Here is a 144179-nt window from a genome sequence, read left to right on the forward strand (position 1 = left end):
TAGGGATGAGAGAATCCGATCTGTGTTGTGAGACGTCAAAAAGGATTCTATCGTGTGGGAGGAAACGTTCGGGCCTGCGGGAATTGTGATTGGAGTGCATGGACCGGAGATGGAGGTATCTGAAGAACATCCAGGAGGGTAAATGGAATGTGGTTTTTAGGGTATAGTAACGGTAATAGGTTGCCATCTGGCATCACACGCTGTAGTTTAGTAATGCCAAATCTAGTCCACACGCTGGGATCAGGGATTGAGCATAAGTGTGGGAACCTAGGGTTGCCCCAAAGTGGGGCATAAGGGGAGACCATCTGCGAGGGTGTTTTGCTTTCGTCTATCTAGCAAGGTTACTCTGTGGTATAAGCAAGGAAGCTGAGATTTCTGCAATGTGTAAATGTGCTTTTACTATACAAAGATGCTGTACATACAAAACTATTACAGTATTAGGAATACAATACAAGACTGACAGATATCTATAACAAGCAAAATGCCTATCAAATGAACAGCCTATAGTCTATATCAGTACAAATACACTTAAAAGTTACTTATCTTCTGTTACTGTATGTTCGTGATCTCCATTGGCAACAATGCTTCTCGGACACCAGGCAGTGTTCTTGTATCATGAGTGGCGGCTTCTGATCTTCAAAGCATGATGGTGTGTGTGTCCCCCTACTCACCCCCTTTTATGTGTCAGGCTGTTTGCCATAGTTACCAAACAACAGAAAACATGCCTGTTTACTGTAGCTGTAGAAACAATGGACTGTTGAAAACTGCATCTACGTACCCATTATCTAATCAAGCCAACACCTGACAGTAATCTAACAGTCATTCTTTCAGTTTGAAAGCTGAAAGAACCTCAGAAAAGTAAATTTCTTACTTGTTTACTGTAGCTATAAAGACAATAGCCTGTTAATTGAACTGTCAATTGAATACAACAATGATATTTACCCCATTGTATAAAACAGCATTTGTTTGAGAAATCTATTCAAGCCAAAAACTGACAATATCTCTATGACCAACCACTATTGTGTAATGTTATGTCCCATGTATCATAAGTCTGATTAAAAAAAAAATCCTATTGTAACAAAGGCAACACATTCCGCCCTAGATTTTTTTTTTCTCAGACTACACACAAAATCACTTCATTACTAAACTCATTCTAAACATTAATTTTCCTTGAATGCAACACCTTCCACTGAGAAGGTCTTTCAGTCTTTAACTAAAAAGTTCATTAGAAAGTCCATTCTAAAGTTCTTTAGAAACAAGTCCAGGCTTGTCCAGGCTTGTAATACATCAAAGGCCTTGCTCTCCAGAGCTCTTGCGATCTTCCGTCATTCTTTCCATCATGTAACCACTTTTCTCTGGTCTTCCTATGGATCAAATCGGAGACAGCCTGTGGAGTGGAAAACAAAGCGGATTATCTGTTCCTTCTAATAATACATAAACAGTAGTTCCAGGCCCTTCAGCTAAAATCTCCCCTCTAAATGGCTTCTTGCCTGGATATCTGACTAACACTTTGCCCCCTGCCTGTACCCACTTCTGACCCTCCCAAAGAACATCAATAGGGAGGAGAGGAAATATACTGATATTTCCCAGAAGATCACTGCTGTTTATTTTGGAAGGTTTGCTGTTATGTAGCCTCACTTTCCACTCTTGCTGAGAAGTATCCACTAACCAGTCAGAGTTCCAGCCACTGTCTTGAAGCTCATCTGTCAATGCAAATGTAACTTTAAACCTTCCTGCCAGATTCCCTCTCTTTCCTAGATAGGCTTCAGCTTCAGATACGTCACTCTTGGTTTCTATGTCATGGGAAGCAGTAACAGGGTATCTGTTAAGCCCTGTTCTTTCAGGAACCTTACATAAATACAGTGAAAAACAAGTGGACAAATATCTGCGCTAACTAAAAAAGAGCAACAAAAGCAGCTGGCATAGTTTGTAGATTTCATCAAACACAAATGTATAAAAGTCCAAATGCAGTGCTTAAATAAAACAAATATCCAAATAAATGTGATAGTCCATGAAAATCAATCAGCAGTAAAGATGACGTGAAACCTCCACCAGACTTCAGTGTGCAAAGGAAAAGTACACCACACCCATGTGCTATCAATCTGCTTACCAGAAAGATATGAAAAATAAGCGATGTGATCATATGATGCAGAGGGTTAACGGCAGATCCGAATGGCACACTCCATCATGGGCAGGCAGAACATGGAAATAGTCAGGTCACCACATATCAGAAGAATCAGGACTCGCATTAGGGATGGATAAATTGGTGCAGTCATCAACAGGAACAAACCAGTAAGAAGAAAGCAACAATAGTGAAGCCGTAAGGTAAAACACACGTAGTTTATTGTAGTCTACTTACAGGTATGAAGTAAAAATCATCACAAAACAGGAATAATCAGCGGCCCTCAGCGTACTTGCATCGGCCAGCCTGACATGTTTCATCCTATGTGGATATCATCAGAGGCTCATCCGCAACTCTGTTATAGTTCTCACAGTCTGGGACTAGGGGCACATGTACATCAACATGCCCCACTTTTATGGTGCGGGAGTGAGATTCCTTCCAGATGTAGTCCCAGACTTCCTTGCCTCCCCACACCACCTTTCCATGAATCATCCAGTCATTGGACTTCCACGTGGGCATCCAAGTTGTCAGTCCTTTAAAAACCACCCAGCTGTCAGTGTAGATAGTGACATGGGAAGAAGGATCCTCCTGAAGAGTCATCACTACAGCTTTCAACTCTGCATACTGACTGGACCCTCCAATTCCGGTCTTCTGCAGGACTGTGTCTGTACTTGGGTTGTAGGCTGCTGCTGTCCATTTACGCCCAGACGAGGCGACTATGGCTGAACCATCAGTGAGCCACGCTGACTCCTTCATGTCTTCTGACAGAGACTCAAAGGGTGGAGCCTCTTGAATGGGGGATGACTGCAGCACAGGAATTTCTTCTTCTGGCCGGGTGCTGGTAAAAGTGACAAGCCCAGCCAACTGTTTTGAAATGTCTCTAACATCCCCAGCTGCAATACCCCCTCTTTCTTGAAGGTACCACTTCCATTTCATCAGTGTCTGGTTCTGGGCTACAGCTGCCCTAGTGGTCAGTCCATTATCTATCACCCATCCTGCTATTGGCAATGCAGTATGGATGGTGACTGTGTCCTTTCCTGTAATGGTCTCTACATGTTGAAGTGCTGTGTAGGCCCCAAACAGGTACTTCTCTAGGGGCGTGTATCTCTTCTGTGCCCCTGTCAGTTGTTTGGACAAAAATCCAATGGGTATTGCTCTCAGTCCTTTATTTTCATTTGGCTGCCACAGACTCCAAGATATGGTAACATTCTGCTCCACTACATCCAGCTGAAATGGTACTCCTTGTCTCACGGGTCCTAATCCCTGATGCTGCAAAATAGCTTCTTTAGCAGCCAGGAATGCAGTCCGTTGCTCTGAACCCCATGAGAACTCAGTCTTTTTTCTGGTGACATTATATATAGGCCTCAGAATCAGTCCAAGAACGATCTCCAGAACCCCACAACTCCAATGAACTTCTGTGCCTCCTTTTTGGTAGTAGGGGGCGACAGCGCCTGAATAGTTTGCACAACTATCTCTGGAATTTTCCTCTGTGGCCCAGTCCACATCATTCCCAGGAATTTCACTTCTGTGGCAGGTCCTTGGACTTTGTCTCTGTTCTCCAAGTGCTCTATCAGCAGGTGCAGTGCTTCAGTTACATCTTCTTTTGTTCCAGAGATCATGATGTCATCAATGTAGTGGAACACAGCGACCTTCAAACTCAGGGTACTTAAATCTCGGGCAATCAGTCCATGACAAATCGTCGGAGAATGAACATAGCTTTAGGAAGCACTGTGAAAGTGTACTGGCGGCCGTCCCACACCATAGCAAACTGGTCTTGACACTCTGGGTCTATCAAAATCGAAAAGAAATCATTAGCCAGGTCTATCACAGCATGATATTCTCCTGCATCTTTAGCAATTTTCTCAACAATTGAGATCATATCTGGTACAGCTGACTTCAATGGAGGTGCCACTTTGTTTAGACCTCTGCAATCCACAGTCATTCTATATGTTCCATCAGGTTTCTTTACTGAGAACACCGGAGATGAGAAAGGACTTACAGCAGGTCTAAGGATCCCTACTCCAGGAAGTCTGTACTGCTTGAGACAGACTGGTTTCTCTGGTGGAAGAATGTAGACAGGGGTCCATTTCCCATGATCTCTGACCACAGCCTTCACCGCCCTTACCAGATACGCTTTATCAGGATACCCAAATGGGAATGTACCTCTTTCAGTCTGAATTGACTGACCTTGAAGTATATCCATCCCAAGAATATTTTCGGGTAACTCTGATACCAAAACATTTGTCATAAATCCTGATCCCTTGCCAATAGCCAATTTCACCCGTATCCTAACTGCTGGTGTAGTTTGCCCTCCCAAACCTTCTACATAAATCAATTCTCCTTTGTGATGGGAAGGATTTCCTTGCAAAAGTGTAACTTCGGCTCCACTATCAACTAAAGCCATTACATGTGTAGGAGAAGATGATTTCCCCCACCATACAGTGACAGGTGCATATGGGCGTCGGTCTCCTGCTGTCACTGCCCTCACGGCTATTACAGGAGACTCACCTTCCCTTCATAAAGGATAAGGAACCTCCCAATCCCCTTTTCTGATTCTCTCTAATTCCTCCCCAGTAGGGATGAGCCGAACACCCCCCGGTTCGGTTCGCACCACAACCTGCGAACGGACCGAAAGTTCGCACGAACGTTAGAACCCCATTGACGTCTATGGGACTCGAACATTCGAAATCAAAAGTGCTCATTTTAAAGGCTAATTTGCATGGTATTGTCCTAAAAAGGGTTTGGGGTCCTACCCCAGGGGACATGTATCAATGCAAAAAAAACTTTTAAAAATGGCCATTTTTTCGGGAGCAGTGATTTTAATGATGCTTAAAGTAAAAAAAAAAAAGTGAAATATTCCTTTAAATATCGTACCTGGGGGGGGTGTCTATAGTATGCCTGTAAAGTGGCGCGTGTTTCCCGTGTTTAGAACAGTCACTGCACCAAATGTCATTTTTAAAGGAAAAAATCTCATTTAAAACAGCTTGTGGGTTTAATGTAATGTCCGGTCCTGGCAATATGGATGAAAATCAGTGAGACAAACACCATGGGTACCCCCCAGTCCATTACCAGGCCTTTTGGGTCTTGTATGGATATTAAGGGGAACCCCGCACCCAAATTAAAATAAGGAAAGGTGTGGGGCCACCAGGCCCTATATACTCTGAAAACATAGGGAAGGGTTATCACCCCTGTGACATTTGTTTTGCTGTCTTTCCTCCTCTTTAGAAGATTTCACCTAATTTTTTGTCCCAATGACAAATGCTTTTTGAGAATTTGGGTTTTTTTGTGGAACAAGGATTGGAAAGCATCAGTGGAAAGGAGAAATGTTTTTCCCATATTAACTCTTACAGGAGAGAATTTCCCTTCCTAGGGGTAGATTTCATCTCACTTCCTGTTGTCTCCTTCCGTTTGCAAGTAGGAGTCGTTTGTTAGATGTTTGAAAGTAGGGGCCTGCCCTATATACTCAGCAGAAATTTGGGCCTTAGGTGTTGTTGTGGCCACAACACTGTAAGCCCTCACAGGGCCCTGCTGTGAAATATTAGATCAAGAATTGTAATTACATGCCCCTGTTGAACAGGGGTAGAAAAACTGGGCCTTTGGTGGTGGTGGTGGTGCTGGTGCCACAACACTGTAACTCCTCACTCGCTCTTGGTGGGTGCAGAAATGGGCCCTGCTGTGAAATATTTGATCAAGAATTGTAATTACATGCCCCTGTTGAACAAGGGCAGAAAAACTGGGCCTTTGGTGGTGGTGGTGGTGGTGGTGGTACTGGTGCCACAACACTGCAACCCCTCACAGACACTCTAGTTGGAACGCAGGAACGAGCCCTGCTGCAAAGTATTGCATCATAAATTGTAATTACACGCCCCTGTTAAACAGGGGCAGAAAAATTGGGCCTTAGGTACTGGTGCCACAACACTGCAACCCCTCACAGACACTCTAGTTGGAACGCAGGAACGAGCCCTGCTGCAAAGTATTGCATCAAAAATTGTAATTACACGCCCCTGTTAAACAGGGGCTGAAAAATTGTGCCTTAGGCACTGGTGGTGGCGCCCAGAACCAAAAATGTTCTTACAAGCTATCAGCATGATGATTGAGGAGGAAGAGGATAATTACTCAGGGATAGTCACTCAGCATCAGCATAGGCAGTCTTTGAAGGGATCTGAGATTTCAAAAAAAATTATTCGGTTACATCAGCATCAGGTGCTTGGTAGCTGGTGGTGATCCAAGACTGATTCATTTTTATGAAGGTCAGTCGATCGACTGAGTCGGTGGACAGACGCACCCTGTGATCGGTTACCACGCCTCCAGCAGCACTGAATGTGCGTTCCGAAAGAACGCTGGATGCAGGACAGGCCAGTAGCTCAATTGTATACTGTGCAAGCTCTGGCCAGTGATCCATCCTCAAGACCCAGTAACCCAGAGGATTTTCGGTGGGAAAGGTGTCCAAGTCTGATCTTGCCCCTAGGTATTCCTGCACCATGTAAAACAGACGCTGGCGATGGTTGCTGGAACCGATCATACCTTGGGGCTGCGGACCAAAAAATTGTCTGAACGCATCGGTCAGACGGCCCCCTTCTCCACCGCTCCTTCTTTGACTGACCGAAGCCTCAGCAACACGTTGTCCAGAAACAGGAGTTTGTAACCTCCCAGTCTCTGGGAACGCGTTGCACAGACCTTTCTGCAAGGCCTCCCGAAGATGTTTCCTCCTCTGCTCCCTCTGCGATGGCAAGATAAGGTCCGCAACCTTACCCTTGTAACGTGGATCAAGGAGGGTTGCCAGCCAGTATTGGTCCTTCTCCTTGATACTACGAATATGAGGATCCTTCCGCAGGCTTTGCAGGATCAGGGAGGCCATGCAGCGTAGGTTTCCTGAGGCATTCGGTTGGGACTGATCCCTTAAAGACTGCTGCTGATGCTGAGTGCCAGGCTCCACCTCCATACTGACACAATCTTCCTCCTCCTCCTCCTCCTCCTCCTCCTCTTCCTGTGTGATCGGCGGGCACGCAGGAACACTGTCTGGATAAAGGGGGCCTTGAGAGCTAAGGAAGTCCTCTTCCTGCCTCTGTTCTGCCTCAAGTGCCCTGTCCATTATTCCACGCAGCGTGTGCTCCAACAGGTGGACAAGGGGGACAGTGTCACTGATGCATGCGCTGTCACTGCTCACCATCCTCGTGGCCTCCTCAAATGGTGACAGGACAGTGCATGCATCCCTGATCATGGCCCACTGGCGTGGGGAAAAAAACCAAGCTCCCCTGACCCTGTCCTGGTGCCATAGTCGCACAGGTACTCATTGATGGCCCTCTGCTGCGTGTGCAGCCGCTGCAGCAGGGCCAACGTTGAATTCCACCTGGTGGGCATGTCACAGATTAGGCAGTTCTTGGGCAGGTTAAACTCCTTTTGGAGGTCCGTCAGCCGAGCACTGGCATTATATGACCGGCGGAAATGCACACAGACTTTTCTGGCCTGCCTCAGGACATCCTGTAAGCCCGGGTACCTGCCCAAGAACCGCTGCACCACCAAGTTAAGGACGTGAGCCAAACAGGGCACATGGGTCATTTGTCCCTGTCGGAGGGCAGAGAGGAGGTTGGTGCCATTGTCGCAAACCACCATTCCTGCCTTAAGTTGGCGTGGCGTCAACCACCTCTGAACCTGCCCCTGCAGAGCTGACAGAACCTCTGCCCCAGTGTGGCTCCTGTCCCCCAAGCACACCAGCTCAAGCACCGCATGGCATCTTTTGGCCTGCGTACTTGCGTAGCCCCTTGAACGGCTACGGAGCACCGCGGGTTCCGAGGACAAAGCACAGGAAGAGGCCATGGAGGAAGAAGAAAAGGAGGGGGTGGAGGAGAGAGGTGTGTCACAATCATTAGCATTTTGGAGGCGTGGTGGCGGAACAACCTCCAACACTACTGCACCTTGTCCTGCATCCTTCCCAGCTGCCAGCAGAGTCACCCAATGCGCCGTGAAACTTAGGTAACGCCCCTGTCCATGCCTTCTGGACCATGAGTCAGCGGTAATATGCACCTTACCGCTGACCGCCCTGTCCAGCGAGGCATGGACATTGCCTTCCACATGCCGGTAGAGAGCCGGAATCGCCTTCCATGAGAAAAAGTGGCGTTTGGGTACCTGCCACTGAGGAACCGCACATTCCACAAACTCACGGAAGGGGGCAGAGTCTACCAACTGAAAAGGCAGCAGTTGAAGTGCTAGCAATTTTGCCAAGCTAGCATTCAACCGCTGGGCATGTGGATGGCTGGGAGCAAACTTCTTTCGGCGGTGCAGCAGCTGGGGCAGGGAAATTTGCCTGGTACAATCTGACGTCGGTGTACCAAAAGCAGATTGCCCACAAGTACTTAGCTGTGACACACCTAATTCTACACCTTCATTCCTCTCAGTGCAGGTCTCAGAGAGGACTGAAGGTCTAGTGGGGTTGGAAATCTCAGCTGATGAGGAGCAAGGAGAGGTCCTCTTTGTTCTTTGGTGTGGGTCTTTTAGATACGCTTGCCAATGAACTGCATGGCAGGTCAACATATGTCTGGTCAAGCATGTGGTACCCAAGCGGGAGATGTTTTGGCCACGCGAGATACGCTTGAGACATATGTTGCAAATAGCAGCGGTGCGATCTGATGCACTCGTCTCAAAAAAGGCCCACACCAAAGAACTTTTTGAATAACGCGCAGAGACTGCAGCGCCCTGCACATGTGGAGCTTTGGGGTGTGATGCAGTCAATGTGCTGCCCTTAGGCTGGCCCCTGGAGGGCATCCTGCCTCGTTGGTGATGTGCCGCCTCCTCCTCCTCCTCTCTCCTATCAGGCACCCACGTTGAGTCAGTGACCTCATCATCCCCTCCCTCCTCATCACTGGAGCAAACCTGGCAGTATGCTGCAGCAGGGGGAGCATGACTGCCAGATTGCTGTCCTTCTTGGGCACCCCCTCTGTCCGTGCTCATGTTACTGCCTTCATCAAGCTCAGTATCATCATCAGAGCCTTCCAAACGCTGGGCATCCTCCTGGAGCATGTACCCAACACTGTGGTCAAACAGTTCGAGGGAATCCTCAGGAGGACATCGTGGGGCTAGGGAAGGAGTCACTGATGACATTGAGCCGAGGGAAGAGGCCGCTGCTTTGCCAGACAAAGTACCCTGGGCATGGGTGAGAGAGGATGAGGAGGATGAGGACGGCTTGGTCATCCACTCGACCAAGTCTTCCGCATGTTGCGGCTCAACACGGCCAGCTGCCGAAAAAAAGGCCAAGCATGTCCCACGGCCACGTGCTGATGAGGATGCACCGTCTCCACGACCAGCACTAGACACAGAGCCTGCTTGCCCTCTCTTATTGGCTTGTGACTGTCTGCCTCTCCTTCTTGGCCTTCCAGACATACTAATGGCCTGTAGCTGCACTAAGCTGGGATATATATAAATATATATATATATATATATATATATATATATATATATATATATATGTACTGATACTGCAGCTAGCAAAATCAACTGCCTGCCTGTAGTATGAGAACACCACCAACCTTCTACAGGTAGCTTTAGCTGAACACTGTGAGCAGGACACACCCCACTAACTTGTAGATTTAGCTGAACACTGTGAGGTGGACGCACCCCACTAACTTGTAGGTTTAGCTGAACACTGTGAGCAGGAAGCACCCCACTAACTTGTAGTTTTAGCTGAACACTGTGAGCAGGACGCACTGCACTAACTGTAAATAGTCTAGCTGCCTGACTGTGGTACTAATAGGATCAAAAGAACACCAGCAATTTTCTTCAGGTAGCTGTATTTACTGTAACAAGACAAGCCTGCCTGTCAGTAAGAAGATAGCAGGAACGGATCTATTTGAACACTGTGAGCAGGACGCACCCCACTAGCTTGTAGATTTAGCTGAACACTGTGAGGTGGACGCACCCCACTAACTTGTAGGTTTAGATGAACACTGTGAGCAGGACGCACCCCACTAACTTGTAGTTTTAGCTGAACACTGTGAGCAGGACGCACTGCACTAACTGTAAATAGTCTAGCTGTCTGACTGTGGTACTAATAGGATCAAAAGAACACCAGCAATTTTCTTCAGGTAGCTGTATTTACTGTAACAAAACAAGCCTGCCTGTCAGTAAGACGATAACAGGAACGGATCTAGCTGAACACTGTGAGCGGGACGCACTGCACTAACTGTAAATAGTCTAGCTGCCTGACTGTGGTACTAATAGGATCAAAAGAACACCAGTAATTTTCTTCAGGTAGCTGTAAATACTGTAACAAGACAAGCCTGCCTGTCAGTAGGAAGATAACAGGAACGGATCTAGCTAAACTGAATACAGTGTATATATATATATATATATATGCAACACCTGGGATGCATATATATACACAATACACTGTAAGTGCAGCTAACTGACTGACTATTCTGCCTAATCTAGCTAACTCAAATGAAATGACACTGTCTCTCTCTCTCTCTCTATCTCTCAGCACACCGGAACACACTGCACAGGGCCGCCGTGCAGGCGGCCTTATATAGTGTGGGGCGTGTACTAAATCCCCTGAGCCATAATTGGCCAAAGCCTCCTTGGCTTTGGCCAATTACGTCTCTCTGTTCAGGCGGCGCTGTGATTGGCCAAGCATGCGGGTCATAGTGCATGCTTGGCCAATCATCAGCCAGCAATGCACTGCGATGCCGCAGTGAATTATGGGCCGTGACGTGCCACACGAATTTGGCGCGAACGGCCCATATCGTTCGCAATTCGGCGAACGACCGAACAGCCGATGTTCGAGTCGAACATGGGTTCGACTCGAACACGAAGCTCATCCCTACTCCCCAGGATAAAGGGATTTGGGTTTGGGTTCATGTTCAGTTTTGGGAATTGGTTTGGGGCAAACAGGAGGGGTCTGTTCTGTTTCTACTAAGTCTAGGCTGATGTTATCTTCATTAGGAGTAGTGTTTCTAACCCTGACAGTTTTCCCTACTAAATGTTTCCACCTCTTCAGCATTTCTGCAGTAGAAACCCCATCTATCTCATCTTTAGGTACTCCTGCCTTTAATAGGTCCACCCACATTTCTTTCCTAGAAATAACAAGCCTGGTTTTCTCCTGTCTTCTCTACCCCATTCCCTTTCTTCTCTGTTCTTTTCTGCATGTATTCTTCCTGTCTGGCCTTGACCTTATCTACTGTTCTAAAAGGTTTTGTTTTAGTCTCCTCTAGCTCCCCCAACTGGCTTAAAAGGGTTGTGGCTTCATGAATCTTGCTGTTTAATCCCAGGCCTCCCAACAAGGACAATAATGGAGCCCTGAGATTAAATGGTGCAGACTTCATCAGCTTAGAGCGCAGAGCAGACGTAAAGGGTTCCATATCTGGACCCATCCATTCTGGAAATGTATTTAATCCGGTTATACAACCCATCTCATGTAACCTGGAAATACCCTCTCCTATTTCTCTCCATGAGTAGGTATTTTCCAGGTCAGTAGGACTAGCATATACTCAGACTATTCCATCTCTCACGAGGTCTAACAGTGAAAAATTCACGCTAAACTCTCGGGCTTTTCGCATTGCCTGACGCAATTGTGGATCATGGGTTAACACTCCCATAGTCACTGCTTCCTTACCTGACAAAACAACACTGTCCGCCCCTTCATCCCATAAGCGTAGGAGCCAGGTCAATAGGGGCTCCCCAGTCCTTTGTTTGTATTGTTTTGCCAGCTCATGGAGTTCAGCTTGTGTAAACTCCCCTACTTCTTCAAATTCAACATCTCTGGGGTTGCGATAATGCACCTCCCCAACTGCCATATCCTCTCTATCATGTTGCCGTTTCCTATGCTTAGTAATGAGAGGTCTGGCATACTTTTTCTTTCGCACTAGCAGATCATCATGCGAAATATCAAACTCTATCTCCTCATCCTCACTATCATTTGAGGAGAGCACATCCTCACAATCCCAATTTTGGGATGTGACAATGGCACGTACCCTGGCTTTACTAACAGGTTTATGGCCCTTCCTTTTCCTTAAGGCATTAATTGATTTGGTCACCGCTCTTGCAAATCATCAGCCCGACTAGCGGTTGAACGCACACACTCTGAAGCAACTGCTAGCTGGTCTTTTAATACCTTAACTTCTGCCTCTGACTTCTCCCTTCTCTGTGATTCAGTGTAAATAGCATTAAGGAAGTGCCAACCCACTGTGAACACTGTCCTCTTCTCTGCTTTACTTAAATCCAACCCCTTAAGGCTAAAATCTACAAAATGATCTGAGACTTTATCACCCCAAGTCAGGTTCAAGGGAGAAGCATACTTCACAAATTCTTTAGCAAGAGGCTCCCACTCATTGTCTCTGGCCCAGATAGGTAAGCTGCACACTTCCTTCTGGCCACCAGAACCCTCTGCAGCCTTGCTTTTCCTAAACAGCTTACGCAGCATTTTACCTAGCACAAGCTACACAACACACTACAGAAAAACAGGTCTGCTTCAGTTGAATTATAGCACAGATCCCGGATGAGCCCCCAAATGTTTTGCTTTCGTCTATCTAGCAAGGTTACTCTGTGGTATAAGCAAGGAAGCTGAGATTTCTGCAATGTGTAAATGTGCTTTTACTATACAAAGATGCTGTACATACAAAACTATTACAGTATTAGGAATATAATACAAGACTGACAGATATCTATAACAAGCACAATGCCTATCAAATGAACAGCCTATAGTCTATATCAGTACAAATACACTTAAAAGTTACTTATCTTCTGTTACTGTATGTTCGTGATCTCCATTGGCAACGATGCTTCTTGGACACCAGGCAGTGTTCTTGTATCATGAGTGGGGGCTTCTGATCTTCAAAGCATGATGGTGTGTGTGTGTGTCCCTACTCACCCCCTTTTATGTGTATGAGCCTGGGGTAGCAGTGAACGGAGCAGATGCTCCGTAAAGGTTGTAGGATCAGTCACCTCAGCCCCCTCTGGAAGACCCACAATGTGGAAATTGTTCCTCCGATTTCTATTCTCTGCGTCTTCAGCTCAAGACTCCAAGGCTTTAACTTTGGCTTTGAGGGTGTGCAGTGAGGTCGCATGTCTTCTGGAGGAACTCTGCATACAATACCACACACACGTGGCTCATCTTATACTTGGGAAATTGCCTTAAAGGGGTTGTAAACATTGCATTAAGGTGAAAAAACACCTGGCAGTGATCGGCCCCCCAGCCCCCCTTTTTACTTCCCTGAGCCCTGTATTTCCCTCGGCGGAGACACGCTGTCCCTCTCTCAACGGGGTCCCGGCTCTCAATTGGTTAGATTGATAGCAGCGCAGCCATTGGCTCCCGCTGCTGTCAATCAAATCCAATGACGCAGGCACCGGGGGCGGGGCCGAGTCTGGCATTCGTGTTTATGGACACAAATGCTGGACTCGAGAGTGTGCCCGCAAGGTAACCCTCCTGGGAGAACGCTTCTGCTAGGGGGGTTATCTGATGCGGGGAGGAGCCACAAGAGACGCCGGGGGACCTCAAAAATGGATGATCGGGGCCACTCTGTGCAAAACGATCTGCACAGTGGAGATAAGTATGATATGTTTGTTATTTAAAAAAATAAAAAACGAGCCATTACAATCACTTTAATGTTTGACTTTTCACATGACGTGGCCCCCACCTGGTCCCAGGTATTGGCTGGCAGGCCTTCAGGCAAGGTGTTACCCCTGTGCTAGTATGAGTGACTCCCTCCATTGCCTGGAGTTCCCCAAAGAACCCACCCCGGGGAAGGCCTTCCATGTGACCCATACTTGGTGCCCAATGAGGAGGGGAACATGGAGGGAGTGTCACCCAGCTGCCCCCTTACATACTCATCATAACCATGTAGCATCTGGGGTCTGCATGACTGAATGTAGCCCAATGCCCTGAAACACAACCAGCCCAACAGTCTATGGGTAGATAGTGTTGCACATGGCTTCTACAGACCAGTCTGTTTCTCTCCTTTAGCTCAGGACAGCAGCTCTGCCTGACATCCTGAGGGTCACAAAACAGATACCAATATTCTAGCCCTCACTGTATACAGAACCCTGCAAGGATGTACAAATCCTATTCACTATACACTGCACCAGATAAATCCTAGCCCTCTTAATGATGGAATGTCCAGATAGAAGATTTTTATTTTTATTGAATGAATGAATCACAGGTACATGACCCAAATAATGGGAATCATGCATGTTTTTCTTCCCATTCTTCCCATGTGTAGCTTCCAACATTCCCAGATCTGCAATCTAACAAACAGTTCTCCACAGATATATACAGCTCACCAGTGGTGAAAGTCTCATTATTCTATAAAAAAAAAAAAAAATTGGAACCAATGTGAATTTATTTTTCACAAGTTTACATGTGGGGACACATTCAGTTGATGTGAGCAGCTGCTCGCTTTTAAAACACATTTCTAAAAATTTTTATTATTATCTTTTCATGAATAAAACACCCCTAATTTCATATGAGAGTTTGTGGTAGCACCTTCCTCTTAATTCTTTTGTACTGCAGACTATGCTTCTATTTATTCTCCAAACTGCTGGGTTGGTTAGGCCTAAAACAGGGAGCCCTCTGAACTGTAATATGTGGTCTCCCACTACAAGCTGGAGCTCTCCTCGGTCTTCACAGTTCCTATACACCTCACCAACAGCTCCACCCCCCATTTACATTTCCTAACAAAGGGGCAGCTGCAGACAGGATGGGGACCCTTGCTAAAAGGGGAATAACTATCCTTGCATTTTCCCCCCACACCTTCTCAAGAGCACAGCCCTGTGGCATGCCTTACATCAGAATTTGGCTGTCAAATGCAAAAATAGTAAACATGATCACTAATAAAATACATTTTCTACCAAAGTTGTACACACTTGTAAACATTTTTAACAAAAAGTAAGCAGTATATATTTTCAAGAACAAATCGCAGGGTAAACAACAGCTCTCAGGAACATTAGGCACAATAATACAGAGGTGCTTACACCCCACATGCAGGCACTGATCCTCCACCCCCTGATGTACCATAACTATCATATCGATTAAAATAAAGGTGTTCTTCGTAATTGTTAAGGAAATTGTAAATTCTATAGAAAATTGTATTCTATTTTGTATGCTTTGCCTATATATTGCACACTGCACTAATTGTGCACACGGCACTAATAATGTTTTCATTACATGTTTGCACTCTTTTGAGTTCTGATTAGAATTAGCCTGCCTATGTTGCGTCCCTTGTTACCATACAAGTACAATTGTAATATTATTGTGCTACCTACGTAATCATGTGTATAAAAACCTTCAATTGGGTAAAAAAAAAACAGAACATTTATTTTTGAAAGAAGCTGAGTGTATCTTTTGTGTCTGTTCCCGACTGCAATAGTTATTATTAATTTGGAACCACTAATCAATATGAGGATGGGAGTTACCTATGTATAACATTTCCAGAACAGTAATATTGGCAAAAGTCCCCTTTACTGACGTTTTCCCTTTCAAATGAGTGGAAGGGCTTTGAAACTTTCAGGTGCTCTGGCTAATAATGAGAAACTTGGGAACATACAGCAACTCCAACCTGTTGTTGTGACAGACCAACAAGTTAAAAGACCTTCAGAGCTGGTACAGCCCTATGTACAAGCACAAGTCCCATGGAGTGCAGACTTATCACAACACAGCGCTTACCTGTGTTCGGTTTCCCGAAGTACTGTCTAGCTCAGTAAATCACCTCCTTTCCCCTGGGTTCATGCATTCTCAGCTCCACCACACCTAACAAAAGGGCAGTTGTAAACAGGACAGGAGCCCACACTAAAAGCGGACTAAGCACCACGTTACAAGTTAACATACAGAAGAATTTAGGGTCACAGGGAGGGTTAGGGTATCTTCAGAAGATGAGATTAGCAATGGTGAGATTAATATTTCTCACAATTTTCCTTTAACCACCTCAATACTAGGCACTTTCACCTCCTTCCTGCCCAGGCCATTTTTCAGCTTTCATCGCTGTCACAATTTGAATGACAATTGCGCGGCCATGCAACACTGTACCCAAATTAATTTTTATTTATTTTCTTCACACAAATAGAGCTTTATTTTGGTGGTGTTTAATCACTGCTGGGTTTTTTTATTTTTTACAAATAATATGTAAAAAAAAAGTTTTTCTTAGTTTCTTATAAATTTTATAATTTATTAAAATTTTATTTTATAAATAAGTAATTTTTCTAATTCACTGGTGTGCACTGATAGGCTGCACTGATGGGCACTGATGAGATGGCACTTATGGGCACTGATTAGGTGGCACTCATATGCAGCACTGATGAGCATTGATGGGCGGCACTGATGGGCACTGATAGGTGGCACTAATGGGCACTGATAGGTGGCACTGGTGGTCACTGATAGGTGGCATGGATAGGCGGCACTGATGGGCACGGATAGGCAGCACTGATGGGCACTGATGGGCACCACTGATGAGCAGGCACTGAAAGGCAGCACTGACTGGCATTACTAATGGACACTGATTGGTGTCACTGATAATTGTCACTGATGGGTACTGATTGGTGGCACTGATTGGTGGGACTTGGGGGCTTTACTGTAATCAGGGCACTGATGATCAGGGCCCCGATTACCTGTCTCCTGCGAGGAGATGACGCTGATCGGCTCTCCTCGCTACACACTGTCAGTGGGAGACGATGAGAGCCGATTACCGGCACTTCTGCATTTACATGTGACCGGCTGTGATTGGACACAGCCAATCACATGGTTAAAGGGCCACGTCTTCGGCTCTTTACAGAGATTGGGGTCGCGCAGTGTCCCAACAGGCACGTGAGAGCGGCTGTTCTGGGGCAAAGTCATTAGACGTCCACCCGGAACGAGAGCAGCACTGCTCCTCCGTCATTTGACGGTGGGTGGGCGGTAAGTGGTTAAAGAGGAACTGAACTATGGAAGCTGTGCTCAAAAAAGGGCAAAAAGAAGACAAATAACTAGTCATCAGTGTTTTCTGTGGTCTCCCTGCAACTGATCCTTCCCCCATTACCAACTTACCATGCCTACTTCTGCACTGTGTATCTCTGTATAGAGGCAGTCATCTTGGTAAAGGCAGGGTATAACTTCCTCATGTCAGAGCCTTCAACAAGGAGAACAGTGATCAGCACAGTAGCAACATCCCAAAATCTCATTCCAACTCTCTTAAAGCTCAACTCCAGAAATAAAAAAAAAAACACCAATGCACTGAGGCCCCCATACCCTGCAAGAGTTAGGGTCCAGCCACAATCTCCACAGGTAATCGCTGGCTATGTGAACAGTCACAAACAGCTGTAGCCACCAACAGCCTGCCATTGCATTGGAGGAGGCTCCATCATTTACCTGTCTCCTCACTCCAGCCAGCTAAGGCACTCTCCTCCTCTGCTTGAAGCTGCAGTCTGTGGGAGAAGCTTTGGCGTCATATCGTACAATACAGGAACACTAATCCCGTATTGTATGGAATTATCAAAGTCATTTCATATGAGTCCCACATGTGCCTCAGAAGCAATGGGTAGAAAACAGTTGTTCTAATAATTGCATTTAAAGTGTGTTACCCCAACATTTCATATTCCTAATATGTGGCTGCTGTACCATGTACTTTTATGAGAAAGTATCCTGTTCTCTTTGTGTTTCTTCCTTTGTGTAAAATCCCTGGTGTTCCTGCAAGTCCTTCTGCTTTCCTATTTAAAACTGACCACACTAAGCAGGAGATCACACCATGGCTAGTTCTCTAGCTGTGCTGTGAACTCAGCCTGCTCTCCTCCAATGATTAGACTTGTCCTGACACACGCCCCCCACACAGCCTTTCACTGAGAAGGTCAGTGTTCCTCTGTTTATCCTCCCCCCAGCTCTAATTCAGCTGAGAACAAAGGGAATGTAATCACTTATAAAAAAAAGGTATTTGTGCACGTGTTTTGCCTTTCATTTCTATTTTAAACTGAATGAGTTGTTTTACAAGGTGATCATTTACAATTACTTTAAGGATAAGAGATGATATTTCCTGTGTATGGTTTTCTTTCACAATATTTTTATTGGTTACAGCTAAACTCACAAAACAGTGAACAGACACTAAGGTCAGTGGCGGAAAGTGGATTGAGAATGATAACATATATATCACAGATAAATAGGCCTTTTATATGGTATAGCTAATAACTACAAACATAGGCAAAAGGTAACCAGGTGAAGATACCCTGTTACCTTAGCGGTCTATAGGAAAATAATGAGCCATATAATTCCCAATGGTCAAAAGCCTAGAAGTACACTAAGCAAGCAGTATTTCAAGAACCATCATATAACAAATATTATGCAATACCTGAGATTGACCTATGTTCATTGTGACCAGAGAGCGATTGACAGACTCCGCACACTGGCGTCTGGCGTTAAATGACCAAAAGTAAGAAATAAAGAAGAAAGACTGAAGAAAGAAAAGAATAAAAGGGAGAATAAGAGTAAGAAACCAAAGAAAAAGGAATCGTGAAGAAGGAAGTAAGCCCCACCCCAGCGATTCCAAGGCCAGCATCAGGAGGCTCGTCAGAGTTTCCTATATGTCCATAAAATGGGAGGGCGAGCTCGTCGATGGCAACTGGTCAAACCAGGGTTGCCAGGTCTTACAAAATTTGTCCCTAGCTTTCGCAAGTATCGCTGTAAGCTTCTCATTTGTCAATGTAACCTGCACCCTTCGCTTCACCCCCTCAAACGAGAGGAGGGGCGTTTTCCACGCCTTCGCAATGGTTTGTTTAGGAGCCATAAAGATATGTGTTATCAAGACTCGTTCTCATTTTGTTAACTCCAAAATAGGCTTATGGAGTAGCGCTTCCCACGGGTCCTTACGTATATTAGAATGAAAGAGCGTATTGACCAAAGCGTACACTCGAATCCACAACCTTTTAACTTTTGGGCATGCCCACCATATGTGCTTCATGTTGCCCTGATCAGAACAGCCCCTAAAACAATGCTGGGTAAGTAGGAAGATATTTTGCAATTCTCACTGGGCTGTAATACCACCTAGAGATAACTTTGAATGAATTCTCTAGGGCTATGATATTGTGGGAGGACCAGAAAAGGGCCTCCCACATCTTGATCCAGTCCTCAGGGGATTGAAGGGCACCGAAATCTGACTGCCATCGTACACAGTAAGAGGGGGCTGACATGTTAGAGGCACCCAGAAGAGAAGAGTAAAGTAACGGGACTAGGCCCTGAGTAGTTGGATGAGTACGGCACCTGGTTTCGAATGCAGTTGATGATTGGGAACTATCATAATTTCTAGCCAGGGAGTCCAGCAAATGGCGAATTTGGATATAGCGGTATCTCTCTCGGTCAGGGGCCTCATAAGTCTCCTGAAGTTGCTGAAAGGTGTACATACCTCTTGACGTGAGGAAATAGCGGACCGTTGTCAGGCCTTTGTAGCACCACCACTGAAAGCTATGGAGGTCATCCAGCCCTGGAGGAAACCATGGGCAGTTGAAGACTTCCAGAAGAGTCCCATATTGCGAGGAAATGAAACAAAATAGGGTTTAAAGGCTTAGGACGAAATTGAGCTGGCAGCCATAAAAGTGACAATAATGGGACGGGGTCCACATCCACTAGATCAATATATGTCCAAAAAGGGGCTGACTCTCCAGCATATAGTTGTATCATGGGTGCAATCTGTGCTGCTTTATTGTAGTGCACCAAATTTGGAACTCCCAAACCACCTGCACGCTTCTGTTTGTATAACACTGACAACGCAGACAAATTTAAGAATGCGAAGTTGTAAAGAACGCAGGACATGTGAGGGGATTAGAACCGGTAGGACTCGGAAGGCGTACAGAAGTTTTGGGAAAAGGGTCATCTTGACCGTGTGGTTGCGGCCCATTCAATAAATCATAGACTTATCCCATGATTCCAATAAACTGATGAGTGATCTAATAAGGGAGGGATAGTTGCCCATATTTAGTGAACGATGGGTCGATGTTAAGTTAATCGCCAAATAGAGAAGAGAGGATGACCAATGGAAGGAGAAGTTTGCTGCCAAAGAATGTTTAACCGAGTCCGACAATGAATTGTTTAGTGCACAGGATTTAGTCTAGTTAACTTGAAGTCCCAATAAGGAGGCAAAACCGTGTAGAAGTGAGGGTAAATTCGGAAAACTGGTATGAGGGAACGTGATGTACACCAAGATGTCATCAGCGAACAGTGCCAGTTTATGATGCGCTCCAGCCAATTCCACCCCCTGAATATTGGGATTCAAGTGCATATGTTCCTCCAGAGATTCAAGGGCTATAATAAGTACAATGGGCAGCTTTGACGCATGCCACGTGCCACGTGAGATGGGAAATCTAAAGGTTTCATACCTCATATGTTTGACCGAGGCCGTCGGCTGAGAATATAACGTATTGATCCAACGTAGGAAGGGATCACCCAGGCCTCTATAGCGGAGGACTTCTTTTAGATACTCCCAAGACAGGGTGTCAAACGCCTTCCGAATATCCAAGGACAATAACATAAGGGGAATAGTGCGGCTACGAGCTAGATGGGTTAGAAGGTGCGTACAGCGTATAATGTCAGTGGCCTGACGCAGGGGGGCAAAACCTGTTTCATCTTTTGAAACCAGGTGATGCAAAGTCTTGTTCAAGTGACTGGCAAGCACCTTGGTTAGGAGCTTTACGTCAATGTTGATAAGAAAAATTTGGCGAAAATTCGTCCATGACTTTTTTTTCTTTCGTTTCGGAAGCATCACTATTGAAGCCAGTAACATATCTGCAGAGAAATGTTCATATTTCTTTAGACTATTAAACATAGTTGTAAGATGAGGGACTACTATATCCGGTAGTTTCTTATAGAATAAGGTCGTAAAACCATGTGGCCCAAGGCGCTTATGCACTTTAAGTGCTTTAATTGCCAGAAGCACTTTGTCTTCTGTAACATCAGCCCCTAGCTTAGTGCTGTAGGACTGTCTTAGAGAGGGTAGAGCCAAATTCTGTAGGAAAGCTCGAATCTCAGCGTAGCCCCCGATGAATAAAGCTTCGCTAAATGGAAACAAAATTCATCCAGGATCTTTACTGGTTCAGATGTCCAGACCTGAAACCTCGTTCTTAGTGACAAAGCTGGTTTTTGAGTTTCAAAGGACTTAAGCTTATTAGCCAATAATGAACCCATCGTATTAGCATTGGCATAAAACTTTTGTTTATTCCAGCGCAAATGTCGCTCTTCCCTGTCTGTCAGACAGAGGTCAAGGTCGTGCAAGTTATCAACCAGACCCCTATTACAAGTCGAGGGGTGACGTTTCAACTCAGCTGTAGCTGAAGCCAGTTCAGCCTCCAGACAACAGATTTCAGCCTCTTTCTTCCTCTTAGAGGCCTATTAAATGAGATGGCCACGGATTACCGCTTTATACGCCTCCCAAAGGGTAAACGGAGAGATGAAGAAACGTTGAGTTGGAAGTATTCCGCCGAATGGGAACATAGGTCATTGACAAGCACGTCATGGGATACGATGGAATCATTCAAACACCAGCTAGATAACGGGGACTTAAGTGAAGGTGAATTACAAACCACCAAAATCGGGTCATGGTCTGAAATGAGTTTCCTGCAAACAAGCTATGTCAATTCTATGAGAGCGAAGGTAACGAAAAACCTTAGTACGTTTTTGGGGCAAGTTTAATCCTTGAACATTCAAGGAGAGCCAATTAAGGGACATAGGAAAATTCTAAAAAATTATAGGCAAAACACCCACTGAAGCGGCGGTAGGATCCCCAGGGCAAGAAAGGAGAGAAGAGGAGAGAAAGAGAGTTAGTGAAAACCAAAAAAACAGAGAACCAAAAAAGGAAAGGCCTTGACAAGGAACTAGCCCAGCCGGGGCAAAAGACTGGTACCCCAATGGTACCTGTGGCATCCAACACTCGGTAGCGTAGAGCCAGCCAGTGGCTTTACACTCCACACCGTGAGGGAGCCATCACAACCAATGGAATGAGGGAGCATGAATCACCTCGGGTGCGAAGGGCCACCCGAACAAAAATTATCCTTGATAATGGAAGGATACCAATAATTGAAAATATGGAGGAGGGCAGAAAAAAAATGGAAGGGGGAGGGAGGGGAGACACCCCCATCCACAACCCACTTCCCTTCATAGGTCTATATGAGGTACCAAACCATGCCCCCACCTATGGCTACTTTTGAGGCACCTGGTTATGTTTCAGACCATGGTGTATATAAAAATTTTCACAGTAAAAGATAGGGGGAGGGCAGAGAAAGAGAGGAAGGAAGGAAAGAAGAAGGGGGAGGGGAAGGGAAGGAAAGAAGAGGGGGGAGGAACATAGAGGGAGGGGAAGAGAAAAAGGAGAGTATGAGGGAAGCGGAGAAATACAAAATCTACTAAAGCAGCACATGACACCAAAAAAGGTCATAGATTTAGGAATTTTTTACCATAATAATAATTTGTAGAAAGACAACTTAGGGGTACAATCTTAATAACAATAGGTTCCCTGCGGTGAAGCATATAGGCCTCCAAGAAGAGCAATCAGCCAGTGTGTTACATGAAGCCCCCCATTCCAGGCCTGGAGAGCCCCAAGGAAAAGCAGACCAGGAGAACCCACAAATTCGGGCCTAGACCTCACTGCAACGAAGGAAACCACAACAGCATAAACATAATGATCCGTCAATACTGTGTAGTAGAAAATAACAACTCTATCTGAAACGTACCCATATGAAACAATATAACTCCCCATACCCTTCGGAAAAATATGTAATGTTCATATTTATCCAGAGACGTCCAGAATAGCTTGTGGCAGCTATAAAACAGAAAAAGAAAAAACAGAGAAGAAAAAAAAAAAACAACAAACAGGAGCAAACAACTATTGCGACCGTCTCAAGGGTAACCTGTTCCGGAAATCCAATGAGCTTCGGAATTCAAGATAGTACATTACCAAACCGTAAACCACCTCTGTCGGTGGGAGAAGAACAAGAGCCAAGTTAAGCATCAGGAATGATCAGCCGTGGCCCACTGTTTGGAACACCTGAGAGTGAAGGACTTGCAAGGCTTGTGACTTTTAAGAGCCTGGCCTGTGATTTTGACATTCCGATCCCACTGAAGTAGATCTTGTGGTGCGTTGGTTCTGTGAGGGTGCAGCTTGCTGAGAATGAAGATAAGCAGGCACTTCCAATCCAATCGACTGCAGGTGAGTGCGGAGTTCCGCGAACGTTGTAGCATCATAATGGGAATCCTGATAGTTGAAGAAGACTTTAAAGGGGAAACCCCACCGATATCGTATCTCTTATTTCAGTATAGTTGATTGGGATAGGTCAGAGCAGACTTGGTAGTGATGGCCTTGGAAGGTAGGCGAATGGGAATCTTTTGAAGTCCGCATCGCCACCATCTTAGTGCAATAATAGTGAAATTTCAGGATAACATCCCGTGGTGGGCCATCCGGATTTCTGCAAGTCAAAGCTCTATGCACTCTGTCCATTTCTAATCTGTCTGCTGGGTTATAGGGAACCAGTTCCTGCAATAGGGCCAACATGGAGTCTTGCAAATCTGTGATAGTTTCTTGGAGCTCCCGAGCTCTAATATTACTCCGGCAGGCCCTGTTCTCTGCATCTTCAAGCTGAGTACGCAAAGAGGCAACCTCACCCTGCAACTCCTCTAAGTCTGTCTCATGGGCATCTAGGACCGTAGTGGCAGCATCCAGCCTAGCTTCAGAGAGTGATGAGCGCTGTCCTAGTTCCCTTAGCACCTTCTTGATATCTGAAGTGAGCCGTTTAGATACTGTAGAGCGCTCCTCCCTCACTATTTCTCTTATTTTGTCCAGCCAGGATACCTCTGTATCTTCCTCTTGGGACTGGAAGGCTGTGGGGAACTGGCAGAGGCTATCAGGGGATCCCTTTCTCATGGGAGAGCAGCGTGCTGGGTTTACCTTCAGCGGACTCGGCGCCATCTTAGACTGCTGGCAGTGTTGCGGCTTCAGGTCCTGTACCGCATTAGACTTGTGTTTTTCCGAAGGACCCATAATTGGCTTTGTGGTCAGCAGGGGGTCAGCTTCCTCCAGTGCCCAATTAGAGGGGAATCTGCTGTTGTAAGCTAGCGGGAGGCCCGTTAATGCACCCAAGGTGTGCGGAGTGGACTTAAGCAGCAGCCATTCAGGTCAGCCTTGCACATGCACCCCTCCGGTTTATGGTTTTCATCCAGCAGGCAGAGTTGTAGGCTTCCTCTTTTTGTTTGTCAGAAAATCTTAAACCCACTGCTAAAAAAATTCTGTCCTTTACAGAGCACACAAATCAAAGCTCAGATTACACACACAGCTGAACAAGTTAGCTGAAAGGTGACTTACTTCCCCCTTTCCAGCCTTTCAGTCAAAACAAAAAATGTTTTTTATTCCTACACTTTAAATATCCTCATTAAGCAAGCCATGTGCATTAACTGACACGAACAGTTAGCTACATTTATACTGAAATAATTGTTTTCATTAAATTCATTTAGGACACAAAAAAGCACTGGATCACATATCATATCTATTTCAGTGGAATAGGGTCATTCTCAATTATGTTTTCTAGCCCTACAATCCCGTTGACCCAGTTAAGGTGCAGAAATTTTACACCATGATCATCGTCTTGACACAACCTGCACACCTTTACTAGTATTTTCCTGTGCTTCCTACTGAATTCTGTTTTATAAAGTGCTAATGTGTCATATTCCTTAAAGGGGTGTTGTAAACCCTCGTGTTTTTCACCTTAATGCACACCTGTCAGTGACCGCCCCCCTAGCCCCCCGTTTTACCTACCTGAGCCCCGTATTTCCCTCGGCGAGGACGCGCTGTCCTTCTCTCCACGGTCCCGGCTCTTGATTGGATAGATTGGGTTATCTGATGTGGGGAGGAGCCGCGAGAGCCACCGGGGGACCCCAGAAATGGATGATCGGGGCCACTCTGTGCAATACAAGCTGCACAGTGGAGGTAAGTATGATATGTTTGTTATTTCAAAAAAATAAAAAACGAGCTTTTACAATCACTTTAATATTGTATAAATCAACATGTGCATAAATTCATATACTGTATGAAAAAAACGAATCAATATACAAAAATGAATAAATATAAGAACTCATCAATATAAAACGTGAAGTCAAGACAAAAACTACATGCAGTCCATGAATTTAAAAAAAGCATGTTGCCAGTGAAAAAAGTGCATGAAGATTCGTCAACATAAAGTGTGTGTGAAGTTCATCAAATATCAAACTGTAAAGTGCTCTGCGCTTGTGCAAATTCACTGCAAGATACAACATGCAGAGACTCCCACCAGGGTGCCCACACACCCGCAGGTATGGACCCCCTGGGCTTTTGCCAAGGTGGGTCAACAAGGCTTAAATGGATGTGTGTCTACCCAATGGCATTAGGGTTGCCACCTTTTCTTCAAGCCAAACCCGAACACTTTACTGGCGCACAACATTTTTTTTTTAAGTATACACTATAGACAATAGGATTTGGTAAAGACATTGGAGTGGGAGTGGACAGGGGGGTAGTGAGATGGACAATGATTCTAAAAAATTTAAATGAATACTTTGCAAACTGTCTGTTTAAATGTTAGGTTACATCAGCCCAGGAGTGGAGTATTGTGTACCTTATGGGGTTGGTGGTCATTGTGGATGGCCTGGGTATAATACAGGGGTGTTGCTAGAACTATACAAGACCTGGGGCACCTTTGGGCACCCAAACTTAAGCAGTAATGTGGCATGCACCGCGCATGATGGTGAACACCGGGTGCTGGACCAATTACAGAGAACAGTGAATGGGCTTAAAGGAGTATGGTTTAATAAATCAAACCTTCGTGAACTCATAAAATAGGCTTTGTTTGCTTTGCCACAAGAAATAATCTCACAGATATGTATACCCATCAGCACCATCATTTTAAAAAAATGAAACGCTACCATTACATATGATTTTATGTGCACTGAATATAAACAGACAGCTAACTCTTTGAGCATACCTTAAAGAAGACCGTCATTAAAATAGTCAGGGACTGATTAGCAACCAGCAACTGTGGAGAAAATTATCACTTTGGTCAGAAGTATGTAATGTACAATAGTGTGAAAAGTGCAGGAGTCTGTTAAGCTGGCCATACACAATTACTTTTCATTCAGCCAGTGGGCTGAACGAAAAAAAAAATTAACTCGATCCAAGCAAATGAAGTAATGTAGATGGAGGAATCTCCCTATTGGATTCCGACAACAACACTGGACCCTGTCAAGAAAATGCTAATCAGAAGCTGTAACTCCCCCACATTCTACCTCCTAGTACAACCCCCCCTCCCCCCAAAAATCCCCCTCCTAGAACAATCCCTTCCCCTACAAATGTCACTTCCCCAGCACAAATCCTCCAAATCCAATCCTTCCTCTAAGCTCAAATTCCTCCTCCTAGCACAAATCCTTCCCCCACCAAATTCCATTCTCCCAGCACAGCCCTCTTCCCCTAACACTGGTTTTACTACCCCTGGGCCACTAAAATGAATAGCTAAGTTTACTCTTCTGAGCAAGTTACATGTTACACCCGTATTTAGGGCATAACATGTTCAGCATCCACCCCCTCCCTCTCCTCCCAATACCCCCCCCCCCCATGACAGTGTGCGTACACAAGGCTGGGCCATTTATTCACAGATTTCTTAGAAAAAAAAAATTGCATATTCTTTACCTGCAAAAAAAATGGGCATTTTAATTTTTTTTTTCCAAGAGTTGAACTTAACCTTTAATAATCCTTCCTATATATACATAAATTTAAAAACAATTAACACACTATTTTATATATATATATTGTATATATTAGTAAATTACATACTCAGATATCGAAATATGTTCAGTTAATAACATGCATACACACTCAAATGCATACAGATACTGAGATATATACATATGCTCAATTACATACAGCACATGTGTGTGTGTGTGTGTGTATATGTATACATAAATATATATATATACTCAGATACATGCATACACATACACTGTAAAGAAACACTAAGATATATATACTAAGAAACATGCATACACACATATATACACACTGAGATATATACACACACTCAGATATATGTTGTACATATGCTCAATTATATACAAATACACACACACACTGAGATACATACATGCATTCAAATACACACAACATACTGTAGGATGAATACTCACATATGTAGTCTGGTAATGGGCAGCCAGCTTCTCTCCTCCCCTCTCTGTCCTGCTGTCCCCTCCTCCCACTCCGTGCAGCTCCTCCCTCTGCCCGCCCCCCACACACTCACAGCTCTCTCCACTAGATCAGTCTGTGAACAGTCCGGACAGGGCTCCAGTAGCCGGGACTAGAAGCAGAGCATCGGGAAATGCGGCCAGGAGGTTCTGTAACCCTCCACAGAAAGAAACAAGTCCCTTGTAATTAGGGCTGTTTCCATCAAGACAGTTATATATATGTAAAGATATGTGACATTCTAATACATGTTATGGATCCTAAATTCTGATTAAGCTTTTATGGGGGTGTTATAATAGTTTTTGAGGGGGCCCTGGTGGCTGGTGTCCGGGTGACAGGCAGTCAGAAACCCGGGCAGAGCATATAAAAACTGGACTGTCCGGGTCGGACAGGTGGCAACCCTAAATGGCATGGGGATCCTCTCATGTGCACATATTTGTGTCTAAAAAAGCTATAACATCCTGTGAATTCTGTGTCAACAACTAGTGGTGGCTGGTGCTCAAATTTTTTTGGGGGGCGCAAACAAACTGAAAAATTCTGAAAAAAACATCAATTGCAGCCTCACTGTGCCCATCAAATGCAGCCACTGTGCCCATCAAACGCAGCCACTGTGCCCATCAAACGCAGCCACTGTGCCCATCAATTGTAGCCACTGTGCCCATCAATTGCAGCCACTGTGCCCATCAATTGCAGCCACTGTGCCATCAATTGCAGCCACTGGGCCATCAATTGCAGCCACTGTGACATCAAATGCAGCCACTGTCCCCATTAAACGCAGCCACTGTGCCATCAAATGCAGCCACTGTGCCATCAAACGCAGCCACTGTGCCCATCAAACGCAGCCACTGTGCCATCAAACGCAGCCACTGTGTCCATCAAACGCAGCCACTGTGCCATCAAACACAGCCACTGTGCCCATCAAATGCTGCCACTGTGCCCCATCAAACGCTGCCACTGTGCCCCATCAAATGCTGCCACTGTGTCCATCAAATAGTGCCACATCAAATGCTGTCACTGTGCCCATCAAATAGTGCCACACCACATACTGTCACTGTGCATATCAAACAGTGCCACTGTGACCCCCCCACCCGCTCGCTGTATGCCCGGCACTTACCCTGTCTTGGTGGTGGGTCAGGCAGCGGGTGACGGCGGTGAGTGGTGGGACCTTGCAGCGGGTCAGACACTTCTATGTCCTCTGTGCATCTCCTCCCCTCCTCCCGATAGGCGTCTGATAGTAGCACTTGTTGTTTCAGCCAATCAGGTGACGGGTAACAGTCCAGGCGCACCTGATTGGCTGAGAGGCTGTTCAGTGTTAGGAAAGTGAATATTCATTCGCTTTTCTAACACCTGAGTGAACTGCGAGTACAATGCTTTGCGCTTGCAGTTCACCTTTTTTGAAGCCTATTAGAGCTTATGGCTCTAATTAGGTGCTTCAAAAACACCCCCCCGCCGCTGGAATTCAGGCGCCCAGCGTACAAAAAGGGTCCGGATGCCTGACTAGGGGTTGGCTACAACGGCCATGGATAGATTCATGCAATGCATGAATCTATCCATCATATCCCCTGGGGTGGGGGGTGGCTGGAGAGAGGGGGCGGCACCTGTGCGCCCTTAATGGACGCACTGCCACTGTCAACAACACTTATCCTGGAAGAATGTGAAAATCTAATGGTGAAAAATAGATAGGTTTCTCCTCTATCTACTAGTCTGACGCACAAGTAAGTATGAATTTTCAACTTGATAGGTCCCCCTGATTTTCTTGTTTCCATATAGGCCCCCGCGAGGCAAGCCTGTGGTACGCTTGATGTACCGAGTTGTCTTGCCTCCATCCATTTTGTTTGTTGCTTTCTAGCTACAAATATATGCACATGAGCGAGGAACATGTGTGCTGTTTAGTGAGATTCAATTTATTATCATATAAGATACTGTCCATCTGTAGCTTCACTCAGCACAATGTTTATTGTTTTTCCAAAATTGATTATTCCATCAACAATTGAACACCTTGGAGTGGGGATCGTTTGGGAGATTTGTGGAAACAACGCAAGAAAAAAATTGTGCTAAACAGGATTTTGTAAGTTGGTACCTCCCATAGATTCTCCTCTCAGGTGTTCTCTATTCATAGTCTGATTGTGCAAGGTGGGTGTTTCCGAGATCGTTTCCTTTCCTTGCTTGATTGGACACAAACCCCTATTTATACACACAGTCAGACTATGATATATTGGCTATGATTAAGCACCAAATTATGGTGTGAAACGCGTCAGTAATTATTACCTGCTTTTGCAACATGAACTGACTGTATTTGGATTTTTTATCCTCAATAAAAGTGCCTTTTTGGAGTGCGGCTGTCCAGGACTTGTTTTTGCCCTATGATTTGTTGCAGAGCCAGCACCTGAAGTGTTCCAATAGTATGCCTCAAGAGGATTTGGGTTTGGAGCGGTATTTTCTTCTTGTTCCAAATAATATACTTTGTGACCTCACTTCTGCAGCCATTGTCTGTCAATAAACAAAATTAGGTGAGTGAATAAACGGGGGAATCAAAACAGGATCATGATTAAACTCTTGATGATAAATCTTGAAATGAGGGTGGGCCAATTGTAACAAACTGATATCAGCTTCACTAGTTAACGTTTCAATAGACAAAACTAGCCACATGATGAAGGCCAAAAACAATCACATAAAATAATCAAGAAATTTGTAGGTACAGCTGCATGTATTGTCTTCCGTGAAGAGAATCTTGTTGCAGGAGAGCTGAGTATCCAACCAAGAACTAAAGGTTACATATGGGAGAGTTAAGCCAACCATCAATGGATCGAAATTTGGTAGGTTCAGCAGGAACCATCTGAATTTCGATCCATCTATAGGCAGGCTGGTTGTACTGATCGATTGACTTCAACACAACCAGCCTGCCGGGATTTTTTCATATGATCACTGCTGCCAGCTATAGCAAAATAAATGCCTGCATAATATATGACTGACTATTGAGCAAGAGGAATGTCTGGCCTGTCTGGCTGCTAAACAACCTATTGGGGAAAGAACCTTGGGACCAAATCGGGGGGTCTTTAGGGGGTGTGCTCTACATTTGAAAAGCTCAAAAATGAATACTCAAATTACACACACAGCTTCATATAAATTTTACTTAGAGAGAGAGAGTCTCAAAGCAAACGGTCATTGCTGCTCTCTCTCTGTAGAAAGCCAATAGTTGTCTGTGAATCCTGGGTCATGTGGACATTTTGTAAAAAATGTGTTTGTAAAACTTAGCTTTCATATAAATCACAATAAAAGATACAAAACATCACTTTTAAATATAAACCTTACAAAAAAGTAAATCTGTCCCAAAACCATTATTGTTAACATAGGGTAAACACATTCAAGGGAGGAGTAGAAAGATTAATAATAGAGGTAATATAAATTTTGCCTAGTTTACCTAGATTAAATAATGCAATATCGATCCATTGTCCTTGTGCTTACCATCAGATTGCTGGCTGTATCTCTCCAGCAGCCCATGTTCCCCACCCTCCACAAACACAGGCCTGGCCAGCTGATTACATCCCCAAATACCATCAATCTCCAGGAGCTGTCAGGGAAGTAGTGAGCAGAGAGCTCCTCTCTGCAGTCCATTTACTAGCTGGTCCTACCATGCTGTCATCCATCTAGCAGCAGGTGTCATGGTCATGCTATTGCATGTGACCGGCCTCTGCTAGCCCAAGGATCATTAATAGTAATAAAACCGATTATATATTTATATGACAGTTAATAGCTGTGCTATGTTTATTTTTGGGGTTTAAATCTAAAAATAAATGGATAATAAATGAATAAGTATGTCACATTATAAGGACAGCTGGTTACTAATTTTCTGACGCATACAATGTCTTTAAACTACTAGCAAAGATCACTTCACTGATCACACAAGTCCTTAGCTCTATCCATTCAAAGACTGCTTTGAATTTTTGTCTGCCGCTCTCCTAAAAAATGGAGCACTAGCCGCCACTGCTTCCAGCGCTGGTTTATCTCTATATGGAAGCAATCGTGAGCAAAGTTTTCCAACAAGCCTGATGGCAATTTTCCCCATTAGCTAACAGCCAATGGATTAAAAAAAAACCTTTTAAGCGTCTTTAAGTATTTTTTTTCTGGTATCTCACCAGTGCATAGTTGCCAACATTGCAAAAAAAATATGTGGGACACTTTTTTGGCTGTAGGCGGGGCCGCACAATAATTAGGGGGTGGGGCATTCGTTTGTGGGCGTGGTCTAGAAAATGGTTGTGGCTTACGTGGAAAAGTGGGCATGGCTTACGTGAAAAGTGGACGTGGCTTAAATGGGCATGGCTCAAGAGGGTGTGGTTAGAGTCTGAAATGAATGAGGGATGGAGAGGGAAAGGGGGAGAAGGAAAGGGGGAGACGGGAATGACAGGACAGCAGCCCCAGATCCTACACAATAGAAATATGTGTATTCTAGAAAGTTTAACAATCAGCAGATAAAGATACTCCAAACACCTGGTGTTAACGCTTCAATCATCCCGGCACTATGGTTGTTATGGTGTCAGGATGATTGAAGCGCATTATTTCTATTATTACATTGTAACATAAAATTAAATCATTCAACTCACCATAATGCCGAATCAGTGGGATCCCTGAGCGTGTCACCTGCCACGTCGCCTGCCACCAGCAGAGTCTGTCCTTGCATCAGGTGCCCCCGGCAGAGTCTGTCCTTGCATCAGGTGCCCCTGGCAGAGTCTGTATAGACCCCCTCTGTGCAGACCCCCTCCATCAGTGCAGACCCCCTCAGTGCAGACCCCCTCCATCAGTGCAGATCCCCTCCATCAGTGCAGACCCCCTCCATCAGTGCAGACCCCCCCTCTATTAGTGCAGCCCCCACTCTATTAGTGCAGACCCCCCTCTATTAGTGCAGACCCCCCTCTATTAGTGCAGCCCCCCTCAGTGCAGCCCCCCCTCTATTAGTGCAGACCCCCCTCAGTGCAGCCCCCCCTCTATTAGTGCAGCCCCCGTCAATTAGTGCAGCCCCCCTCTATTAGTGCAGACCCCCCCTCAATGCAGCCCCCCCTCTATTAGTGCAGCCCCCCCTCAATTAGTGCAGACCCCCCTCTATTAGTGCAGCCCCCCTCAGTGCAGCCCCCCTCTATTAGTGCAGACCCCCCTCAGTGCAGCCCCCCTCTATTAGTGCAGACCCCCCTTAGTGCAGCCCCCCCTCTATTAGTGCAGACCCCCCTCTATTAGTGCAGACCCCCCCTTCAATGCAGCCCCCCCTCAGTGCAGCCCCCCCCCGCTCAGTGCAGGAGTGGCCGGTGTGTTCTGCCGAGAAAGTTCCCCTCGGCATGTAAGGACCCCCTGTACTGCGCAGGCGCAGCGCTTGCGCAGTACGGGGCTGGGGAACTTTTCGGCAAGACACGGCGGCGCCGTGTCTTCTGCTTCAGTGGAGAGGGAAGGGGCCGTGCAGCTAAAGAAGCCCATTGGCTGCACGGATCGAGCCCCCTTCCTCTCTCCACTTACTCAACACTAGGGGGAAGATCGAGCGGCGGCGCCGGCCGCCATTTTGCTGGAGCCAGCTGCTCCAAAGATAAAAAAAAACAACATTCCCGATTTTCTAGGCTTAGCTGCAGACATCAAGCAGAACCAGAATCAGCCTGTGCGGCAGAGAGGCCAGTGCAGCAGCTTTCTAGATTCTAAGAGCGACTTAAAAGGGACTGAGTGAGTACATACCACCCAACACACCCAAAAATACAGAGAGGACAGTGAAGTGCAATATCTCACATGTCTGGGACCAGGGGGACAGCTTTAGTACAAGTACAATACAGCCAGGAGCACCCCAATATCTCTAGCTTGGGTCAAGAGCAGCCAGGTGCCATGCAATACAGCCAGGTGCTGCATCTGTAACTTTAACCTCTAGGACTTCTGTTCATTATTCCAGCTGCTCCATCACCCCCACTGGTGTGCAGCTCAGTTTGGAGTCAGTTCATAGCAGCCAGAGACATTAGCAGGTCCCCAACTGTTTGTTTGAAGTTTGAAGTTCTTCGGTTCTGGGCATCTCATGTACAGTGCCTTGAAAAGACATATATACCCCTTGAAATTTTCCACATTTTGTCATGTTACAACCAAAGACGTAAATGTATTTTATTGGGATTTTATGTGATAGACAAACACAAAGTGGCACATAATTGTGAAGTGTAAGGAAAATAATAAATGTTTTCAACATTCTTTACAAATAAATATCTGAAAAGTGGGCTCCATTTTTATTTAGCCCCCTTTACTCTGATACCCCTAAGTAAAATCTAGTGGAACCAATTGCCTTCAGAAGTCACCGAATTAGTAAATAGAGGCCACCTGTGTGTAATTTAATCTCAGAATAAATACAACTGTTCTGTGAAGCCCTCAGAGGTTTGTTAGAGAACCTTAGCGAACAAACAGCATTATGAAGGCCAAGGAACACACCAGACAGGTCAGGGATAAAGTTGTTGAGAAGTTTAACGCAGGGTAGGGTTATAAAAAAATATCCCAAGTTTTGAACATCTCACGGAGCACTGTTCAGTTCATCATCTGAAAATAGAAAGAGTATGGCACAACTGCAAACCTACCAAGATATGGCCATCCACCTAAACTGACAGGCTGGGCAAGGAGAGCATTAATCAGAGAAGCAGCTAAGAGGCCCATGGTAGCTCTGGAGGAGCTGCAGAGATCCACAGCTCAGGTGGGACAATCTGTCTACAGGCAACTATTAATCGTACACTCCACAAATCTGGCCTTTAGGCCCCTTTCACACTGGGGCGGTTTGCAGGCGTTATTGCGCTAAAAATAGCGCCTGCAAACCTCCCCTAAACAGCCTCCGCTGTTTGTTCAGTGTGAAAGCCTGGGGGCTTTCACACTGAAGCGGTGCGCTGCCCATTGAAATCAAACCGCTCCTGCCCATTGAAATCAATGGGAAAGCGCGGCTATACCGCGGTAATACCGCGGCTATAGCCGCGCTATACGAGGGGTTTTAACCCTTTTTCAGCCGCCAGCGGGGGGTTAAAACCGCACCGCTAGAGGCCGAATACCGCGGTAAAACAGCGCTAAAAATAGCGCTGTTTTACCGCCGACGCCCCCTACCGCCCCAGTGTGAAAGGGGCCTTATGGAAGAGTGGCAAAAAGAAAGCCATTGTTGAAAGAAAGCCATATGAAGTCCCATTTGCAGTTAGTGAGAAGCCAACACATCATCCCCACCATGAAACATTATAGTGGCAGCATCATTTTATGGGAATGCTTTTCTTCAGCAGGGACAGGGAAGTTGGTCAAAGTTGATGGGAAGAAGGATGGAGCCAAATAAAAGGCAATATTAAAAGAAAACCTGTTAGAGTCTGCAAAAGTCTTGAAACTGTTCACCTTCCAGCATGACAACGATCCTAAACATAGAGCCAGAGCTACAATGGAATGGTGTAGATCAATGTTTCTCAACTCCAGTCCTCAAGTACCCCCAGCAGGTCATGTTTTCAGGCTTTCCATTATTTTGCACAGGTGATTTGATCACTGATTTGATCACTGCCTTAGTAACTACCACAGCCGTTTCATCTAAGGGAAATCCTGAAAACATGACCTGTTGGGGGTACTTGAGGACTGGAGTTGAGAAACATTGGTTTAGATCAAAGCATATCCATATGTTAGAATGGGCCATCAAAGTCCAGACCTAAATTAAACTGAGAATTTGTGGCAAGACTTGAAAATTGCTGTTCACAGACGCTCTCAATCCAATCCGACTGAGCTTGATCTATTGTGCAAAGAAGAATGGGCAAAAATGTCACTCTTTAGATGTGCAAAACTGGTAGAGACATCCTCAAAAAGACTTGCAGCTGTAATTGCAGCGAAAGGTGGTTCTACAAAGTATAGGGGCTGAATACAAATGCACACCACACTTTTCACATATTTATTTGTAAAAAATTTTAAAAAACATTTATCCTGTTCCTTCTACTTCACAATTATGTGGCACGTTGTGTTGGTCTATCACATAAAATCACAATAAAATGCATTTACGTTTTTGGTTGTAACATGAAAACATTTGGAAGGGGTATGAATACTTTTTCAAGGCACCCTAATCCCAATCCAAGTTCTTCGTTCCACAATAAACCTTAAAACCAAATCCCTTAGACGGATTATTGGACCATTGGAGAGAATGTGGAGAATTTATTTTGCCTGGCTGTAAGTGCTTTGTAGGGGGAGAAAAGGCCAGAACCTCCGTGACTCTTACGGGGTCAGCGCTACATTTGTTTGAAAACAAAGGCTTGTATTAGTCATGATGTTATCTGAATGTCCCTGGATTCATTTGGATAAATATTTTGCTCAAAGTAATCTATAAGGAGCATGACTGCGATGATCCTGCTTTTAGAGAAAATTAAGTCACTGGTAAATTCTCCCCGCAAGCTGTGGGCCTCTGCCATCTCAGGTCAGAGCTCAAGAGCATTAAAATGAATAGTATTTTCCACTTTCAAGTCTGATACCATCTCCCACCTGCTGTAACATGCTAATGAGACATTACCAATGCTCCAGGTTCACCACCTCATTTTGGAGCCATAAGGACTCAACCCACATGGAAAATGAGATCTTTGATAATTTGTTATTATGAGGCACTTTAAAGAGAATATTTAGTGAATTGCTGCATATATTCTATAATTGTTTTCTTTCTAATAGGTCCCTCCAATGACTGGTTCACATTTTGAATGGATTTCTGTCTGCAAGTGTTACATTTCACCTTACATTTCCCATTAGTTACCTACTGTATACTATTTTCCAGCAGCAACATAACTCCTTTTGGTAGAGAGGAAGTGACTTTTACTTGCCGCTAAGACATCACCAGATCTTCAACCAGTCATGGCTGCAAGGACGTTCCTTCAAAGACACGGTGCCTTGAAAATAAGCTGGTGGTGTCAGAGGTTGTCTGTCTTGAGTTTAACACAAGAACCCAACCTGAAGCCATGTTGATATGTTTTTCTTACATCATGGGGGCACATATTCGACAGTGCAGTGTATGAGGTCATACAGCACTTAGGAGAACAGAAATAGTTGTGTATGGGATTGCACAATATATTTGATTAAGGGGATAGTCTATGGGACATATATGCAAAAAAGTTGGTGAAATGACTGCGCTGAACCACAATAGTGTCAAAAACTGAAAAGCAGCTAACACTCAAACAGAGTCCAAACCAATAATAAACAAATAGTGTAGCGTTAAAAAACAAAAAACATAAACTGAAATGTCCAATGTATATAATTTGCAACACAGATTAATGAACTGATAAAGTCCAATATTCCCTAAAGTGAAACTAGATAATTAGTGATAATTCAAAAATATGTCCATCTCGTGTTTGATAGTGAATCCTCAATTGAACAAAGATGACACAAACAGGATGCAGCAAACTGTGTAGCGATGAATATGAAGAGATCCTTTACCAAAAGGAATAAAGATGGGTACTCTTGGAAAGACGGCTCCCCAGCAGGGTGAAAGTCTCATATCATGTTGGAGAGTCACAAGGATTTGGGTTCTTCGGTTGGACCATCACAGATGAGGAGTGGAACTACCCTTCTTGGAGTGATCGTTTCCCTGCCTATCCTAACCCTGTGCCATCTGGCCCATATAAGCTTGATTGACCCACTACTGTATGGTAAGCGGGTCCACCACATCCGGTAAGAGTACCCATCTTTATTCCTTTTGGTAAAGGATCTCTTCATATTCATCGCTACACAGTTTGCTGCATCCTGTTTGTATCATCTTTATTCAATTGAGGATTCACTTTCAAACACGAGATGGACATATTTTTGAATTATCACTGATTATCTAGTTTCACTTTAGGGAATATTGGACTTTATCAGTTCATTTATCTCTGTTGCAAATCATATACATTGGACATTTTAGTTTATGTTTTTTTTTTTTTTAGCGCTACACTATTTGTTTATTATGGGACATACATATTGATAGCTCATTATATGGGGATATATATTTTTTGGGAAAAGAGTATAGGGGCCCATGTTTTAAGAGGACAGTCTAAAGAACATATATGTTCATTGGCCATTTAGTGCACCTATCTAATATCAAGGGGAACACATGGTCAACAAAATACTCAGGTACATTGCGGTGTGCAAGAAATGGTATAATATCAAGCATTCACCACCCCATACCATCACTACAAGATAAGATGCATTTATGGATACATGCCCTGTATGCCAAATTCCAAATTCTGACCCACCATCTGCATCTTGCAACAGCATATGTGTAACTAGATGCCTCCTCACATAGCAGGCAATTGAGCAGCAAGTTTGAAAATCACTTGCTAAGCTATTTCTAGACTTGGCAGGCTTCACGAGTTTGTTGCACAATTGCAGCAAGTCCGCATTGCATGACTCCAGATCAACTTTCTTTCCAAACATTCTGTAAGTCTGCTGCAAGTTCTGGTTCAGTTATGTTGTGAAATAGTCATCCCAATACAGGGGTCACTGTGGTTGAATTTTCATGCTTTAGACTTGCAGAGCTCCTGCTGTAGACTCATCACTGCAACTTTGCTCTTGCTAGAGACTTGCCATGCAAATTTGCTACAAATTGGAAAAGTGTACAACTTGCCAAAAAATGTGCAGCACGTTAACAGACTTACAATTCAACACTGCCACAAATTTGTGGCAAGTTATCCTCGCTATCTGGATCCCCCCACCACTGTTCCCGACAAGCAATCACAGGGATTTTGACAGAACAGCATAGGGCGCCAGTGAGTGCAGAACTTTGCTGGGGTCTGTGCAGGACACCATGGAGACAGTGTGGGGAAACCAGTGTGAGCGGACCTGTGCTGTGCTTGCCTACACTGAGGAGAGAGTCTGTGAGAACCAGAGCGAAAGACTGAGCCACAGAGAGAGTTGCTGTCCCTTCTTGCTGTATGTGCCGACCTCAGAGAGGACCTTATTGCAAGGATATGATCATGGGGAGCCGATCGTGAGGACTGAGACTGCTGGGCAGACTGATCACCAAGCATATGGCACTGGACCCGTTGCATACCAGGATTAGTGAGCAGAGCTGCAGAGTTTAATCCCTTGCCCACAGTTAATGTAATAGAGACTGATCCTTACCTAACAGCATATTAGCCATATTTTGCAAACAGCATTGAAGAGACAGCTACATGTGCACTACCTTGTAGAAAGGCCCCAACGACAGCCAGTTAACCTTGACAGTTATGTGCCAGGTACTTTAGATACCACCAGGGGTACCCCTTGCCAGTGACGCATACACTCACCCGTCAATGGGGCTGTATGAGTAGAGTGCACCCAGGAATATTTTGTAGCTATTGCTAAGAATTACAATGATTTTTTTTTAAGCCATTAATGCTTTCTCAGCTGATGCTATTCTTACTGACACTGTGTAGACTAGGGTAATGGGGCTTAGACTTATTGTGGTGTAAGTTATTGGCCATAGGTGATGCTAACCTGCCCGTCAGTTAAGCCAATTTATTATCTTGTCCTGTTTATTTGTTCAATGCATTGCATCTGCTTCCCCTTCAATAATACAGTCATCTTATTATTTTTCTTGCTTGTAGTCTATTTTCTGTGTATTATCATAGAGCGGTAGAATAACATAGTTACATAGTTGGTAAGGTTAATTAAAGGCACCAGTCCATCCAGTTTAACCTGTGCGGGTGTGTGTGTGATCATGATAAAAAAATAATAATAATTTTCCCATATCCCTGTATACTATGTTTGCTAAGATTCACATCCAAGAGTTTTTTGAAACTATCAATACTTCCCGCGGACACCACAGTGGCCCTGTGTCCTCTTACACTCCCTGAGGCTGAATTGTTTTCCCCTATTCTAGAATCACCATAAGGATATTTGTATATCGCTATCATATCTCCTCTCAAGCGTCTCTTCTGTAGGGAGAAAAAGTTTAAAGTTTGTAGTTGTTCCTCGTAACTTAGGTCCTCCTGTCCCTTTATTTGCTTTGTTGCCCTTCTCTGGACTCTCTCCAGTTCCAGCACATCCTTGCTGAGGATTGGTGACCAGAACTGGATGGCATACTCAACATATGGCTGAGCCAGAGTTTTATAAAGTGGCAGGATTATAGTTTTATCTCTGGAGTAAATACCCTTTTTTATGCATGCTAATATTCTGTTTGCTGCAGCTTGGTACTGCATCACATTTCTGAGTTTGTCATTTACTAGGACCCTCAGATCTTTTTCTGTCTTGGATCCCCCCCCCCCCCCCACAGAGGTTCTCCCCCTAGTGACTAACAACTAACTGGCGATCATATTTTTATCCCCAAGTGCATTACTTTAAATTTTTCAACATTAAACCTCATTTGCCATGTAGTTGCCCACCCCTTTATTTGATTGAGGTCTTCTTGTAAAGTTTCTATACCCTGCTGTGAAGTTATTGCCCTACTTAGCTTTGTATCATCAGCAAACACTGGGCTTGAGCTATTTATACCTATTTTTAACCTCTATATCATTTATGAATAAATTAAACAGAATTGGTCCCAGGACAGAGTCTCACTTAGCACTTCAGACCAGTCTGAGTACAAGCTATTTATCACCACCCTTTGGACGCACCCCTGTAACCAGTTTTCTATCCATGAACAAACTCTATGGTCCATGCCTACAGACCTCAGTTTGTAAATTAAAGTGATACTAAAGTCTTGTTTTTTTCTCCTTTAAAAATAAAAAACATGTTATACTTACCTGCTCTGTGTAGTGGTTTTGCACAGAGCAGCCCAAAATCCTCCTCTTCTTGGGTCCCTCTTCAGTGCTCCTGGCCCCTCCTTCCTGTTGAGTGCCCCCACAGCAAGCAGCTTTCTATGGGGGTACCCGAGCCAAGCCGCAGCTCCCTGTGTGCATTCAGACACGGACCCGCTCCCTCTCTCTCCTCATTGGCTCACTGACTTTGTTTGACAGCAGCAGGAGCCAGAGAGACAGCAGCAGGAGCTGTTCGGGACAGCCAAATCTCACGTGCAGCATCGCTGGATCAAGATGGGGCTCAGGTAAGTATTAGGGGGGCTGCTGGACACAGGAGTTTTTTTACCTTAATGCATATAAAGCATTAAATTATAACTAAAGGCAAAACTTTTTTTTACGTTTTAGATAGAGTTGAGAGGCATTAGAACACTTGTCAGTTGTTATTGCAGTATGTGCCCCCGTTAAGGAGATTCTCTCTAGTTGTCCTGTTTACAGTTATCATTGAAAGAGAAAGTAAAAGAAACCCCCACATTTTTGGTTGTCCCCAGAAAAGTAATAGAGGGGAACTCTTCCAATGGTGATACTAGTTTCAGGGACCTAGGGGTCCCCAAGGAATTCCCTTAATTTCAAAGTATTTCCTCTCACTTCCTGTTGGCTATGGGACAGGAAGTGAAGGGAAATCTCCGCAATGGGACACAGATGGTGAAAAAAAATCTGACATTGGTTATAACCCTCCCTTGCTCTATCCAAAATGAAAAAAAGTTTTGCCTATCGTTCTACTTTAAGATAAAAAAAAACCTTCTGCCTTTACAACCACTTTAAGCGTTTATGGGGGACTGTATCAAATGCTTTTGAAAAATCCACATGCACAACATCCATAGGTCTTCCCTTATCTAGATGGCAGCTCACTTCCTCATAGAATGTTAACAGATTGGTTTGGTAAAAATGACCTTTCGTAAATCCATGCTGTTTACTAATAATGATACTGTTTTCATTAGCATATTCTTGAATATAGTCCCTTATCATCCCCTCCAATAGTTTACATACTATCAATGTTAGACTGACTGGCCTGTAGTTTCCAGGAATATATCTCTGCCCCTTTTTAAATATTGGTTTGACCCAAAGGGCCTGGTATGGATTTGGAGGGGGACCCCACACCATTTTTTTTTTGTAAATTTGGTGTGAGGTTTCATCCATTTCAGAGCCAAAGGAATTGTTTTGATTGGTCAAAGGACAAGTCGAATCATCTCATAGTTGGATCAAAATCGGATCCCATTTATTGAAGTCGCATGGAAGTCAGACCTGAAGTCGCAGGGCAAAGTCAGATAAAAAGTTGTGCCACATCCGAGTTGGATCAGTGTGAACAAAGCCTTAATGATCATCTTCTATCTACCTTCTGACCTCCTAACGACCTGCTTAGAACTTCATTTTAAGCTGAATTAAGATGCTTTTGCTTTTCCGGTGACTCATATGTGGAGAAAATACACTTTGGACCCAAAAAAATGCCAGTGTATGCAAGCTTTTAAGTTGCCCATAGATACTGGAGGGTAGACATCAGTGGCAGCCAGTGGTAATTTTTTTTTGGGGGGTGGCAAACAGTACCACCCGTGGCCACAGTGGCCGTGGATAGATTCATGCTATGCATGAATCTATCTATTACGCATATGCGGGGAGGTGTGGATAGAGGAGGCGGTGCCCGGGCGCCCCTATTGGATGGGTCGCCACTGGTAGTCATACACGCAGGCACAATCCGTGCTTGAGACAACATCCCACCATATGTTTTTGAGGCAACATTAGACATATGCAGTTCATTTAGTTCCAAAGGGCCTGGTATGGATTGGCTGGGCCCCCACGCTGTCATTTTTAATTTTTTTTAAAGCCGGCATTGTTTGTTTACTTTCTGCTGTCAGTGGGGAATCCCGCTGACAACAGATGAGTCATGGCTGTTAAAGATGCCGCAACCGCCTGCTTCTTAACAACCAGCTATTCCTCACAATGAATTTGGATTGATCTGATATTTTCAATTATGCCGTGTACACACGGTCGGACTTTCCGGCATACTTGGTCCGGCGGACCAGAGTGTGCCGGACAATCCGCCCGTGTGTAGGCACCGGTGGACTTTTCCGGCGGACTTTTTCCCAAAAGCCCGCCGGACCTAGATTTGAAGAAAGTTCTAAATCTTTCCGCCGGACTCAGTTTCGGGCGGAAAGTCCGCTCGTGTGTGTGCTGGTCCGACGGAAAGCCCGCTCGCGTGTAGGCTGGTCCGACGGACCAGATACAACACGAGGGCAGGGTATTGCATCTCACGCTCGCTGCAATAGGAAAAACACATTTTCCTATTGCGGCGAGCGCGGGGCATACCAGGCCCTTAGGTCTGGTATGGATTATAAAGGGAAGCCCCTACGCCGAAAAAAACGGCGTGGGGTCCCCCCTAAAATCCATACCAGACCCCGATCCGAGCACGCAGCCTGGCCGGTCAGGAAAGGGGGTGGGGACGAGCGAGCGCCCCCCCCCTCCTGAACCGTACCAGGCCGCATGCCCTCAACATGGGGGTGGGTGCTTTGGGGGAGGGGGGCGCCCTGCGCCCCCCCCCCCAAAGCACCTTGTCCCCATGTTGATGAGGACAAGGGCCTCTTCCCGACAACCCTGGCCGTTGGTTGTCGGGGTCTGCGGGCGGGGGCTTATCGGAATCTGGGAGCCCCCTTTAATAAGGGGGCCCCCAGATCCCGGCCCCCCACCCTATGTAAATGAGTATGGGGTACATGGTACCCCTACCCATTTACCTAGGAAAAAAGTGTAAGTAATAAAACACACTACACAGGTTTTTAAAATATTTTATTAAACAGCTCCGGGGGGGGGGGGGATCTTCCTCCGGCTTCGGGGGTCTTCTTCCGGCTTCGGGGGTCCCTCCGCTTCATCTTCTCCCGGCGTCCGGTTGGTTCTTCTCCGCTCTCTTCTCCCTGTTCTTCGGCCGGCTCCTCTGCTGTCTTCAAGTAGCTCTCTTGCCAGCAGAGGTCCGGACTTCTGGGCTTCTTCTCTTCTCTTCTCCAGATGTTGACACGACGCTCTCTCCGGCTGGACTGCTCTCCGAGGGCTGCGTTGTGACTTATATAGGCGGAGACCCCGCCCCCTTTTGATGTCACAGTCCCTGGGCATGCTGGGACTGTGACGTTTTAGGGGGCGTGGTCACTGGGTGATGTTGACCACGCCCCCTAAAACGTCACAGTCCCAGCATGCCCAGGGACTGTGACATCAAAAGGGGGCGGGGTCTCCACCTATATAAGTCACAACGCAGCCCTCGGAGAGCAGTCCAGCAGGAGAGAGCGTCGTGTCAACATCTGGAGAAGAGAAGAGAAGAAGCCCAGAAGTCCGGACCTCTGCTGGCAAGAGAGCTACTTGAAGACAGCAGAGGAGCCGGCCGAAGAACAGGGAGAAGAGAGCGGAGAAGAACCAACCGGACGCCGGGAGAAGATGAAGCGGAGGGACCCCCGAAGCCGGAAGAAGACCCCCGAAGCCGGAGGAAGATCCCCCCCCCCCCCGGAGCTGTTTAATAAAATATTTTAAAAACCTGTGTAGTGTGTTTTATTACTTACACTTTTTTCCTAGGTAAATGGGTAGGGGTACCATGTACCCCATACTCATTTACATAGGGTGGGGGGCCGGGATCTGGGGGCCCCCTTATTAAAGGGGGCTCCCAGATTCCGATAAGCCCCCGCCCGCAGACCCCGACAACCAACGGCCAGGGTTGTCGGGAAGAGGCCCTTGTCCTCATCAACATGGGGACAAGGTGCTTTGGGGGGGGGGGCGCAGGGCGCCCCCCTCCCCCAAAGCACCCACCCCCATGTTGAGGGCATGCGGCCTGGTACGGTTCAGGAGGGGGGGGGGCGCTCGCTCGTCCCCACCCCCTTTCCTGACCGGCCAGGCTGCGTGCTCGGATCGGGGTCTGGTATGGATTTTAGGGGGACCCCACGCCGTTTTTTCGGCGTAGCGGGGTTCCCCTTTATAATCCATACCAGACCTAAGGGCCTGGTATGCCCCGCGACGGGGCTAGTAAGGTGTCAATCTCGCCGATAAAAGCGGCAAGATTGACATCCTTTTCTAGTCCCGTCGCACCTGAGTCACGTTCAAAATGAACGGACTTGTCCGTGTGTGGGCAAGTCCGTTCATTCTGAAAGTCCGCCGGAACTCCGGCGAAAGTCCGTCGGAAAGACGGGCGGACTTAGCCCGCCGGAAAGTCCCGGCGTGTGTGGGCAAGTCCGTCCGTTTTAAAGTCCGGCGCACCTGGCGGACAAAGTCCGTCGGAAAGTGTGCCGGACCAAGTAGGATAGAAAGTCCGCTCGTGTGTACGCGGCATAAGAATTCGAATACCTTGAATCCATTGGAAAAATTCAAATCCGGTCGAAAATGAATTAACGAAAAGAAACAAAATTCATTTCATTATGAATGTAACAAAACGAGATTAGTAACTTAACTAATCTATCCGAAACTAAATGAATCTTTTCATTCTGCACATGTCTAGGCAACATGTAGGGGTGCTTTCAGACACCACCTGGAGCAGGCTTATCTGGGGTGGAAAGCCCACCTAACTGGGAAAATACATCATGATTTTACTGTAGAATACTATTAAAATTTTCAGTAGCTGCTGTTCTTTCTCCTAAAAGAGATTCCTGAAAACTCACTTATTCAGGGAAGCCTATCCCATACCCACCTAACAACTGTCCCGGAGCCACCCCCATCAAATCATTCCCCGCATCTATTACCTTTTGTACCACCACCCCCTCACTTTAGAATGTAAGCTCTACGAACAGGGCCCTCCTGCCCACTGTATTGAACTGTACTGTAATTGTGCTGTCCCCCTCTACATTGTAAAGCGCTGCGTAAACTGTTGGCGCTATATAAATCGTGTATTATAATAATAATAATAATGATCTGAGTGGCATATTAGCTGCTGGATCACTTTTAGAAGTGGTGCTGCTTTCCGGTTGTTCTCAGGCTTACCTGGCTCATTAGGAAGCCCAAGAACTGATCCGGCGATTGCAGCGGCTGGCCATCGAGATGAGCTGAGGAAAGATGGCCTCCACTCATCTCTATAGCCTAGGAAACTGTCATGACGTCACTTCTGGTTCACGGCTGATGTAAAGCGAACACATACATACAGTGTCTTACAAAAGTGAGTACACCCCTCACATTTTTGTAAATATTTTATTATATCTTTTCATGGGACAACACTGAAGAAATGACACTTTGCTACAATGTAAAGTAGTGAGTGTACAGCTTGTATAACAGTGTAAATTTGCTGTCCACTCAAAATAACTCAACACACAGCCATTAATGTCTAAACCGCTGGCAACAAAAGTGAGTACACCCCTAACTCACCCCTGTGTGTCCAATCACACACGGAGCCACAGCTCAGCCCACCCCCTCTGTCTCCTGACTGGCTTACTGGCTGTGATTGACAGCAGCGGGAGCCAATGTCTAGATCGAGAGGGGGCTCAGGTAAGTATTAGGGGGGATAGGGGGGCTGCTGCACACATAGAATGCATGAAGGTAAAATACCTTTACAACCACTTTAAGTGGTTAAAAATGTCTGCTATTTAATTTTTTACTTGTACCTCTTCACCAGTGGAAAGTACATAGGGCTTAAAGTTTAGGCATAAGCTAGGATAAGGATCCACCACATAGATGGAGCTAAGCACTAGACATAAAATCTATTTTACAGATATACAGTATATTGGCCATTGTATTTGCTTGAAAGATTGTGATAAAAAAAATGTGATCATTTGAAAAAAACTGTGTGTATTAGTCATGATGTTATTTGCGTGTCCCTGAATTTTTTTGGAGAAATGTTTTGCTGATAGAGCAGCATAAGAAGCATGACTAATTGATCCTGCTTTTAGTGCAAATTAAGCTGCAGGCCTCTGCCATCTCAGGTCAGAGCATTGAAATGAATAGAAGTGTCTTCTTCCTAGCCTGATACCATCTCTCACCTGCTTTAACCCCTTCAGCCCTGGAAGGATTTGCCCCCTTAATGACCAGGCCATTTTTTGCGATACGGCACTGTGTGGCTTTTACTGACAATTGCATGGTCGTGCAACGCTGTACCCAAACAAAATTGACGTCCTTTTTTACCCACAGAGCTTGCTTTTGGTGGTATTTGATCACCTCGGTAGTTTTTATTTTTTGCGCTATAAACAAAAAAAGACCAACAATTTAAAAAAAAAAAAAAGTTTTTTTTTACTTTCTGCTATAATACATATACAAAAAGAAAAAAAAAATGTATTCATTAGTTTAGGCCGATATATATTCCTCTACATATTTTTGGTAAAAAAAAAAAATCGCAATAGGCGTATATTGATTGGTTTGCGCAAAAGTTATCGTGCCTACAAACTAAGGGATAGATTTAGGGACTTTTAATTTTTTTTTAATGGTTTTTACTGGTAATATCGGCAATCTGCAATTTTTAGCGAGACTGCAACATTGTGGCAGACAAATTTGACCCCAAATGACACTTTTTGAGGACCAGTGACATTATTACATTGATCAGTGCTATAAAAATGCACTGATCAATGTAAAAATGTCACTGGCAGGGAAGGGGTTAACACTGTTCCCGATCACCGGGAACAGAAGATCTCTGACATGTCATCTGGCAGAACGGGGAATCACCTTGTTCCCAGCTCCCCGTTCAGTTAACTGAGGTTTAACTGGCATTGGGAGATGGGTATCAGCGTGGGAAGGTGCAGAATGGTATGGTTCTCGAGTCGGCGTGCAGTGACTGGGAACCTTGTGTGGCCACGCTGATACGAAGAAAATTTGGTCAGTGCCTTCAATGATCCTCAACACGGTTACAACGTATCTGTGAAAGGATTGTGTGTAAATAAATGTTATGGTTAAATGTTAATAAAATGGCCTGTGCGGCCAATTTACTCCAAAATGGGTGTCGTCTCGTTATTGATAGGTGAAGTAGGGTTATGGTATTATAGGTATAGGCAGTTTGCATCTGTCTTACAATAGTCATGAAAGCGAGAGAAAATCCCAACTTTTGGTCATTGCAAAAGTAATGATACAGAAAAAAAAAGCAAAGAACACTAAACAAAACGAAATAAACCCTAAAATACAAACTGTAAATCAAGAATAAAAAAAGTAAATACTTTTTTTTTCCCCACACAAAATTAAGCCCAGTGAACAAATATGACAGTTTCTGCTGTGCATTGTAGTGAAATGAAGGTCTGGAAGAACCATTGAGAGCTGCAGAGGACCTAGGAGATCAACACTCTAATGCCCTGTACACACAATAGGATTTTCCGATGGAAAATGTTTAATAGGACCTTGTTGTCGGAAATTCCGACCGTGTGTGGGCTCCATCACACATTTTCCATAGGAATTTCCAACACACAAAGTTTGAAAGCTTGCTATAAAATTTTCCGACAACAAAATCCGTTGTCGGAAATTCCGATCGTGTGTACACAAATCCATCGCACAAAGTGCCACGCATGCTCAGAATACATTAAGAGACGAAAGCTATTGGCTACTGCCCCGTTTATAGTCCAGACATGTGTGTTTTACGTCACCGCGTTCAGAACGATCGGATTTTTTCGACAACTTTGTGTGACCGTGTGTATGCAAGACAAGTTTGAGCCAACGTCCGTCGGAAAAAATCCATGGATTTTGTTGTCGGAATGTTTGATCAATGTCTGACCGTGTGTACGGGGCATTAGAAGTATCAGTACTTTAGTGGACTTCGAGGGACCAGTGCATTGAACAGAGCAGAGTTTGGTAGCACTTGCAACAGGAAAGGAAAGTATGCACACTCTTCTTTTTCAAGGTTAATAAAAATCATGACAGGGTCACTTTAAGGCAGACTGAGATCAAGAGTGAGGTTTTGTAGCATGCTTGAAAAAAATACATGTATATCATAATAAAGTATGAATGACTTCTGTCATTCTGTCACAATAAACCGAAGATTTGTGCTCTGCAAAGCGTCCCTTGATACATTTTAATAAGGTTCTTTGAATAGAGTTTGGTGATGTACTCAGTGATCTGCTGGGTAAAATGAATATATATGAGTTCAGAATGTACAAACGGGAAAAGAAGAATCGAAACTGAGCTTTCTCACAAAGTCACTTGTGTTCCATGTGTTGCACTACCCCGTAGGGGCTGCTGGTATTAACTGGTTCTTCCCTAACAGTACAGAGGATGCCCGTCCACACATGTATCAGTTCATTCACTGGTTCCAATAAACAGTCCAGGGCAGTGGTCTGCTAACTGCGGACCAGGGGCTCTTTTCCTATCACTGATACAAGACACTATCCCTCCCACTGACACCAACAGTGAGGCATAATTCCTGCTACTGACATCGACAATGGGGCATTATTCCTCTCACTTACACCAACGATGGAGCACTAGTCCTCCTCCTAATACCAAAGGTGCATTGTTTACTCCCACTGACGCCAGGACATTTTCTACTCCCAATGGCCCCAGTCTGGCCCCCTAAAGTCTGAAGGACAGTAAACTGTCCCTTTGTTGAGAAAGTTTGGAGACCCCTGGACTACGGGATGTCTTTTTGATATTTATTGCTGAAGAAACTTTAACAGGAGAGGGATTAGGTTATGGGACACTCCAAAATGGTTAGCTATTGGATGTGTGAGGACAATGTTCTCCTGAAATGGTTTATAAACCCTCGTTTTGAAAAAAAACAAAAAAACAAACATATCATACTTAAATCCACTGTGCAGTTGGTTTTGCACAGTGTGGCCCCGATCATCGTCTTCTGGGGTCTCCCAGCGGCTCTCGCGGCTCCTCCACGCATCGGTTAACCCCCTGGGAGAAGCGTTCTCCCTGGGGGTTACCTTGCGGGCACGCTCCCGAGTCCAGCATTTGCGTCTATAGACAGAATGCCGGACACGGCCTCGCCCCCTGGCGCCCGCGTCATTGGATTTGATTGACAGCAGCGGGAGCTATCAATCTATCCAATCAAGAGCCAAGAAGCCCGGGCAGAGAACTAGAGTGCATCTAGGGGGCTGATCATTGTCAGAAGTTTTTTCACCTAAATTCAACGGATGCATTAAGATGAAAAAACAACCCCTTTAAGCTAATGTGAATATTGGACAGTAGTCTAAGGCCTCATAGCTGGGGACCATAAGGCACGTTTTTTTGGCTTCTGGTTTCCCTGCACCACTGCACAGCTATTGGTACCCAGTGTACTCTCAGGAACACTGTACAATACAGGAGGCTACTCTTCTCTAAGCTCACAGTCCAGGACACTGCTGAGGATGGTGGATGGCTAGTATCCGAGACCCTATGAGAGCTGTCTCCGTTCAAGCTAACTCTGGTGCTTATATTCCAAAAGCACACAGTCCCCAGTAATCAGTACAGGACAGCTGTCACCTTCCAACCTCCTCCGGACATCACTTAGTGAGGTATACAATCCTTTCTCCAGACCAGATCCGTTTGGTCAGTCAGTCCCAGATCACTTCCAGGTCCCAGCTCTGCCACTGCTGAGACCTCACAGAAATGCAACACAGTCCATGGGCTCTCAGAGGCCCCCTGAGGCTTGGAACTCTCCTTCCTGGGGTAAGACCTTCTCTCCAGGGCTCCAGACTAATTATCAGCTTCTCAAAAATGAAATTTACTTAGCATCCTAGGAGGGTGCTACACATGTACTATCAATGAAATCTAAATGATGTGGTGTGATTAGTAAAAATACCAGCCCGCGCATTTGGTAAAATTACTTTATCTAGCGGTGGACACTCATAGGCATCCCCCTGTACATCTGTGCATCTGTCATGCAGCTCTACTATAAAAAAAAGTAATGATATATGCACTGTGCAAAGAGTTTCTGGTAACATATATTTTCTATTATGGGGATTGTAACAGGAGGAACTGAAACATGTGGGGTGGGGTGGTGATATCTAAGAGTGGGACTGGACTTGGTGGATGGCATTTGCTCAATGGGCTAGTGCTACTAGGGTATGTCGGGCTGGTCTTCACGAGTAGAGATGCTTCACCTTTCAGACATCAATTAGAGGAGGTCAGAGACATGCTGGGCATTATATAAATACCTACTTCCTACGACTTGCAATGACAGCATTTGGCACAGGGGAGATTCACTGCCCACTTCCTTTGTGGCTCAGAAATATCCAGAACTGCAAAGCAAGATGGTGCTGAAAGATGTGAAGAGGTGTGCCAGAACAAACTGTGCCATTTAGGAACCTCTACCTTTCATCATGCCCACCAATCAATGAGGCACCATGGCATCCTTTGTTTGGTACACTTTCTTTAGTGAACAGAAATCTGTCGATACCATGAAAGGACTAGATAGTTGTGTTTTGCTCCCAGGGCCAAAGATTCCCATTCCCCCCAACACCACAGAATTCCCAAATGGACAGGGATAGACAGGAACAGAGCTGGTAATTAAAGCAGGGAGAACTCATTGTTGGTGTATCCACGAGAGTAAAAAAAACAATGGGCTATATTTATATGATGGCCACAGATGTACAAGTATGATCATTTAATAGATGCAACAGATCAAATTGAATAAGAATTGTTAAAGCAGTATTAAACCCAACCCTGGATGAAGGTGCACAGGGGGCAACTTTGGACGGCAGTATTGTCAGTGTGGGGGGAGTGGAGTGTTAAATATACTAAAGATGCACCGATACCGATATCGGTGCCGATACTGAGTATTTTCATGAAAATGCTCCCGATACCCGGAACCGATACTTTGCGGTGTGATGTGCGCCCATGCAAAATAAATGGGTGCAATCATACTGCAAAGAATTACATGCAATTTAAACAGGAATGCAGTGCGGTTCCTGTTCGAACCGGATGCGGATTCCCCCACCGCCGTGCAAACCCAGGCTTGTCATAGTGATTGTGAGCCTGTGTTCACACAGGAGCTGTGCGGGAAACCTCTCTGCATGATGGGTTCCACCAGCTCTGGCTTCCGATCCAACTGTGGACATCTGAGGCTGCGGCTTGGGCTCCCCTTGCCTCTCTCCAGTGGCTCTCTTCCCCTAGCCTCCAGCAATTCGAGCCATCCACTGGACTCCTTCACCCCCCCCCCCCCCACCCTGTACCAGTTTAACAGGCTAGACTACTTCTGATTGGTCAGCGCCATCCATGTGATGGCATTGACTAATTAGAATCTCTGTAGTCTGTACTGTCAGCACTACAAGGAGAGGAGAGAAAGCCGCAGGGATTTCAAATCCCTGGACCGGTAAATCGGCTTTTGGCGTCTGACAGCGAGGGATCATGGCAATCTGGTACAGCGGGAACTGGGGAGACAGGTAGGGGGTCCAGTGGATAGCTCAAGCCACTGGAGGTGTCCACATTCAAATCAGGAGCCGGAGCTGGTGGAACCCATCATGCAGAGAGGTTTCCCACACCACTCCTGTGTGAACTCAGGCAAACAATCAGTATGACAAGCCTTAGTTTTCACAGGGGCGTTGGGGGAAACCGCGTTGCGATTCGGACAGGAATCACACTGCATTCCTGTTCATGTCGCATGCAATTCTTTGCAGTGCAATTTGCGCTCATTCATTTTGGTATTGGTATTCAGTCTCAGCGAGTATTTGACCAAAAGTATCGGTACTTGTTGATAAAAAAAGGGTATCGGTGCATCCAGATTTACATACAATAACAAATTGAAGCCAAACTCCAGCTGTGCATGCACGGCTTAGTGTACATTACAGCTGACAGGTGGGGGGGGGGAGCATTTATGACAGAAGAGACTAATAGGATCAGTAATTACAAAAAAAATATGTTAACACCACTTTTGTTTAGGGAGCTTTCAACACTGGCCAGTTGATTGGTCGTGGCAGAATTTCATCAATCAAACAAATATGTGAGACAATCATAATACAGATTTATAAATGATCGTTTTCAACCTGTTGGCGCCGAGCACACGCAAATATGCGGCCTCTTGGCGCCGAGCGGCCGCATATTTGCATGCAATAGCACTAATAGAACTATCCCGAGACGGCTGCTAATGGACACCACCCAATCGCTTCTAGCGATCGGGAGTTTTCCGATCATGTGACCAGCGTGACAGCTAATCATGGTGGTCACATGGAAAAAAGCCCCGCCGCGCCTCCTGGCATTCTGATGCCCTTAAATGGGGGGAGAAGGCGCCAAGGGGTTGATAGATTGGATTTGATACAGTATGTGTTGTATATCGTTCGAGATTTTAATTAATGATGAATCACTTGTTTGTGTTCACTACTGCCTTGATCAATCACATATTAAATGTGTATGGTCAGCTTGCAATACAACTTTTACGTGGAGTGACCCTAGCAGCTTTTTTGTATTGCCAATCCAGGGTTGAGTAAGTTCATTGAACACAAATAAGCTCGTCCTGTGCTAACAGGATTATAGAAACTCAATTACTAGCCTGACCATTGTTTGTACAGCTTGTATAACAGTGTAAATTTGCTGTCCCCTCAAAATAACTCAACACACAGCCATTTATGTCTAAACCGCTGGCAAAAGAAGTGAGTACACCCCTAAGTGAAAATGTCAAAACTGGGCCCAGTGTCAATATTTTTTGTGGCCACCATTATTTTCCAGCACTGCCTTAACCCTCTTGGGCATGGAGTTCACCAGAGCTTCACAGGTTACCACTGGAGTCCTCTTCCACTCCTCCATGACAACATCACAGAGCTGGTGGATGTTAGAGACCTTGCACTCCTCCACCTTCCATTTGAGAATGCCCCACAGATGCTCAATGGGGTTTAGGTCTGGAGACATGCTTGGTCAGTCCATCACCTCTACCCTCAGCTTCTTTAACAAGGCAGTGGTCGTCTTGGAGGTGTGTTTGGGGTCATTATCATGTTGGAATACTGCCCTGCGGCCAAGTCTCTGAAGGGAGGGAATCATGCTCTGCTTCAGTACATCACAGTACATGTTGCTAGGACGCCAGCAGCAAGAAGGTTCCAATGGGGAACAATGAAAACCTGTAGCTTTGTGTAACTAAAAGGCAGGCTTCAGCCACACGCCAGCCTGTATACAATTTATGGGCAATTTTTAGGCATTTTGGCAAGGCACTCCTGAAGAAACCTCAAAGCACCTCAGGGTGCCTGCGCACCCTGGTTGAAAAAGGCTGCTCTAAAGGATATCATATGTGCTAGAAAGGGAAAAATGGACTCCACCACCAGATACCAGTAGTTACCAGGCACCTCTTACCAAAACAGTTGGACCATAGATTATATTGGCCAGCCACTTATGTGGTAAAACTCCAAGATCAACTTCCACCGGGGGAGACAATCGCCACACATCAGTAAATGGTAGTTGTGGTACCGAAAGGTAAGAATATACACCTCCATTGTGAAGTCGGTTTTAAAAACTTTTCCCTTTGTTGTAAAACTCTTAATGTTTCAATTGACAAGCAATCCAATAAAGCAGGGATGAGACAGCAGGCTGATGGTTCGCATATATATATGTATATGATATTGAATGACATGATATGGCTTCAAAATTGTATTTGCTGTATTTTTGTTATTGTGTTTTGATGCTATTTATAGAAGTAGATTTATGATTTCCCCATTAAAGACAGGGAAGATAAGCTATCACAATGTCTCTATTTGACTAACAGTATCTTAGATAAGATATCAGCCACACAGGGAGTGCATTGTTTCCAGTGAGTCAGCTGACTCATAAACTTGTATTGTGAGGAGCAGCAGTAAAGCACAACCACTGTGTTTGGAGACATTTACACCTGTGAATGGGCCTGAATCTGATGACGTGTGAGAACCCCAGCAGGGGTTCCTGGTGATTAGTTGCGGGAGGCAGCCCCATTGAGCCCAAATGCAGCCAACTGTGGCTGCTTACTTGTAATCGCTCATGGAGTGATCACCTGTGACTTAAATGGGTTGTAACCCCTCGTGTTTTTTCACCTTAATGCATCCGATGCATTAAGGTGAAAAAACTTCTGACACTGACCAGCCCCCCAGCCCCCCGTTTTACTCACCTAAGCCCGTTCGTTCCCACGCCAGAGATGCGCTCTACCCCTCTGGCTGGGGTTCTCGGCCCTTGATTGGATAGATTGATAGCAGCGCAGCCATTGGCTCCTGCTGCTGTCAATCAAACCCAATGACACGGGTGCAGGGAGGCGGGGCCAAGTCAGGCATTATGTATCTATGGACATAAATGCTGGTCTTGGGAGCACGCCCGCACGGTAGCCCCCAGGGAGAGCGCTTCTCCTGGGGGTTTTACAGATTCAGGGAGAAGCCGCCCGTTGGGGGACCCCTGAGGATAATGATCAGGGCCACTCTGTGCAAAACTAACTGCACAGTGGAGGTAAGTATGATATGTTTGTTATTAAAAAAAAAAAAAAAAACTAGGGTTTACAACCCCTTTGTGGTACATGGTATGGAAAAACCCATTAAAATAAAAGCAAGCAGATGAAGAGGATGGAAAGAAGAAGCAGAAAAACAAGGTAAAGAAAAAGAAAATAGGAAGAAAAAAGTGCACCCACCACTACCAGAACACAGGTTTCGGACCCTCTCAAGAGGTATCCGAAAGGTATTCTATTCAGGGATCCCAGATTTTCTTAAAGAAGGCCATTCTGTGACATAGAATCGCATCGCTAACAAACATTCATTTACTGTATCATGATCTTTGTCAACTTAGCTTTCAAGAGACCAAACGGGATTATGAGAGATTTCCAGGATCTCGAAATTGAGATTCTGGAAGCTGTGAAGATAAAAGAAATCAATCATCTCACGTGTCCCGGTTTCCCCTCCACCGGTTTGCCCAGTAGGGCCTGTTGTGGAGTTTTAATTAGGTTCACCTGAGTAAGGGAGTAAATGAAATTGTATGTGCGGATCCAGAACTTATCGGATAAGTCCACCATGAGTGTATTATCGTTCCCTCCTGACCTCTGAAGAATAATGAAAAGGCTCCCGGGTCCTCATTGCTTTCAATAGGGCTGCCTCCTACAGCTTATCGCCAGGAAACCCCACTGGGCTTCTCGCATATATTCAGAGTCGGGCCTTTTTGCAAATGTGAATGTGGTCTTAAACTTCAAAGCTGAAAGTAGAATCTCAGTAAGCAGTGAGCAAATATTGCAGCATCCTTACACATATACAGTATAATTAGAACTATACATACAAGGGTTTTCAACATTAACACGTATTGATGCTGTTATTTACATTAAGTTGATCTCTATGTCTAAATTTTTTTTTTTTTAAATAAATGGATTATTTAAAGCTGAATGGAATTGTGGTATGTACAGCTTACTTGCACATTATGACACACACCTGGATGTGCTCTCCTCCAGCCATGTGAGGTCTGAGCTCCTGACATCTGCTCCATTTCCAATGGTGCCAGTGGTATAGTCCTCTTCTTCTGAGTCTGCCACCTTATTGCTTTGCCCATTGGACAGGCACTTATGATATAACTTCTGTGCACATTCCTTGGAATTACATTATTTTGGAACCCGGCTGCACTTCTGCCATCTATAAAATGCCAGGATTGTACATTGCACTGTGCATGATGCACCACAGCAAGTGTGAAGGTTAAAACATTTCTAGAAAGTGTAGCATCACAGTATAGTAGAAAACACCTGTAATAATTCCCAGAGGTGGTGAGCGGGCAGTGCACTGGCTTGTAGTGTCCTCCTAGCACCTGAGCAAACATATAAATGAAAGAAAGCTGGCAGCTCTATCTTCCGCAATGAATACATTTATTAATCCAGGTGTGGTACAAAATAATACAGGGCTTACGCGTTTCGGCGTGTAGTCATAGCCAATGGACGAAACACGTAAGCCCTGTATTATTTGGTACCACACCTGGTACCAGGTCGATCTGCTGGCCTTCTTTCATCTACAATTGTAGCACTACCCCCTTGAGGGACACTTTCTGGGTTCTCTCTCACATACACGGCCAAGCAACAGGAATTTTCTGGAATTCACACAGCAGTCAAAAAGCAGTCCAGGGTGCTTTATTTTGTTTTTGGTTTATTAGGGGATACACTTTGATAAGGATGGGAAGGTATTGGATGCCGAAAACTGTAGTTGAATGTAAATTGAGGACTTGAAACTGTCTCTGCTACCAAAAATCACACGACTGTACTCCTGTAGGGTAGATGGATCAGCACAACTAGTAAAGAAAATAGTTCAAAACACTGAATGAATGTGCTTTCCTTCTCTGGAAAAATGCCAAGGCATCTGGCTTATCCTTAGAATTCCCAATTAAGAGGTGTACGGTAGCTGTGCTGGTAGGTGGCTATAAGCTTTGCCTCTGTATAGCTGCAAAGGGTGGGCCAACTCAGTATTGAACCCTACGGACTAAGACTGGGGTGCCATTAAAGTTCATGTGCTTGTAAAGGCAGGTGTCCCAATACTTTTGGTAATATAGTGTATACATATAAAATATTATATTATATACAGGCTCTCTCGTTCTGGTCTTTCAATGTATTATTTTTGCAGCAAATTTTAATTTCCATTTAAAGTGGGTCATAAACAACCTAGCGTTCTCTCATACTCATAATCACAAAATTTTATATCAAAACAGCGAGGACTATAAAACTGGGAGGTCTGTTTACAGCCTCTAACATGCGTAGTAAATTAAACATTGTGCAGATGCTTTAATTTTCTACTGTAAACATCAGATCTGTAAATATGAAAGAAGAAGGCGGAGTGGAATATTCATGGAAAAATCAACACAATCAGATGGGACCTTGCTGGCAAGCCAGACTGGGAGAGGGTTAATGCTGTTAACTCAGTAAGTGTTGGAAAGCTTACCTGTAAATTGTTACAGTCAACAAGCAGAGGTTGTTGCTTATCATCCTAAAGTCTATGTAAACCCCAATATTAAACGTATCTTATTTGCTACTTTTAGGTATGTTAAATTTACCATTAAAGTATATGTGAACTTGTAAAACAAAATGTAAAGTCTTGTAAAACAACCTATTCAGTTTTTAATAGAAATGAAAGGCAAAGTTTGTGTGTAAATATAAAAAAAATATAAATACCTTTTTGTCTTTTTTTTTTATATATATAAATGATCACATAATCTCTGTTCTTACCTGCATAAGGGACTTGGAGAGGTGGAGGTGGAGAAACAGCAGGACACTGATCTGGCTGAGCAAGGAAGGGGCGTGTCAGCACAAGTCTGATCATTGGAGGACAGGCAGGCTGTTCTCCCAGTACAGAAAACTGACCAGGCTTGGGAGAATGTGCTTTCATGCCTAGTGTGGTCAGTTTGAAATAGCAGCAAATGCAGGGGGAGTGGCAGAACACCAGGTATTTCACACAAAGGAAGCAATACAAATAGAGCAGGATACTATTTAACACAAGTACATGGTACAACAGGCACATATCAGGAATATGAAATGGTGAGGTAACATATACTTTAAACTTGTTTTATTATATCTGTGTGAAGAAAAATATCTGTTGATCCTGCCAGAACGTCATGTTGTGAACTGACAATGCTACACTAAAATCTTAAACATTGTCATAAGCCTGACTTAGTTCTATTTATGAACTATAAAACACCTCCTGTTAGGAGCAGCACTGGGACAAGGTCATCCAGTGTCCATGATGAAGCATTGGCGGTGTCACTGGAAGGAAAAAAATGTCCCTGTGTTGGTGGTGTCACTGGAAGGAAACAAACAGTCCCTGTGTTGGTTGTGTCACTGGAAGGAAGAAAATGCCCCTGTGTCGGTGCAAGAGCAAAAAATGATGCTGCATCAATATCATTGGGGAAAAAATGCTTCTGCGTCTGTACTGTCAGTCTGAGGAGTTCATATTGTGCAGGGCACATGGCTTAGAAGCAATAGTGGCTGGCTGCAGGGCCGGATTTGCCATAAGGCCACCGAGGCCAGGCCTCGGGGCGGCAGCGGTGCAGGGGCGGCGCCGCTCCTGCGGCGACTTCGCGGCTGCCCCCCCTTTCAGGCTGCCCGTTAAAGTTGATTAGGGGCACCGGTGCCCTTAGATAAGATGGCCGCGAGCCGCCCACTACTGCGCATGCGCAGTTCTGAAGCGGCCGGGCTCGGGAAAGCTCGTACGCGCTCGGGCGGGCGGCGCATGCGCAGTAGCGTGATTGCGCCGCCCGGCGCCATTTCTGAAAAGATTAAAAAGTAATGACAGCGGTGCGGCGGCGGGGGGAGAGAGATGACATCTCTAATTGCCATCACCGCCGTTCCGCCCTCCTTCATCTGGTGGCAGACAGGCAGCGTGGCAAGTGACATCAACATCTGGTGGCAGCATGGCAAGTGACATCCCCATCTGGTGGCAGCGTGGCAAGTGACATCCCCATCTGGTGGCAGCATGGCAAGTGACATCCCCATCTGGTGGCAGCGTGGCAAGTGACATCCCCATCTGGTGGCAGCGTGACAAGTGACATCCCCATCTGGTGGCAGCGTGGCAAGTGACATCCCCATCTGGTGGCAGTGTGGCAAGTGACATCAACATCTGGTGGCAGCATGGCAAGTGACATCCCCATCTGGTGGCAGCGTGGCAAGTGACATCCCCATCTGGTGGCAGCATGGCAAGTGACATCCCCATCTGGTGGCAGCGTGGCAAGTGACATCCCCATCTGGTGGCAGCGTGGCAAGTGACATCCTCATCTGGTGGCAGCGTGGCAAGTGACATCCCCATCTGGTGGCAGCATGGCAAGTGACATCCCCATCTGGTGGCAGCATGGCAAGTGACATCCCCATCTGGTGGCAGCGTGGCAAGTGACATCCCCATCTGGTGGCAGCGTGGCAAGTGACATCCCCATCTGGTGGCAGCGTGGCAAGTGACATCAACATCTGGTGGCAGCATGGCAAGTGACATCCCCATCTGGTGGCAGCGTGGCAAGTGACATCCCCATCTGGTGGCAGTGTGGCAAGTGACATCAACATCTGGTGGCAGCGTGGCAAGTGACATCCCCATCTGGTGGCAGCGTGGCAAGTGACATCCCCATCTGGTGGCAGCGTGGCAAGTGACATCCCCATCTGGTGGCAGCGTGGCAAGTGACATCCCCATCTGGTGGCAGTGTGGCAAGTGACATCCCCATCTGGTGGCAGCGTGGCAAGTGACATCCCCATCTGGTGGCAGCGTGGCAAGTGACATCCCCATCTGGTGGCAGCGTGGCAAGTGACATCCCCATCTGGTGGCAGCCAGGCAGTGTGGCAAGTGACATCTCCATCTGGTGGCAGCGTGGCAAGTGACATCCCCATCTGGTGGCAGCCAGGCAGTGTGGCAAGTGACATCTCCATCTGGTGGCAACGTGGCAAGTGACATCCCCATCTGGTGGCAGCGTGGCAAGTGACATCCCCATCTGGTGGCAGCGTGGCAAGTGACATCTCCATCTGGTGGCAGCGTGGCAAGTGACATCCCCATCTGGTGGCAGCGTGGCAAGTGACATCCCCATCTGGTGGCAGTGTGGCAAGTGACATCCCCATCTGGTGGCAGCCAGGCAGTGTGGCAAGTGACATCCCCATGTGGTGGCATCATGGCAAGTGACATCCCCATCTGGTAGCAGGCATAGTGTCAAGTGACAAGCGATGGTGGCAAGTGACACGCTCAGGGCTCCCAATGATTCTGCATTATGGTGAGTTGAACTATTTCATTTTACATTACAATGTAATGATAGAAATAATGTGTTTCAATCATCCTGACACCATACCAACCATGGTGCCGGAGATGATTGAGGCATTAACACCAGCCATTGCCCACGAAAAATCTTTACCCCTCGCACGCTTACCCTGAAGTATTTTTAGTCTGTACAATTAAAGCCAGTTATTTTCAGTGTTCTCGTGTGTGGAGATATGTTTTTAATTGATCTATTGTAGAAGTCATCGATAAAGGACGAGAATGGTGGTGTGTGTGGGGGGGGGGGGCGGCATTGAAGGACCCGGCCTTGGGGCGGCAAAGGGAGTAAATCCGGGCCTGGCTGGCTGGTGTTTTTTTTTAGGGGGGCAGCAAACAACCACCCCCCCGAGGTATCGCGGTTGGTCATCCGGCACTTACCCCATCTAGGTTCCAGGAGCGGGCAGCGCTCCCACGGGCGATGGGCAGGCGGGAGTCTTCTCCTCCTCTGCATCACGGCGTCTTCCGCCGTGTGTCTCCTCCTCCTAGGCATCCAATAGGATCGCCCATCCTTTCAGCCAGTTGGGTGATGGGTTTCACGACCCGTTTCCTGATTGGCTTGGAGGAGGATCAATGTGAGATCTTTTCCCTCAATCCCCGTCACAAAGCTCCCCCCCCCCCCAACCTCGTACAGAGCTCTTTCCCCCCACCCCCCCCCCACAGAGCTTTATCCCTTCCCCCTCATACAGGGCTCTTTCCTCAACTTATCCACAAAAAAGCCAAAAAAAAAGAATACTAATTCAGCCACCACATCTAAGGACTGGTAAGCTGCATAATATAAAGATGAAATGGAGGCACTGAATGTGTAAATAAATCATCCTTTAGAGGTTGTATTTTGTTCAGTGAATCATGATGGACCTGCACTGACCTATAGTCTTGCACTGTAAGAGATAAGAGGACTTGACTTGGGTGTATCAGGGTTTAGGTCCCTTTTACGGGAGCTCCCACCTTATTGCTGCCAGGGAGCACTATATGCCCATCATTCCTATCTATTATGCAGCATATAAAGTCCCTTGGGGAGGAGTCAAGTGGAGAGAGTAGATCTAGGGGCAAAAGAAGAAACCTGTTTTCTTTGGGCACTAAGCAATGGCGTCATATTGTAGTGGAGACAGTACGAGGTGCAAGTACGAGGTAGAGGAGAAGGGGAGTCTAGCCTGGAAAGATCCTACTTCTCTCACTGAACTAACAGAATGTGTTGCAAATGTTGGAACTAAATGTTGGAACTAAACCCAGCGGGCTGAACGAAAAAAAAAACCTGACAGCTCAGGTCGGAGCCGCGGTACTAACGATCCTATGTTAGTACAGTTATCTCACCTGCTGTACTATTGTGTTCCGACAGGAGGACTGCCCGCCTCCAGAACACTCCGATCAGTGCTCTCAGCCATTGGCTGAGATTGCACATTGGGAGCCGGTCGACAGACCTTTTTGGTCATGCCTCTTCGACAGAAGCCGGCCGTTCGGCTGTCAGACCGGCTGCAGTACACACGGGTCAAATGTCGGCTGATTTATATTGAACTGGCCAATGCCGCCCGACATTCAGCCCGTGTGTACGTAGGTTTAAGCACTCCTCTTGATAATTATGAAGAGTTTTGACTAGGGATGCACCGATACCATTTTTTTTTTACAATGAGTACGAGTACCGATACTTTTTTTTTAGTAGTCGCCGATACCGATTACCGATACCTACTGCAACTGTTTTGTTTTCAAAACTTCAGCTGTCAGCAAAGGTACAAAGCATTGAAACGTTATTTACAAATTAAATAGATTTTTTTTTTATTTTGCGCTTTTTCAATGTGAAATGTGTAAATATATGTTAATATGTATGTGTAAAAATATTCACTAACAAAGCAAACAAAAAAAAAGTTTTCATTGTTTATCGTTTATAAAATAGACGTGAACAAAAAAAATAAAGCAGGAAAATAATAATTAAATGGAGGAGAATAGGGAGTTAATTAAGGCTGATTATAGTAAATTAAGGGTTAATAAGGGGTTAAACAGAGGGACATTTGTTCATCCTTTTGATCTGCAGATGAAGAAACAGAAAGATACAAAAAGAAACAATGTTTCTTTTTATTTTAGTGTTTCAGGGCTAAGCAACGCTGTTAATAAACATTACCGGTGTTCTGCCGAGAAAGTTCCCCTCGGCGGATAAGGACCCCCCTCTACTGCGCAGGCGCAGCACTTGCGCAGTAAGAACAACAAGGGAGCCGCTGAAAAGAGCCAAAGCTGAACACCCGAGTCAGCTGTACACGGTGCCTGCGTGCGAAGACTATTTTAATAAAAAAAAGTTTGTAACAGGCCCCTCGCGGGCTCACTACGCTCGCCACGCTTCGGGCATGGCCTCGCTGCACTCGGCATATTATTGTTCTAACTCTATGTCCACTTGGATGGTCGGGGCTTTAACGTGGACATAGAGTAGAATGTAGTGCGCAGGCGCCGTGTACAGCTGACTTGGGTGTTCAGCTTCGGCACTTTTCGGCGGCTCCCTTGTTGTTCCTACTGTGCAAGCGCTGCTCCTGCGCAGTAGAGGGGGTCCTTATCCGCTGGGGGAACTATCTCGGCAAGACACCGGCTGCTTTTTTTTTTTTTTTTTTTTTGACAGCTCCAATTACCGGACTTTAACACTTCAGCTGTCAACAGGGGAGACCCACTGACAGCTCAAAGAACGGAGCCTGAAAGTATCAGTTTCAGGTATCGGTGCATTTGCACGAGTACCGATACTTGTGCAAATACTCGGTATCGGCACCAATACCGATACTAGTATCTGCGCAACCCTAGTTTTGACCAATAAATGTGTTACATAACCTCATAAAATCATAAAACCAAACAGAATAAATACATTTTATTATATTATATATCTCTCCCCCCCGCCGGGAGAAGGCAATTGTTTGGTAGGAGGTATTCCCCTGTCAACACTGTATTAACCTGTGGTTGCAGGAAAGAAATTTGCACCGTCTATCGCCTGCCTATGTGTCTAATATTCTGTGGGAGGTATCTGAGGGAGGTTCATTTTACTGGCTTTGTTTTTCATGAAAAATGTTTTTATTGATATTGGAATAATAAAATGTATTGATTTTATTTGTGTGTTCTTGCTGGCACCCTAAAAGTCCATCTTGCTCTTTTTCCCCTTTACGATTGTAGTATAGGATGTTGGTGCCTTTTGGCACTCCTCAATCTTGTCATAAATGTGTTACATACCCAGTTGGTAAATGGATTGCTTTTCATTGTTAAAGAAACTTGTGTTTATGTTGATGCAGTGTTAGTCCTCTGTTAACTAGACATGCTTTGAAAATTCTTAGATGTTGTAGACCCAGAGAAGAAAAAAAAAAAAAACCCGTAATGCCGCGTACACACGAGCGGACTTTACGGCAGACTTTGCCCGGTGGACGGGATTTCGTCGGACAATTCGATCGTGTGTGGGCTCCAGCGGACTTTGTTTTCTCAAAAGTTGGACGGACTTAGATTTGAAACATGTTTCAAATCTTTCCGATGGACTCGAGTCCGGTCGAAAAGTCCGCTCGTCTGTATGCTAGTTCGAACAGACAAAAAGCCACGCTAGGGCAGCTATTGGCTACTGGCTATAAACTTCCTTTTTTTAAATCCGGTCGTATGTCATCATGTATGAATTCGACGGACTTTGGTTGATTGTGTGTAGGCAAGTCCGTTCATTCAGAAAGTCCGTCGTAAAGTCCTTCGAAAAGTCCGCCGGGCAAAGTCTGCCGTAAAGTCCGCTCGTGTGTACGCGGCATAAGACAAAGGCATAATAAGCTAGTATGCCTTTGTATGTAATGTAAAGAGCACCCTAGCTGAATGATTTGTGGCCTGGACATTCCCTTCCTTAGAGATCTCATGGTGGAGGATCCTGTGCAAGAGGGAGTGAGGTGGCCACTCGTTGAGTGCACTTAAGCTGGCTTTGTGAAGCTGGAAGTTCAATAGGTTTTTGGGATACAGTGTCTGTGCCCACTAGTCAGCTCTGTTTGAGTGGGATATGTTTTCCCTGGTTGCAAACCTGTAGAACTCCAGCTGGACAAGTCGGGAAACCACTTGGTGGTCCTGGGGCTTATGCTCCCCCAGTGAACAGAAGAAGAGTCCTAAGCTTAAGGAAATGTCTGCATTTACTTATTATGGAAGTGTACAGAGGTGCCAAGTGCTCTTTGCTCTCCAGTAGGCTATTCCCCATGGGGACAGTCCCAGTGGCATCCTTCTTTTTTCTTTTTAAAGTCCTCTGCTACATAGACAAGTCCTCACGTTATGATGTGTGAGCATTGGTCCATGCAGCTTTCCATTGTGAGCCAGGGCTCTGTATCTACTTAGGGGGCTGTGTTAATGATAGCGTGGGCCCACAGATAGTGGGTGGAATGACCTTGGCTGTCATTCAACCTGGAAAATGACTGGAGAGGAGCAAGACCAGAAATCAGTACTGGAGGGTGGAGAAGTTGGTGTAGTGTTTTGCACAATTTTTTTTTCAAGGAGTGTCGCGCTCCTGTGTTCTCCTGCAGTGCTCAGTGGCTCCTTCCTCCAACCTCCAAGTCACTGTGTCCTGTACTGATTCTGGGATTGGTGAGAGGAACCAGTGAGCACAGCAGGGGACACAGAAGTGACAAACAACCCCAAAAGTTTTGGTTTCACTGCAGATTTTGGGGGATGATTGCTCAGCAACGCAACCTTATTTGGCTACACTGGGAGTAAGAGGGGTAAGTATTTATATTCTTCAACTAGCAGCTTTGACATTGTAGACTCATGACAGGGTCACTTTGAACTTCTTGTCCCATACCATTGTAACTTTTTTTTCACATCAAGTGCAATAGCATTATCCTTGACTTACATTGTAATCAGTTTGATACTTTTAAAACAAGCCCTACCTTATCACTGTTGTGTCAGCTTATCGGTAGACATACTGTACGTTCGTATTGTTCATGTGTTTTCTGTTTTTGCTGGCCACTCAGCTGTTCTTGTTTTTATTTTGACGTGGAATTAATGGGGAAATGTCAGCATGGAAGGCACAACAACTCTATCGCTGGTTGGACATCTTCCACATTGGCGAGGCAGCGCCAGCCCCAGGCTGAAGCTTGTTTAAAGTTCCACTGGCCGCCGTGACTCGGTTTATGGAACATACTCAGCTTCAATGATGTACTTTTAATTTTAGATTACAGGTTTGGAAGGAGACTGAGCTACCGAAAGGTGAAAATAAATGTGTTTATACAGTATCTGCCAGAATCCAGCCTCATGTAGACGGTTAACCACTTCAGCCCCGGAAGATTTGGCTGCTGAATGACCAGGCCATTTTTTTGGCACTGCATCGCTTTAACTGACAATTGTGCGGTTGTGCGACGCTGCATCCAAACAAAATTGACGTCCTTTTTTTCCCACAAATAGAGCTTTCTTTTGGTGGTATTTGATTGCCTCTGCAGTTTTTATTTTTTGCGCTATAAACAAAAAAAGAGCGACAATTTTGAAAAAAACACAATATTTTGTACTTTTTGCTATAATAAGTATCCCCATTTTTTTTTTAAAAAAGCTATTTTTTTCTCAGTTTAGGCCGATATGTATTCTTCTACATATTTTTGGTAAAAAAAATTGCAATAAGCATATATTGATTGGTTTGAGCAAAAGTTATAGCGTCTACAAAATAGGGTTATAGATTTATAGCATTTTTATTATTACCGTATTTTTCGTCGAATAACACGCGGATGTCCTGTGTATCTCGGAAGCGTTTGGCTCCTCTCACAGTCCCGCCATTGGACCTGTGTTATGTCCATCATAGGGCGGGACTGCGAGAGGAGCCTAACGCCGCCGAGATACACAGGACACCCGCGTATTATACGCCAAAAAATACGGTAATAAAAAAAATGCTATAAATGGGCGTGACTGTGAGCGGAGCCGAGAGGAGCCGAGGGCCGCCGAGATACACATAGCTGAGTGTACTCGGCTAGGCTCGGCTACACTCACAGTCACGCCCAGTCCCTGTGTTATGTCCATCATGGGGCGGGACTAGGCGTGACTGTGAGCGGAGCCGAGAGGAGCCGAGTACACTCGGCTATGTGCATCTCGGCGGCGCTCGCTCCTCCGCTCACAATCAGCGGGGGATCGGCGGGGATCATTGTATAACACGCACCCACGATTTTCCCTTGATTTTAAGGGGAAAAAAGTGCGTGTTATACGCCTATAATATATACGCCGGTATTTTTTTTTTTTTTACTAGTAATGGCAGCGATTTGCAATTGTTATCGGGACCACACACACATCCCTGTTCTGCCTCTCGTGCCCGCGATCGCTCGTGGCCAGCGGTCATCGCGACTGTCGGCCACGAGCATCGGCACCCCCGCAGTGCAGCAGGCACATGCAGCGACCTGCCGCAGTATAATGACGGCGGCTGGTCGGCAAGCGGTTAAAGTAAAAGTAATCTCACATATACAACTTTGTCCACAAAATGAAAATACAATAATGTCCATCGATAGCTGTCAAGTAATTCAAATCAATCCCCTTTTCTTTGTTTTCCATTTATTTTCTCTTTTTGACATTATTAGTACATCTACCGCAATCCCAGCATGTGACCAGTGCCTGAATCTTTTAGCGCTCCTTGTCTGGATTGTGTTCATGCAATGCCTTTGTTGCTCCCATCTACCCGGCATGCCTATGCATTACTGCACATGTGTAGGGTTGAGAGTGATGTTGGCCAATAAGGGGGTAGAGCTGGCTCTCCTGGACTGGGTCCAGGTCCCATCATTTCAGCAAAGGGGCCAGAGGCAGAGTGTGGACTATTTAAATATCTTTGGGCACATGCACATTAATTCCATGAGCCGTGACTCCCAGTGATTAAATAAAAGTTCCCCGGGCCCTATTAGTTTGTGGGAGTCCAAGTGCAGTATCAGGAACATATTGTAACAGAAGTCCAACAATACAAGCAGACCCAGCGGCAAGGCAACCCGACTGGGAACACTCACAAGTTGTAACAGCAAAGCACAGATATATATTATCACCAGCGCTGGGATATTATGTACAGATAAAGCAGCTACAGTCAGTATCTCACAAAAGTGAGTACACCCCTCACATTTTTGTAAATATTTTATTATATCTTTTCATGTGACAACACTGAAGAAATGACACTTTGCTACAATGTAAAGTAGTGAGTGTACAGCTTGTATAAAAGTGTAAATTTGATGTCCCCTCAAAATAACTCAACACACAGCCATTAATGTCTAAACTGCTGGCAACAAAAGTAAGTACACCCCTAAATGAAAATGTCCAAATTGGGCCCAAAGTGTCAATATTTTGTGTGGCCACCATTATTTTCCAGCACTGCCTTAACCCTCCTGGGCATGGAGTTCAACAGAGCTTCACAGGTTGCCACTGGAGTCCTATTCCACTCCTCCATGACGACATCACGGAGCTGGTGGATGTTAGAGACCTTGTACTCCTCCACCTTCCATTTGAGGATGCCCCACAGATGCTCAATAGGGTTTAGGTCTGGAGACATGCTTGGCCAGTCCATCACCTTTATCTTCAGCTTCTTTAGCAAGGCAGTGGTTGTCTTGGAGGTGTGTTTGGGGTTGTTATCATGTTGGAATACTGCTCTGCGGCCCAGTCTCTGAAGGGAGGGGATCATGCTCTGCTTCAGTATGTCACAGTACATGTTGGCATTCATGGTTCCCTCAATGAACTGTAGCTCCCCAGTGCTGACAGCACTCATGCAGCCCCAGACCATGACACTCCCACCACCATGCCTGACTGTAGGCAAGACACACTTGTCTTTGTATTCCTCACCTGGTTGCCGCCACACACGCTTGACACCATCTGAACCAAATAAGTTTATCTTGGTCTCATCAGACCACAGGACAAAGTTCCAGTAATCCATGTCCTTGTGCATTCTTGTGCTTCTTGTGCATCATATTTAGAAGAGGCTTCTGGGACAACAGCCATACAAGACCAGTTTGATGCAGTGTGCGGTGTATGGTCTGAACACTGACAGGCTGACCCCCCCACCCCTTCAACCTTTGCAGCAATGCTGGCAGCACTCATACGTCTATTTCACAAAGACAACCTCTGGATATGATGCTGAGCACGTGCACTCAACTTCTTTAGTCGACCATGGCAAGGCCTGTTCTGAGTGGAATCTGTCCTGTTAAACCGCTGTATGGTCTTGGCCACCGTGCTGCAGCTCAGTTTCAGGGTCTTGGCAATCTTCTTATAGCCTAGGCCATCTTTATGTAGAGCAACGATTCTTTTTTTCAGTTCTTTGCCATGAAGTGCTATGTTGAACTTTCAGTGGCCAGTATGAGAGAGTGAGAGCAATAACACCAAATTTAACACACCTGCTCCCCATTCACACCTGAGACCTTGTAACACGAACGAGTCACATAACACCAGGGAGGGAAAATGCCTAATTGGGCCCAATTTGGACATTTTCACTTAGGGGTGTACTCACTTTTGTTGGCAGCAGTTTAGACATTAATGGCTGTGTGTTGAATTATTTAGAGGGGACAGCAAATTTACACTGTTATACAAGCTGTCAGACCCGGACTGGCCATAGGGACCGTTCCGTGGCCTGTTGATGATGGCCTGGACAGGTTTAACACAGGCCACAGCCGCCGCTCGTCTACCACTATGCGGCCGTGCCTGTGTCTTCAGCGGAACTAGCGGCTGCATGGGCTGAGCTGTGTGTCTCTCACACACAGCTCGGCCTCAGAGCCGCGCTGACAGTTCCGCTCTAGGCCCCTATGGACTGCTCCTCCTCCTCCAGCCATAGGTGTCAACACAGTGGGGTAAGGGGGAGGGTGGGGGAGCTGCGGGCCGCTGTCAGGATGCCCCCCCTCTCATGTCGGCTTCCTGCTTGTTCTTCTGTACCCGCACCACCAGAGCACCACACTGTACCCGCACCACCAGAGAGAGCCATGCTGTACCTGCACCACCAGAGAGAGCCACCCTGTACCCGCACCACCAGAGAGCCATGAGAGCCACGCTGTACGCGCACCACCAGAGCGCCATGTTGTACCTGCACCACCAGAGAGAGCCATGAGAGCCACGCTGTACCCGCACCATCAGAGAGAGCCATGCTGTACCCACACCACCAGAGAACCATGAGAGCCACACTGTACCCGCACCACCAGAGAGAGCCACGCTGTACCTGCACCACCAGAGCGCCACACTGTACACGCACCACCAGAGAGCCATGAGAGCCATGCTGTACCCGCACCACCAGAGCGCCACACTGTACCCGCACCACCAGAGAGAGCCATGAGAGACACGCTGAACCACCAGAGAGAGCCACGCTGTACCCGCACCACCAGAGAGCCATGCTGTGCCCGCACCATCAGAGAGAGCCACGCTGTGCCCGCACCACCAGAGAGAGCCATGCTGTACCCGCACCACCAGAGAGAGCCACGCTGTACCCGGACCACCAGAGTGGCATTCTGTACCCGCACCACCAGAGAGAGCCATGCTGTTCCCGCACCATCAAAGAGCCGCGCTGTACCCGCACCATCAGAGCGCCACACTGTACCAGCACCACCAGGGAGAGCCACGCTGTGCCGCTCCACCAGATAGAACCACGCTGTACCGTACCACCAGAGAGAGAGCCACGCTGTACCCGCACCACCAGAGAGAGAGAGCCATGCTGTACCACACCACCAGAGAGAGAGAGCCACACTGTACCCACACCGCCAGAAAGAGCCACGCTGTACCACACCACCAGAGAGCCACGAGGGCCACGCTGTACCATACCACCAGAGAGAGCCACGCTGTACCGCACCACCAGAGAGAGCCACGCTGTACCGCACCACCAGAAAGAGGGTGCCATGCTGTCCGGGACAACCAGAGAGAGCAGGTCAGTTTCACTGGGGAGTGTGGGCACAATAGGAGACAGACAATACTAGCATTGTATGGCCACAAAAGGACCGGGGCACTGTAATATAAAGGGTACTGCAATTACAGTGCCCTTTTACAGTGCAGTCCCCTTTATATTACAGTGTCCCTGCACATACAGTGTGGAGGACCGACACCAGCCACCCCAGCAAATGTCTACCGACAATCCCCCCCCTCCCAGAAAAGTTGGCTGCTCAGTCTAAAATACCCCGGCCTATTTTTTTGTCCCAGTCCGGGCCTGCAAGCTTTACACTCACTACTTTACATTGTAGCAAAGTGTCATTACTTCAGTGTTGTCACATGAAAAGATATAATAAAATATTTACAAAAATGTGAGGGGTGTACTCACTTTTGTGAGATACTGTATAAATCAACACCCCACTGGGTATTAAACCAAAACACTCTATTGCAACAGTCCCCAACCTTTTTGAAACCAGGGACCAGTTTCATGACAGCCAATGGTGGATGGGTCAGGCGATGGTATATTAACAGAGTCTGTTTTCAGCCCCCTTCACACCTCAACCCCCCTTTACAGCACAGTCCCCCCTTTATATCCGTGTCCTCGGTTTTCCCTTCACATTACAGCCCCCCTTTATTCTACAATGCCCCTTTACAGTGCAGTCCCCTTTATAATACAGTGCCCCTAGCAATTGCAGCCGCCTCTATCACCATGCCCCCTGCAGTCTGCCCCCCTTTCCCCTCTAACATCACACATCACTAATCTCTGCATCACCTGCACAGGACTCCTACCTTTGGCAGGGCAGGTGCTGTGATCAGTGTGTTGTCTCCCAGATCCCCCGCCCACCTGACAATGTCATCCTATCAGCAGGGCAGAGCGTAGAAGAAGCCCTCCATTCCGATCTTCAGCCCCTCCCGCCGTCTGCTCTGCTGATAGGATGACAGTGTCGGCCAGGTGGGTGGAGGAGCTGGGAGAGGACACACGGGCCGTACAGCAGGAGGTGAACCCTGACCACGGTCTGTGATAGCTCTGTGTGGACCGTGGTCGCTGTTCACCTCCTGCTGTGCAGCCTGGTCATCAACAGGCCGCAGACTGGCACCCTGCTCTATAGTATACAGTGCTGATCTGTTTTCACCTTTCCTTATACTAAGTGAATCAATTAAATCAATAAATACCCATAAATATTGTGCATAAACTAAGCACCACTAAATAAAGTGTCCATGCAAAATGACAGTCTCTTCATAAAAATTTCCACAGTGCCACAAAGTGCTGTTGTGCTGTGTAAAAATCGTGCTGTTTTGATCCACTCCCGCCACACCAGAGAACTCACTGACTAAACATGACCACCTACTGCAGGTAAGTCTTTTAGCACCTGTTTTAAACAGAGGTGAACAGAGGTGAGAACGTCGGAGTGACGAAACACATTGGGACGTGGCCGGAACTGATGTCATCACACACACACAGTATACCCAGAAGTGACATCAATGTACACCCAGGACCAAGCAGGAAGAGTACTTTTAAAGATTTTTGCACAGCACAATAGCACTTTATGGACCTGTGGAAATTATTCAGATATAAGAGACTGTTATGTTGCATGGACAATTTATTTAGTGGTACTTACAATTATCCACAATATTTATGGGTATTTATTTACTGATTTAACTGATTCACTTGGTATAAGGAAAAGTAAACAAATCATCGCCATATACTATACAGTGTTTTTGTAGCAGCAAAAGTGGCAGTAGAGTGGTGGACCAGAGGTGCCGACAGCATCTGTCTGGAGGAGCAGAATGCAGCCTGGCCAGTCTGCATTCCCCAAATGGGGAGGCTTCCAGGAAAGATTGCATGTCCCTGCACTTTCCCTACTCCTCCAGAACCTTTCCCTGAAGCTAAGCACTGTCCCTGACAGATGGGTGACATATCCCTACTATAGCCACACACAAAATACAGGCCAAACCCGGGAGCCAGGGTCTTAAAGTGTTACTAAGCACACAACAGTAAAATCAGTCTCTATATGCAGTAAATCATGCTTGTTATACTCTCTGTTGTCCCTAATGGGTTAATCCTCCGCATTGTATAACAAGACTGTTTGAGCCTATCTTCTCTGATCCTCCCATTCTTTTTCTCCCCCCAATCCATCTCTTGATAGAACAGAGGAGGCACTCTGCACATGCTCAGTTTGGCCCAATCTGACGTTAGTAAAGCAATCTCCCCTGCTGTGCTATTGTGTTCTGACGAGGGGACGCCCCCCCCCCCGCCAGAACACTTCAGTCAGTGCTCTCAGCCATTAGCTGAGGGTGCTGATCAGGAGTCGTCGGCAGACCTTTTTCGGTCATGACCTATCAACAGAAGACGGCCGAACTTCTGTTGGACTGGCTGCCGTACACACTGCCTGAATGTTGGCCGGTTTTCATTGAACCAGCCAGTGCCACCCGACATTTGGCACGTGTGTATTAGGCTTAACTGTGACTTGCGCACGCCCTCGGCGACTAGTTAACCTAGACGTGGTTCCGTAACTGGGGGTATGAGGGAATAAGGGGAAACTTCTGATGCGCAAGTAAGACTGGCTGTGATACACTTTCACAGCCTGCACTACCTCTGGTCACCACTAGAGGGAGACTCCACTCCAATCCAGCTGGCTGACCACATGCAAGCAGCTACAAATCTTATATACAATCTGGTGCACTCTAATGCCCCGTACACACGGTCGGACATTGATTGGACATTCCGACAACAAAATCCGTGTTTTTTTTCCGACGGATGTTGGCTCAAACTTGTCTTGCATACACACGGTCACACAAAGATGTCGGAAAATCTGATCGTTCTGAACGCGGTGATGTAAAACACGTACGTCTGGACTATAAATGGGGCAGTAGCCAATAGCTTTCGTCTCTTAATTTATTCTGAGCATGCGTGGCACTTTGTCGGATTTGTGTACACACGATCAGAATTTCCGACAACGGATTTTGTTGTCGGAAAATTTTATAGCCTGCTCTCAAACTTTATGTGTCAGAAATTCCTATGGAAAATGTGTGATGGAGTCTACACACGGTCAGAATTTCCAACAACAAGGTCCTTTCACACATTTTCCATCGGAAAATCCTATCGTGTGTACAGGGCATAAGGGTTGGGGAGCAGTCTAGCAATCTAGTAAATCATTCTTCCCACTGTCCACACCCCCACACACCAGACACACAACACACGATAACCTGTTACCATCCAGCAGTTTGTCCACAGACTGGTCTGCTGGGCCACCACACACACACACAGATCTCCGCCTGACAGATCTGCTAGTTTATAATCTGCATGCAATCTGCCAACATGCAGTGCAATTACATAAAGATTGGCAATGAACTTAGACCGAGCATAGCCACTAAAATGCAAAAATCTCCCCAGAGAGCCCTAGCTTAGTACACAGAAGTCACTTATTAATTTTATCATTTAATATCAAAAAAGTGGGCAGTGCATAAAAGATATACAAGGAAAAAGGAGTTACAAAAAATACAAAAAGACACACAATTGTCAATTCCCTATAAAATAAAAAGGTATAAAAACAGAAATAAATTTCACCTAAGTTTATTCGTTGGCAGAAGCATGCCGGAAAAATCCGTAACTTCCCAGTTTTGAAATGGCATTGTGGAAATCACCCTGTCCATATCCCATGCTCCATGATTTATCGGAATATGGCAGGGGGCACACTGGCAGCATTTCATATGGCACAGTGACGGCAATTAATGGGCACAGTGGCAGCAATTGATGGGCACAGTGGTGGCAATTGATGGGCACAGTGGCGACAATTGATGGGCACAGTGGCTGCATTTTATGGGGCACAGTGGCTGCATTTGATGGCACAGTGGCTGCGTTTGATGGCACAGTGGCTGCGTTTGATGGCACAGTGGCGGCAATTAATGGGCACAGTGTCTTTGTTTGATGGCACAGTGGCTGCGTTTGATGGCACAGTGGTGGCAATGGATGGGTACAGTGGCAGCGTTTGATGGCACAGTGGCTGTGTTTGATTGGCACAGTGGCTGCTTTTGATGGCACAGTGGCTGCGATTGATGGTACAGTGAGGCTGCAATTGATGGTTTTTTTTTCAGAGTTTTTCAGTTTGCTTGCGCCCCCCCAAAAATTTTGATCACCAGCCGCCACTGACTGAGCTGCGCACACCTGCGGGAGCGCGATCGCGGCTTACCCTGCTGTCAGGATAATGAAACCACTTTCCGGCTGTCATTCTGCTATATGGCGGGCGGGAAGTGGTTAGTAAAGGAATTGGCAAAAACTGCTGAATGGGTAGGGGTACCTGATACAGTGGCTGCGTTTGATGGCACAGTGGTGGCAATTGATGGGCACAGTGTCTGTGGGCACACATGGGGGTGGGCCTTTTTATTTTTCGGGTGTGGCGGGCAACATGATTGCTGATGGATTTACATCGGGGGATACTGTTTTTTTAAATATTTAATAAAGGATTTTTTTAAAACTGTGGGTTTTTATAATTTTTTGACACTTTTGATGAATGGGTAGCGGTAATATGTACCTGATACTCATTCACATGGGGGGGGGGATCTGGGGGGCCTTATTAAAGGGGGCTTCCAGATTCCGATAAGCCCCCTGCCCGCAGACCCTCACAACCACTGGCCACGGTTGTGGGGATGAGGCCCTTGTCCCCATCAACAAACTATGGGATCATTTTATTTATTTATTTATTTTTTTACTAGTAATGGTGTCTGTGGTACCCACTGCTGGGCTCCCGCTGTGTGTAATCACAGAGGAAACTATGCTGGCGGCGCGAATGCGCGCCCCCTACCCGGCAGAGTCAGATCATGTATATATACGTGATATATATACGTGATCCGGCGCACAGGTGCTGAACCTGATAAAGAATATATTTGAATTTGACTTTCATGCTTGTCATACGGGTAAAGGAACTTGACGGATATGAAACTGTTGTAAGTTGATGAGTTTTTAACTCTCTTAATAAATCTATAAGAAGGATCTAGTTTCTTGCTGGGTGTGTGCTGTCCTGACCAGCTTGTACACTAAATACTATATATTAGTCAAGGTCTTAGTAGAGTAATTTTACTGGTGGCTATGGGCAGTACATACAGTAAATGTGTCTCTTTTTTAATAATTGAGGTTTGTACTGGTTCTAAGTGGCTAAATGTTGTAGATAAGAATCAGCTTGTGTGTTCTTCCCAGAACTTTTCTGTCTGCACTAATCCAGGTGGAAGGACATAATTGATGTTAATTTGTATCTTAACTCAAGAACAAAAATATAATACATTGCAACTTACCAGTCCTTAGATATGGTGACTACATTGTTTTTTTTTTTTTTTCCTTTATTTTCACCTAGTGATCCTGCCATTAACAGATTTCCTAAAGTGATAACCCTTACTCATTGTATGATAAGATGATCATGTAAAGCAAACCTTTGTTTGCCCATCCATTCCCAGCAGATTGTACTAGCCTTTTCCTGTGATCCTTCATTGCACCGTTCAGCCACGGCAGTCAAATAAAATATCCAGTGCTTTCATTGCCTTGTGCATTGTGTTAAGGCAGCCCATTCATTTGGAGTGGAACAAAAGTCATGCAGTCAGCATTTTTGATAGTAAACCACATTTTAGAGTACAGCGTGAGCATGTATTCATAGTTATGTGCATTTTTTTTAAATTTGATATGATGCATAGGCAACCCATTCATAGCTCCTCTAGTGCAATGCTTTTTTAATCATAGCTCCCAACTGTCCCTGGAGATAGAAACGCAATACTGAATAGTAGGGATGCACCGATACCATTTTTTTTACGAGCATGAGTACCGATACTTTTTTTTTAGTACTCGCCGATACCAATTACCGATACCTACCGCAACTGTTTTGTTTACACTTCAGCTGTCAGGAATGGTACAAAGCATTGGAAAATGGAAAATTGTATACTCACCTTTCCGTAATTTTCCTTTCCTGTCGTATCTTCATGGCAGCATACACTTTGGGTTGTGACTCCGCCCCTCACAACCTGATAGGACCACATAGCTATAAGTTGTAAAGATGGCCCCCGCCCCAGTATTCTCCGTATATATCACCTCAGACGGGTGGGAGATTGTATGCTGCCATGAAGATACGACAGGAAAGGAAAATTACGGAAAGGTGAGTATACAATTTTCCGTTTTCCTGTCGCATCATGGCAGCATACACTTTGGGGAGTAACTCGCAAAGACTGGGTGGGAATTCAAACTAAGTTTATTAACAAAGAACAGAAGAATTGGCCTGGATAACGGATCTTCCGAAATCCACAGTGGATAAGCAGGCGGAATCCACCTTGTAATGGGACATAAAGGTGCTCCTGGAAGACCAGGTGGCCGCTCTGCAAATTGTCTCCGCCGAGACTCTACAATATGCTGCCCAGGAGGTTGCCACTGCCCTAGTGGAGTGTGCCCTTAAGCCCTCAGGTACTTGATGATTGCTCAGTGAGTAGGCCTTTTTGATGGTCTTCACCAGCCATGACGTAATGGTGCGTGAGGATGCCGCTTGACCTCTCCTGAATCCATGAGGAATGATTAGGAGACTTTCCGTTTTCCTGATGGATCTGGTAGCTGAAAGATACTCCAGGACATTACCCTTGACGTCCAGAGGGTGAGGATCGCCTTGTTCCGTACTGAGAGCCGGAAGGTTAATCTCCTAGTTTAAGTGAAAGAATGAGGATACCTTGGGGATGAACCAGTCCGAAGGTTTCAAGACTAATCTGTCTGGCAATACAATCAGATATGGATCACTGACCATTAAGGCTTGCATCTCTGACACCCTCTTAGCCAATGGTATGGCTATCAGGAATGAGACTTTCAGCTCCTTAGATAGAGCTTCCAGTACGACTGAGAGGTCCCAGACTGGGAAGGAAGGTTTTCTAGGCGGCCTCAGCTTTAGACAGGCCCGTTGGAACTGAACCACAAGGGGATCTTGTGCCCATCTGACTTGGACCTTTAAGGTACTTGATCTAAGGCCCTTCTCTAGGCCTAGTTGAAGGAACTCCAGGACCTGTGATACTGATGGTGAGGATGGGTCCCAACTTTGCTGTTGAGCGAAGGCTGTAAACTTCTCCCAGACTCGCCTGTAAGTATTATTTGTGGTAGGCCTCCTGGCCTGGAGTAGGGTATCCACTACCCTCTGGGAACAGCCTTGCTCTAGGTACCTAGCCCTTTCAGTCTCCAAGCCATCAAATGTAGCTTCTCCGGGTTCGGGTGAAGAAGATGACCTTGGGAGAGTAGGTCTGGCGACAACGGAAGGGGCAGGGGATCTGCCGTATTCAGCTGCATCAGAGTGGTAAACCAAGGCCTCCTCGGCCAGAAGGGAATCACTGCAACCACCAGTGCCGATGACTCCTTGAGTCTCAGGAGAAACCTCGCTATGAGAGGAGTTGGAGGGAAGATGTATCCCAGCTGGAAATTCCAGGGGTGCAGGAGACAATCCGTCCCCTCCGCCGAAGGGAATGGTATTCTTGATAAGAATCTCCGACATTTTGCATTCTCTGGGGTTGCCGCCAGGTCTATCTCTGGTGAACCCCAAGTCCGGGATATGAGGGCGTAGGCCTGTTGGTTCAGAGACCACTCGTGGTTGGAGGTGAAATTCCTGCTCAGCAAGTCGGCCAACACGTTCTGGGCTCCCGGAACATAGACTGCCCTTAGGCTTAACAGGTTCAGTTGTGCCCACTCTAGGACAGGACGGACCTCCTGCATCATGGACCTGCTTCTGGTGCCCCCCTGCCTGTTGACATAGGCAACCGCAACCTTGTTGTCCATTCTCAGAAGAACATGTCTTCCTCTCAAGAGGGAGCTGAAGGACAGGAGCGCCTGGAGTACTGCTCTCATTTCTAACACATTTGACACTGTGTCCTGTGCCCTGAATGGCCAGCGGCCTTGAGCCGCAAAGTGCTGATGGTGAGCTCCCCACCCCTGCAGACTGGCATCTGAGGTCACCGTCTCCTGGTGAGGGGTGATAATGTGCTTGCCTATGTTGCGAGGCCGAGTCCACCACAGCAATGATTGCTTCACCTCCTGAGGGATGTGAATCGACTGGGACATTGAAATCCCGTTCCACTGGCGCAGGAAGGAAATTTGGAAAGGCCTCGAGTTCCATTGCGCCCACTGAACCATCGGAATGGTGGATGCCAAGGAGCCCAGGATACTGAGGCATGTTCTGGCTGGTAGTCTCTTGGCCGAGATAGCCTTCTTCACCTTCTGAATCAGGGGAGGGATCTTCTCCTATGGAAGCTCCACTGTGTTCTCTCTCGTGTCCAGCTCGGCCCCTAAAAAGACCATTCTCTGAGTGGGATGGATACTGCTTTTCTCCCAGTTTATCAGCCACCCTAGAGACTGTAAGGTGGAGACCAGGATTCCCCGATGCCGGATGAGAGACTCCTTGTTGTCTGAAAAAAGCAGGATGTCGTCCAGGTAATGGTGGACTCTCAATCCCCTCTCTATCAAGTGGGCTATCACGGGCAATAGGACCTTCGTGAACGTCCTGGGTGCGGTGGAGATTCCAAACTGAAGACTTCGAAATTGGAAGTGCCAGTTGTTTATCGTAAATCGGAGGAATCTCTGGAATTCTGCGTGAATCGGGATATGTAAGTATGCGTCTTGAAGATCGATCGAGAGCATCCAGTCTCCCCGATTTATCGCTTGGAGAATTGATTGAAGGCTCTCCATCCTGAATGTTTCTACCCGGATTGACCGGTTGAGTTTCTTTAGGTCCAGGACAGGACGAAAGTCCCCTGACTTTTTCCTTACTAGAAATAGTGGGGAATAGAAACCTTGACCTCTTTGAGATGGTGCGACCTCCACTATTGCTTGTTTCCTTAACAGGTCCTGGATATACTGGACCAAGGACAGCCTTTTCTCTCTGGAAGGAGGAAGTTTGGTTGCGCAGAAGTGACCCCTTGGGGCGCGGTTCTTGAACGACCACCTGTGCCCGACCCGGATGGTGGATACTGTCCATGGATCTTTTATCAATTCCGCCCAAACCAACTTGAATCCTGTGAGCCTGGCACCCACAACCGCTGGTTGGGCGGGCGTACCTTCAAAAAGGTTTCTGTTCATTTGAGGCCGGGGTCTTGGTTTTTTGGAATTTGAGGAAGGACATCTGAGGGTTCTTCCACGTTCTCCTGTACTCCTTCCCAGGTCTATAGGATTTTGCATCCCTGTATCTCTCCGGGAGATTGCGCTTGAAGGGAGGCGCTCTTTGTTGTTTTGGTCTTCTGTCTGACCGGATAAGACCAGACTTCCCGCCTGTCACTTTGGATATTGCTGTATCCAGCTTTGCACCAAAGAGGTTAACTCCATCATATGGAATCCTGCACCAGTTGGACTTTGAGGCCGGGTCGGCTGACCAGGGTTTAAGCCATAACGCCCTCCTGGCCATTACCGTAGCTAACATAGATCTCGAAGCGGACCTAATGGTATCCACAGAGGCTTCCGCCACGAAATCTCCTGCAAGACTGAGTTCCTGTAGGGCTTTAACGATCTGGTCTTGGTCATCGCCTTCGGCCACGAATTTCGCGGTATTTGATGACCAACCGGAAATAGCTTTCCCGACGGCGACCAGTGCCACTGCTGGTCTGCAGGCACCCCCTGCAAAAACGTAAGCCCTTTTAAGGTCCGTATCCACTTTTCTGTCCAGGACAGCAGAAAGCAAACAAAAACAAAGTTTTAATTGTTTATCGTTTATAAAATAGACGTGAACAAAAAAAGCAGGAAACTAATAATTAAATGGAGTAGAATAGGAAGTTAATTAAGGCTGATTAGAGTAAATGAAGGGTTAATAAGGGGTTAAACAGAGGAACATTTGTTCATCCCCACTGACAGCTCAAAGAACCAAGCCTGAAAGTATCGGTTTCAGGTATCGGTGCATTTGCACAAGTACCGATACTTGTGCAAATACTAGGTATCGGCACCAATACCAAAACCAATACTAGTATCGGTGCAACCCTACTGAATACCATAGCTCCCAACTGTGCCTGATTTCGAGGGACTGTCCCTGATTTCGAGCAATGTCCCTCTGTCACTCTGTCCCTCTTTCCCCCTCATTTTGAACAAATGCACGGCACACATTACTCATATTTATTTTTAAAAAAATTTGAAAACAATTTATCATTTTCCTTCCACTTCACAATTATGTGCCACTTTGTGTTGATCTATCACATAAAATCACAATAAAATAAATTTACGTTTTTGATTGTAACATGACAAAATGTGGAAAATGTCTAGGGGTATGAATACTTTTTCAAGGCACTGTATCCCATAGTTTGCAGATGCTATAACTTTTGTGCAAACCAATCGATATACGCTTATTTGTCTTATCAAAAATATGTAGCAGAATACATATTGGCCTAAATTGATGAAGAAATTAGATTATTTTACATTTTTTTAATCAGATATGTATTATAGCAGAAAGTAAAAAATATAGTTTTTTTTTTTCAAAATTGTCTGTCTTTTTTTGTTTATAGCACAAAAAATAAAAACCGCAGATGTGATCAAATACCACTAAAAGAAAGCTCTATTTGCGGGAAAAAAAGGACATCAATTGTACAGCGTCGCGTGACCACGCAATTTTCAGTTAAAGTAACGCAGTGCCGTATCGCAACCAATGGCCTGCTCATGAAGGGGGGTAAAACTTCCAGAGCTGAAGTGGTTAAGCAGTGGATGGCTATGAATTATTTTTAAAATAATATGGTTTAGTGTCACTTTAACTGTGAATCAGCCCTCTGGGTTTTTTGCAATATTTTGCCCAGAGTCCTGTTTTAACTACTTCAGATCCGCGCTATAGCCGAATGACGGCTACAGCGTGTACCTGCTTTGCCGGGAGTACGTCTTCTGATGTCCTCCCGTGCCCGAGCGGCCCGACCCCTTACCACATGATCAGCTGTCAGTCAATAACAGCTGATCATGTGATGTCAACAGACCCGGTAATCGGCTATTTTTTCTCCTCGCGCTGACAGGGTGAGGAGGAAAAAAAAAGCTGATCACCGGCGGCTGTGAGAGGAACATCAGTCCCGATCACGGCAAGCTGCAGCCAGATCCTCAGTGCCCACCTGTGCCCCTGCCAGTGCCACCTAGCAATAGGCAACAGTGCCGCCTACCAGTGCCCACCAGCGCCACCCATCAGTGCCCACAGTGTCACCCATCAGTGCCTAAAGTGCCACCTATCAGTGCCCACAGTGCCACCTATTAGTGCCCACAATCAGTGCCTCAACAACAGTACTGCACATCAGTGCCACCTATCAGTGCCCATCAGTGTCACCTACCAGTGCCCATCAGTGCCGCCCATCAGTGCCACCTATCAGTGCCACCTATCAGTGGTACCTATCAGTGCCCATCAGTGCCACCCATCAGGGCCCATCAGTGCCATCTTATCAGTGGCCATCAGTGCCGCCTTATCTGTCCCCATCAGTGCCGCCTTATCTGTGCCTATTAGTGCCGTCTTAACTGTGCCTATCAGTGCCCATCAGTGCAACCTATCAGTGCCAACCAGTGCAGCCTATCGGTGCCCACCAGTGCCGCCTCATCAGCGCATATCAATGAAGGAGAAGAATTACCTGTTTGCAAAATTTTATAACAAACTATTAAACATGATTTTTTTTTTCAAAATTTTCCATCTTTTTTTGTTAGTTTAGCAAAAAATAAAAATCCCAGCTGTGATTAAATACCACCAAAAGAAAGTTCTATTTGTGGAAAAAAAATGCTAAAAATGTCATTTGGGTACAGTGTTGTATGACCGCGCAATTGTCATTCAAAGTGTGTCAGCTCTGAAAGCTGAAAATAGGTCTGGGTAGGAGGGGGGTTTAAAGCGGAGTTCCACACAAAAATGGAACTTCCGCTTTTCGGAACCCCCCCCCTCCAGTGTCACATTTGGCAGCTTTCAGGGGGGAGAGGGGTGCAGATACCTGTCTAAGACAGGTATTTGCACCCACTTCCGGCATAGTCTCCCATGGGAGTCTATGCCTCTTCCTGTCCCTCTGTGCTGTCTCCTGGGAAACACACAGCTCCCAGGAGAGAGCGGGGACCACTTGGGACACGCAGCGCGACTCGCGCATGCGCAGTAGGGAACCGGGAAGTGAAGCCGCAACGCTTCACTTCCTGATTCCCTCACCTAGAATGGCGGCGGCAGCTGCCGAGAACCGAGCGGGTTCTCGGCGTCGCCTGCCGACATCGCGGGACTCTGGGACAGGTAAGTGGCAATGTATTAAAAGTCAGCAGCTGCAGTATTTGTAGCTGCTGGCTTTTAATATTTTTTTTTGTTTAGATGATGTAGGTGGACCCCCGCTTTAAGTGCCCAGTAAGCAAGTGGTTAAACAATACAGTCTTTATTTGTTTGTTAATAGTCATCGAGGAGCAGGAGAAAGCACTATTGTTTTTGAGGTTTATCACTGAGCACATCCACTTTTTTATAGGTTCACATAAATGAATGTTGGTACAACATGTGAAGCACATGGTCCATTTTATGTGATTGGCGCTCTCTGGTGTTGTCATGTGGTGTTGCAGCAGATTATAAAGCTTGTTCCTGCTTAGATAAGTGCCCAACCTCTATGACAACGCAGATAAAAATGTTATTTGGTCCGCTGTTCCCAAGTGCTGGAAAGTTATTCATTGATAAACAGCACCAAAATTATTACTGGAAGTAGCCATATCTCTACAACCAGGACACAGCTTGGAAATGAGGCCAATATAATCGGATTTCATTCAGGTGAAATGTTCAGTGAATAAAAAGACTGTCTGTGCACTCAATCTGATCATCTTAGTATATTATATGACATGTTATCATCTAACAGTAAAATCCTATTATAGCTTGTTTGACAGGTGAAACAATTTTAGGTTTTTGTTGAGCCGGGTGTTGCCAACGGAATATGTCGCCTATGGCTTGAACTTTGGCCAGTTCAGCAGGAATTGGCTGAAATTCAAGTTGTCCAAGGCAGCCTTAACTTGATACATTAGCTTTCAGCATTAGGAGCTCTGAATACATACGATAGGATTATAATAGGAAGTATTGTTTCTTGGAGGACCTTGTCTCATTCCTAGTTGTCTGCACTGGATGCTACATTAACATTTAAGAGTAAATGTGGTTATTTTGGTTTCTAGGCTTAAACTTATCTATCTGGAGTATGGACCTTAGCTCTTAGCATATCAGGTAGATACCAAGGAAATCTATCTGGGTTAATCCCCTGAGGGCTGATCGTTTGTTGTGGACTCTGAGTCTGTCCACAAATACCAGACTTTTTCATATTTTTTTGGGCATCCTCGAGACAGATATGTTGCTTTATAGAGGAGTATCATTGTGTTAACTAATTGCTTCCATGAGGACAGGGTGGGGGGAATGGGTGATTTCCACTTTAGTACTATGGCTTTTCTCGCATAAAAAAGAATACTTATTAGGGTGCCTGTTGCCTTAGCGAATGCCAGTTGTTCCACTACGCCAAGGAGGCAGACACTAACTATCAGGGGAATAGGAATGGTGGTTAAACTATGAATAAATTGAGTTACCTCCCGCCAATAGTCCTGAATCTGTGGGCAATCCCAGAATATATGTGTGAAGCCTGCAGGAGTACCAGAGCATCTCCAGCAGCTGGCCGATGAGGCTGGGTATATGCGGTAGAGGCATTGGGCGTATAGTAGATCTTGTGTAGGATTTTGAATTGGATCAGTTTGTCCCTGGTAGCAACCAACAGCTGGAGTGGGTAGTCCCACATGTCTTCCCAGTCTTCACCATCCAGTTCCTGCACCTCCGAAAAATGAAAATGTCAATTCACTATATGTTTATGCGGTATTATCTCAAAAAGCAAAAATTGCGTTAAATAAAAAGTGGTACAGGCATGCGATAATTAAAGAATGTATTTTATTTTAGCTGGTTATCAAGAACCTGGCAGCCGCTGGCGTCCTTAAAGAGGATATAGAGTTAAAGGTATGCTAGATGCTGATGGGAAGAGGTAGGAGAAAATGCCCATTTAAATTTTTATCAAATACTTGATCATTTCGGAGCATCTGCCCTTAAAAGTCCTACCAGAGGGATTTTTTGTAGCTTTAAAGAGGTTGTAAACCTCCGGAAACCCCCCCACAAAAAAAACCCTGCAAGATAAAGGCATAATGAGCTAGTATTCATCACATACTAGCTCATTATGAAATACTTACCTTATAATGATGCCCTGCAGTGCCGCCAGTGAACTGCAGACACGGCCGACATCTTACTCATGCCACGTACACACGAGCGGACTTCTCGACCGAAAATCCGGTCGAAAATCCGACGGACTTTAGATTTGAAACATGTTTCAAATCTTTCCGCCGAAACTCCGCCGGACCCAGTTCCTATCGGGAAGCCATTCGTCTGTATGCTGGTCCGACGGACCAAATACGACGCGGCAGCTAGAGCACCTGCCCGCAAGAATGTTTCTCGCCGACAGGGTACTATACATCTCGCGCTCGCTTCAATAGGAAAAACACATTTTCCTATTGCAGCGAGTGCGTCTGGTATGGATTTTAAGGGGAACCCCCTACGCCGAAAAAATGGCGTGGGGGTCCCCCCCAAAATCCATACCAGACCCTTATGCGAGCACGCAGCCCGGCCGGTCAGGAAAGGGGGTGGGGACGAGCAAGCGCCCCCCCCCCCCCGAACCATACCAGGCCGCATGCCCTCAACATGGGGGGGGTGGGTGCTTTGGAGGAGGGGGGGCTCCCTGCGCCCCCCCACCCAAAAGCACCTTGTCGGCATGTTGATGAGGACAAGGTCCTCTTCCCGACAACCCTGGCCATTGGTTGTCGGGGTCTGTGGGTGGGGGGGCTTATCGGAATCCGGGAGCCCCGTTTAATAAGGGGGCTCCCAGATCCCGGCCCCCCGCCCTATGTGAACGAGTATGGGGTACATCGTACCCCTACCCATTCACCTGGGGGAAAAAAGTGTCAATAAATAATAATAATAAACACACTAGACAGGTTTTTAAAGTAATTTATTAGGCAGCTCCGTGGGTCTTCTTCCGACATCAGGGGTCTCTTTCGACTTCTCCACTCTCTCCGGTTCTTCTCCCACTCTCTGGTTCTTCTCCCGCTCTCCAGCTTCTTCTCCCACTCTCTGGTTCTTCTCCCGCTCTCCGGCTTCTTCTCCCGGTGTCTGGTTCTTCTCCAGCTCTCCGGTTCTTCTGCCAGGCTCCTCCGCTATCTTCTGCTCTTTTGTCGCTCTTTTGCTAGCGGTGGCCCGGTCTTCTCCGTCGTCTTGTTCCCTCTTCCCTACTTCTGATGTTGACACAACGCGCTCTACCGCTGTAATGCTGTGTGAGCGGTGCGCAATGACTTATATAGGCATGGGGCGTGGGCACCGGGTGATGTCACCCAGTGACCCCGCCCCTTATAAAGTCACAGTCCTGGGGCAGGATGGGACTGTGCCGTCATAAGGGGCGGGGGCAATTTAGAAGGTTTTTGATAGATAAAAAATACATTTTATATACATCTTAATAGATCAGACCAAAATGAGGGACAAATGAGGAGGAATGAGGGACAGAGGGACATTGCTCCAAATCAGAGACAGCCCCTTGAAATCAGGGACAGTTGGGAGCTATGCTATTCAGCATTTCTATCTCCAGTAGATCTACATCTATTATGTAATTCAGGGGCTGCCTGATTTTATACAAATTAAATTGAAACTGGAAATTTAGTTTGTCCTCCTATTACATAGTTTTGGTAAATCTAAAGTACAGTCAGATTGTACAGTGTATGACCAGCCTAACGCTACCCTTCCCACAGAGTGACAACGCTGTTGCGGGCTTTTACTGCTGAATGAAAAGCGTTGTCACCCTACTCGCAGGATTAACAGGGAATACAACGTTATTACAGGGGGACGCAGAAAAACAAAACATCAGTGTTAGGCTGGTGTCAGATGGGCAACTCTGCCACTAGCATTTCTGCCAATGGTGATTGTAACAAATTGGCAGTGGCAGGATCGCTAAGGGGCTGTCTGTTTGTCCCTATGAAATTCCTCCCTCTGTAGCTGAGATATCACTCCCATCACCAGCGATCAAGATTCGGCAGCATTCGGGCCAGCAATAAGCGACATCTCACAGAAGTTTTCTATTGAGGGAGGGATTCCATAGAAACAGACAGGCAGGCAGACTCTTTAGTAATCCTGCCCCTGGCAATTTGTCTCTGACTTTAGCCATTCACATTAATGTAGAGTGACATCAGACACATATATGCGTTTTCTGCCTATGCATTTCAATAGGCTGCTATTCAGGTGACAAACAAGGCAAAGCAGCTCATGTATCTTTTTAAACTTCGAAAGTTTCTAATGCCGCGCACACACGGTCGGACTTTTCGTCTACAAAAGTCCTACAGCCTGTCCGACAGACTTTCGACGGACTTTTGTCGGACTTGCGGCAGACTTTCTTACGAACAGACTTGCCTACATACGATCACATAAAAGTCCGACGGATTCGTACATGATGACGTACACCGGACTAAAATAAGGAAGTTGATAGCCAGTAGCCAATAGCTGCCCTAGCGTGGGTTTTTGTCCGTCGGACTAGCACACAGACGAGCGGATTTCTGGGTCCGGCGTAGTTACGACGTAAAGATTTGAAGCATGTTTCAAATCTAAAGTCCGTCAGATTTGAGGCTGGAAAAGTCCGCTGAAAGTCCTCTGAAAGTCCGGGGAAGCCCACACACGATCGGATTGTCAGCCAGCTTTAGTCCGTCGGTGTCCGTCTGACTTTTGTAGACGAAAAGTTTGACCGTGTGTATGCGGCATAAAAGTGCGTTTTGCACATGATCTCATTTGTGCAAACCACAGTTCTTGCTTGGTGTTTGAGGTGACATTGCCAATGAAGATCACTGCAAGTGCTTCACGCATTTTAAACAAGTGCACATGTAGAATCGTAAAACTTTGTGCACGTTCACATGCTACACCAGTGTGAATGTACGCCTAATGCCGGTGAAAGACTGCGACATATACAGTGGGGAAAATAATTATTTGATCCCGTGCAGATTTTGGAAGTTTGCCCACTTACAAAGAAATGAAGGGTCTATAATTTTTATCATAGGTGTACTTTAAATGATAGAGACAGAATATCAACCAAAAATCCAGAAAAAAATCCATGATACAAATGTTATAATTTGAGTTGCAGTTCAGTGAGTAAAGTAAGTAATAAGTATTTGCCAACTTTGCCGCATTGAGGGGCCAATGGATAGGGCCATATATTGTAAAATCCTGGATGAGAACCTTCTTCCCCCAGCTAGAACACTGAAGATAGGTCCTGGATGGGTCTTCCAGCAGGACAATGACCCAAAACATACGGCTAAGGCAACAGGTGTAGCTCAAGAAGAAGCACATTAAGATCATGCCTAGCCAGTCTCCAGATCTTAATCCTATAGAAAATTTTTGGAGGGAGCTGAAAATTCAAGATGCCAAGCGACAGCCAAGAAACCTTAAGGATTTAGAGAAGATCTGTAAAGAAGAGTGGACCAAAACCCCCCCTGAGATGTGTGCAAACCTGGTAAGCAACTAGAAGATATGTCTTACCTCTGTGCTTGCCAACAAGGGTTTCTCCACCAAGTCATGTTTTGCTTGGGGATCAAATACTTATTTTACTCACTGAACTGCAACTCAATTTATAACATTTGTTTTATGCATTTTTTTCTGGATTTCTGGTTGATATTCTGTCTCTATCATGTAAAATACACCACAATGTATGTCATGTTTTTTATTTTGAGCATAGCTCCGCTGTTAGTTAAGAAAGAAGCGTTCCACCATAATCATATCGCATTTTGTTGCTTTATCTGCCAGCAACATTTCAGTGAATGTAAAGATTATTTCTTTATAAAGACATTGCAATTGCTGAGCCAGCCAGCAATATAAAAAAAAATCCTCGCTGTCCATTCTACTGTCAAGCTCCTCAGCCTTCCCCTCTCCTCTCTACCTGCTGCTACACACAATACACATGCAGCTCAAAAAAAAAAAAAAAAAGAGAAAAAAAAATTGCAGACTTGTTGGCATACAGTCTTTGCAACCGCCCATCCAGAGGAGGCTGCTTGCATGCTGATTGGTTGGAGCTGCTCCCTGGGACGCATAAAGGTGGTGGGAACAGCTCAGTTCGTTAGACAGCTCAGATTCTTGCTGGAAGGAGGAGTGCGGAGTGTGTTCCTGGCTTAGCATTGATTTCCAGTGCAGCACTGAAGGCATCTGCTCATTGAGAAGACCTTGTGATCATCTGAAGACCAGTCTGATCAACTGGAGAACTGTATGACCATTAGAAACAATCTGAGGCTTCGGATGAGAGACTGATCCTCAAAAAGTGCGATTTTCCAAATCTTCTGGAAGACATTGTGAGTAGCCAAACTTCTCTGCAGTCTAAGACCAAGCAAAACTTCTCTGCAGTCTAAGACCAAGCAAAACTTCTCTGCAGACTAAGACCAAGCAAAACTTCTCTGCAGACTAAGACCAAGCAAAACTTTTCTGCAGACTAAGACCAAGCAAACTTCTCTGCAGTCTAAGATCGAGCCCAATTTCACTGCAGATTAAGACCAAGGGGCCAGCATGTCTATCTCAGTGTCCAACCCTAGTACCGTGCGTTTGGTCTTCATGGGAGCTGCCGGTGTGGGCAAGACAGCTCTGATCCAGCGACTTCTGTGCGACCACTTTGAGCACAGGCACCGGCGCACAGTGGAAGAGGTATACTGCTTGGAGCCAGATCCAGAGCTCCTCCGGCTCCGTCTAGAGATCATGGACACCAGCGGCAGTTACTCTTTCCCAGCCATGCAGAAGCTGCGCATCCAGCAAGGGGACGCCTTCGCCCTGGTCTTCTCCCTGGCTGACCTGGAGTCTTTCCAGGAGGTCGAGCGGCTGCGGCAAGAGATCCTGAGGATCAAGGGGGAGACTGGCGTGCCTATAGTGGTGGTGGGCAACCAAACTGACCGCTTCCCAGGACTGGAATGGGAGACCGGGCAGCTGATGGCGGTGCAGGCTGCCGCCACGGCCGAGCTAGAGTGGGACTGCGGCTACGTGGAGACCTCGGCCAAGGTCAACCACAAAGTGCAGGACGTGTTTGAGGAGCTGCTCCGCAGGGTCAACCTTCCTTGTCTGTTGAGCCCCGCGCTGGAGAGGCGAAGAGCCAGCGCGCAGCCTGAGCCCAGGAAAAAGCAGCCGCGCAGGAAGCAGCAGAACTGTATACTGTCCTAGAGAGCTGCTAGACCCAAGAACTGACAATCAGGTGACGACGTTGGAGTCACTGGCTGCTCCTGAGCGTAATTCTGACGCAGGTCTTCGGGCAACTTGCAGCACTCCTGCTGTTGTGCCATAGAGAACTCTTTAGGCAATCTGGGACTTGTAGTTCCACAGCAGCTAGCAAACATCTGGTGCTGGGCATTTTCTGAGACTGCATAATGGACCTGAGAGGTGTTCAGGACTAAAATAAGACAGGCATTGTATTAGGATGGACATTGAGGTAAATGTATCTCTTCTGATGAGATGAAAGAACCGAGAATGCTGCTTTTTAGTTAGATTATTACAGATTTCAATTCCTTATTCTATCTCATCCTGAACAATGAAAAAAAAAAAAAGCCTGGGACTCAAGTGACATAAAACTGCCAGCATGCTGGTAAATCTATATCACTGATACAATAGTATTTTTGCATCCAGAAACATCTTTCTGTTTGAAAAGCAGGCATGCAAAGATGATCACATCAGTTGCTCAATTCTTTATTGTATTCTAAATAAAATGTCTTTGGTGACCTTAGAACTGAACTAAAAGGTTGGTGTTTTTCAATGTTGTTAATCTGACCATAAATGTTACAGTGTGATTGTTCAGCATGTAAGCCAAGTGCCTGCCTGAATCGTGAATAACTGACTGGCTGTTTTAGATTTGATTATTCTAATGCTAGATGATACAAAGATACAATCCCATTGTACAATATCTTTACAATCTATAAATCCATTTAATGTATAGCCAATGTGATGGGCACTCATACTAACATAGACGTTTGTCTAAAGGAGATTATATAGTTGGATTGTAATGTCTGTGATCAGAGGCTGCAAAGAGATTGTACAATTAGATTGTAATATCTATGGCTGACTACTATTCACTCTATTTGGCCAAAACACAAGATGTTGAAGGTTGCATGATATGAGATTAACCACTTGTTATTTAACGCTTGTTTTTTAATAACTGAATTCCTTAATAGATAGATTGCAGGAAATACATTTATGCTAATATATATATATATATATATATATATATATATATATATATATATATATATAGCTTCTTCAAAAATTTTTTGCACTTTTTTAAAAATAATTATATTTTATTAAATATAAAAAAGTGAAAAAACTTTCTGAAGACCCCTTGTGTAAATAATATTAATAAAAAAAAAAAAAAAAAAATATATATATATTTTTTTTTTTTTATGAACTCCCCTATTTAATTTAGCTTGGCCTACAGTTCTTGATACATGTTTGATCCATAAACCTGAAAATGCAACCTTAATAATTACATTGTGCATCATATTAAAAACCGCAAAGTGCATTAACCCTTACCAACCATCAACGTTCAGCTGCACAAGGTAGAATCTGATTGGTCGCACCTTGTGCAGTATTTTATTTATTTATTTTTTAAACTTTTTAGGTAAGACCGTATATAAAAACATCCAAAAACTGACAAGCCTTCCCACTCCAGTCTACATCCTGGTAGGGTAGGGTGTACACCCAGTTACTCCACTTGGAATTAAATTCCGCTGTACTGTAGGAAGAAAATATTTGCCTAGTGAGGGTGCAGCCAGAGATCCTTATTTTTAGATCTGGGTGTTAAAGGATAGCGACTCAAGCTTTTTCCCGATTGGGGGGTTAGATAAAAAGGCATTAAACTGTTTTTATTGTAATCTGACCAATCACTGCCATTTATGAGCTACCTGTATGCTTTTGTTAATGAAAGTCTAACTGCCAATCATATTTCACTTGGAAGCTTGCACTTTACAAAAAAAATATCCATGTCTGCAGCATTAGCATCAAAGACTGTACTTTATCAATGAAGCGCACAATTTTGGAAATAATAAAAAAAAATGTTATAACAAACTCACTGTTCTCTGTGTTATTTTTTTTTTATCATTATTATTTGTACTAGTTTGTTTCTATAGCACCATCACATTCTACATGTGTGTGTATGTATGTATAGAATGCATAATTTATTACAACACAGTTCCTCTTTAATAAATATTTACACATTAACATAAAATTTGTTACAGTGTGTTAACATGCAATGGGGGTTATTTACTAAGAGCCCTTTCACACTGGGGCGGTTTGCAGGCGCTATTGCGCTAATAATAGCGCCTGCAAACCGACCCGAAAGTGCCGCTGCTGTGTATCCAGTGTGAAAGCCCCGAGGGCTTTCACACTGGAGCGATGCGCTGGCAGGACGGTAAAAAAAGTCCTGCTAGCAGCATCTTCGGAGCGGTGAAGGAACGGAGTGTATACCGCTCCTGCCCATTGAAATCAATGGGACAGCGCGGCTATACCGCTGGCAAAGTGCCTCTGCAGAGGCGCTTTGCGGTGGTATTTAACCCTTTCTCGGCCGCTAGCGGGGGGGTAAAACCCCCCCCCTGCTAGCGGCCGAATACCGACGGTAAAACGCCGCTAATAATAGTGCCGTTTTACCGCCGACGCCGCCCCCCGCCCCAGTGTGAAAGGGCTCTAAAGGAAAATCCACTTTGCACTGAAAGTACACTTGGACGTAAAGTCGCTGTAGATCAGAGGGGGACATGAAAGAAAAATAAAAAACAGCATTTTAGCTTGCACATGATTGGATAATAAAATCAGCAGAGCTTCCCCTCATTTAAGATCTACCCCTTAGATTTAGAGTGACTGCACTGCCAAGTGCACTTGCAGTGCAAAAGTGGATTTGCCTTTCGTAAATAACCCCCAATGCACCCCTAAGCCTTGAAGTGGCCTCAAACCCAAAAACAAAAAATGTAATATATTGCAGCTTACCAATCATGAGATGTGGTGGCTGCGTTAGTTTTCTTTTTTTATGCTTTTTACCCCAGGTGATACGGCCTGTATTAGACTGCCCCCATTCTGGATAGAGCACAGGGGGGCACCTTTGGACAGCAGCATTGTCAGTCTAGGGGAAGGAAGTGTTAGCAGATTAAACACTTGTTCACATTGTGGCGATTTGTCATGCACAGCCTATGGCCGGCCATGGCACCGTTCCAAACGGTGCGACGCCAACTTTGCGGCACCGCACCGATTTGCAAAGGCAGTTCCTGCACTACCTTTGGCAATTTCGGGTGCGACTTCAAAAGACATCTGTGCTTTAAACCACACCCGAAATTGCACTGAAATGCGGCTTTGAACTTGTGCGATATCAGATGAAGTCGCATGACTTTAAAGCCGCGTACAATGTGAGCGAGGGCTTAGATGCACTAACAAATTGAACCCAAACTCCAGCTAACACTTTAAAAGCAGTTACAGCAAACAGTTTTGTTTCTTTTGGGATAAGGAAAGTTTCACACTGCTGTTTGGCCGCAGCACAGGTATAACCAAGGTTTTTGTTCAGTTAACCCGAGGTCTCCCATAGATTTTCTATTAGATTGTGCGTTTTCTGCAAGAGCACCAAGGATGCAGCATGCAGGACTTTTGCTGTGCTTTCAGAAAATGTACCAAAACATGCAATTTAATAGAAAGTTCTTACCAGTAACACACCTCTTGTATTAGAGTGCCCCCCCCCCCCACTTTGGATGAAGGAGCACAGGGGCACCTTTGGACAGCAGTATTGTCAGTCTGTGGGTAGGGGAGTGTTAGATGTACACGATTTAAAAAAACTAACAAGTTAAACTCAAACACCAGTTCATACTGCAGTTACACAAACATTTTTTCTTCTTTTGGGATAAAGGTTTTAGATAAATAAAAGATGATCATTGTAAGCACCCCAATCAGTGAGTTAATGGTTTGTCTCAACCTTTTAACCGCTTCAGCCCTGGACCATTTGGCTGGCCGAAGACCAGAGCACTTTTTGCGATTCAGCACTGCGTCGCTTTAACTGACAATTGCGCGGTTGTGCGACGTGGCTCCCAAACAAAATTTACGTCCTTTTTTTCCCACAAATAGAGCTTTCTTTTGGTGGTATTTGATCACCTCTGCGGTTTTTATTTTTTCCGCAATAAACAAAAAAAGAGCGACAATTTGTAAAAAAACGCAATATTTTTTGCTTTTTGCTATAATAAATATCCCCCAAAAATATATAAAAAAACATTCGTTTTCCTCAGTTTAGGTCGATACGTATTCTTCTGCATATTTTTGGTAAAAAAAAAATCACAATAAGCGTATATTGATTGGTTTGCGCAAAAGTTATAGCGTCTACAAGATAGGGGATAGTTTTATGGCATTTTTATTAATATATTTTTTTTTTACTAGTAATGGCGGTGATCAGCAATTTTTATCGTGACTGCGACATTATGGCGGACACGTTGGACAATTTTCACACATTTTTGGGACCATTGGCATTAATACAGCAATCAGTGCGATTAAAGATGCATTGATTACTGTAAAAAATGTCACTGGCAGTGAAGGGGTTAACACTAGGGGGCAGTGAAGGGGTTAATGTGTGTCCTAGTTTGTGTTCTAACTGAAGGGGGATGGGGACTGTGTAGGGAAAATAACAGATCGCTGTTTATACTCTGTATGAACAGACGATCTGTCAGTTCTCTGCTCAGAGAAACGGAAACTATGTGTTTACACACACAGTTCCGGGTTCTCCGTGTGCCCTGAGCGATCGCGGGTGGCTCGGGGAGCACACCCCCTAGTGGCCGCAGGGCGAAGTGACGTTACATAACGTCGTTTCGCCCAGCCCTGCCATTCTGCCGCAGTACAACTGCGGCGGCTGGTCAGCATGTGGTTAAATGGTCAGTCTGGGGGGGGAGTGTTAGATGTACTAGCAGATTTAAAAACACTAATGCCGCGTACACACGAGCGGACTTTCTATCCTACTTGGTCCGGCACACTTTCCGACGGACTTTGTCCGCCAGGTGCGCCGGACTTTAAAACGGACGGACTTGCCCACACACGCCGGGACTTTCCGGCGGGCTAAGTCCGCCCGTCTTTCCGACGGACTTTCGCCGGAGTTCCGGCGGACTTTCAGAATGAACGGCCTTGCCCACACACGGACAAGTCCGTTCATTTTGAACGTGACTCAGGTGCGACGGGACTAGAAAAGGATGTCAATCTTGCCGCTTTTATCGGCGAGATTGACACCTTACTAGCCCCGTCGCGGGGCATACCAGGCCCTTAGGTCTGGTATGGATTATAAAGGGGAACCCCGCTACGCCGAAAAAACGGCGTGGGGTCCCCCTAAAATCCATACCAGACCCCGATCCGAGCACGCAGCCTGGCCGGTCAGGAAAGGGGGTGGGGACGAGCGAGCGCCCCCCCCCCCTCCTGAACCGTACCAGGCCGCATGCCCTCAACATGGGGGTGGGTGCTTTGGGGGAGGGGGGCGCCCTGCGCCCCCCCCCCAAAGCACCTTGTCCCCATGTTGATGAGGACAAGGGCCTCTTCCCGACAACCCTGGCCGTTGGTTGTCGGGGTCTGCGGGCGGGGGCTTATCGGAATCTGGGAGCCCCCTTTAATAAGGGGGCCCCCAGATCCCGGCCCCCCACCCTATGTAAATGAGTATGGGGTACATGGTACCCCTACCCATTTACCTAGGAAAAAAGTGTAAGTAATAAAACACACTACACAGGTTTTTAAAATATTTTATTAAACAGCTCCGGGGGGGGGATCTTCCTCCGGCTTCGGGGGTCTTCTTCCGGCTTCGGGGGTCCCTCCGCTTCATCTTCTCCCGGCGTCCGGTTGGTTCTTCTCCGCTCTCTTCTCCCGGTGTTCCTGTTCTTCGGCCGGCTCCTCTGCTGTCTTCAAGTAGCTCTCTTGCCAGCAGAGGTCCGGACTTCTGGGCTTCTGGGCTTCTGGGCTTCTGGGCTTCTGGGCTTCTGGGCTTCTGGGCTTCTCTTCCCCAGATGTTGACACGACGCTCTCTCCTGCTGGACTGCTCTCCGAGGGCTGCGTTGTGACTTATATAGGTGGAGACCCCGCCCCCTTTTGATGTCATAGTCCCTGGGCATGCTGGGACTGTGACGTTTTAGGGGGCGTGGTCAACATCACCCAGTGACCACGCCCCCTAAAACGTCACAGTCCCAGCATGCCCAGGGACTGTGACATCAAAAGGGGGCGGGGTCTCCGCCTATATAAGTCACAACGCAGCCCTCGGAGAGCAGTCCAGCCGGAGAGAGCGTCGTGTCAACATCTGGAGAAGAGAAGAGAAGAAGCCCAGAAGCCCAGAAGTCCGGACCTCTGCTGGCAAGAGAGCTACCTGAAGACAGCAGAGGAGCCGGCCGAAGAACTGGAACACCGGGAGAAGAACCAACCGGACGCCGGGAGAAGATGAAGCGGAGGGACCCCCGAAGCCGGAAGAAGACCCCCGAAGCCGGAGGAAGATCCCCCCCCCGGAGCTGTTTAATAAAATATTTTAAAAACCTGTGTAGTGTGTTTTATTACTTACACTTTTTTCCTAGGTAAATGGGTAGGGGTACCATGTACCCCATACTCATTTACATAGGGTGGGGGGCCGGGATCTGGGGGCCCCCTTATTAAAGGGGGCTCCCAGATTCCGATAAGCCCCCGCCCGCAGACCCCGACAACCAACGGCCAGGGTTGTCGGGAAGAGGCCCTTGTCCTCATCAACATGGGGACAAGGTGCTTTGGGGGGGGGCGCAGGGCGCCCCCCTCCCCCAAAGCACCCACCCCCATGTTGAGGGCATGCGGCCTGGTACGGTTCAGGAGGGGGGGGGGCGCTCGCTCGTCCCCACCCCCTTTCCTGACCGGCCAGGCTGCGTGCTCGGATCGGGGTCTGGTATGGACTTTAGGGGGGACCCCACGCCGTTTTTTTCGGCGTAGGGGCTTCCCTTTATAATCCATACCAGACCTAAGGGCCTGGTATGCCCCGCGCTCGCCGCAATAGGAAAATGTGTTTTTCCTATTGCAGCGAGCGTGAGATGCAATACCCTGCCCTCGTGTTGTATCTGGTCCGTCGGACCAGCCTACACACGAGCGGGCTTTCCGTCGGACCAGCACACACACGAGCGGACTTTCCGCCCGAAACTGAGTCCGGCGGAAAGATTTAGAACTTTCTTCAAATCTAGGTCCGGCGGGCTTTTGGGAAAAAGTCCGCCGGAAAAGTCCGCCGGTGCCTACACACGGGCGGATTGTCCGGCACACTCTGGTCCGCCGGACCAAGTATGCCGGAAAGTCCGACCGTGTGTACGCGGCATAACAGGTTAAAGTTAAACTCCAGCTCACACTGCAGTTACACAAACAATTATTTTTATTTTTTGGGAAAAAAGTTATACATAAATAAATAAAAGCTGATCACCGTAAGCACCTCTGTAAGTGGTAAATGGTTTGTCTCAACCCTTTAAATGTTACATTTGCAAGAGAGCTTGTTATGTTGCAAAACAGCCTTACTGGCTGGGTCACCAGGTGAAAATAAAGAAAACAAAGCCTGAACAAAAAAAAAAAAAGGACAAATGTGCCATTTGCGAAGAAGATTTTGGCCAAACGACATAAACATTACAACACAGACAGACCACAACTGCAATTTATAGAAATATATGAACTGAAGTGTGTGCTATATCATATACAGTACATATTACGGGGGGGGGGGGCATTGAGGTTTAGGGGTTGATGGGTACTATAAATCAGAGGTCTCCAACCCCCCCCCCCCCCCCCCGGCCTGTTGATGACCAGGTAGTACAGCAGGAGGTGAGCGACGACTGAGGTCCCAACTGGGCTATCACTGACCGCAGGCCGCAGCTCCTCCCTGCCCCGCTGATAGGATGACTTCATTGGCGGGGCAGGAGACCCTGGAGAGGACACAAAGGCTGAATCCTGCCTCTGCCAAGGAAAAGGAAGGACTGTGTAGAGGAGGCAGAGAGCAAAAGGAGGCACTGTGATTAAAAAGAAGGGGGGACATGAATGCCATGGACACTGTGATTGGGGGGGGGGTTGCTGTGATATCTAGGGGCACTGTAATATAAAGGGGAACTGTAATCATTACAGTGCCCTTTTACAGTGCAGTCCCCTTTATATCACAGTGCCCCCTATACAATGCAGTCCCCGTTACACCACAGTGCCCCTTTACAGTGCAGTCCCCTTTATATCACAGTGCCCCTTTACAGTGCAGTCCCCTTTATATCACAGTGCCCCTTTACAGTGCAGTCCCCTTTTTATCACAGTGCCCCTTTACAGTGCAGTCCCCTTTATATCACAGTGCCCCTTTACAGTGCAGTCCCCTTTATATCACAGTGCCCCTTTACAGTGCAGTCCCCTTTATATCACAGTGCCCCTTTACAGTGCAGTCCCCTTTTTATCACAGTGCCCCTTTACAGTGCAGTCCCCTTTATATCACAGTTCCCCTTTACAATGCAGTCCCCGTTACATCACAGTGCCCCTTTACAGTGCAGTCCCCTTTATATCACAGTGCCCATATACAATGCAGTCCCCGTTACATCACAGTGCCCCTTTACAGTGCAGTCTATGTTACATTACTGTAAAGGGACACTGTGATGTAAAGGGGACTGCATTGAAAAGGGGAACTATAATGTAAAGGGGGGATGTGAAGAGGAACTGAGGACACTGCGGGACTGCTTTAAAGGAGGGACTGTGCTGTGAAGGGGGGCTGAGGAATATCCCGCCACCTCCCCCACGCACACGTCCCCCCACCCTGGCAGGAGAAAAGCTGCTTAAAGCGGAGCTCCACCACAAAAGGGGAAGCACAGCTTATCTGACGCCCCCCTCTTATGCTCCACATTTGGCACCTCTCGGAGGGGAGTGGGTACCTGGTTTTGACAGGTACCCGCTCCCACTTTTGGCTGAGTTTGCTGCAGCTTCACGCATGCGCAGTAGGGAACCGGCTGTGAAGTCGCAAGGCTTCACTGCTGGTTTCCCTTAGCCGAGATGGAGGTGGCAGCACCCGAGAGACAATTGAAAAATCAGCTTGGGTGAAGACACCGCTGGATTCATGGACAGATAATGCCCTAATAATAAAAGTCAGCAGCTACAAATACTGTAGCTGCTGACTTTTAATTTTTTCTGAAGGAGCCTGGAGCTCCACTTTAAACACATGCCTATACCATTTCGCACATGCATTTACAGTATCTCACAAAAGTGAGTACACCCCTCATATTTTTAAATAAATATTTTAATATATCTTTTCATGTGACAACACTGAAGAAGTTACACTTTGCTGCAATGTAAAGTAGTGAGTGTACAGCTTGTATAACAGTGTAAATTTGCTGTCCCCTCAAAATAACTCAACACACAGCCATTAATGTCTAAATCACTGGCAACAAAAGTCAGTACACCCCAAAGTGAAAACGTCCAAATTGGGCCCAAAGTGTCAATAGTTTGTGTGGCCACCATTATTTTCCAGCACTGCCTTAACCCTCTTGGGCATATAATTCACCAGAGCTTCACAGGTTGCCACTGGAGTTCTCTTCCACTCCTCCATGACGACATCACGGAGCTGGTGGATGTTGGAGACCTTGCTCTCCTCCACCTTCCGTTTGAGGATGCCCCACAGATGCTCAATAGGGTTTAGGTCTGGAGACATGCTTGGCCAGTCCATTACCTTTACCCTCAGATTCTTTAACAAAACAGTGGTCGTCTTGGAGGTGTGTTTGGGATTGTTATGTTGGAGTACTGCCCTTTGGCCCAGTCACCTTAGGGAGGGGATCATGCTCTGCTTCAGTATGTCACAGTACATGTTGGCATTCATGCTTCCCTCAATGAACTGTAGCTCCCCAGTGCCATCAGCACTCATACAGCCCCAGACCATGACACTCCCACCACCATGCTTGACTGTAGGCAAGACACACTTGTCTTTGTACTCCTCACCTGGTTGCCGTCATACACGCTTGACACCATCTGAACCAAATAAGTTTATCTTGGTCTCACCAGACCATAGGACATGGTTCCAGTAATCCATGTCTTTAGTCTGCTTGTCTTCAGCAAACTGTTTGCGGCTTTCTTGTGCATCATCTTTAGAAGAGGCTTCCTTCTGGGACGACAGCCATGCAGACCGATTTGATGCAGTGTGCGGCATATAGTCTGAGCACTGACAGGCTGACCCCCACCCCACCCCTTCAACCTCTGCAGCAATGCTGGCAGCACTTATATGTCTATTTCCCAAAGATAACCTCTGGATATGACACTGAGCACATGCACTTAACTTCATTGGTCGGCCATGGCAAGACCTGTTCTGAGTGGAACCTGTCCTGTTAAACCACTGTATGGTCTTGGCCACCATGCTGCAGCTCAGTTTCAGGGTCTTGGCAATCTTCTTATAGCCTAGGTCATCTTTATGTAGAGCAACAATTCTTTTTATTAAGATCCTAGAGTTCTTTGCCATGAGGTGCCATGTTGAACTTCCAGTGACCAGTATGAGAGAGTGAGAGTGATAACACCAAATTTAACACACCTGCTTCTCATTCACACCTGAGACCTTGTAACACTAACGAGTCACATGACATCGGGGAGGGAAAATGGCAAATTGGGCCCAATTTGGACATTTTCACTTAGGAGTGTAATCGCTTATTGCGCTTTTTTTTAACCAAAAATATGTAGAAGAATACATATCAGCCTAAACTGAGGAAAAAAATTGTTGTTTTTTTTTTTTTTAAATGGGATATTTATTATAGCAAAAAGTAAAAGATATTGTGTTTCTTTCAAAATTGTCGCTCTTCTTTTGTTTATAGAGAAAAAAATAAAAACCACAGAGGTGATCAAATACTACCAAAAGAAAACTCTATTTGTGGGGAAAAAAGGACGTAAATTTTGTTTGGGTACAGCGTCGCACGACCACGCAATTGTCAGTTAAAGCGAAGCAGTGCCGAATCGCAAAAAATGGCCAGGTCATTGAGCAGCCAAATCTTCTGGGGCTGAAGTGGTTAAAGGGATACTAAAGGTTCGGGTTTTAAATTAAAAAAAATAACAAACATGTCATACTAACCTCCACTGTGCAGCTCGTTTTGCACAGAACCTGCTCTTCTGGGGTCCCTCGGAGGCTCTTGCAGCTCCTCCATGAATCAGATAACCCCCTGGGTGAAGCGCTCTCCTGGGGGGCTACCTTGCGGGCGAGCTCCCGAGTCCAGCATTCCGCGTCCATAGACACCGAATGCAGGACTCAGCCCTGCCCCCGGTAGCGGTGTCATTGGATTTGATTGGATTTGACAGCAGCGGGAGCCAATGGCTGCGCTGCTATTAATCTATCCAATCAAGAGCCGAGAACTCCGGGCAGAGAGAGAGCACGTCCCTGTGGGACAAGTTAGAGGGTTCAGGTAAGTAAAACGGGAGGGCTGGGGGGCCAGTCACTGCCAGGTGTTTTTTCACCTTAATGCATACGATGCATTAAGGTGAAAAAACACGAACTTTTACAACCCCCTTAATGGCGGTGTGTTGAGTTATTTTGAGAGGACAGCAAATTTACACTGTTATACAAGCTGTACACTCACTACTTTACATTGTAGCAAAGTCTCATTTCTTCAGTGTTGTCACATGAAAAGATATAATAAAATATTTACAAAAATGTGAGGGGTGTACTCACTGAGATACTGTAGGTGCCTCAAGCGTTTGAGCGTTCATTTATGCCAGTGGCCGAAATTATAATTTATTCTGGCCGTTGAAATGAATGAATGCTCAATTGCTAAACGCATCTAGCATTTTGATGTGTTTAGCGCAATTTTCTGCCCAAATGCTCCCCTCCTGAAAGCGCTGGTGATTTTTCTTTTTTTTTTTCAGCCTGCAAACGCTCCTCTTCTAATACGCCTGTAAACACCTTATGTGTTCATAACAAGGCTAGCAATGAGGTGCATTTATAGGCTGAAAAAAAACCTGCAAAAGTCATGTTTTTTAAGCCCAGTGTGCATAAGGCTAGTAACAGTACACATAGTACACATAGTAAGATAGGAAACAAAAGCTGCATTATGAGCCTGCAGGAGAGAGCTTACATCTACTAGAGAATAGAACTCAATGCTACACTCTGTTGTCACAAGTGTGAGAACGAGGGTACACGCTGTGATCATTCGTCCAGGATATGGACTTGGCTGTTCTCTCTTTATTTGTCTGGTAAATACTTAAATGTGTGCATTCCTAGCATACATTTGAAGCTAAATTAAGTCCCTCCACCTTTTGCAGCTACTTTTTAGACTTTATAAAATAGTATCCTGCAAACGGGAATAATGTTCATTAGACTTATACTGAACAATCATATAAAAAGAAGATACTAATGGTAATCAGTGGGAAAGTTCAGAAAGCCATCAGGGACTGCAGACACGCAATAAGAGATGGTCAGAGACTGCAGACGTGCTGTAGGAGTTTACCAGTCAGACATGTTACAAGAGATGGTCAGAGACTGCAGACATGTTACAAGAGATGGGCAGAGACTGCAGACATGTTACAAGAGATGGTCAGAGACTGCAGACATGTTACAAGAGATGGGCAGAGACTGCAGACATGTTACAAGAGATGGGCAGAGACTGCAGACATGTTACAAGAGATGGTCAGAGACTGCAGACATGTTACAAGAGATGGTCAGAGACTGCAGACATGTTACAAGAGATGGGCAGAGACTGCAGACATGTTACAAGAGATGGGCAGAGACTGCAGACATGTTACAAGAGATGGGCAGAGACTGCAGACATGTTACAAGAGATGGGCAGAGACTGCAGACATGTTACAAGAGATGGGCAGAGATTGCAGACATGATACAAGAGATGGGCAGAGACTGCAGACATGATACAAGAGATGGGCAGAGATTGCAGACATGATACAAGAGATGGGCAGAGACTGCAGACATGCTGTATGAGTTTCTAAAAGACTGCAGACATACTAGAAGAGATGGTCAGAGACTGCAGACATGCTAGAAGACATATGCTGTTGCGCTTATTGCCCTTAGTAGTGTCAATAAAAAAAATTGTGTTAAATTATGAAGTGCAAACAAAATCTGAAACCTTCCTCCTTAGTGTCCTTGTTAAATAATATTGGTGAATACACAAATATAATTCACCAATATTATTTACCAAGGACACTAAGGAGGAATGTTTCAGATTTTGTTTGCACTTTATAATTTAACACAATTTTTTTATCGACACTACTAAGGGAACTAGGTGCAACAACATACACTCTCAGCATTTCATTCACATTGTGGAAACACATTCAGGTTGTATGCAGCCACCCATCACAAGACAAGCCATATATCAATACCTACAAGCCTACAATTTATTTTCATGCTAGAAGAGATAGTCAGAGACTGCGGACATACTAGAAGAGATAGTCAGAGACTACAGACATACTAGAAGAGATAGTCAGAGACTACAGACATACTAGAAGAGATAGTCAGAGACTACAGACATACTAGAAGAGATAGTCAGAGACTACAGACATACTAGAAGAGATAGTCAGAGACTACAGACATACTAGAAGAGATAGTCAGAGACTACAGACATACTAGAAGAGATAGTCAGAGACTACAGACATGCTATATGAGTTTATCAGAGACTGCTTACATGCTACAGTAGAAGATCAGAGACTGCAGACATGCTGTTGAAGCTGTTACAGACTGGGATCTATACTTTAGGAGAGAATCACAGATTGGCAAAACATTACATCAGACTGCTAGAGATGACTGCTATTACAGCCCCTTTACATACCAGTGTTTTCACTATTGTGCTCCCTTCAACCCCCTTAAGAATTACTGTATATCCAAATAACACGCCTGAGCTCATCCTTGGTCCTGAGCGGCACTTGGGGATTCATTGGGGCCACAAAAGATATATATATATATATATATATATATATATATATATATATATATATATATATATTCAAATAACACGCCCAAGCTCATCTCTTCACCACACACAGCCACAAAGGCAAGAGAATTCTTGTTGGGCAGTGTATTAGTGCTCGGACGAACACCCTTATGCCGCGTACACACGGTCAGATTTTCTGACGGGAAATGTTCGATGGGAGCTTGTTGTTGGAAATTCCGACCGTGTGTAGGCTCCATCGGACATTTTCCATCGGAATTTCCGACAAACAAAATTTGAGATCTGGATCTCAAATTTTCCTACAACAAAATCCGTTGTTGTAAATTCCGATCATGTGTACACAATTCCGACGCACAAAGTTCCACGCATGCTCGGAATCAAGCAGAACTTGATTGAACTTAATTTTTCTTGGCTCGTCATACGTGTTGTACGTCACTGCGTTCTTGACGTTCGGAATTTCCGACAAGATTTGTGTGACCGTGTGTATGCAAGACAATTTTGAGCCAACATCCGTCGGACAAAAAAAGGATTTTGTTGTCGGAATGTGCGATCGTGTGTACGCGGCATTAGACCAAATTTTAATGGTTCAAAGAATGTCAGGCAAAATGGTCGGCCCTCACGCATGTTCACTTCATCCAATCTGGCCCTCATTGAAAAAAGTTTGGACACCCCTGACACAGACAGTACTTCGCACCACCATCGATATCATCCCTTCCACGCTGTGCTCCACGAGCGTTTCAAGCCTCGCTTTCAGATCGCTCTACTACAGCGTAGTCTTCCCGGTCACGATTGCAGATTGACAGTGGTGAGAGCCGGCGGTGCGGAGGACGGTTTATGTGGACAGCTTTACCCTGGATGTCTGCATACTTAGATGTGCCTCTTTTAATCATCAACCATGTGAGTTGCTAAATGTTGTACCTTCATTAGATGTAACCATATGGCTACATTTAGGCCTCTCCTCACTTCGCCTGCCTCTCTTCTCTTTTATACTCTGTAGCTCCTGCTGGATTTTGCTTCTAATCCTCTTGTGGAGACTCCTATTTGTAGATGGACATTTTATGGTTACACAACCTGGTCACATTGCTATAATCTGTTTATATGGACTATAAAGGATTTATGAATAAATGGTTGTGGAACGAATCATCCGAGTTTCCATTATTTCTTATGTGGAAATTGACTTTGATATAAGAGTTCTTTGGATTACAAGCATGTTTCCAGAACTAATTATGCTTGCACTCCAAGGTTTTACTGTATATATATAAAGATGCCCTCAAATCTGAAGACAAGGGGGGAATAGAAAAGGAAGCAAAGCTTGTAATTAAAGTCAAGGGGTATTAAATTTGAAGGAGAAGAAGATAAAGAGACACAGAAGGGAGGGCAGGTGAGGGGTGGTGTGGGTAAGAGAGGGGTGAGTCTGGTGACCAACCTGGTAATGGTCCATATATTGTGGGTCAGAGTCTTGAAGTCTAAAATCCTGTCATTAGGTTTTTGTGGGTCTATACAGAGTCAATCCAATAGATTGAGTGTTTCTCAACCTTTCTTCAGTCAAGAAACCCTTTAAAATTATGTACATTCTTGAGGCACTCGATTCTAAAATTTAAAAAACGAAATTAATAGTTTAACACAGGGTTTCTCAATGTGGGGAGTTCTGTGAAATCCTAGAGTTCTTCCAGAGGATGCTAGGGGTTCCTTGATCAATGAGCAATTTCTGCCCCCAAGTTCCCACTGACACCACTGATATTTTTAGCTATCTAAAAAGCTCTTCCTACTCACTAGTATTCCAATGTTTCTCTTCTCCCTCAGTTTCTCCCCTTCACTCAGCTAATGTGACCCCAGCACTGATAGGGGCAGAGAAGGAGCAAACAAGGATGCTGTGCAGGCGCCTGATGTTGACGTGGAAATTTCGCTATACGCTGCGCATAATCCATGTCTCCTGCACTAATAAAGCACTCTTTCAACCTTTTGGTATAATGCATCTGTGTCTACCCGTATCTTCCCAAGTAACACAGACATAACCACTATCCTCACATCCTGAGCTCCACCAACAGCCTTGCTGATAATGGGAGCAATCTTTATTTATATAACAACAGAACTTGGTTGCTTCACAATCGGCCAATCAAGCACAGGCATTTCTTCAAGCAGGAGGAGTTATACAAATCTCAACCAATGAACAATGGCTAGAGGAGTTTTTGGGCATGTCTGGGCAGAGGCAGTGTGTATGATTCCCCGCCCCCTGTCTCTGTAAGCCATCATCTTCAGCTAGACAAAGAAAACCACATGGCTGGCCTTGAAATCATGAACACTGTCCCCGACCACAACGCAGACAAAGACTCCCATTTTTACCATTGGCGTGAATCCTTATTCTGCCTTGTTCAGAGAACAACGCATACCCCAATTATACTACCATTCCCGAGGATGGGAGATTATCTGCAGGAACACGCCATAGCCTCTCTACGTGCTGATCAGACACACAGAGACACACAAGCGTACATCCCCCATAACCAATAATGTCTTGCAGAGTGAACATATCCCCCCAGAAGATCGTCTGTGCATTGCACAGGAGCCCTTCGCTGGTGGGCATATCCACACTCTGCAAATACTTCTCTACATCTTACAGGAACCTTTTACTACCAAAACGGGTCTCAACTGGCATCAGTCTGCCCCAGTCTGCTCTTTAGAGCGAGTTGCAGGAGAACTAACACTGGGAGACACTGTGACAATACATATTAAATACATATTAAATACATCTTAATAACATTTCCACAACAATGTTTTCCTTATTAACCAATTATGTAATCGGTTGTTGGCGGGTAGATGGTTTTCATTGTGCACCATTACAACCTTCCAGCCGCCAGCCTATATACAATTTTGGGGAAATTTGTAGGCATGTTTCCAAGGCACCCCTGAAGAAATCTGAAGGTTGAAAAAGGTTGCAATAGATCCAGGTACAGTACGTTTATATTTTTAGTCACGACTGTACATAGTCGCTGTCAGATCCTCTATATTGTTGTACAGGCAGGGGACAATTCCCATCTTCTTCAAAGCGAGGCTATGGCAGCATTAAAATGATTAATTAGTAAGGATGTTTTGTAGTGTTTCCTAGACCAAAGGTTTAAGTGAAACAGGTAGGAGGCTGGGTCATCCCCAATGTCAATGTCAATTAGCTTATATGATATGATAAGCACTTGGCTCCGGAAGGGTCTCCTCATTGGGCAAGACCAAAAGACATTTGTCACGTCAACCCCAACGCAGGTCGTCAGACACTATAGCTGGCTACAGTATTCACCTATAGCAGCCCCCTTTCCCATGAGGCAAGCAGGCCTACCAGTATTCGGTTGCCCCCAGGTCTTATACACAATGCTTAAGTGCCTGGTTACAATGCCAGGGCAGGCGCAAACTGAGTAAAGCAAACAGGTACTTGATATCGACATACAGGCAGCGTGGTTCTACGACAGTCCAGGTAAAAGGCAAGCTGAGCTCAGGGAATAGTCCGAAATCCGGTCCAAGGTCATACACAGGGAAATTTAATCCAGCAGAGCAGGGCAGACAAACAGGGGGCTTGATCAGGAATTACACATGTATCACTTTCTATCACAAGCATGCAAGTGAGTGTTTGGCTGGTTTATAACAGGTTTGGTTCCCACCCAGTGACTGGCCACGTTAATCACCTTGCAGGCGGGTAGACAGACAAGGAGAGTGCCGTAGCCAAAACCCATATGTTGGAATGAGGAGCAGGAGCACTAGATGCTCCTGACAACATTAATTTGTTGAAAATCAAGGAGTGATCTGCAAAATATGAGATATTTTTATGTTGTTCTGGAGTGAACTGAGTACTCAGGTCCCTTTCCCATTTCCCCAAATATTGGGGAGCATAATGTCTTGCAGGGGCTGTGAAAATGATTGTAATAACACCTGGTGAAACAGCACTTTCTTTTATAGAGATCTATACATCAGATCAAAAAGAAGGACAACAGAGGAAAGAGGCCAAAGAGATCTGGTTCCAACAGTGGGACAGACTCTCCAAATGTGGGGCATTGGCCACCACTGGCCTTGTTGTACTAGACTGCTTAGGTGGGTGATGACCCCTAAATGCATGTGTGACGTGTGCAGATATTGGTGACACAGAGTTGTATAGTGTAAATATACACGTCACTCATGCAGCATTTCCGGTTGTTGAATCCTCCAGAAGCTTGTTGACGGGGAATCTAGCCTCTTGGTGACAGAGTGGCCTCTGTTCACTTTACACTTCTCACATGAGTTCATTCCTATTGGCTCTATCTGTTGGACGTTACGGATGAACAGACATAGCAAAAGTCCTCTGTACAATGTGTACCATATTCAAAAATAACTCTCCTTTCACCGTTCCCATCACATGGCCTGGGTGGGACCCCGGTCTTATGTAACAAACACAGCAGCTTACATTTTTCTGTGTCACTCAATAGTCTTATCACAGAAATGATCTGTTATCAAATATTAGGTCTGAGCTGAATTTAGGAAGCGAAAAAAGCTGAATGCCAAGTATTTAATCAAGAACATTTACTTATGGGGCATGTCTGGCTTCAAAACAGACAAATTGGCTTCTTTAGTGGCTCTAAATACTGAAGCAGATAAGCCTGAATCCAAGTATTTGATACAATTGTAAAGAATATTGCCCTTATCAAAGGACAACAGAAGTCAAGCTTGTATTCAAAAGGTGGCCATACACTAGTCTTTTGGAACGAATGTTCATGCAAAAATTCTCAGTACATTTGATGACTTGACGAATGTTGTTCAAGACAAGTTCAAAAATTTGTTTGTTCTTTACTTTGATTTTGGAATAATTGGACTTTCCGAAACACAAAAACCACAAGAAATGTGTTCATTCCAGAAAATGTTTCCATCCTGCTCCTTCAAATTTTCTCACCATTGTCCAAATTGGCCCTAGTATGTGTATGTATGAATATGAGTTAGAGACCTTAGATTGTAAGTTCCCTAAGGGGCTGATGTGAATGTATAATAAAATATGTAAAGAGCTGCATAAATTGACAGTGCTATTTAAGTACATGTAATAAATAAAAATAAATTATGGTTGAAAATTTACTTGGATTTAGCCATCAATCAAAATCAAATTCCAAAATTTGAAAAACTTTGGCACCCTTGGATAAAACAACAGTTCCTGTCAAACTTCAATGACTCTGTCCTGTTGCCATGGTAACAGATTAAATGACTTACAGAGACACCCATTCTAAGGCTTCAAAGAGAACTAAAAAGAATAATAAACTGACGAGCGGGACAACCTTGTGGACCATACCTCTACCTTTCAACCCTTTTTCTTCTTTCTCTTTCCTTTTCTCCACCTTACGATCAAAGCTCATTATCAGAATTTATTTGACCTATATACACTCTACTTGTAAACAATATGTATAGTAGGTATAAATCATTTAAATACCTACAAAAGTAACTAAGGAAATGATATATATCTTTAATTTAGGTTTACGTGAACCCAATGTTTAATATTTGAAATTTCATGATATTTACCTATATAAACCCTACTGTAAAACAATGAGCTTACTTTATAGATCCTTGTAAACTTACTTTATGTATCTTTATAACATTGTATACTCAATAAACTTCTTTTGACAAGGAAAATTTACTTGGATTTGACCCCACTAACCATTAGAAAATTAAAAGTTCTTAAAGTTAAAAATGTAAAATAGAATTCCAGTAGTGTATGGCCAGCTTTACATGGAGAGGGTCCCTTTTCATTTACAACCTCCAGCTTCTCTCTCTCCCTCTCGATGCTTTGTTGCTTTGAACCAGTTCCTCTTGGAGCTAGTATCTTGGCGCTGCATGATTTTGGCATGGGACCTGCTTGATATCAGTTCAGAGGCTCCTGGTGCAGTACCCGGTGAGTATGCAGAAGAATAGTGGTTAGAGTTAAAGTATAACTAAAGGTAAAACTTTTTTTTTAGGTTTGGATAGAGTGGTAAGGTGAGATGTTTGGTCCTGCCAACCCTGCTCCATTGAACAAAACTTTTGTCAAAGGAGCCTGCTAGAACATTTTCAGCTGAACAGCAGTTGCATACAAATAGATGCAGCTGCTGTTTGGGTATTTTGACAGCCATCAGAGCTAGGCTGTCATTTTGACAGAGGAGCCATCTGTCAAAATACAATAACTGCAGCATTACATTTCTTCAGTGGTGCTGTATAGCGTGGATGGAGGAATCATTACTTTTTTTTTCTCTCTCTGCTTAAGGTAGAGGTGGGATCCCAGATAGCAAGTAATTGTGCTGCAAGTTTGAAAATGACTTGCTAAGCTCTTTCTAGACTTGCCAGGTTTCACAAGTTTGTTGCACAATTGCAGTAAGTCTGCATTGCATGACCCCAGATCAACTTTCTTTGCAAACATTCTGCAAGTTCTGGTTCAGTTATGTTGTGTAATAGTCATCCCACTATAGGGGCCACTGTGGCTAAATTTTCATCATTGCTCCCTGCTGTGTGTGTAAGGTTTTTCTTTAACTGGTGCTGGGGCGTGGTGTGCAGAGAGGTAAGTAGTATCCATGAGATCTGATATGGAGTTCAGAGATGTAGAAATCAAGGAGTGACTAACCCTAATGTCCCATTATTGGAGCACAATTTGGAATATTTTATTTTTCCTTGTTTATATGCTAGCAACTCACCCTAAACAAAGACCACAACAGGTTTGGTGGCACTTTTAGGAGAGGAGAGTGGAGTGGAATGTGATTTTCCATAAAGGATCCATATATTAAAGCCTTGTCAGACCAGTTCTGGATTTCGATGCAGGTGAGGAGAGGAGAGTGGAACATGAACTGCCATTAAGGATTTGTATACCAAAGCGCCACTAGACCTGTTGTGGTCTTTGTTTAAGGTGAGCTGGTAGGGCACACTCCTGTTGGATGCCTGGATGGTGGGAACAATTGTGTTCACAACTCTTAAAAACTGTTTTTTGAGCACGTGATCTTCACATCTCATCACATTTTGATGCACATGCACTTTATTATTTTGGACTTATTTTATTGTTTTTTTATGTAAAATCAGATGAATACCTGTTTTTGATTCAAGCACTTTTATCACCGTTTCACATATTATTGTATTTTTTTGTTTTTTCTAATTAGGGATAGTAATTTATGCATATTTGTCTTTTTGCTGTTTAGCTTCTTGAATTAGTGTACTTTATCACTGTTTCACATAGTATCGCATATTACTGCAATTTTTGTTTTGTGTGTTTTTTGGGGGGTTTTGTATCATTTTTGAGAATGTTGTTTTTCATATTATAAATGTTCTTTTTTATGTTTTGTTAAATGTTCACCCTAATAAAAAAATAACTAAGATGTAATCCAGTGTTATGTATTGATTTTATTCAAATATTTTAATAAATGTTCTTATAAAGATCAGTTTTGCCTTAATGCACTATTCAGTGAACTGAGGTACATTTTTTAGGGTAATGACTAAGTGCACGTGAAGTGTGCGAAACGCGTCTACCCAGCATTCTGATGCTTGTAATTTTTGGGATGTCCAAATAAAGAGGATTTTGATCTACAGTGGTGTGCGGCCATTTCTTCTAATTTCATTGTGTGCGGAGGCGAGCCAAGGCGAGCCAAGGCGTGCACCTGCTGGATCATTAGGCTTCGTTATCTCACCTGGAGCAACGGGTTTTCTTCTTTTTTCCATTACATTTTTTAGGGTAATGGTAAAATATAGGTCAAAAAAGCTGAACCAAAAATATTTGAATGAGAGCTGTTTTTTTCCCCCTACTTCAGCCACTTTGGCTTAGATTTTGAAATTTTTCTAATGATTTATTTTATGCAATGACACGGAGTTTATCATTATACATGATTGTTGGATTGAATGTATTTCACACGTGTATAGTAAGGGAATAGGTTAATAGCAGTGGGTTCACTATTACCAGATTGTGGGATTATAGATTTGCGCTGCTTGCTTCTTTTTTCTTGCCAAAAATGGAGACTTATATAACTCTGGCTATAGACTTGCAGGGCTCATGCTGTAGACTTGCATGGGTCTTGTTATAGACTTGCAGGGCTCTTGCTGAGACTTGCGGGACTCTTGCTGAGACTTGCGGGGCTCTTGCTGAGACTTGCGGGACTCTTGCTGAGACTTGCAGGGCTCTTGCTGAGACTTGCAGGGCTCTTGTTGTAGACTTGCGGGGCTCTTGCTGAGACTTGCAGGGCTCTTGCTGAGACTTGCAGGGCTCTTGCTGTAGACATGCAGGGCTCTTGCTGTAGACATGCAGGGCTCTTGCTGAGACTTGAGGGGCTCTTGCTGAGATTTGCGATGACTCTTGCTGAGACTTGCGGGGCTCTTGCTATAGACTTGCGGGGCTCTTGCTGAGACTTGCAGGACTCTTGCTGAGACTTGCAGGACTCTTGCTGAGACTTGCAGGGCTCTTGCTATAGACTTGCGAGGCTCTTGCTGAGACTTGCGGGGCTCTTGCTATAGACTTGCGGGGCTCTTGCTATAGACTTGCGAGGCTCTTGCTGAGACTTGCGGGGCTCTTGCTATAGACTTGCGGGGCTCTTGCTGTAGACTTGCAGGGCTCTTGCTGAGACTTGGGGGGTTCTTGCTATAGACTTGCAGGGCTCTTGCTATAGACTTGCAGGGCTCTTGCTATAGACTTGCGGGGCTTTTGCTGAGACTTACCACTGCAACTTCGCTCTTACTAGAGACTCGCCACGCAAATTTGCTACAGATTGGAAAAGTGTCAACTAGAACTTGTGCTTCAAGTGCTCTGCAAGTGTATAACTTGCAAGAGAAGATGTGCAGCAAGTTCACAAGACTTACAATTCAATACTGCCACAAATGTGTGGCAAGTTATCCTTGCTATCTGGGATAGGCTTGCTTGAAGTGAACAGTATTAAAGGTGGATGGAGTAAGAGATAGCCGGACAAGTTGGGGTATAGAGTTCCAGAGGATGGGATAAGTGCTAGAGAGGTCCTGGTCTGGAGGTGAGCATTGGAAGAGGTAATAAGAAGTTAGAGAGCAGGAAGTCTTAGGAGAAGAGGAGAGGTTAGTTTGGGTGATAGTTGTATGCAGTCCTTTGAACATGTGCAGCCTCAGCAGTCACTAAAGGAAGCATACATTTGTAAAGGGACTTTAATGGAAGTGATCTCTAGCAGTCTCACATAACATGTCTCCAGTCTCCTAACCTGGCCATAGAAGAATCGAATCTTGGCTGGTTCAGCGGGGACCGGCTGAGACTCGATCCATCTATGGTTGTACTGAAGTCGATCCATTAATCAACTTCAGTACAACCAGCCTGCGGGATTGTTTGCATGCGATCACTGCCAGCGGTTATAGCTGCTAGCAGTTGTTTTCTGCCGGCAGGGAAGGCTTCGCGACAGCAGAACACAATAGTGCTGCAAGAGAGATTCCCCTATCAACGTTGACTGTTTTGATGAGGGAAGTTAGCATGGTGGAAAGAAAGTGAATTGTACAATCTATGGCTTGCCTTAGGCAGGCCATACATGGTTTGAATCTCAACAGGTTCAGCAGGAACTGGCTGAGATTCAAATTGTGTATGGGCAGGCTGAATGTACCAAGTTGATCGATCGATCAAGTTGGGTACAACCAGCATGCCGGGTCTTACCTGCAATTATCACTGGGGGCTACTGTCTTCTCCGGGTGGGGATGGCTTCCCTCGTCCTTCCTCGCCCCCTTGCCGGGAGCACACAATGGCCCACCAGGACAGATTCCCAGAATTAACACTGTCTGTGTTGATGGGGAAATCAAGCAAATTTCTTTAAATTTGCTCCATGTATGGCCAGCCTTACTGTCTCCTGCAGCCAGGAGTGTGCTTGGGCAAATGGCACCTCAGGCGGCTATTTTTGCCACACCCCCCAATGGCAAAAATGGTAATTCTTTGTGGCGGTAAAGCTTCCTGGAAGGAACAGCAGTGACTTCAGCAAAACCCAAGTCTTTAGCCACACCTGAATCATGTCCCCAGTATTTGACCATCTCCCGTTTGCAGTCCCTAAAGCCCGGTACACATGGGATGAACATCGTCCGGTATTGGCAGGTTCAATAGAAACCTGCTGACATTCAGCCCATGTGTACATCAGCCTGTCCGACAGAAAACAGACGAACAGGTATGCTGTAAAACCAGCATCTGATCAGTTTTGGCAGCCAATGACTGTAAGCACTGACTGGAGTGTTCTGGCGGAGGGGCAGTCCTCATGTCTTAACACAATAGCTCAGCAGGATGATTGCTGTACTAACATCACAGAATTAGTACAGTGAGCTCCTCAGTTTTATTTTTATTTTTTTCGTTCAGCCCTCCAAGTTGAAAGAAAAAAAAAAACTTGCAGTGTGTACCAGACTTAATAGTCTTATATAATGTTAGATACTAGGGTATGTTAAGACAACTGTAGCACTGTAACTGAATAAGGCCAATGGAGATTGCATGAACATCCAGTACACAAACATAGGCAGGTCTGATTTCCCCTACAGCAATGGGTACATTTTAAAATGTTCATGTGGGAACAATGGATACATTATAACCGCTACAGGCATAATGGAACCAGAAGTGATAAAATAGGTGATAAAGAAAAAGGCGAAGAGGTTATTAGAAAAAAACATTACAAAGCTAATGGTGATTTTAAAGTCCTGCCTAATTAAATTAGTCACCTGGAATTACAAATTTCACGGCCAAACAATAAAAAAGGGTGACAAAACAAACCCAGCAAACATTTCTCAGGGGTGGTGTAAAGTAATATGACATCATAGAATGTCTGAATTCATGAGTATTGTATATTACTCACTTCCAGGACTCCAGTCACCGGCTGCCAGGTAAGCTCGCTCCCATGTGCCATAGACAGCAGTGTGCGCTCACTAAATAAACAATGGCTGGCAGTAGTCACAGCACCAAATTTGGAAGTACAATCCTCTATTGTTGATTATTAATAAGTCACGCTGTATTTGTGTTTCATCACGGGGAGTAAAAAAAAAAAAAACACCAAATAACCATCTTTGACCACCTAAAATAACCTTTTCAAGAACATTTTGCTGCTGAAATAATGTCAATGAGATTGCCATGTACAGTACTGAACCTCATTTATCAAATTATACATCATAATAATATATTTTTTTTCTTCTCTCTGGGTCTTTCTAGGACTCAAGGCACTTAATAGAGTTTCTCAGCTGGCCTGCATTGCATATACTGTATATGTGTTTATATACAGTATATACCTGTATATACAGTGGGGAAAAAAATTATGTGATCCCCTGCAGATTTTGTAAGTTTAACCACTTACAAAGAAATGAAGGGTCTATAATTTTTATCATAGGTTTTTTTTCAAATGATAGAGACAGAATATCAGCCAAAAATCCAGAAAAAACACAAAAACAAATGCTATAAATTAAATTGCAGTTCAGTGAGTAAAATAAGTATTTGAACCCCAAGCAAAACATGACTTAGTACTTGGTGGAGAAACCCTTGTTGGCAAGCACAGAGGTCAGACATTTCTTCTAGTTGCTGACCAGGTTTGCACACATCTCAGGAGGGATTTTGGTTACAGATCTTCTCTAAATCCTTCGAAGAGAAGTAAAGGAATTATTTTTTTCTTATTAATACTTACCTAGGTGGATACAGTATTGGCTCGATGCTGCATCTGTCCCCCGGCGCCTCTACACTGAGAACCAAGTGATCGAACATCGCTGATCACTAGGTTTTTAGAGCTCCGTGAGCAGAGAGCTGTAGACTGTCTGTTGTAGCTCTCTGCTCTTCTCTCTCCTCACTCATTGAAGCGCTGGGCTGTAGAGGGGGTGGAGCGGCCGTCTCAGGTTCTCATCGGCTCGCTGAGAGGCTGAGCCGGTTGTCATTCCAGGCACCTGACGGATCCAGACTCTATGGTCTGGGTGACGTGGTGCCTGGACTGACATTGGTGATGTCAGAAGAGAGTGGACTTCAGCCCGCTCTCTGCTGAATATGGGTCACAGGGGTGCAAAATGAATTGCACTCCTATGATCCATAGGAGAAGTATAGCCAAATGAGCTTTGGCTATACTTCTCCAATAAGGTTTCTTGGCTATCTCTTGGCAACTCAAGGTTTCAGTTCCCTCCATTAATTTTCTATAGGATTAAGATCTAGAGACTGACTACTGGCCAATCCATGACCTTAATATGCTTCTTCTTGAACCACTCCTTTGTTGCCTTGGTGGTATGTTTTTGGGTCATTGTCATGCTGGAAGACCCATCCACGACCCATCTTCAGTGTTCTGGCTGAGGGAAGAAGGTTCTCATCCAAGATTTTACAATACATGGCCCTGTCCATTGGCCCCTCAATGCGGCAAAGTCAGCCTGTATATTTAGCAGTGAAACAGCCCCAAAGCATCATGTTTCCACCTCTGTGCTCGACTGTAGGGATGGTGTACTTAGGGTCATAGTCAGTATTTTTCTTTCTGCAAACACGGCGAGTCGAGTTAATGCCAAAGAGCTCAATTTTAGTCTCATCTGACCACAACACTTTCTCCCAATTCCTCTCTGAATCATTTAAATGTTCATTGGCATGATTGTACATGTGCCTTCTTGAGGAGGGGGACTCGCCATTTTCGGAGAAAGAAAAATGCTGACTATGACCCTAAGAACACCACCCCTACAGTTAATCATGGAGGAGGAAACATTATGCTTTGGGGCTGTTTAGTTGCTAAAGGTACAGACCAACTTTCCCGCATTCAGGGGCCAATGGCTGGGGCCATGTATTGTAATATCTTGGATGAGAACCTTCTTCCCTCAGCCAGAACACTGAAGAAGATGGGTCATGGATGGGTCTTCCAGCATGACAATGACCCAAAACATACCGTCAAGGCAACAAAGGAGTGGCTCGAGAAGAAGCACATTAAGGTCATAGAGTGGCCTAGTCAGTCTCCAAAACTTTAATCACATAGAAAATGTATGGAGTGAGCTGAAACCTTTAGTTTCCAAGCGACAGCCAAGAAACCTTAAGGATTTAGAGAAGATCTGTAAAGAAGAGTGGACCAAAATCCCTCCTGAGATGTGTGCAAACCTGATAGCTAACTTCAGGAAATATCTTACTTTTGTGTTTGCCAACAAGGGTTTCTCCACCAAGTACTAAATCATGTTTTGCTTGGGGATCCAACACTTTTTTTACTCACCGAACTGCAACTCAATTTATATTGTGTGTTTTTTCTGGATTTTTGTTTGATATTCTGTCTTTAAAATACACCTATGATAAGAATGATCATGGGGATCAAATAATTATTTTCCCCACTATATAATATATATATATATATATATATATATATATATATATATATACACATACACACACACACACACACAGTATAAAACACAGTGAGGGGTTGGGTTGGCGCACAAATTATTTTCTTTATTGTTAGTCATAACAGATCAGTTTTGGACATACCTTGGTGAGGTTAGGCACTGATGTTGGACGAGAAGGTCTGGCTCGTAGTTTCCACTCTAATTTATCCTAAAGGTGTTCTATCAGGTTGAGGTCCAGACTTTGTGCAGGCCAGTCAAGTTCCTCCACCCCAAACTCGCTCATCCATGTCTTTATGGACTTTGCTTTGTGCACTGGTGCGCAGTCATATTGGAACAGGAAGGGACCATCCCCAAACTGTTCCCACAAAGTTGGGAGCATGAAATTGTCTAAAATGTCTTGGTATGCTGACGCCTTAATAGTTCCCTTCACTGGAACTGAGGGGCCAAGCCCAACCCCTGAAAACAACCCCACACCATAATCCCCCCTCCACCAAATGATTTGGACCAGTGCACAAAGCAAGGTCCATAAAGACATGGATGAGTGAGTTTGGGGTGAAGGAACCTGACTGGCCTGCACAGAGTCCTAACCTCAACCCGATAAAACACCTTTGGGATGAATTAGAGTGGAGACTGCAAGCCAGTCTCTGCTCGAATTCGTCCACATCAGTGCCTGACCTCACAAATGCTCTTCTGGAAGAATGGTCAAACATTCCCATAGACACACTCCTAAACCTTGTGGGCAACCTTCCCAGAAGAGTTGAAGTTATTAGAGCTGCAAAGGGTGGGCAAACTCAATACTGAACCCTACGGACTAAGACTGGGATGCCAGGATGCCATTAAAGGTACGTGTAAAGGCAGGTGGTCCAATACTTTTGGTAATATAGTGTGTGTAAATATATATATATATATATATATATATATATATATATATATATATATATATATATATACACATATACATATACACAGTGGGGCAAAAAAGTATTTAGTCAGCCACTAATTGTGCAAGTTCTCCCACTTAAAAAGATGAGAGAGGCCTGTAATTGTCATCATAGGTATACCTCAACTATGAGAGACAAAATGTGGAAACAAATCCGGACAATAACATTGTCTGATTTTTGAAAGAATTTATTTGCAAATTATGGTGGAAAATAAGTATTTGGTCAATATCAAAAGTTCATCTCAACTCTTTGTTATATATCCTTTGTTGGCAATAACAGAGGTCAAACGTTTTCTGTAAGTCTTCACAAGGTTGTCACACACTGTTGCTGGTATGTTGGCCCATTCCTCCATGCAGATCTCCTCTAGAGCAGTGATGTTTTGGGGCTGTCGCTGGGCAACACGGACTTTCAACTCCCTCCAAAGGTTTTCTATGGGGTTGAGATCTGAAGACTGGCTAGACCACTCCAGGACCTTGACATGCTTCTTACGAAGCCACTCCTTCGTTGCCCGGGCGGTGTGTTTGGGATCATTGTCATGCTGAAAGACCCAGCCACATTTCATCTTCAATGCCCTTGCTGATGGGAGGAGGTTTGCACTCAAAATCTCATGATACATGGCCCCATTCATTCTTTCATGTACACGGATCAGTCATCCTGTTCCCTTTGCAGAGAAACAGCCCCAAAGTATGATGTTGCCACCCCCATGCTTCACAGTAGGTATGGTGTTCTTTGGTTGCAACTCAGCATTCTCTCTCCTCCAAACACGACGAGTTGTGTTTCTACCAAACAGTTCTACTTTGGTTTCATCTGACCATATGACATTCTCCCAATCCTCTTCTGGATCATCCAAATACTCTCTAGCAAACCTCAGACGTGCCCGGACATGTACTGGCTTAAGCAGGGGGACACGTCCGGCACTACAGGATCTGAGTCCTTGGTGGCGTAGTGTGTTACTGATGGTAGCCTTTGTTACCTTGGTCCCAGCTCTCTGCAGGTAATTAACTAGGTCCCCCCGTGTGGTTCTGGGGTTTTTGCTCACCGTTCTTGTGATCATTTTGACCCCACGGGGTGAGATCTTGTGTGGAGCCCCAAATTGAGGGAGATTATCAGTGGTCTTGTATGTCTTGCATTTTCTAATTATTGCTCCCACAGTTGATTTCTTCACACCAAGCTGCTTGCCTGTTGCAGATTCAGTCTTCCCAGCCTGGTGCAGGTCTACAATTTTGTTTCTGGTGTCCTTCAACAGCTCTTTGATCTTCACCATAGTAGAGTTTGGAGTGTGACTATTTGAGGTTGTGGACAGGTGTCTTTTATACTGATAACAAGTTCAAACAGGTGCCATTAATACAGGTAATGAGTGGAGGACAGAGGAGACTCTTAAAGAAGAAGATACAGATCTGTGAGAGCCAGAAATCTTGCTTGTTTGTAGGTGACCAAATGCTTATTTTCCATCATAATTTGCAAATAAATTCTTTCAAAAATCAGACAATGTGATTGTCTGCATTTGTTTCCACATTTTGTCTCTCATAGTTGAGGTATACCTATGATGACAATTACAGGCCTCTCTCATTTTTTTAAGTGAGAGAACTTGCACAATTGGTGGCTGACTAAATACTTTTTTGCCCCACTGTACACATACAGTGTATCTATAGCTATCTATCTATATATATATCTATATATCTTTATATATATATCTATATATCTATATATATATATCTATATATCTATATATAGATATATATATAGATATATAGATATATATACACACTGTATCTCTGGGGCTTATCCGTTGATGATAAAGAATAGTGATATTGGGTAGCACATATACACTCTTTAATGTATGATTTCTCTCAGTCCTATATGGATGAAATATTGAGACATATGTTTTATGTGTTTTTAAATATAGGGGGGTGATTTACTAAAACTGGGGAGTGCAAAATCTGGTGCAGTCTTGCATAGAATCCAAACAGCTTCCAGGTTTTTTTTTCTGTCAAAGCTTAATTGAACAAGCTGAAGTTAGAAGCTGACTGGCTACCTTACACAGCTGCATTTTAGTAAATCAACCCCATGTTATAGAAAAATCTATATAATAATATGACAATGAAGTACATAGTAAAAAAAAGTATAATATAAATCTAGTATTGATCATTTTCCATCCATCCACATTCTAAATGATTGGGTTTGTTATTTTGGCAATCTGGTATAAAGGAAAAGTATTGGCGGAACCAATTGTTTGTGCATTAATTCTACATGGACTGCATAACTAGGGGCATGATTGTGCAGGGGGTTGCCCTTTACCCACATACTTGTGCCAAAAGGTATCCCTCATTCTTATATCAAAAAGTTGGGAGGTCAGGCCTGCGAGTGAACTTGAGCAAGTCGTCCATTTTACCACTAGGCCCAGAGGCTCACACACTAAAGGATGATGCATTGCCGCTGTGGTGGGTTTCATCTAACACATATTAGGTGTCAAAATAACTGCTAACATCAGGGACTACATGACACTAAACCTTCTGCCGCTTGTGAATAGGCTAAAACAAAAGACTCAGGTCTGGAAGAAACTGCCCCTTTCATTATTGGGCAGAGTTAGCTTGATTAAAATGAAATTTCTATCAGTAATTTTGTACTATCTGCATCACTCCCCCATTTGGATCCCCAAATCTTTCTTTAACACTCTTAATGGAATAATAGGATCCTTTCTATGGTCCCCACAGTCACCTCGTATTAGTATTAAGGTCCTGCAGGAACCATGGGGGCAGGGGGGGTTGGCGCTTCCGAACTGGCATAAATATTATCTGGCTTGGGGTCCTACGAAAGCCTGTGACTGGTCCTATATAGAGGCCCAAAATCAAACCTACCCTTGACTCTCTCAATGAAAGCCACTATTCGGGCTTGGGAGAGCACCACTATCCTAGTATCACCTAGTTATCTGGGAATCACACCTTCGGCCCCCGCTATGGTTGAACCCATATTTATCACATTTCTGCTCCCTCCAGGATGCCATAATATGGGTTTGTGGGGGAATTAAGGTGTTGGCGGATATCACTAGGCAAGGGGATCTTATTACCTTTGATCAACTAAAAGAAAGACATAATTTACCAAACTCGCTATCTGCAGCTGCGCCACGCTTTTCAGGCACAGTTCAGTGGCCAAAGAGTTGAGTTTCTACCCTCAACACTAGAGACCCTATTAAAGGATGAGGATTTGTCCAAGCCCTTGTCGACTGTTTACAAATCCCTATTTAAAAAAACACCTCTAGGGATATCTAAATGCAGAGAGAAGTGGGAGAAGGAAATTCCGGACATTCAGGGGGAGGATTGGGAGGATATGTGGGATCACCCTTTTAAACATTTGGTTTCTGCTAGGGACAGTCTAATACAGTTTAAATTTCTGCACCGCATTTATTTCACCCCAGCTAGGTTGTCCCGTATCAATCCATCAACTAGCAGTCAATGCTGGAGATGCACACATTCCCCAGCAGACTTGGAACATATTTTCTGGAAATGCTTACAAATTCAACACTTCTGGTCCGGTGTTACTGCTTGTTTATCGGAGGTGCTTGGTATTCCGATCCCTACAACTTCTAGGGTCTGCCTAATAGGAATGGTAGAGGAGGTAGTTCCATCTCTGGCACACCGCACATTGCTAAATATAGGGTTATTTTACAGTCGAAAGGCTATCTTACGAAAGTGGAAGAAATCTAATGCACCCACACTGTCGTTTTGGAAGAGATTGATCAACTCTGTGATACATCTTTATAAAGCTACCTATAGAGCTAGAGGCTGTGAAAAAAAGTTTAAAAAAGTTTGGCTAGCATGGCTCGATTCCTCAGAAACTGTGGGCTAATTGAATAAATATGTACAGGAGGTAGGGCGTGTTTTAAGTGAATAGAAATTTGCCAATCTTTTGGCAAATAGAAATTTGCCAAAGAAACAGAATTCCCATATGAGATAGTAATAAACATATTCACTTACTGGGAAATGAAGATAGCTGGGTTTAAAGAGGACAAATCATAAAAGGTACAGAGTTAGCTGGTGCACGTCTACTTGAATCAAATGATCGTGGAAATTGGTCGGTTGGAGGGGGGGGTTGATTTTGCATGTTTTATTACTGCATTTTTGGGGAATTTTTAAATGCTGGGCCCTGCGTGACCAATGCCGGGTCAGGCATGTTGCCTACCTGGCTTAAGGTGGCAAGTTGTTTTGTATTGTATTGCAAGTAAACTTAATAAAAAAAAATTGTAAAAAAAAAAAGTTGGGAGGTATGTCATACTCTGGAAGAAAAACACAGCATTCATCGGACTTGAGATTCCACTCGGAAGAAGATGTTGTGTAAAGTTTGTAGGCTTAATAGTAATATGATAAGAAGCCTTGGGAAGTATCACAGTAAAACCAGCACAGGACTCAGTAGTGTTGCAGAGGTCAGCAGGGGAACCAGTGAAAGCAGCACAGGAGATTGACACTCATGGAAATATCGTTTTTCCACCGGCCTTAGCGAACTGTTTCTCAGGATCTGAGAGGTATTCAGTGGCATGGGCAGCTATTTACTGTCTTATTTTAGAGGAACAGTTTGCTTGAGTTACTTATGTATAGTGTGATCTGAGGTAGCCAGGGAAAGTCAGCTAGCCGAGTTTGGTAAACGCAAACAGACCCTTTATTGATACCTTCAAAACCAGTACACACAAAGAGCCTTCTTCAGCCAAAAATAAAGCAAGAACATTTTGTAGTTTGGGTATAAAAGGAGTCACCTCAAAAGGCTCCTCACCAATCTCTTGGTCCCACACTGGGGTTACGGTTTCTCCTCGTATCAGGGTGCAGGACAGACCATGGGGGTTCAGCAACCAGTTTCCAGAGGGTTCACCTTGCTCACGACCTGTGAACTACTCCACTCTGCCCCATTGATAAACGTGCTGATCACTTCCCGCTGCCTTTCAGCTGAGACTTAACCCCCTTTAGCACCAGAGTCCTTGTAGTCAGGGTTTGGAGGTTCTTCCCTACCAAAAATCTTTGAACCGCCAAAGTTTTGGGTTCCTAATAAGAACTTACCAATTCAGAGAGTACTGACAGTCACTCCTCTCTTTCCAACCGGACTATCCTGGAACCCTACACCCTGCATGGGTGAGAACCCCTAAGTAGTCAACCAAGTCTTCAAACAGCCCCCTTAAAGGGACCACAACTCAAATATTGGGGAAATATATCTGCCATTTAGGCACATTCCCATGTCCTGTACAATAGTGACAGGGTCACTTTAAGCTAGTTCATTTCTAGTAACCCCATTGCTCTAATTCTCCTGAAACCAATATCTGACCGCAAGATCTCCTTTGGTAAAGTTCTGCTTACAATTTATGTGACACAGTACATTCCAGACGTGTAACCCAGGAGCTCCTATCTTTGTGTGTTTAATAGGTGTATACTTGATTCAATACAGATTTAAGGATCCTGGGAATACTTATAACTTAATGGATATACTCTTACCCCTTCTGCAAATTGTGAGGCTTTATACAATGTAAACAGTGTTGTCTTTATACTAAGCATGGAAGAACAATGAGAGAACAATCGCTGAATCCAAGCTGAGCTTGGCAGTATGACAGTCCTGGCATTTGTCAAAAGGGTTGGTACAGTACATTGAGTCAACCTGGGAATTGGTAAAGTACATTGAGTCAACCTGGGAAAGAAATGTGTTACTGGCAGGATCACAGGGGTAAAATTAAAGAAAAAAATCCTGAAGAAAAAAATGTATACTAATGCAGCCACTACTTTTTTTTTGTATAATCAAGTTTTATTGTTTAACATATAAAATATTACAAACAAGTGTCAATGTGTCCAATATCATTACAATAAGATATGCTGTATGCTGCATCACGTTGCAAATACACAAGTCAAGAAAATAGCTCATAGAATAATAGTTTTGGTGTCTGTATAGGCAGGCCACCTGACCCTAGTCATGTACGTCAGATTTAAGAGGACCGCTCTAACACTTCGTCACAATAAGAGGGCAAAATGATAGGTGTAGCCAGGTGCTGGTGAGCTCTTCACATTGAATGCTTGGAACTAATGGCAGATCCACAACACACCTGCTCACCATCTTTCTCCACTTTCCCCTCCCCTTCTCTCTCCCATTTGATGGTATTGGGTTTTAAATATACACAGCCACAAGTGGCATGTTGGGAGATGTAGTTCTGTGAGAGAGAAGTGTTGGAGCAGTGAAAAGACTGCAAGTCCTATGAGGCAACAAGGGGAGAAGTGAAGGAATTGATAGCAGGCTGCCCACTAAAGGGTAGTTGGCGCTGGAACAAAGAAGAGAGCAAACCTTTGCAACAGTGTGTCTGGGGCACCAGCCAGTGGTACAGCCTGCGATTCAGCTGCCGCCATCGAAAAGCAGAGTACAACATCGCCTGCTACGCTGCTGCTGTGTGCTGTCCAAGGGCAAATTAGCGAGCCTGTTCGCTATCACTATCATCAACAGTGCTGTTCCCTAGACATGTGCAATTAGTTTTGTACGAATCTGAAAATCGTAGGAATTTCCGAAATACGAATTTTTATGCATAAGAATTCTGTACGAAATACGAAATTTCGTATACGAACTTCGGATCCAAATTTCTTTACAACAGAATCGGACAGAATGTTCGTTAACTACGAATATTCGTTATGATGAAGTTAAAAACCCCAGGAAGTCAGCACAGCACAGGGATGGTGCTGATAAATGATAAATTCATCATAACAAAAATTCGTAATTGTTACGAAAAGTTAATGAGCCTACAAGTTAAAAACCCAGGAAGTCAGCACAGCACAGGGATGGTGGGAGCCCCTCATAATGATAAATTCATCATAACGAACATTCGTAATGGTTACGAAAAGTTTACGAATCTAACGAAAATTCCTTTTTCGTACACATCCGAATTGAATTTCGGACACAAATTACGAAATACGAATTTATTTTAATACGAAATGGAACAGAACGAAACAAGTCAAATTTATTGACGACGCACATGTATACTGTTCGCTGGAGGATGAACGAGAGACGGTTGATGGGCCCTTCCTGCACTTACAACTAACTGTGTTGCCGAATTGCTGAGAGGGTTAGTCATCCACTATCTTTGCTGTAAGGCAGGAATTGAGCCTCATAAAAACTAGACAATCTCCCTACTCCCCATAGAAACACCTAAACTCGTGCAAGTAGTTTAAAATAGGACTTCACTTAGACTTCAGATACAAAAACGAATCTGCTTTTTTGAGTGTTTCAATATTTGACCTACCTTTGACTTCCTTATTATTCTTTAGCCAAATCAAGGCCTATTTCTTTACCTTACTTCACCTCCACGGGATGCAGCTTTATTACACACTCCAATAAGTGCACTAATGTCATCAGACCCCAACGATAGCCGGCAGAAGAAACAACTCAGAGGACTGCCCCTTTTCCTCTTTATTTGCCAGCACATCACCTATCTCTGGCCAGCTTGACCTGGGGGGAGAGGGGTTCTCTAGGTAGTCTTAGGCCTATCATAGCCACCCCACTGCTTTGGTGGACAGTATACCTCCAAGGGTTTAGACATATCTATCTATTACTGCTAGTTGTTGATTGTTGGGCGGCAGCACTATTGTCTAAGCTAATCTCTGCAGTTGCGAAATAATAGGCCCTGGGGTATCACATTTTTCCATACATATTTTTATACATATTTGTGAACATACCTTCTACTCTTCTCTGGTGCTGAACATAATTATGTTATAAGAAGTTGTGGAAAGTGAACTAATCATGGTCAATGACGTTGTTTGAATCAAATAGCCATCCATACCAAAAGTCTTGACATTTTTCTTGTTTACCTTGTAAGGTGAGCACCCTCCTCCATTATCTTATCCACTTCCACCCAAAAATAGTAGGACAGCAACCAATACATTTAAAGCGGTATTAAGACCAAAAACAAAAATGTAATATATTGCAGCTTACCAATCATTAGATGTGGTGGCTGCATTAGTTTTATTTTCTAGATTTTTATTTTTCCTCTGTTTTCACCTGGTGATTTGGCCAGTAATACACCTCCTGTATTAGGGTGCATTCACACCTGCAAATGCACCCTGCCTGGCTATTCTGTACCCTCTGTGCACTTTTCATGTGCTTTGATTTCACGGTTCACTTTTTTTGCTCAAAGGGTTTGACAGCACTGCACTCCAGAGCTTAAAAAACCCGCATGTGACTGCATCCAGGGCCAATCACTTAAATGTGATCAGTGCTTGAGAGATTACATGCGAGTGGACGCGATTAGCTGTTAGCTGTGGTAGGAACAACCGCTGGGGTTCTCACATCTAATTGCAGGCAGGATGCATTCGCAGGTATGAATGTGTGGGTGGGGCCAGTAGCTTGGTACCCAAGATGGAGAAAATGCACACAGAGATCAAGGAAGGGTTAACATTGCCTTCACCAAAGATGGGCGCTGAGGTCATTCAGGGTAGCAGCATTCAATGGGACCGCTGCTGCTGGGACTGAGCCTGTGAGGACTGGATTGCAAGGGCTGAGACACCAGGATTGGGTATCTGAGGACCAGAGACAGAGGAGCATCCAGGATAATAATCAAAGTGCCTCACTGTACAGATTGGGCCCCACCATTAGCCGTCTGAAGTTTGAAAGGTAGGCACCAGATACTGTACAACTGCCTCTCAGGGGTACCCCCTTCAGGAAATATACCTATACCTACACTCAGGGGGATATCCACAGAGTACACTCTGGGGCACTTGCTGTTCATTGCTTATACTGCTATTTACCAGTGCTGTTTATATTAGGTTCATTTTGCTTAGTACCAGGGTGATCCAGAATAATTGCTATAGTATTATTATATAATTAATTATAATTGCCTGGTATTCATGTGAGGTTTATTGCATTCAAACAAACTGAATTACCTGTTTACTTTTGTGCATTGCCATTTATTTTGTCTTGTAATAATATACTTAATGTATTCACAACTAAGTAGCCTGGTGCTTATTTCCTATATGATAATATAATTGTGGGTAGTATACTAATACTTGAGCTCATAGGTGTTTTCAGCATCTCATTACCTAACCAGGTGTGCCAGAGGGGATGAGACAGTTTTCATAGCCGTAGCAAAGAACAGAGAGCCCGTCATACCAAGCGGCTCCTCTGGAGGTAAGCACTACAATTGGTTTGTCTCAACACTCTAATGCCCCGTACACACGGTCGGATTTTCCGACGGAAAATGTGTGATAGGACCTTGTTGTCGGAAATTCCGACCATGTGTGGGCTCCATCGGACATTTTCCATCGGATTTTCCGACACACAAAGTTTGAGAGCAGGAGATAAAATTTTCCGACAACAAAATCCGTTGTCAGAAATTCCGATCGTGTGTACACAAATCCGACGGACAAAGTGCCACGCATGCTCAGAATAAATAAAGAGATGAAAGCTATTGGCCACTGCCCCGTTTATAGTCCCGACGTACGTGTTTTACGTCACCGCGTTTAGAACGATCGGATTTTCCGACAACTTTGTGTGACCGTGTGTATGCAAGACAAGTTTGAGCCAACATCCGTCGGAAAAAATCCTAGGATTTTGTTGTTGGAATGTCCGAACAAAGTCCGACCGTGTGTACGGGGCATAACTGTTACATTTGCAGGATAACTTGTTCTGTTGGAAAATAACCGACTTACTGGCTGGATCATAAGGTGAAAATAAAAGAAAGAAAGCCTAAAAAAGAATATCGAATTGGTAAGCTGCAATATAATAAATGTTTGCTTTTGGGTTCAATAAAGCTTTAAAGTTTTACTAAACCCACAACAGTAAGATCAGTCGGTTTATGCAGTAAAGCATGCTTGTTATACTCACTGTGGAACCTAAGGGGTTAATATTCTGCATTGTGTAAAAGAGTTGTTTGATCCTGCCTTTTCTGATCCTCCCCTTCTTCCACAGTCCCCAATCCATCTGCTGATAGAACAGAGCCTTGGGGGCACTCTGCACATGCTCAGTTTGGTATGTATTGCTAGAAAGATTTTTTTTTCTTGGGAGAGTGCATGTGATCAGCACAGGGCCAATCAGCACTGTTCAGACAGAGGGTCAGGGGTCCTGCAGCCTCATAGGACAGTCAGAGTAGAATGAAAACTCCTCCTACAAGCTTTAACCAGACACTAATAGAAGTCACAAGATGACTCTAACTGCTGATAAGAAAGGGTATTTAGCAGTTTATATTTACTAAAACTATTGCATTTCCATATTCTGCGTTCTGTGGGAGACCAGATATGGTGAATGCAGGGTCCTGGGTTTAGTAACACTTTAAGGACTGGTATGCTACAATACATTTTTGTCTTTTTTGGGGGTTTAGACATACATTCATTTTGTTTAATTAATTTGGGCTAAATAATATACCAGAACATAAGTGGTGACAATACACGTTATAGCTCTAGTGAGCATTAAACTTAAGCTACACATTCAAATATGAACCTTTATGCTTTCATTAGAACTAAACCCTCTTGTAAAAAAGTTCTGTAGCGAAACCAAAAGTTACCTTTTGAGGGATCCCCATATATTTTTTAATATTATTTTATAAATGCTTTTTAAAATTGATTTTTTGCTGATTTACTATGACTGCACCATGGCGCTGTGGGCTGACTTCCAGTGCGTGCATCTGCAGCAGAGCATGTCTGGGAGCAATGATGAGACCAGCTTATCAATGAGCTCATGCCACTTGCTCTGTGGGTGGTCCTCACACTGGGGATTTCAACAGACCGGTCTTATTAGTCAAGAGTGACAACGTTGGCCCAGCATAGACTCACTGGTGAGTAAGCGTTGTCACCCGAGGAGCAGAAGCAGGAGGGGAGGCAGATTCACCAGGTGCAAAATAAAAAAAACATGCAGTGCAAATGATGCCAGCTAAAGACAATGAGGGCAGAGGGGGGTACACTACCATTTAAGCCTTCTAACCCTTCACCTCTCTCTTCAAAGTTAAAAAAAAGATTTGGCTTTGGATACACTTGAAACTAGCATGATACACATCCCTTCCTCTGATGCTACATGGAACCAAGCAAGCACCTTGAACTCGGTTCACACCAGAAGAATAGTTTGAAATTTGGTTTTCGTAGCCATGACAATTTAATTTGTTTTTCGCCTCTTCCGTTGATAAACAATGTTACATGGATACTTGCAAATGTCCGGATGCACGCACTCATCTAATATTACAATGTCTGTCACACAGCTGTCTTCCAAAGTCCTGTTTGTCTGTGTGATATCATTACTATACCTACAATTATTAGATCTCCTAAAATTGGGGTACTTAGAAGACAAGGGAGGGTTGTTAGTTCTTACTTTAAAAGACTCTCCTAATTAAAAAAAAAAAAAACAAATAAAAGTAAGGCAATATAAAATAATAGCGCAAGTGAATTAATAATTTCTTCTATGGTTTCTCTCCTGATGACTTTTGAATACATCCACCCAAAAATGTTATTATTTGTGGCATGGGCCACTATTGGTGGATTCACTCATTGCATTTCTATCTCTCTTGGGCATTTATGCAGTCAGGTCTATGGACATGGAAAAAAAATAAAGCCATGCATGAATCCAATATACTGCTATAATAGCATCAGCTACTGTGGTAGAGAAGTAATGGTTACCGTTTTGTCACTATTTTGAACAGGATGCCTCCAGAGCAGTAGAAAAGCATGGACACAAAGTGAGAGAGGATGGGGCCAAGTGAAGCCACCTGAAAAGCCCTTATGGAGAATCAGCCACGGTGTACCATAATACATTTTAAAATTTATAGTTGTATCAAAAGATGTGTTAAAATTCCACTAAATGTAATGTTATACATGTGAGGAATATTACCCTATCAAATCCATCAATAAAAAACATACATGCAAAACAGTGAAAATGACAACGTTGTCACACTAAGGTGCCAGACCTAGGGGCCCCACACATACACTTCTATATATACGTCCAGCTAAAAATAATGCACATGGTTCTCAGCTCTGCCTACCTGCCACATCTGCCTTCACTTTCTTCCCTTGAAATATTTATTTGTAGGACATGATTGAGAAAGAAGCAAGAGAAGCAGGACTTTTTAAACAGGATTTCGTAGTTTTGTCCTTCATCTCTCAGTAAGATCCCTCTAAAGCTAGTCAAACACAAGCTGAACAAAGAAAGTCAATAGTTTCGCTTATACACTGAGTATTCAGACACCAGCAGCAACTTTTGGTTGATTGAAGACCTGAATAGTTGTAAGCAGGTTGAAATGCTGGTTAATGAGACAACTGGTGCCCCAGCCAACAGGGAAACAGTTAACCTGTTTCCTGTACTTTTAACTGAGCTCTGCCTCTCTCCTGTGCTGATAATAAAAGGGGGGAGGGCTCTGCCCAGACAGATAGTTTTCATGGGAGAGAAGACACAGACAGGACACATCACAGAGCTGCTGCAGTGGCAGCTACCAGAGAGAGAGCCTACCCTGCTTCCAGGACTAAATGGAGTATGCAACCTGAAAATATTGTGAACCAGGGGGAGCCTCCCCTTGGAGCCACCATAACTAAAACCTTTACTGTAGGCCTCAGCGTGGGAACTGGCATAGCAGCAGTGCTGCAATGTGTAAGGCTTACACATTGATGACCATTCCTTCTGAAAATGCTATCTGACACTTATAGATCACTGATCTCGAAAAAGTATGCAGATTAAAGGGGTTGTAAACCTTCGTGTTTTTTCACCCTAATGCAGGAGTCTCAAACTCAATTTAGTTGTGGGCCGCATTGACATTATGGTTGCCCTCAAAGGGCCAGTTGTATCTGTAAGACTAGATATCCAGAGCACCCCACTTCCCATTACATCAGATGTCAAGAGCTCCACCACCATTAAAAGTTAAGAGTCCCCCAACCTCCCTTACATCACAATGCAACCCCTTACCTTCTGCTTTTGCTGGGAAGAAGCTGGGGGCAGAGCTGGGAGGCAAAAAGTGCAGGGTCTGGAGGAGGATCAGAAGTGAGGCCTGGAGTCAGCTGATTGCCGAGACCAGGGGAGGCAGAGATGAGGGGGTGCTGAGGTTGCACAGAGAGGCGGAGAATCTGTAGAAGGAGTTCTGTACTCCTCTTTGCTGCTGACTGTTGAGATGGGGAGGGGGGGGGCAGAGATGAGTTGCTGCAGCTGCAGGAGAGAAGCGTGAGGGCCACATAAAATGGCCTGGAGGGCCAGATTTGGGCTGCGGGACTTGTGTTTGACAACTGTGCCCTAATGCATCCTATGCATTAAGGTGAAAAAACACCTGCCAGTGACTGGCCCCCCGTTTTACTTACCTGAGCCCTGGAACTTGACCCGGCAGGGACGTGCTGTCATCTGCCCGGGGTTCTTGGCTCTTGATTGGATAGATTGATAGCAGTGCAGCCATTGGCTCCCACTGCTGTCAATCAAATCCAATGACGCGGGCGCCAGGGGGCAGGCCCAAGTCATACATTCGGCGGCTATGGACGCAAGGTAACCCCCTCGGGAGAGTGCTTCTCCTAGGGGGTTATCTGATGTGGGGAGGAGCTGCGAGAGCCGCCGGCGGACCCCAGAAAACGAGGTTCGGGGCCACTCTGTGCAAAACGAGCTGCAAAGTGGAGGTGAGTATAATATGTTTGTTATTTAAAAAAAAACAAAAAACAAACCCTTACAATCACTTTAAGCTGGGCATAGACTGACACTGAAGTTCTGGGACCTGTTGGACCAATCAAATTCCATTCAGTGTGTGGGTTCCCCTACTCGACAGATATGATGTGTGTGCATACGAATTAACATTCAAAGATAATAGTCTATGCTATATGGCATCTTTTTGCTGTGACTCATCTGTTCACAATTGGATGGGCTTTGTATATTTGCAGTATGCTGTGCCCGCTCAGTATATGCCTACCTCCTCTTTTCACACCACTTGTGATGGATTCCTCCACACATGTCACTGTGGAAAGTTGGGAAGGACCTTGCACTGCAAGCCCTTTCTTCTTTTGTTTAACAAAGTAAGGCTGCAGCATGGGAGCAGGAGAGGCATTCTAATGACCTGCGCTGGTTTGCTGTTGTCTAGGTGCAGTGAGCTGTGAGCTGGCAGTTCTGGTTGGCTTAACAAAGCTGGATGATTTTAAGTTAAAATCAGTCATACATTTGTCCCCACATATTGGATTATTAGTATTTTATCATACCTTTGGGTTAATAAAATACAAACTGCCTTAACCATTAGACAAGTGCAATTTATAGCTTAAAATTCAGAGGTACCTCAGCCATGAAAATTTTAAAGTTTAATATACTTATTATTTGCCTTTCCTGGTTCCTTCCTCTCTCATCATTATGATAATGACATTTTTAAATATAACCTTTCCATTTTTATTAAATATATCTTATTTAGACATTTAGGGCATACTCAATTCAATGTCAATATCGGCTGAGTGTGAAACTCCCTCTCGTCAGTGCCAATCGGTGCCACCTGCCAGTGCCAATCAGTGCCACCTGCCAGTGCCAATTAGTGCCACCTGTCAGTGTCAAACAGTGCCACCTGTCAGTGCTAATCAGTGTTTCCAATCAGTGTCACCTGTCAGTTCCAATCAGTGCCAATCTGTGCCACCTGTCAGTGCCAGTCAATGCCAGAGTTTTCAGTGCCACCTGTCAGTGCCAATCAGTGCTTCAAATCGGTGCCACCTGTCAGTGCCAATCAGTGCCACCTAATATCAGTGCCAACCAATGCCACCTATCAGCGCCAATTAGTGTTTCCAATCAGTGCCAGTGCTTCCAATCAGTGCCCATCAGTGTCACCTATCAGTGCCCATCAGTGCTGCCAATCAATGCCCATGAGTGCCACCTATCAGCGCCCATCAGTGTTCACTATCAGGGCTGCCTATCAGTGCCCATCAGTGCTGCCAATTAGTGCCACTAAATTCTGTCAATCAGTGCTGCCGATCAGTGCTGCCTATTAGTGCCAATCAGTGCAGCCTATTAGTGCCATTAGTGCTGCCTATTGGTGACCTTAGGGCTGCCAATCAGTGTCACCTATCAGTGCCAATCAGGGCCCATCAGTGCTGTCTATCAGTGCCAATCAGTGCTTTCTATTAGTGCCAATCAGTGCCGCCTATCAGTGCCAAGCATTGCTGCCTGCCAGTGCTGCCAATCAGTGCCAATCAGTGCACTGAGTGCAGGGATGGGGTGATGAACTCAGCAGCCAGGCACATTGTCCATGGGGGGCCGGCCTGGTGGGGCACAACTGAAATCTGTCGATGTTTATTAATTCCACATGCCGATCTTTAATATAATAGGTAATCACCACACTACTATTTACAAAAAAACGACTGGAGGTAAAATACAAAAAGTGTCAGTAAAAGGCCTGCCGATAAGCACTGTTATGGGTTCCCACACCACGAAAAAAAAAAAAATGCAGCGCTAACTTACTGATCAATAACTTAACAATAATGGTGGAATCCTCTAATATTGGAAATCTCAATAGGCTTCAATATTACGACAATACCGGTCTCTAATACGCAACATATAATACAAATCAAACTGAAAATAAGACATACTGTATAAAATGAAAATTTGCAGGAATGGTGTAAACCCCTCCTATAGATATTGGCTATAAAAAAATGTCTCCATCAGTTTAGGCCAATATGTATTCTGCAATATACGCAATAATGCCCCGTACACACGGTCGGACATTGATCGGACATTCCGACAACAAAATCCTAGGATTTTTTCCAACGGATGTTGGCTCAAACTTGTCTTGCATACACACGGTCGAACAAAGTTGTCGGAAAATCCGATCATTCTGAACGCGGTGACGTAAAACACGTACGTCGGGACTATAAACGGGGCAGTAGCCAATAGCTTTCATCTCTTTATTTATTCTGAGCATGCGTGGCACTTTGTCCGTCGGATTTGTGTACACACGATCGGAAATTCCGACAACGGATTTTGTTGTCGGAAAGTTTTATAGTCTGCTCTCAAACTTTGTGTGTCGGAAAATCCGATGGAAAATGTGTGATGGAGCCTACACACAGTCGGAATTTCTGACAACAAGGTCCTATCACACATTTTGCGTCGGAAAATCCGACCGTGTGTACGGGGCATAAGAGTATATTGATTGGTTTGCGTAAAAGTTATAGCGTCTACAAAATAGGGAAAAGATTTATGGCATTTTTAATCTGATTTTCTCATAAATGTAATTTCAGTTATCATTATATAAAATAATGAATGTGGGGGCCTTTCGGTGGGTGTGATTTTTTTACATTTTTTTGGGGGGGGGCAGCATTTTATTCTTGGGCCCAGGCAGCACAATGTCTTGGGCCAGCCCTGGGTCATTGAGCTTTTATCCCCCGGGCCAAGTCGCCCTTCTTCCTGGAGAATCTGTGACTTTTTAAGTCTTTCAATTCCATTGATTCTATTTTTGAATGTGTTGTTTGGAGAGATAAAATAAGAAAAATTACATAAAACAGGCCACGCAGGTAAACCAAGTTGCACGACGTCACACCATTTCATTCTTCTTCAGTCAACCAAAACGCGAAGAGATGGACGCACTGATAAACAATACACAGAGGCCCTACAAGCCCTCCTCCCCACTTCACTGGCCCCTTGAGATGTGTAAAACTGTACAGGATGTGTATACATGACAGAACAAACTATCTTATAAAATAAAGCGCTATTTATAAACCTGCCATATGTATAGGTGAAAAGTGAGTGAGGTTGGGGGGGGGGGGGGGCAGTTTGGCGGGGACATGCTGGGCGACAGTTTGGTGGGGACATGCTGGGGGGCAGTTTGGCAGGGATATGCTGGGTGGCAGTTTGGCGGGGACATGCTGGGGGGCAGTTTGGCGGGGACATGCTGGGGGGCAGTTTGGCGGGGACATGCTGGGCGGCAGTTTGGCGGGGACATGCTGGGGGGCAGTTTGGCAGGGACATGCTGGGTGGCAGTTTGGCGGGGACATGCTGGGGGGCAGTTTGGTGGGGACATGCTGGGCGGCAGTTTGGTGGGGACATGCTGGGGGGCAGTTTGGCGGGGACATGCTGGGGGGCAGTTTGGCGGGGACATGCTGGGCGGCAGTTTGGCGGGGACATGCTGGGCGGCAGTTTGGCGGGGACATGCTGGGGGGCAGTTTGGCGGGGACATGCTGGGGGGCAGTTTGGCGGGGACATGCTGGGCGGCAGTTTGGCGGGGACATGCTGGGCGGCAGTTTGGCGGGGACATGCTGGGGGGCAGTTTGGCGGGGACATGCTGGGGGGCAGTTTGGCGGGGACATGCTGGGCGGCAGTTTGGCGGGGACATGCTGGGGGGCAGATTGGCGGGGACATGTTAGGGGGCAGTTTGGCGGGGACATGCTGGGGGGCAGTTTGGCGGGGACATGCTGGCTGAACTATGGTCAGGGAAAGATTGGAGGGGTGAGTTTGCTCAGTGATGTGTGGGGAGGAGGGGAGCAACAGAGGTTTGTGGGGAAGATGCTCAATGCTAGGGATAAATTTAGAAGAAATGTGTTGTGAGCAGGTAGGGAGTGTGAAATGTAGGGGGTGTGAAAAAGCAGATGTGCACATCCGTTCCATGCTAACCTCTGATCAGCACAGGGACTGGTAGTGATGAAGACTCACAAGATCCCCAGCTTCATGCAGACCTCTGATCAGCACATAGGGCTGGAGACAGTTTTACACTGAACTGATATTGACGCTTGCCAGAGCCGCTAAGTTTGTGTGACACTGACATGTAACTGAATGCAGAGAGAGACCAGCTGTCAAAATTGAGCATTGATGTTGGGGGGGTGGGCGGGACCAAGCAGTTATCAAACACCAGCGAATGGGATGGGGACTGGGCGGGCCGCTCTGTGTATGTGGCCTGGCCCCTTTCTTAAGCAGCCCAATCTTCGGCTGGTGTTTGATAGCTGCTGGGTCCCGCAGACACCTAGTCCCGTCCACCCCCGACATCACCGCTGAATTTTGACAGCTGGTCTCTCTCTGCATGCAGTTACATTACATGACAGTGTCACACACAGTTTCACTAAGCGTCAATATCGGCTCAGTGTGAAACTCCCTCTCCTCTGTGCCAATCATTGCCATCTGTCAGTCCCAATCAGTGCCACCTGTCAGTGCAAATCAGTGCCACCTGCCAGTGCCAATCAGTGCCACGTGTCAGTGCCACCTGCCAGTGCCAATCAGTGCCACTCAGTGCCATCTGCCAGTGCCAATTAGTGCCACCTGTCGGTGTCAATCAGTGCCACCTGTCAGTGCCAATCAGTGTTTCAAATAAGTGCCACCTGTCAGTGCCAATCAATGCCACCTGTCAGTGCCAATCAGTATTTCCAATCAGTGCCACCTGTCAGTTACAATCAGTGCTTCCAATCAGTGCCATCTGTCAGTGCCAATCAGTGCCACCTGTCAGTGCCAGTCAGTGTCAATCAGTATTTTCAATCAGTGCCACCTGTCAGTGCCAATCAGTGCTTCAAATCGGTGCCACCTGTCAGTGCCAATCAGTGCCATCTAATATCAGTGCCAACCAATGCCACCTATCAGCACTAATCAGTGTTTCCAATCAGTGCCACCAATCAGTGCCACCAATCAGTGCCAGTGCTTCCAATCAGTGCCGCCTATCAGTGCCCATCAGTGCTGCCAATCAATGCCCATGAGTGCCACCTATCAGCACCCATCAGTGCTGACTATCAGGGCTGCCTATCAGTGCCCATCAGTGCTGCCAATTAGTGCCACTAAATTCTGTCAATCAGTGCTGCCAATCAGTGCTGCCTATTAGTGCCAATCAATAGGATAAAAATAAAAAAGAAGATTGGGACTTTAGATGAGACACTAAGTCTCCATCCCTGTGCATGTAAGAAAATAGGAGGTTGGGACTTTGAGTGAGGTGGGCCAATGAGACCAGAGGGACAATCACAATTGCACAAAACATTTATTGATACATAATAACAATTGGACACAGATAAATTACAAAAAGATAATAATATCCAATCATGTAACAATCCCATCTTGCCTGTTGGATGGGGAACATAATGAACAGCCCCCAAATGGTACAGGATAAAACAACTGAGAAAAATTGATTCATAGCAGTAGCAAGAGGTCGCAAAATAAACATAAAAGCTTATGGATATATGGACCTAATAAAGTCTATAATTAATATGGTGCTTGTCGTAGGTCCGACGCGTTTCGTGTATCAAACACTCTTCAGGGGCAGTATAGCACCAAAATCTAAAAGGGAAGAAAAAAAGGGGGATGGTATGATAGAAGACTGGATAAGGTGCAAAAAATGCACTAAGAGCAAAATGAACATAAAAAGGAGACTAGCAGCCACTAAGCCCCCATAGAAACTCACATGTTACAGGAATGCGAACTCCAAGAGGTCCACAGGCAGCTGGCCACCCAATAACTCAGGTCCGGGAGCTGAGGGAGGAGCTTAGAGAAGGAAGCCGGGAGGTAAAGAGGGCCACATACATAGCTGGGGTAAAAAGAGTAATATATGTCAAATATAGCCCCATATAAAGCTGGAGCCCCTAATAGCAGAGAGGTGTATAGTAATCTAAAAACTGTCCCTCTTACCTAAGGGTGGTGTAGAATAGCCAAACATGTCTGACCCAGTGACGGACGTATCGTGTAAGAGCAGGCTAAAACAACTGTATGGGTCCTATCTATATAACCAATCCCCGCCCCAATCAAAGAAACTCCCCCCAGCATCACGTGGTGCAGACAAAGACTGGCGGGAAACCTCTACCAACGCAGCGGCCACCGCCGCTCACAGCTGCTGGAGAGGTCGCCCTACCACGTGTCCGCACGAGAAGGGAAAAACACAACGTCAGCGCCGGGACGCTCACGCAGAGGTCACGCGCATGACGAGGAGGCGTGATGCCGACGCACAATGGGAAACCCGCCCCGAACCCCCGCACCCGCCGTAGCGGACGAGGGGGGAAAGGGGAGGGATCCCAGGTGTGCCTCGCAGCTCCCGGACACTGAACAGAGGGCAGCCAACCACAAGCAGGCTCTATGGGGACACATACCACATGATCGCTCCAATATGGAGGGAGGGAGCTAGAAAGAATGGAAAAAGTATGAGAAAAAAAAAAAAAAAAACAGAATACGTAAATAAACACACATGGGAACAATACAAAAATATTGTAATAATCTTAAGCAAACCCCCTAATAAGGGGGGAGGAAACCTAAGGGTTCAAGGCAAATGCCTTGTAGGGTAAGTACCGTCGTATTAGAGCTTCCAGATGGAATCAAGCCCGACCTCCATCGCTATATCGAGTAAATAAATGAAGTGGGGACTTTAAATGAGACTCTAGGTCTCCATCCCTACACTAGCATCAAACAGGAAAATAGGGACTTAGAATGAGGGGGGCAAATGAGGCCAAAGGAATAATCCAAGAACATGAACCATTAGGTGAAAATAAATATAGAAATAACACAGTGACATAATCATGCAGTAATAGTCCCATGAGGATTATAATGACAACACATATACAGTTTTATGACTACCCCCGGGTCTCAGAGCGCACCTCCATCCCTGTATCGGATCAATAGGATAAAAATAAAAAAGAAGATTGGGACTTTAGATGAGACACTAAGTCTCCATCCCTGTGCATGTAAGAAAATACATTGTAGGGTAAGTACCGTCGTATTAGAGCTTCCAGATGGAATCAAGCCAGACCTCCATCGCTATATCGAGTAAATAAATGAAGTGGGGACTTTAAATGAGACTCTAGGTCTCCATCCCTACACTAGCATCAAACAGGAAAATAGGGACTTAGAATGAGGGGGGCAAATGAGGCCAAAGGAATAATCCAAGAACATGAACCATTAGGTGAAAATAAATATAGAAATAACACAGTGACATAATCATGCAGTAATAGTCCCATGAGGATTATAATGACAACACATATACAGTTTTATGACTACCCCCGGGTCTCAGAGCGCACCTCCATCCCTGTATCGGATCAATAGGACCACAGCTGCCTGTGGACCTCTTGGAGTTCGCATTCCTGTAACATGTGAGTTTCTATGGGGGCTTAGTGGCTGCTAGTCTCCTTTTTATGTTCATTTTGCTCTTAGTGCATTTTTTGCACCTTATCCAGTCTTCTATCATACCATCCCCCTTTTTTTCTTCCCTTTTAGATTTTGGTGCTATACTGCCCCTGAAGAGTGTTTGATACACGAAACGCGTCGGACCTACGACAAGCACCATATTAATTATAGACTTTATTAGGTCCATATATCCATAAGCTTTTATGTTTATTTTGCGACCTCTTGCTACTGCTATGAATCAATTTTTCTCAGTTGTTTTATCCTGTACCATTTGGGGGCTGTTCATTATGTTCCCCATCCAACAGGCAAGATGGGATTGTTACATGATTGGATATTATTATCTTTTTTGTAATTTATCTGTGTCCAGTTGTTATTATGTATCAATAAATGTTTTGTGCAATTGTGATTGTCCCTCTGGTCTCATTGGCCCACCTCACTCAAAGTCCCAACCTCCTATTTTCTCATTAGTGCCAATCAGTGTAGCCCATTAGTGCCATTAGTGCTGCCTATTGGTGACCTTAGGGCTGCCAATCAGTGCCACCTATCAGTGCCAATCAGGGCCCATCAGTGCTGCCTATCAGTGCCAATCAGTGCTTTCTATTAGTGCCAATCAGTGCCGCCTATCAGTGCCAATCATTGCTGCCTGCCAGTGCTGCCAATCAGTGCCAATCATTGCTGCCTGCCAGTGCTGCCAATCAGTGCCAATCAGTGCACTGAGTGCAGGGATGGGGTGATGAACTCAGCAGCCAGGCACATTGTCCATGGGGGGCCGGCCTGGTGGGGCACAACTGAAATCTGTCGATGTTTATTAATTCCACATGCCGATCTTTAATATAATAGGTAATCACCACACTACTATTTACAAAAAACGACTGGAGGTAAAATACAAAAAGTGTCAGTAAAAGGCCTGCCGATAAGCACTGTTATGGGTTTCCCACACCACAAAAAAAAAAAATGTAGCGCTAACTTACTGATCAATAACTTAACAATAATGGTGGAATCCTCTAATGTATGGAAATCTCAATAGGCTTCAATATTACGACAATACCGGTCTCTAATACGCAACATATAATACAAATCAAACTGAAAATATGACATACTATATAAAATTAAACTTAGCAGGGATGGTGTAAACCCCTCCTATAGATATTGGCTATAAGAAAATGTCTCCATCAGCTTAGGCAAATATGTATTCTGCAATATACGCAATAAGAGTATATTGATTGGTTTGCATAAAAGTTATATTGTCTACAAAATAGGGAAATGATTTATGGCATTTTTAATCTGATTTTCTCATAAATTTAATTTCAGTTATCATGATATAAAATAATGAATGTGGGGGCCTTTTGGTGGGTGTGATTATTTTTTTTTTTTTTTTGGGGGGGGGGGCAGCATTTTTTCATTCTTGGGCCCAGGCAGCACAATGTCTTGGGCCAGCCCTGGGTCTTTGAGCTTTTATCCCCCGGGCCAAGTCGCCCTTCTTCCTGGAGAATCTGTGACTTTTTAAGTCTTTCAATTCCATTGATTCTATTTTTGAATGTGTTGTTTGGGGAGATAAAATAAGAAAAATTTACATAAAACAGGCCACGCAGGTAAACCAAGTTGCACGACGTCACACCATTTCATTCTTCTTCAGTCAACCAAAACGCGAAGAGATGGACGCACTGATAAACAATACACAGAGGCCCTACAAGCCCTCCTCCCCACTTCACTGGCCCCTTGAGATGTGTAAAACTGTAAAAACTACCCCCCCCCCCCCCCCCGGTTCAGTCCGCAGCAGAATATGCGAACAGGCAAAAAATTGGCGCGAACATGCGAAAACCGTTAGTCTATGTGATGGACACGGACATGAAAAAACAAAAGTGCTAATTTTAAAGGCTTATATGCAAGTTATTTTATTGCCATAAAAAGTGTTTGGGGACCTGGGTACTACCGCAGAGGACATGTATCCATGTAAAAAAAGTTTTAAAAACTGACGTTTTTTTCAGGAGCAGTGATTTTAATAATGCTTAAAATGAAACAATAAAAATGAAATATTCCTTTAACCCCTTCCCGCCGACAGTACGCAGATGTGCGTACTCGGCTTTCGGGGGTTGTACCGGGGTTGTACCGGGACATTACCGTTGTTTAGAGCCGGCGATTGGCTATCCGTGTATAACAACCGATGCGGCTAAAAGCCGCTCGGCTGTTATACCGGAGCAGCGGGAGGGGACGTCCCCCCCTCCCGCCGCCTCCCGCCGCTCTTACCGGGCCTCCCGTGCCATCGGGAGGCCCGGTGACCAATCCGATGCCTCTGGCTGCTGGGGGCGGGCTGGAACGAAGCTGTGGGCGGCTTCGTTCCAGCCTTCAAATTGTAAACGCGGAAGCGACGTCATGACGTCACTTCCCGTTTACTCGGCTGCCAATGGCGCCGGTTTTAAAAAAGTACACAGTATTCAGAATCGCCGTTTTCGGAGATCTGAATGCTTTGAAGTGTAGAGGGATGGGGGGTCTTTTAGACCCCCGATCTCTCCATAAAGAGTACCTGTCCCCACCTATTACTGTCAGGGATGTTTACATTCTTTGTGACAGCAATAAAAGTCATCAAAACATTTTTCTTTTTTTAAACACAATTTATGAATTTAAAAATAAATAAAATAAATAAGAAAAAAAAAATGTTAAAGCGCCCCTGTCCCCGCAAGCTCGCGCAGCAAAGAAAATGCATACGGAAGTTACGCACGCATATGTAAACAGTGTTCAAATCACACATGTGATGTATCGCCGCGATCGTCAGAGCGAGAGCAATAATTCTAGCACTAGACCTCCTCTGTAACTCTAACCTGGTAACCGTAAAAAAAAATTTAAAGCGTCGCATATGGAAATTCTTAGGTACCGTAGTTTGTCGCCATTCCACGAGTGCGTGCAATTATAAAGCATGACATGTTTGGTATCTATTTACTTGGCATAACATCATCTTTCACATTATACAAAAAAATTGGGGTAACTTTACTGTTTGGATTTTTTAAAATTCATGAAAGTGTCCCTTTTCCAAAAATTTGCGTTTAAAACACCGCTGCACAAATACCGTGTGATATAAAATATTGCAACAATCTCCATTTTATTCTCTAGATTCTCTGCTAAAAAAATTTACATAATGTCTGAAAAGTAGCACATCTTTCCCATGTTAATAACAGTACCACAGCAAAATTACATTTCTAAAGGAAAAAATGTCATTTAAAATTGCTCGCGGCTGATGTATTGTGGGATCCCGGCAATATAGATAAAATCATTGAAAAAAAATTATGTGGGTGCCCCCCCAAAATCCATACCAGGCCCTTCAGGCCTGGTATGGATTTTAAGGGGAACCCCGCACCAAAATAAAATAAATGGCGTGGGGTCCCCCCTAAAATCCATACCAGACCCTTATCCAAGCACGCACGCAACCTGGCAGGCCGCAGGAAAAGGGGAGGATGAGAGAGCGCCCCCCTCCTGAACCGTACCAGGCCACATGCCCTCAACATGGGGAGATTTCTTTGGGGTCCCACATGTTGATGGGGACAAGGGCCTCATCCTCACAACCCTTTCCCGGTGGTTGTGGGGGTCTGCAGGCGGGGGGGCTTATCAGAATCTGGAAGCCCCCTAGATCCTGGCCCTCCCATGTGAATGGGTATCGGGTACATTGTACCCCTACCCATTCACTAAAAAAATGTTGAAAAAGTAAAAATGACAGGAGACAGTTTTTGACAACTCCTTTATTAAAAAAAAAAAAAGAGAGTGTCCCACGATGTCCATCCATCTTCAATCACAGCGTCGACTGACCAAAAAAAAAAAAAAAAATGGAAAAACTCCACCTCGATGGGAGGCTTTCCGCCGACTGCAGCCTTTTTGCGATGATAACTCTTATATAACCAAGGGCGGGGCCACCCGATGACGTAACCGGGTGACCCCACCCCCTTCTGACATCATGTGTTCCTGAGCCATTATTGGCCAAAGGCACCCTGCCTTTGGCCAATTATGACTCTCTCAGCAGAGCGCGCTGTGATTGGCCAAAGCATGCAGGTCAGGTGCATGCTTTGGCCAATCAAAGGATGCCACTCGAATTTGCTGCGAACGCCCCATAATGTTCGGTATTCTCCAAACGGGCGAACACCCAATGTTTGAGTTGAATTTACGTTCGACTTGAACATCAGGCTCATCCCTAATTATTAATGATTGCTAATTTGACACTGTTACCTACAATTTATTTGTGAGGTCAGGCACTGATGTGGATGAGAAGGCCTGGCTCACAGTCTCCGCTCTAATTCATCCCAAAGGTATTCTATCAGGTTGAGATCAGGACTGTGCAGGCCAGTCAAGTTCCTCCACCCCAAACTCGCTCATTAACGTCTTTATGGAGCAGAGACTGCGAGCCAGTGCCTGACCTCACAAATGCGCTTCTGAAAGAATGGTCAAACCCAGTGGCGGCCTGTCCATAGGGGGCGCATGGGCGCCGCCCCCCTCTCCCCCAAAAAAAAAAAAAAAATGTCCCTTTAAAAAAAAAAACTTCCTTTAAGTGCACTGTGTTCCGGGCGAGCGCCGGACACGGTGCACTATGGAAGCGTCATGCCAATGCAATCCCGTGATTGCAGGCAAGACGCTTCATTTGCGGGGTTTTTTGATGCCCTGTGGCGCTATGCAGTGCGCCTCTACACGCTGATTGGGCCATTCTCCTTTGTGTCTTCCTGTCTGGGCGGTGCTGTCTCCCGGCGGCGTGTCACTTCCTGTTTCGGGCCGCTCTGTGTGAATGGAGAAGACAAGGTACTGTGTCACTGACAGCCTGTCTGTCCACCTGTTATATTCTTCTCAGTCTGTGATCGGAGGGTGGAGGGAGCCGTGCTTCACCTCTGCCCTGCCTGGTATCAATCTCTGCTCCAGCCCTTCACCCGACAAATGTGCTGGAGCCTTCATTACACATCTGCTGTATGTGTAAATCACGGGGGGCTCCCAGCACTGCGTCCTGGAGTCATGCTGTGCATTCTCTCTCTCTCTCTCTCTCTCTCTCTATCTATCTGTATCTATCTATCTATCTATCTATCTATCTATCTATCTATCTATCTATCTATCTATCTATCTATCTATCTATCTATCTATCCATCTCTGTATATCTCTAGCTATCTATCTATCTATCGATCTATCTATCTATCTATCTATCTATCTATCTATCTATCTATCTATCTATCTATCTATCTATCTATCTATCATCTATCTATCTATCTATCTATCTATCTATCTATCTATCTATCTATCTATCTATCTATCTATCTATCTATCTATCTATCCATCTCTGTATATCTCTAGCTATCTATCTATCTATCGATCTATCGATCTATCTATCTATCTATCTATCTATCTATCTATCTATCTATCTATCTATCTATCTATCTATCTATCTATCTAAACTCCATCTCTATCTGTATATCTATATCTAACTGCATGTCTATCTATCTATCTATCTGTCTGTCTGTCTATCTATCTATCTATCTATCTATCTATCTACATGTCTGTCTCTCTATCTATCTATCTATCTGTATAACTGCATGTATCTATCTATCGATCTATCTATCGATCTATCTATCTATCTATCTATCTATCTATCTATCTATCTATCTATCTATCTATCTATCTATCTATCTATCTATCTATCTATCTATCTATCTATCGATCTATCTATCGATCTATCTATCTATCTATCTATCTATCTATCTATCTATCTATCTATCTATCTATCTATCTATCTATCTATCCATCTCTGTATATCTCTATCTATCTATCTATCTATCTATCTATCTATCTATCTATCTATCTATCTATCTATCTATCTATCTATCTATCTATCTATCTATCTATCTATCTATCTATCTATCTATCTATCTATCTATCCATCTCTGTATATCTCTATCTATCTATCTATCTATCTATCTATCTATCTATCTATCTATCTATCTATCTATCTATCTATCTATCTATCTATCTATCTATCTATCTATCTATCTATCTATCTACATATCTATCTATCTATCTATCTATCTATCTATCTATCTATCTATCTATCTATCTATCTATCTATCTATCTATCTATCTATCTATCTATCTATCTATCTATCTATCTATCTATCTTATCCATTCTATCCCTCTGTGTGTCTATAGGCCCATCACGGGCGAGTGACGTCAAGGGGGGGGGGGGGGGTTGGTTGGGATTTTGTTTGCGCCCCCCTAAAAAAATGGAGCACCAGCCGCCACTGGTCAAACCTTCTCATGGACACACTCCTAAACCTTGTGGACAGCCTTCCCAGAAGAGTTGAAGCTGTTATAGCTGCAAAGGGTGGGCCAACCCAATATTGAACCCTACAGACTAAGACTGGGATGCCATTAAATTTCATGTGCGTGTAAAGGCAGGTGTCCCAATACTTTTGGTAATATAGTGTATTAGAAAATTGAGTGAACGTTTCAAAGATTAACTTTTTCAAACAAAATTCTACTGATAAATGGCCAGCTTTACTCTTTATACAGAAGGTAAAACTTTAGGCACAATGTAATGACTGTGCTCTTATCTTCACGCACTAACATAAGGGATAAGGAAAGATGTTGTTGTAGAGACTACTCAAATGTTTTTCATTTGCTAACTAGTTCCAGAAGCGTGATGGATTTTGGTTGTTATGAACAGTTCAACTGTTTTAGTATCCTGTTTACTGCCATTGACTGCTCTAGG

At 45.0% G+C, this 144179-nt stretch overlaps 1 protein-coding gene and 1 long non-coding RNA gene across 3 annotated transcripts; one reads left to right on the forward strand and one right to left on the reverse strand.

Annotated features, from left to right (window-relative positions):
- Positions 1 to 553: 553 nt before the first annotated feature.
- Positions 554 to 113088, reverse strand: LOC141147664 (uncharacterized). 2 transcript variants are annotated; one of them, XR_012245087.1, is made up of 4 exons: positions 113036 to 113088; positions 29569 to 29790; positions 26054 to 26104; positions 554 to 1387 (listed from the first exon to the last, which is right to left on the reverse strand). It is a non-coding gene; the product is annotated as an uncharacterized lncRNA (long non-coding RNA). The 2 variants fall into 2 exon arrangements; XR_012245088.1 differs by lacking the exon at positions 26054 to 26104.
- LOC141148788 (ras-related protein Rap-2c-like) lies at positions 87334 to 90459 on the forward strand. Its single transcript, XM_073636532.1, has one exon. The coding sequence runs from the start codon at positions 87928 to 87930 to the stop codon at positions 88567 to 88569; it is 642 nt and encodes a 213-aa protein (XP_073492633.1). The 5' UTR covers positions 87334 to 87927; the 3' UTR covers positions 88570 to 90459.
- Positions 113089 to 144179: the final 31091 nt, after the last annotated feature.

This window comes from Aquarana catesbeiana, linkage group LG06 (genome assembly GCF_042186555.1).
Source record: "Aquarana catesbeiana isolate 2022-GZ linkage group LG06, ASM4218655v1, whole genome shotgun sequence".
NCBI classification, from domain to species: Eukaryota; Metazoa; Chordata; class Amphibia; order Anura; family Ranidae; genus Aquarana; species Aquarana catesbeiana.

Excerpts from the sequence above, each read along its gene's own strand:
- LOC141148788 (XM_073636532.1), top strand. The coding sequence starts at position 87,928 with ATGTCTATCTCAGTGTCCAACCCTAGTACCGTGCGTTTGGTCTTCATG.